This window comes from Elephas maximus, chromosome 19 (genome assembly GCF_024166365.1).
Source record: "Elephas maximus indicus isolate mEleMax1 chromosome 19, mEleMax1 primary haplotype, whole genome shotgun sequence".
Lineage (NCBI taxonomy): Eukaryota > Metazoa > Chordata > Mammalia > Proboscidea > Elephantidae > Elephas > Elephas maximus.
In genome coordinates, this window is record NC_064837.1 from 13561829 (window position 1) to 13699762 (window position 137934).

At 48.5% G+C, this 137934-nt stretch overlaps 9 protein-coding genes and 1 long non-coding RNA gene across 24 annotated transcripts; 7 read left to right on the forward strand and 3 right to left on the reverse strand.

Annotated features, from left to right (window-relative positions):
• Window positions 1–36579: 36579 nt before the first annotated feature.
• CLDN7 (claudin 7) lies at window positions 36580–38869 on the forward strand. Its single transcript, XM_049860636.1, has 4 exons — window positions 36580–37282; window positions 38122–38286; window positions 38411–38495; window positions 38602–38869. The coding sequence occupies exons 1-4, from the start codon at window positions 37060–37062 to the stop codon at window positions 38762–38764; spliced, it is 636 nt and encodes a 211-aa protein (XP_049716593.1). The 5' UTR covers window positions 36580–37059; the 3' UTR covers window positions 38765–38869.
• Window positions 38870–38961: 92 nt separating this feature from the next.
• On the reverse strand, window positions 38962–46202 carry ELP5 (elongator acetyltransferase complex subunit 5). 2 transcript variants are annotated; one of them, XM_049860635.1, is made up of 8 exons: window positions 45415–45475; window positions 45212–45272; window positions 45046–45126; window positions 42996–43216; window positions 41116–41297; window positions 40492–40587; window positions 40263–40363; window positions 38962–39580 (listed from the first exon to the last, which is right to left on the reverse strand). In XM_049860635.1, exons 1-8 carry the CDS (start codon window positions 45458–45460, stop codon window positions 39466–39468), a joined length of 903 nt encoding a protein of 300 aa, XP_049716592.1. In that variant the 5' UTR covers window positions 45461–45475; the 3' UTR covers window positions 38962–39465. The 2 variants fall into 2 exon arrangements, with proteins under 2 accessions (XP_049716592.1, XP_049716591.1); XM_049860634.1 differs by having other exon boundaries at window positions 39487–40052; window positions 45415–46202.
• Window positions 46203–46676: 474 nt separating this feature from the next.
• Window positions 46677–53873, forward strand: CTDNEP1 (CTD nuclear envelope phosphatase 1). The gene is made up of 8 exons (XM_049859209.1): window positions 46677–46778; window positions 49653–49719; window positions 49817–49935; window positions 50121–50192; window positions 50617–50733; window positions 50957–51068; window positions 51534–51618; window positions 51919–53873. Exons 1-8 carry the CDS (start codon window positions 46677–46679, stop codon window positions 51977–51979), a joined length of 735 nt encoding a protein of 244 aa, XP_049715166.1. The 3' UTR covers window positions 51980–53873.
• LOC126062111 (uncharacterized) lies at window positions 46774–53202 on the reverse strand. The gene is made up of 3 exons (XR_007513977.1): window positions 53115–53202; window positions 48624–50219; window positions 46774–46916 (listed from the first exon to the last, which is right to left on the reverse strand). It is a non-coding gene; the product is annotated as an uncharacterized LOC126062111 (long non-coding RNA).
• Window positions 53785–55676, forward strand: GABARAP (GABA type A receptor-associated protein). The gene is made up of 4 exons (XM_049859210.1): window positions 53785–53874; window positions 54410–54488; window positions 54628–54746; window positions 55208–55676. Exons 1-4 carry the CDS (start codon window positions 53785–53787, stop codon window positions 55271–55273), a joined length of 354 nt encoding a protein of 117 aa, XP_049715167.1. The 3' UTR covers window positions 55274–55676.
• A 925-nt stretch (window positions 55677–56601) lies between these two features.
• PHF23 (PHD finger protein 23) lies at window positions 56602–61019 on the forward strand. Its single transcript, XM_049859208.1, has 5 exons — window positions 56602–56852; window positions 58390–58421; window positions 58581–58673; window positions 59258–60095; window positions 60197–61019. The coding sequence occupies exons 1-5, from the start codon at window positions 56819–56821 to the stop codon at window positions 60409–60411; spliced, it is 1212 nt and encodes a 403-aa protein (XP_049715165.1). The 5' UTR covers window positions 56602–56818; the 3' UTR covers window positions 60412–61019.
• Window positions 61020–61483: 464 nt separating this feature from the next.
• DVL2 (dishevelled segment polarity protein 2) lies at window positions 61484–70543 on the forward strand. Of its 2 annotated transcripts, none has more exons than XM_049859205.1 (15): window positions 61484–61934; window positions 64807–64876; window positions 65179–65324; window positions 65452–65549; window positions 65685–65820; window positions 66321–66411; window positions 66561–66630; window positions 66735–66874; window positions 66974–67050; window positions 67882–67949; window positions 68137–68265; window positions 68355–68486; window positions 68598–68777; window positions 69182–69400; window positions 69519–70543. In XM_049859205.1, the coding sequence occupies exons 1-15, from the start codon at window positions 61741–61743 to the stop codon at window positions 69965–69967; spliced, it is 2199 nt and encodes a 732-aa protein (XP_049715162.1). In that variant the 5' UTR covers window positions 61484–61740; the 3' UTR covers window positions 69968–70543. The 2 variants fall into 2 exon arrangements, with proteins under 2 accessions (XP_049715162.1, XP_049715160.1); XM_049859203.1 differs by having other exon boundaries at window positions 65452–65561; window positions 69519–70542.
• A 55-nt stretch (window positions 70544–70598) lies between these two features.
• On the reverse strand, window positions 70599–76008 carry ACADVL (acyl-CoA dehydrogenase very long chain). Of its 2 annotated transcripts, none has more exons than XM_049859207.1 (20): window positions 75871–76008; window positions 75720–75795; window positions 75396–75458; window positions 75229–75301; window positions 75074–75138; window positions 74850–74984; window positions 74274–74418; window positions 73904–74033; window positions 73682–73807; window positions 73088–73286; window positions 72658–72762; window positions 72151–72237; window positions 72004–72066; window positions 71802–71903; window positions 71622–71719; window positions 71461–71533; window positions 71306–71378; window positions 71150–71222; window positions 70985–71060; window positions 70599–70912 (listed from the first exon to the last, which is right to left on the reverse strand). In XM_049859207.1, exons 1-20 carry the CDS (start codon window positions 75915–75917, stop codon window positions 70772–70774), a joined length of 1950 nt encoding a protein of 649 aa, XP_049715164.1. In that variant the 5' UTR covers window positions 75918–76008; the 3' UTR covers window positions 70599–70771. The 2 variants fall into 2 exon arrangements, with proteins under 2 accessions (XP_049715164.1, XP_049715163.1); XM_049859206.1 differs by having other exon boundaries at window positions 75393–75458.
• A 14-nt stretch (window positions 76009–76022) lies between these two features.
• Window positions 76023–101504, forward strand: DLG4 (discs large MAGUK scaffold protein 4). Of its 12 annotated transcripts, none has more exons than XM_049859193.1 (22): window positions 76023–76427; window positions 77294–77392; window positions 77581–77621; window positions 86680–86844; window positions 90276–90329; window positions 90468–90527; window positions 90732–90856; window positions 90953–91122; window positions 91222–91358; window positions 91507–91651; window positions 95354–95649; window positions 95791–95893; window positions 96022–96136; window positions 97347–97523; window positions 97822–97858; window positions 97950–97977; window positions 98097–98144; window positions 98222–98323; window positions 98659–98831; window positions 99794–99903; window positions 100425–100516; window positions 100748–101504. In XM_049859193.1, exons 1-22 carry the CDS (start codon window positions 76421–76423, stop codon window positions 100852–100854), a joined length of 2391 nt encoding a protein of 796 aa, XP_049715150.1. In that variant the 5' UTR covers window positions 76023–76420; the 3' UTR covers window positions 100855–101504. The 12 variants fall into 12 exon arrangements, with proteins under 12 accessions (XP_049715150.1, XP_049715148.1, XP_049715149.1 ...); XM_049859191.1 differs by lacking the exon at window positions 76023–76427 and adding an exon at window positions 76629–76982; XM_049859192.1 differs by lacking the exon at window positions 76023–76427 and adding an exon at window positions 76629–76982 and having other exon boundaries at window positions 90477–90527.
• Window positions 101505–130439: 28935 nt separating this feature from the next.
• On the forward strand, window positions 130440–134038 carry LOC126062474 (asialoglycoprotein receptor 1-like). The gene is made up of 8 exons (XM_049860060.1): window positions 130440–130651; window positions 132389–132505; window positions 132655–132750; window positions 132825–132896; window positions 133094–133180; window positions 133266–133417; window positions 133495–133601; window positions 133704–134038. The coding sequence occupies exons 1-8, from the start codon at window positions 130579–130581 to the stop codon at window positions 133858–133860; spliced, it is 861 nt and encodes a 286-aa protein (XP_049716017.1). The 5' UTR covers window positions 130440–130578; the 3' UTR covers window positions 133861–134038.
• The last annotated feature ends 3896 nt before the right edge of the window (window positions 134039–137934 follow it).

Here is a 137934-nt window from a genome sequence, read left to right on the forward strand (position 1 = left end):
CTCCTGGAGAACATTGCTCCACTTCAGCAAGATATTGCCACCTAGCTGGTGCCATAGTTGTATCTTTAGAAGGACATTCCATCGTTCTATCAAGCCAGCTGCTTCAGGATGATGGGGAACATGACAAGACCAGCGAATTCCATGAGCATGGGCCTATTGCCACACTTCATTTGCTGTGAAGTGAGTCCCTTGATCAAAGGCAATTCTGTGTGGGATACTATTATGGATTGAATTGTGTCCCCCTCCAAAATATGGGTCCAAAATATGTGATTCCCAGTGGTGTGTGGTTGTCTTTCATTTTGTGATCTGATGCAACTATCCCCGATTTTGTGATGTGTTATAAATCCCTAGCATCTATGCCTGTGGTTATGGTCCCATTGGGAGACAGCTGTCTGTCATGTTCAAGAGGCAGAGTCAGCGTGGGAGGTATCTTGAGTCACTGCCTTACTAGAGGATGTGACTCAAGTCACTGTCCTTACCCCAGTCACCACCCTTACCATCTTTATTCAAGTCACACCTGTACTGGAGTCACACCTTGTATCTCACAAGAGATAAAAGGAGAGAGAAGCAAACAGAGAGAGGAACTCCAGTATAACCAAGAAATAAGAGCTGGGAGCAGAGCATGTCATTTGCACCAGGGGATTCTCTGCTGAGAACCTCCTACACCCAGAGGAAGATTGATGCCAAGACATATGGAGGTTTCCAAGGAATGCTAGGTGCATAGATGCTGAAAGGAGAAAAGGGCCTTCCCCCAAGCCTATAGAGAGAGTTTTCCCCCAGAACTAGTGCCCTGAATTCAGACTTCTAGCCTCCTAAACTGTGATAGAATAAATTTCTGTTTGTAAAAGCCATCCATTTGTGATATTTCTATTATAGCAGCACTGGATAACTAAGAAGTTACCACGACAGTGGGTAAGGCACTTTGTAAGTCCATGGATGATAGTTTTGGCAGAAGCATTATGTGCAGAGAAGGCAAATCCATATCCAGAGTAAGTGTCTATCCCTGTAAGAAAAACACACTGCTCTTTCCATGATGGAAGTGATCCAATATAATCAACCTGCCACAAGGCGTATTAGTTGATTCCTGATTGCCCCTAGGAATGGTGCCATACTGGGGACTTAGTATTGGTCTCTGCTGTTGACAGACTGGGCAGTCAGCAGTGGATGTAGCCAAGTCAGCATTGGTGAGCTTAAGTCCATGTTGCTGAGCCGGTGCATAACCTCCATCCCTGCCACCATGGCCACTTTGTTCGTGAGCCCACTGGGCAATGAGGGGAGTGGCTGGGGAAAGAGGGTGACTGGTATCCACAGAAAGCATCACACTATCTACTTGATTGTTAAAATTCTCCTCTGCTGAAGTTACCTTTGGTGAGCATTCACATGAGACACAAATATCTTCATTTCTTTGGCCCATTCAGAGAGGTCTGTCCACATGCCTCTTCCCCATACCTCCTTGTCACCAATTTTCTGACCATGTTCCTTCCAAGTCCCTGAACATCCAGCCAAGTCATTGGCCACAGCCCGTGAGTCAGTATACAGTTGCACACCTGGCTATTTCTTCTCCCAAGAAAAGTGAACAACCAGGTGCACTGCTCGAAGTTCTGCCCATTGGGAGGATTTTCCTTCACCACTATCCTTTAAGGAGGTACCAGAAAAGGGCTATAGTGCTGCTGCTGTCCACCTTCATGTTGTGCCTGCATATTGTGCAGAACCATCTGTAAACCAGGACGGAGTTTTCTCTTCCTCAGCCAACTGATCATAAGGAACTCCCCATGAGACAATAGGTGCAAACTGGTAGAGGAAAAGTAATGTGACGAGAGTGAAGACCATAGGCACTGAGGCCACTTCCTCAAGCAAATCACTTGTGACTTCAGGTCTTGTTCAAGCCCAATCCTGTATATACCACTTCCATTTAATGATGGAGTGCTGCTGTGCATGTTCAATTTTTTGGGTCTGTGGGTCAGACAACACCCAGCTTATGATGGGCAGCTCAGGCCGCATGGTGACTTGGTGGCTCATGGTTAACCGTTCAGTCACTACTAAGGCTGAGTAACAAGCCAAAAGCTGCTTCTCAAAAGGAGAGTAGTTACCTGCAGAGGGTGGCAAGGTTTTGCTCCAAAATCCTAAGGGTCTTTGCTGTGATTCACAAATAGGGTCCTGTCAAAGACTCCAAACAGCATGTCTATCTGCCACAGACACTTCAAGCACCACTGGATCAGCTGGATCATGCGGCCCAAGGGGCAGAGCAGCTTGCACAGCAGCCTGAACCTGTTGGAGAGCCCTCTCTTGTTCTGGGGCCCACTCAAAACTAGCAGCTTTTGAATCACTTGGTAAGTATGCCAGAGCATTGTTGTTGTTTTTGTTAGGTGCCATCAAGTTGGTTCCGACTCATAAGTGGTTCAATAGAACGAAACACTGCCTGGTCCTACACCATGCTTACAATCTTTGCTATGCTTGAGCCCATTGTTGCAGCCACTGTCAACTCATCTGTTTGAGGGTTTTCCTCTTTTTTGCTAACCCTGTACTTTACCAAGCATGATGTCCTTCTCTAGGGACTGATCCCTCTCGATAACATGGTGAAAGCATATGAGACATAGTCTTACCATACTTGCTTCTAAGGAGCATTCTGGTTGTACTTCTTCCAAGACAGATTTGCTTGTTCTTTTGGCAGTCCGTGGTATATTCAATATTCTTCACCAACACCACAATTCAAAGGTGTCAATTCTTCAGTCTTCCTTATTCATTGTCCAGCTTTTGCATGCATACGAGGCGATTGAAAACTCCTTGGCTCAGGTCAGATTCACTTTAGTCAGTCTTCAAGGTGACATCTTTACTTTTCAACACTTGAAAGAGGTCTTTTGCAGCAGATTTGCCCAATGCAATGTGTCTTTTGATTTCTTGACTGCTGCTTCCATGGTTGTTGATTGTGGACCCAATTAAAACGAAATCCTTGACAATGTCAATCTTTTCTCCATTTACCACGATGTTGCTTATTGGTCCAGTTGTGAGGATATTTGTTTTCTTTATGTTGATGTGTAATCTATACTGAAGGGTGTGGTCTTTGATCTTCATCTGTAAGTGCTTCAAGTCCTCTTCACTTTCAGCAAGCAAGGTTGTGTCAGTTATATAACGAAGGTTGTTAATGAGTCTTCCTGCAATCCTGATCCCCCATTCTTCTTCACATAGCCCAGCTTCTCAGGTTAATTTCTCAGCATACAGATTGAATAGGTATGGTGAAAGGATATAACCCTGACACACTCAGTATTCTCTTGTTCTGTTCAAATGACTGCCTCTTGATCCATGTACAGGTTCCTTGTGAGCACGATGAAGTGTTCTGGAATTCCCATTGTTTGCAATGTTATTCATAATTTGTTAGGATCCACACAGTCAAATTCCTTTGCATAGCCAATAAAACACAGGTTTTTAAACATCTTTTTGGTATTCCCCGCTTTCAGCCAGGATCCATCTGGCAGCAGCAATGATATGCGTGGTACCATGTCCTCTTCTGAACCTGGCTTGAATTTCTGGCAGTTTTTCGTCAGTGTACTGCTGCAACCATTTTGAAGGATCTTCAGCAAAATTTTACTTGCGCATGATATTAATGATATTGTTGGATAACTTCCACATTCTATTGAATCACCTTTCTTTGGAATAGGCATAAATATGAATCTGTTCCAGTTGGTTGGCCAGGTAGCTGTCTTACAAATTTCTTGGCATAGATGAGTGAGTATTTCCAGCGATGCATCCATTTGTTGAAACATCTCAATTGGTATTCCATCAATTCCTGGAGCCTTGTTTTTTGCCAATGCCTGCAGTACAGCTTGGACTTCTTCTTTCAATACCATCAATTCCTGATCATATGCTACCTCCTGAAATGTTTGAAAGTCGAGCAGTTCTTTTTGATATAGTGACTCTGTGCATTCTTTCTATCTTCTTTTGATGCTTCCTGCATCATTTAATATTTTCCCTGTTGAATCCTTTGATACTGCAACTCAAGGCTTGAATTTTTTCTTCAATTCTTTCAGCTTGAGAAATGCCAAGTGTGTTCTTCCCATTTGTTTTTTATCTCCAGGTCTTTGCCCATATCATTATAATATTTTACTTTGTCTTCTTGAGCTGCCCTTTGAAATCTCCTGTTTGGCTCTTTTACTTCATCATTTCTTCATTTTGCTTTGGCTACTCCACATTCAATAGCAAGTTTCAGAGTCTCTTCTGACATCCATATTGGTCTTTTCTTTCTTTCCTGTCTTTTTAATGAGCTCTTGCTTTCTTCTTGCATGATGTCCTGGATGTCATTTCACAACTTGTCTGGTCTCTGGTCATTAGTGTTCAATGTGCCAAATCTATTCTTGAGATGGTCTTTAAATTCAGATGGGATGTACTCAGGGTTGTACTTTGGCTCTCATAGACTTGTTCTAATTTTCTTCAGTTTCAACTTGAACTTGCACATAAGCACTTGGTGATCAGTTCCTCAGTCGGCCCTGGCCTTGTTCTTACTGATCATTTGAGTTTTTCCATCGTCTCTTTTCACAGATGTAGTCAACGTGTTTCCTGTGTATTCCATCTGGTGAGGTCCATGTATATAGTCGCCGTTTGTGTTGTTGAAAAAAGGTATTTGCAATGAAGTCATTGGTCTTGCAAAATTCTATCATGCAATCTCCAGCATCACCAAGGCTATGTTTTCCAAATACTGACTGATCCTCCTTCTTTGCTTCCAGCTTTCGCATTCCAATCACCACTAATTATCAATGCATACTGATTGAGTGTTTGATCAATTTCAGACTGCAGAAGTTGGTAAAAATTTTTGATTTCTTCATCTTTGGCTTTAGTGGTTGGTGTGTAAATTTGAATAATAATCATATTAACTTGTCTTCCTTGTAGTCGTATGGATATTATCCTATAACTAACAGTGTCTGTCAGTTCGTTTTACTGTGGAGGCTTATGTGTTGCTCTGATGCTGAAAGGTATGCCAACGGTATTCAAATACCAGCAGAGTCACCCATGGCGGACAGGTTTTAGTTGAGCTTCCAGATTAAGACAGACTAGGAAGAAGGATCCCTCAGCTTCCTTCTAAAAAGAATTAGCCAGTGAAAACCTTAGGAATAGCAACAGAACACTGTCTGATATAGTGCCAGAAGATGAGCCCCTCAGGTTGGAAGGCACTCAAAATATGACTGAGGAAGAGCTGCCTCCTCAAAGTAGAGTCAACCTTAATGATGTGGATGGAGTCAAGCTTTTGGGACCTTCATTTGCTGATGTGGCATGACTCAGAATAAGAAGAAACAGCTGCAAACAACCAGTAATAATCAGAATGTGGAATGTACAAAGTATGAATCTAGAAAAATTGGAAATTGTCAAAATTGAAATGGAACACATACATAAACATCGACATCCTAAGTATCAGTGAGCTGAAATGGACTGGTATTGGCCATTTTGAATTGGACAATCATATAGTCTACTATGCCAGGAATGACAACTTGAAGAGGAATGGCATTGCATTCATCGTCAAAAAGAACATTTCAAGATCTATCCTGAAGTACAACCTGTCAGTGATAGGATAACACCAGAGTAATACACCCAAATGAGGGACATGTTGCCTCCAAAATCCAAACAAGCCACCAGACATTGTTCCACCTTTTTATTTGTGGGAGGGACCAGATGCAACAACTTATCTGTCACTTTAAAGGGAATATCTCATCATGCTGTACATCACTGGACCTCTAGAAATTTCACTGAGGCGGAAGGTACCTGAATTTTTGTCAGGTTAATTTCCCACCCTCTAGCATGCAAACATCTTACCAATAGGTCTGGAGTCATTGATACTTCTTTCTTACTAGGTCCAATCAGCATAATGTCATCAATGTAAAGGACCAGTGTGACGTCCTGTGGAAGGAAAAGTATCAAGTTCCCTGAAGACTAAATTATGACATAGGGCTGGAAAGTTGATATACCACTGTGGTAGGACAGCAAAGGTGTATTGCTGGCCTTGCCAACTGAAGGCAAACTGCTTCTGGTGGTCCTTCAAAACAGGGATGGAGAAAAAGGCATTAATCAGAACAATAGCTGCATTTCAAGTACCAGGAGATGTATTAATTTGCTCAAGCAATGAAACTACAACTGGACAAGCAGCTACCGTTGGAGTCATCGCCTGGTTAAAAAAAAACTGGTTAAGTTTACGATAATTCACTTGCATTCTCCAAGACCCATCTGTTTTTTGCACTGGCCAAATAGGTGAGTTGAATGGTGTGATGGTTAAAATTGTGTGTCAACTTGGGTGGGCCATGATTCCCAGTGGTTTGGCAGTTATGTAATGATATAGTCATCCTCCATTTTGTGATCTGATGTAGTCATTCTCCATTTTGTGACCTGATGTGATCAGTCAATCGGTAGTAAGGAGAGTTTCCTCAGGGGTGTGGTCTGCCTCCAATATATATGAATGTTCTGACAAAGCTCTCTGGATTCACTGGTTTTGCTCCTCTAGAGAACCCAGCCTAACACAAATGGGGTTGTGGTGGGAATCATCACCCCTGCATACTTCAAGTCCTTAATAGTGGCATTAATTTCTGCAATCCCTTCAGGAATGTGGTGCTGCTTTTGGTTTACTATTTTCCCAGGTAGGAGCAGTTCTAACAGCTTCCACTTAGCTTTTCCTACCATAATAGCCCTTACTCCGTTGGTCAGGGATCCAGCGTGGGGGTTCTGCCAGCTGGTGAGTATGTCTTTTCCAATTTTGCATTCTAGGACTGGGGAAATCACTATAGGATGGGGTTGGGGACCGACTGGAGTCACTGTGAGGTGGACCTGAGCTAAGACTTCATTAATAACCTGACCTCCATACAACTCCACTCTGACTGGTGGGAAACAGTGACATTTTGGGTCTCCCGGAATTAGTATCAGTTCCGAGCCAGTGTCTAGTAATCCCCTAAAAGTCTGATTATTTCCTTTTCCCCAATTAACAGTCACGTTCATAAAAGGCCCCAGATTCCTTTGGGGAAAACTGGGAGAAAGATTAATGGTATACATTTTTGGTAATGTAGTAGGGGCCTTCCTCAAAGGGGCCTGGCCTCCCCTTCATTTAAAGGGTCGTGGGTCTGTAACCTGGCTTAAGTCTGGGAATTGATTGAGGTGTCGTGACTCTGTGTTTTGTCTATGCTAGTTAAACTGCTGTTCACTTGACCTAGAATTCTTCCACTTGTACAGTTCGAGTAAATACTTAGTAGATTTCCCATCTATTTCATGGCTAGGGACACCATGATTAAGTAGCCAGCACCACAAGTCCATATGAGTCAGACTATTGTGATTACTGCTTTGGCTCTGCTGCCCATTACAGTAACCACATCCACCTTGTCTTTGTTGATTAACTGATGCCACTTGGTCCCTACCACCAAGGGGTCCAATCAGCCCCATGGTAATTAGGTCTCTTAATTTAGTTAGGGAAGTTCCTACTGTGTAAAAATGGCATGGGGTCAATGTCTGACCTCTTCTAACTTCTCAAGGGGAAAGGAGAATGAAGATCAACAGTCCAAGGCTGATTTCCTGTGAGGCGAAGGTCAGACATGCCTTCTCTCTTCACCATCATTATCAACTCTGACACCAACCATCCTCCATGGCATTCTCTACTTCTCTTCTGGGTTCAATAATTCATTGCAATGGCCACCCAGAACTCACAGACCATACTCACGATTATGTGGCGTATTAGGGAAGTAACAGGTTACAATTCAGGCTCAGGAACACTCAGATACAGTTCTTCCATCAGGACACCCTCTTTTCAGCTGCACTCGCAGGCACACTTCACTGGCCCTAGGCCTCTGCCCTGTTCAGGCAAGTGTTACAAAGCTCTTTTAGCCCCTGCCACTAAGTGCCTAGAGGAACCCCAGGCACTCGGCTTTCTGGCTCCGTGGGCCAGGAAGCCCACTGCACGATCTCCTGGTGGTCTCTTCTGCCACTGCTTCTCACCATCTTCAGGGTTACAGTTTTCTCTCTGTCTTGGTCTCTTGGTTGCAAGAGTTTCTCAGTGCAGGGATCCTAGGTCCAAAGGACATGCTTTCCATTCTGACTTTTCTGCCTTGGTGGTGGTGGGATCCTCTCTCTTCTGCCTCTGGGGTGGCTCAGTTCAAGCCCAGCAGGATGGCAAAGCTGACCAATACCCTGTGTGGGCCACAATTACCCTATCACACAGTCTCACCCAATCATTTGGGTGGGAGTTACAAGACCATGGCTAGAAAGGCCACAAAAAAGTGACCCGGAGTACCGTACACCATCAAATCTGACTTTCATAAAATAGCAATCATAGCAGTCTTCAAGGATGCTGGGGCTCCCTTTACAAATTTGTTCCTCACTAGTATGGTAAAAGGTGCACCCTCTGGGTCCGTCTGTGGGTCCAACCTTATAAATCCAGTCTAACATGCCAATTTCCCTAAGCCTTTGAATACCTTCTTCTACAGAATACCAAGGCAGATCTGACATTACAATTTAATTAGTGTAGACCAGCACTTAATGCATGCTTCAGTGAACCAAATAAACTGTTTGATCCTTTAAAAGCCTCTCGAGCTGAAACATTGAATGAAGAGTCTGTGCTTAGTGGGCTCATATCAATAAACTCAGATTTTATGTTCCTTGAACAATTATTCTACACCCCTAATAGTCAATCCCACACATATCCCCCTGGTTTCTGTTTGTGCATATTAGAAAAATCAAGCAGTTTTTTTGGAATGAGGTGTAACTTCTACTGGGTCACACTTCGTACTTTACCTCTTGGGGCTCTCTGGGACTTAGCCTAGTTACAGGTCTAGAAGCAAAAATGGGTGGTGGCGGAGAGTCCTGGGGACTTTCAGCATTGTCTTATAAGGCATCTACCTTAGGTGATGCCCCAGGCAACACCTCATGTGCTGCCCTAGGCATTATCTCAGAAAAAGAGTCCTGAAGTACAGCTGGGTTAATCTCATCAGATGAAGGTGGAAGGGATAATTGTTTGACTGGGAAGGTGGCTTAGCAACAAAGTAGAAGTAATCTCTTAAAATGAGAATAAGAGAGCTGGTTCTGTTGGCAGGAGTGATACAATGGAATTTAGAGGCTCAGTGCCCCCAGATTCCTGATTATCTGCCCATATGTCCACATTCCAAGTTTCAGGATCCCATTTCTTCCCAATCAATGCCCTCACTTTAACTTTAAACCAGGGCTTCGAACTGGATCAGAAGGTGCAGTAATTCCCAGCATAAACGAGGGCAGTGTACATGTAGCATTGCAACCAAATCTGTTGCCTGTGGGATTTTGACCCAAGTAAAAAAAAAAAAAAAGTAGGAAACAAACAATGGTGCCCTCCTCAAAGATGGTGGAGGACTGTGCCACTTCAAATGTGTGTTGCTCTCCACAGTTTTGTCAGTAATTTTTACATCAGCAATTACTGAACTGTTCCCAATCAGTTCTAAACCTGCTTCAGACACCATTAGAGATTGGGAATTAATTTGGCGTTGTAATTAAGCCACTCTTATGATAAGACTCTGAGTTTGATTTTTGGCAATATCAACTCCATTACTACAAGAAATAAGGCTTTCTTTCAGGGCACAAATGGCAAATTTCAAGTCTTTTATGTGGTGTTTGAGCTGTGACTCCAAAGCCCTGTGCTCATCTCTTTCTTTTAGCACTTTGTCTATTGACATTAGGACAACCAGCTTCCTTATGCTTCCCATTGTGACAAAATTGTGGGAAAGTATCAAATATGCAATCACCCTGTCTTACTCATCTAGTGCTGCTATAACAGAAATACCACAAGTGGATGGCTTTAACAAAGAGTTCATTCTCTCACAGTCCAGTAGGCTAGAAGTCTGAATTCAGGGCACTGGCTCCAGGGGAAAGCTTTCTCTCTCTGTTGGCTCTGGAGGAAGGTCTTTGTCATCAGTCTTCCCTTGGTCTGGGAACATCTCAGTGCAGGAACCTCAGGTCCAAAGGACACGCTCTGCTCCTTGCCCTGCTTTCTTGGTGATATAAAGTCCCCTTCCCCTCCTTTTTTTTTTTAATCTCTTGAGAGATAAAAAGTGGTGCAGGCCACACCCCAGGGAAACTCCCTTTACATTGGATCAGGGATGTGACCTGGGTAAGGGTGTTACAATCTCACCCTAATCCTCTTTAACATAAAATTACAATCACAAAATGGAGGACAGCCACACAATACTGGGAATCATGGCCTAATCAAGATGACACATCTTTTTGGGGGACACAGTTCAGTCCATAACACACCCACAAATCACTCACAAATATCGGATCTGTTGGTGATGACATTTTGTATATTTTTATTGCCACCTCACGGCATGGATTTGCAATGTCCTCTTTACTATCTATGAGTCAGAACTGACTCTACGACAATGGGTTTCTGGTTTCTTTACTATGGAGGCAGAGTTATCAGCACCTTTAAGGCTAGCAAAACTTGAGAACCAATTCAGAAAACTCATTGTTATGATTTTTTTCCCTCTAGTACCACTCTTGGTAGCAATTGTCTCGTGCTGGGTTCTCTAGAGGAGCAAAACTATTGAAGCATGTGTGTGTGTGTGCACGTGCATGCATGCACGTGTGTACAGAGATTTATTTCAAAGAAATGGCTCACACAGTTGTGAACCTGGCAAGTCCCAAATCTTTGCATAAGGCATCAGGTTGGAGGCTTCTCCTGTCTCACATGTTTGCAGTGGCTGACAAACCCAAAACCAGCAGATCAGACGGCAGGCTGCTGGTTCACATTCCAAGAACCAAAGGTCGAAGGATGATAAGTTGGATGCAGGATTGGTACAGAACAAACTTCACCAGAACACCTGAATATACTGGATGTAGGCCACATCCCCCAGGAAACTCCCTTGTTTTTTCCCAACTGATTGGCTGCTCACAAGAGATTACATCATGGGTGGTGATTACATCATATCTGCTGAACCACTGAAAACCATAGCCTACCCAAATGGACACATAAACTTAATCATCACAGAGATAGTCTGCTTTTGCTTGAAATGCTCTGGTCAAACACTTTCAGGGAGTCAGCAGAGTAAAAACTACCTGCATACCAATGGCCATGGTTAATTTATTACCAATAATTTAAAGCCTGATGAGAATTCATTACAAAATAATGGAAAGCAACATAAAGTCAATTAAAAAAAAAAAAAAACTTTAGACAAAGTATCTCTAAACATAGCTTGCGAGAGGCCATCTAATATATAACTATTGGTCTCTATTCATCCAGAGCGAAAGATATAGAAGGAAACCAAAAACTCAAAGAAACTAGTCCGCAGGACAAATAGTCTACATCAACCATGGCTTCATCTACCCTGAGACCAGAAGAAGTAGTTGGTGCCTGGCTACCACTACTGACTGTTCTAATCAGGGTTACAATAGATGAACCCCGATAGAGTGGGAGAAAAATGTGGAACAGAACCTCAAAGTCCTAAAAACAAAACACACAAACAAAAAACCAGACCTACTGGTCTGGTTGAGACTGGAGGACTCCCCAAAACTATTGCCATGAGATATTCTTCAAACTTGAACTTTTACTAACCTCTGGGGTCAACTTTTAGCTGAATAACAAATTGGCTCAAATAATGAATATCACCCTTAAGAATTGTGCCCCTTTAAAAAATCAGCTCTATGAGACCAGCAAAAGTAACAGGCAACAATTGCTTTAAAAACAAAGAATGTAAGGGAGCAGGGAAACTCGATAAATGGAAATGGGACAACCAGAACGGGAATAATGAGAATGTTCATGCATTGTGAAAAATGTAACCAATGTCACTCAACAACTTGTGTAGAAGTTGTTGAATGGGAACCTAAACTGCTGTGTAAACCTTCACAAAAAACACAATAAAATATTATTGCTGTGCAATGGATCACTATTATGCGGCCTTTCATGCCATGGTTTTGTAACTCCCACAAAATGCCTGGGTGATACTATGCAAATAAAGTGCTTGTGGCTCACAAAGGGGATTGAACAGATTGCCAGTTATGCAAACAATGTGCGTGGCACCCTTGTGGGAGTGGGACCATGCAAATAAGATGTATGGAACCCGAAGGAAGGGATTGGTCAGTTTTTCCATCCCACTGGGCTTAAAATGATCCATCTCAGACAATGAGAATTTCCTAGGCCCTGGAGACAGAGACAGAGCTGTAACACCAGAGATGGCAGGAGATGGTGAGAAACAATGGCACAGAAACGACAGTAGAGGTAGCAGAACCAGGAAACTGGCAGGTGACTGTGAGATGGGCTCCTGGTCCACAGAGTGAGAAAGCTGAGTGCCTTCGGGCAGGAGGTTTGCTGGTGGAGTTGAGTGCCTCGAGCACTTGTTGGCAGAGCTAGGCTTGCCAACTCACAGAGAGTGAGCTGAGCACCTTCAGGCCGAGACTTACTGGCAGAATGGAGTGACTCTGAATACTTGTTTGTGGAGCTAAAGAGCTTTTTAATACTTCCCCAAGTGGGGCAAAGTTCAGGCCAAGGGCGAGAGTACCAGTGCACAGCGAAGGAGAAGCTGTCCTGATCAAGAACTGTATCCTGAGTTGTTCCTGTTACTTCTGAGTCATCCCTGATCCCAAGTGGTACCCTGTTACTTTCCTAATAAACCACATAACTGCGAGTATGGTCTGTGAGTTCTTTGTGCCCATTGCAATGAACTATTGAACCCAGCAGAGAATTAGAGAGTGCCATGGGAGGGATGACTGGTGTCAGAATTGGTAAAAAGATTGGAGAGAGGAGGTATGCCTGACCTCCACCTCATAAGAATCAGCCTTGGGCTGTTGATCTTGATTCTCTCCCTCATGAAGTTAGGGAAGGTCAGATGCCTCTGCCATGTCATTTTTACAGTTGGTGTCAGAAGCTGAACTCATTGCAATGCTTCAGAGGCATGAAGTATGAGATTTAGGAAAAGAAAGAACAAAGGGGCGTGGGGAGTAAAACTTTTGATTCTTAGATGGTTATTTTGGTGGTTGTTTTCTGTAATGGCTGAAAGGAAAGTAAGAGATGTTACGATGCACCTGAGGGGAGAAACGCCACATCTGGAGTGGCTTGGGACAAAAGCCAGGCTGGTTAAATAAGATGACTGATAGTGGGCCAGGCTCCTCTGGTTCCACCCAGCCAGAAGCCAAGGCCATATTCATATGAACGGGAAGATAGTCAAGGTGTGGAGAAGAGAAGACGAAACTGAAATGATCAGCATAATCGTCTTAGGCTGGGTTCTCTAGAGAAGCAAAACCAGTAAAACATAAAAATATATATATAGAGAGAGATTTATATCAAGGAAATGGCTCATGCAGTTGTACAGGCTGTAACATCCCAGGTCCATGGGTCAGGATAGAGGCTTTCCCTGATCCACATAGCTGCAGGGGCTGGTAAACCCAAGATCAGCAGGTCGGAGAGCAGGCTGTTGCTCACAGGCAGTGAAGATTGATGAATCCCGAGATGGACAGACCACAGGTAAGCTGCTAGCTCAAGTTCGAAGAACCAGAGGTCAGATGAACAGAAGCCAGCTGCAGGATTCAGAAAGAGTAAAAGCCCCTGAGCCCTGCCAGAACATCTGCCCACACTTAATGCAGGCCACATGCCCAAGGAAACTCCCTTTCAACTGATTGGCTACTCACAGCAGATCCCATCATGGGGGTAATCACACACCAAATCTCAAAAGGGAGGTGACCAAAACATTACACGACCGCCAAAACAGAGAGAATCCCCAGCCAAGCTGACACACAATCTTAACCATCACGGTAATGTTAGATTTCCACCACTGAATAACCCATTTGTTCATTCCTTTACCTTCAATTATTATTTCTTCTTCGTTCTATTTGTCATTTATTTTTACTGAAACTTTTCCACTTTGAGAAGGGACATCAGGTTCAGCTGCTATGTCTGTCCAGATTGCTGGGAGCAAGACCAATCGAGCAAATGCTTTCCTCTCAGCCCACTCCCATTCATGCTGGGTAGGATTACATAGGTAAAACACTAGTGGGTTATCTCAATTACCAAGCAATACAGCAGTGCTCACTGTCAACCTCAATTTTGCCAGATGGGGAGAAGGTACAATCCACGCCACCAGGCACTTGGGAATTCTGGCATATGGGTTCAGGGGTATAGTTACAGTCTTTTGCTTAGGGATCATCCCTGCTTCTGGCACCTGCAGCTGCAACACTGGTCCTGGGACCACACCATCTGGCATGAAAAAAACAATTTTAGGTGAAGTGGGGAAGAACTGTACAGTAGGCACTATCATCCCCCTCCACCACCTTTCTCCCAGATCCCCCTGAGAAGCATAGGAATCTGTCCAGTGGTGATTCCCCCTTTGCCCCCCTCATGTTGAGTGTGAGCACACACTCACGAAGGCGTGTAAGCCAGCCTTTCATACATTTATCTCCCCCCATTTTAGCTAACAAATCTTTCAATTGCCCATTCCAATTCTCTATAAAACCATTACTTTGAGGGTGGTTTGCAACATGGTACGTCCATTTAATATGATGTTTCTTGGCCCATTGCTGCACCCTGTGGGCTGTAAAGTGTGTTCCTCGATCTGATGAAATATAACTCTGTGGCCCAAATTGGTACAATATCTTTGGTTCCAATCCTTTAATGGTGTTTTCGGTATTTGCATCTGTCATGGGATATGCAAAGTCCAGCCAGAGTAAGTATTTTTGTGAGGACCAATTTGTATAGCCACTTGGTACCACTGGCATCATTGGTCCAATATAATCAACTTTGCAGCTTTGTGTAGGGCCTTCCCTCCCGGAGGAATCTGCCCCATGGCCATCTGCAACCTCTGTCTTTCTTGCTGCCAGACAGAGCAGTCCTTGTTGGCGTTTTGTGCCTCAGAGGGTGCAAGGGGTATGTGTCTAGATTCAGCCCATCTCTGCATTGCTACAGCATCCCCATTTCTGCTCATTTCACGCACTCAATTGGCCACCTCAAGTGAGCATACCAACAGGTCTACTTTCTGATTCCAATCACCTTCTGATCCAGGAAGGGGATTCTTCTGATGGACATCTACATGTCATACTCTAATGCACCCTCTAAATTCTCTAAGTGCTTCCCATAGGTCCATGCCCCACATGGTTGTCCCCTTAATAGTCAAATTCTCCATGGCCCATGTGCCTGACCATTTAGCCAGGCTGTTGCCCACTGACTATGAATTGGTAAAAATCCAAACATGGGCTCTCACCTTTGTGGAATTTTTTCCATCATGGCTAGGAAGACAACGTGCAGCTCAGCCCATTAAGCTGACCTGTTCTTACCTTCTTCAGCCAGAGTTTTTCCATCTGCTGGCCTTAATGCAGCAGGTTTCCACATCACCTGTTGTCCATGTATCCTGAGCTGCCATCCGTGAACAAAGCAGCCTTCCGCTAGTCAGCAGAAAGTTGTTCATAGGGCAGTATTCGTATCACAATGGGCTCTGGCAGCTTCTTAGGTGGTTCCAGGGTAGAATCCATAGGAAAAGAGGCTACCTGCTCATGGATATGATGGGTGCCTCCCTGCATTCCCCCAGTAGCTTGTTCTTGTACGAACCATTTCCATTTTATTACGGAACTATTTTGGGCACCGCCTTCCTTATTAGAGTGTTTCTCTGACATCACCCAAGACATTGTGGTTATTTCAGGCCTCATGTTGATTTTATGTTCTTCTGTCATTGAAGCAGTCTCAATCAATGCCCAATAGCAGGCAAATAATTGCTTTTCAAATGGCATGTATCGTGCTGCAGCATCTGGAAACGTTCTAGTCCAGAATTCCAGTGGTCACTGGAGGGTGGTATTGTCAAGTTTTTGCCATAAGCTCAAGTCTGCATAAGCACATGTGGTAAAAAAAAAAAAAAAAAAAATAGGCACCTCCAAAATCATGTCTGCATGTGTGGATCATAAGGGCCCAAAGGTAGGGAGAGTGAGACCACTTTCTGTAATTCAGACATAGTTTGCTGTTTCTCTGAACTCTACTCAAATATAGTTATTTTTTTTTTAGTGGTTTTATGGTTGGGGACCATCAATATCCCTAGATATGGAACATGCATTCTCCAAAATCCAAATAAAACAACCAAACATTCCACGTCCTGCTTAGTCTTGGGGTAGGTAGTGACAACAACTTATTCTTGGTTGCCTGCAGAATATTACAGGTGGCTCGTGCCCAAAGTATTCCCAAGAATTTCACCATTTGGGCAGGGCCCTGGATTTTTGCTGGATTTATTAACCAGCCTCTGTTGGTCAGGAGGAGCCCTTGTGGTGCAGTGGTTAAGAAGTCAGCTGCTAACAAAAAGGTTGGCAGTTCGAATTCACCAGCTGGTCCTTGGAAACCCTATGGGGCAGTTAGTTCTACTTTGCCCTATAGGGTCTCTATGAGTCGGAATCGACTCAATTGCAATTTGTTTGGTTTTTTTTTGGGGGGGGGAGTTGGTCATGTGGGCCACCAATGTATTCAAATCAGCTCTAGCCTGTTCTTCAGTGTTTGATATTAACATAATATCATCAATATGATGTATCATTGGAAGAAGAACAGCTAGAATGCTCCTTAGAAGCAAGGGTGGTGAGACTGCATCTTACATATTTTGGACGTGTTGTCAGGAGGGATCAGTCCCTGGAGAAGGACATCATGCTTGGCAAAGTACAGGGTCAGCGGAAAAGAGGAAGACCCTCAATAAGATGGATTGACACAGTGGCCGCAACAATGGGCTCAAGCAGAACAAAGATTTTAAGGATGGCGCAGGACCAGGAAGTGTTGCGCATTCGGTCACTATGAGTCGGAACCGACTCAACGGCACCTAACAACAACAATGTATCATTACACTTGATATTTGCACCAGGTCCAAGTTTTTTCTAACCTAACTCTGACAGTAAGCGGGTGATTCCAAGTAATTCCGTGGCAAAGCAGTGAAAGTAAATTGGGATCCTTCCCACGTGAAAGCAGACTGCAGCTGTCTCTTTTCTGAGATTGGGATTGAGGAGAAGGCATTTACAATATCAATCACTGAGTAACAGTCTCATTTAGCCTGCTGTATTTTCTGCACCATTGATACCATGTCTGGAAGAGCTGAAGCCACAGGTGGCCCTACTTTATTTAGGCCTCAGTAGTCTAGTGTCAGCCTCCATGAGCCATCTGTCTTTTTCACAGGCCATATGGGGCTGTTATACCAGAGAATTTGTTGGCACCAGCACTCCGTCTTCAGCACGTCTTTAATCAAAGCAGTAATCTCATTCTGTCCGCCAGGTATCCCGTACCGTTTCAAATTAACAACGTGAATTGGTTTGGGCAATTCTAATGGTTCCCATTTAGCATGACCAATCAATACTGGCCTAATGGCAGACTTACACACCTTCAGTTTTACAATATCAGGTAGTGGGAGTGTTCCCCAATAAGCATAGTATCCATACCAATAATACATTCAGGTAAGGAAGATGCAACTACTTTCATATAAAATATGTTTAAAATTTTCAATTCTCATCCAAACTTTCCCTTTAGTCCCAACAACCATTGCATCCCTGCGTCCCCCCCAGTTAATACGACTATTACTCAAATTTATGCAACAAGCACTAAGGCTAAAGATGAAGAAATTGAAGATTTTTACCAACTTCTGCAGCTGAAATTGATGGAACATGCAATCAGGATGCACTGATAATTACTGGTGATTGGAATGCAAAAGTTGGAAACAAAGAAGAAGGATCAGTAGTTGGAAAATATGGCTTTGGTGATAAAAACAATGCCAAAGGTCGAATGATAGAATTTTGCAAGACCAATGACTTCTTCATTGCAAATACCTTTTTTCACTAACATAAACAGTGACTATACACATGGACCTCACCAAAGGGAACACACAGGAATCAAATCAACTCCATCTCTGGAAAGAGATGATGGAAAAGCTCAATATCATCAGTCAGAACAAGGCCAGGGGCCGCCTGTGGAACAGACCATCAATTGCTCATATGCAAGTGCAAGCTGAAACTGAAGGAAATCTGAGCAAGTCCACTAGAGCCAAAATATGACCTTGAGTATACCCCGCCCGAATTTGGAGACCATCTGAAGAACAGATTTGAAGCATTGAACACTAATGACTGAAGACCAGGCGAGTTGTAGAATGACATCAAGGACATCATACATGAAGAAAGCAAGAGGTCATTGAAAAGACAGGAAAGAAAGAAAAGAAAAGACCAAGATGGATGTCAGAGAAGACTCTGAAACTTGCTCTCAAACAGCGAGCAGCTAAAGCAAAAGGAAGAAATGATGAAGTAAAAGAACTGAACAGAAGATTTCAAAGGGCAGCTCGAGAAGACAAAGTACAGTATTATAAAGACATGTGCAAAGAGCTGGAGATGGAAAACCAAAAGGGAAGAACACGCTCAGCGTTTCTCAAGCTGAAAGAGCTGAAGAAAAAATTCAAGCCTTGAGTTGCAATAGTGAAAGATTCTATGGCGAAAATATTAAACGATGCAGGAAGCATCAAAAGAAGATGGAAGGACTACACAGAGTCATTATACCAAAAAGAATTAGTTTATGTTCAACCATTTCAAGAAGTAGCATATGATCAGGAACTAATGGTACTGAAGGAAGAAGTCCAAGCTGCTCTGAAGGCATTGGTGAAAAACAAGGCTCCAGGAGTTGATGGAATACCAACTGACACGTTTCAACAAACAGATGCAGTGCTGGAAATGCTCACTCATCTCTGCCAAGAAATATGGAAGACAGCTTCCTGGCCAACTGACTGGAAGAGATTCATATTTATGCCTATTCCCAAGAAAGGCGATCCAACTGAATGTGGAAATTATAGAACAATATCATTACTATCACCTAAAAACCCAATGCCGTGGAGTCGATTCTGACTCACAGCGACCCTATAGGCCAGAGTAGTACTGCCCCGTGGAGTTTTGAAGGAGCACCTGGCGGATTTGAACTATCACACGCAAGCAAAATTTTGCTGAAGATCATTCAAATGCGGCTGCAGCAGTATATCGACAGGGAACTGCCAGAAATTCAGGACTGATTCAGAAGAGGACATGGAACCATGGAACTGACAGAAATTCAGGCCTGATTCAGAAGAGGGCATGGAACCAGGGATATCATTGCTGATGTCACATGGCTCCTGGCTGAAAGCGGAGAATACCAGAAGGATGTTTACCTGTCTTATTGACTATGCAAGGCATTTGACTGTGTGGATCATAACAAATTATGGATAACATTGCAAAGAATGGGAATTCCAGGACACTTAATTGAGCTCATGAGGAACCTGTACATAGATCAAGAGGCAGTTGTTCAGACAGAACAAGGGGATACTGATTGGTTTAAAGTCAGGAAAGGCGTGCATCAGGGTTGTATCCTTTCACCATACCTATTCAATCTGTATGCTGAGCAAATAATCCAAGAAGCTGGACTACATGAAGAAGAATGGGCCATCAGGATTGGAGGAAGACTCATTAACAACCTGCATTATGCAGATGACACACCTTGCTTGCTGAAAGTGAAGAGGACTAGAAGCACTTACTGATGAAGATCAAAGACCACAGCCTTCCACCTCAACATAAAGAAAACAAAAATCCTCACAACTGGACCAATAAGCAACCTCATGATAAACAGAGGAAAGATTGAAGTTGTCAAGGATTTCATTTTACTTGGATTCACAATCAACTCCCATGGAAGCAGCAGTCAAGAAATCAAAAGACTCATTGCATTGGGCAAATCTGCTGCAAAAGACCTCTTTAAAGTGTTGAAAAGCAAAGATGTCACCTTGAAGACTAAGGTGCACCTGACCCAAGCCATGGTATTTTCAGTCGCATCATATGCATGTGAAAGCTGGACAATGAATAAGGAGGACTGAAGAAGAATTGATGCCTTTGAATTGTGGTGTTGGTGACAAATATTGAATGGACTGCCAAAAGAACGAACAAATCTGTCTTGGAAGAAGTACAACCAGAATGCTCCTTAGAAGCAAAGATGGTGAGACGGCATCTTACATACTTTGGCCATGTTGTCAAGAGGGATCAGTCCCTGGAGAGGGACGTCATGCTTGGTAAAGTACAGGGTCAGAGGAAAAGTGGAAGACCCTCAATGAGATGGACTGACACAGTGGCTGCAACAATGGGTTCAAGCATAACAAGGATTGTGAGGATGGCACAGGACTGGGCAGTGTTTCATTCTGTTGTGCATGGGGTCGCTATGAGTTGGAACTGACTCGACGGCACCTAACAACAACAAATATCTGAATATTAATAAAACTCCATAGGTAAACTATGTGAATTTCTAAGTAAATCTGCAATTAAAAAAAATCTTGTCATCCAATATTAGGCAAAACATCACAGAAGACACTACACTCATACAAAATTTTGACCCAAAGAAAACTAGGCACTTCTCTCGGTTTGACAACACATTTCATGCAACTCGTAGCACAACAAATGAGCCTTTTTGTTTCCAGCACTTTCCTCCTACAAAGCAGGAGCAAATCGCTTGTGGATTTTCATGAAGTTTCGGAGTTTATCACAGGTCACCCACAGGTCACCAAGAAACAATATTTAGGTAGCTATTTTTTTTTTTTTATTTAACCAAAGTGGTAATAAAAATTTTTGAAAGTAAAAACCATAGCTTTTTAAAAGCCATGAGGCTTGGTTTTCAAGAACATAACAAACTCAACTTATTTTAATGAGCCACAGAACCTTTGCCTTTTAGGCAGATTATACAGAAATTAACCTTTTACCACCTTTAGTTTAGTAATTAAAGAAAATTTTGTCATTTCGACAGAGACAAACCCAATTTTTAGCTTTATATACTCTTTGATACTAAAGCTCTATAAAATCTCATAAATTAACCAATTAAACTTTAGCCACGACAGATGAAAACTTTGGTCATATCAAAATTCCCTTTTATAGAGCTTTCTGTCTTTATTACATATCTCTTATAGTACAATTTTTTAAAGTGGCAAAAATGAAAACATATATTAGCAATCCCAATTATATATATATATATTCTTTATGGGAATAAAAACGCAAAAGTACATAAACTGAAATTATAATGAATAGCCATTAACTCAATTTAAGATCATTGAGTTAACTAAAAATCTTGGAAATGATTTTTAAGTCTGTATACCAAAAACGTAATTACTGTTGAGATAAAATTTGTTTAAATGTTCTAAATTTTCATTCAAACTTTTATCATTTCCCATAGTTGTTCCAGTTAAACCTTAGCCCTTTTAATATTTTACTAACTAGTTTCTGGAAATCACAAAGTCTCTACTCAACCTGACGAATTCGTTGATATGGATATAACTTGAAGTCAGAGATGAGGGGTGGAAACAGGTGCATCCATTGTGATTTTTATCTTTTGTTTTTTTTAAATTCCTCTACAATAAAAAGTGCTTGTTTGTGGTTCATGTTGGGGATCCATCTAATTTCCCATCACTGTATTAAAACAGCATTTTCCCTCAATATCTACCTTATATATGTTATTTTTTAATACCTTTAAAAGATCTCCACCCAAGGAAGGGTCCCTTGACTCTTCACTATTCTCTTGGTAAGCAGCTTAGCCTTTTCTTCTTTAACATAAAGTTTCTTTATAGATAAAACCATAAAATCTTCGCTAATTAAAAAAAATGTTTTTCTACCTCGGTTTGTCCTGTGCTTCCATTTTTCTCATTCTAGAACTACCAATTTTTCACTTTATAAAAAATTACCCCTTTTTACCTTAATAAAACACATCCCATATCTCAATCTTGCCTAAGTTACTTAAAAAGATTTCAGAAATTACCTTTAGTCTGACATAGTACAGAAGATAAAAACCTTTGTCACTACAGATACACTTTCATTAATTCCTGGTAATATTAAAAAAAACAAAATCCCTTTGCCGTTGCAGTCAATTCCATCTCAGCGACCCTATAGGACAGAGTAGAACTGCCCCATATGGTTTCCAAGAAGCGCCTAGGTGGAGTCGAACTGCTGACCTTTTGGTTAGCAGCCATAGCTCTTAACCACTATGCCACCAGGGTTTCCATTAAATTTCTATAAGCACGTATTTATCACTAAACCAGTCAGAACAAAGCTCTTTGAAGGAATATTATAATCTAATTTGCCGTAGTACATTGGTTGCAGCAGTACATAGACAGGGAGTTGCCAGAAATCCAAGCCAGATTCAGAAGAGGACGTGGAACGAGGGATATCATAGCTGATGTCAGATGGATCTTGTCTGAAAGCAGAAAAATGTTTACCTGTGGTTTATTGACTATGCAAAGGCATTCGACTGTGTGGATCATAACAAATTACGGATAATATTGCAAAGAATGGGAATACCAGAACACTTCATTGTGCTCGTGAGGAATCCGTACACAGACCAAGAGGCAATCGTTCAGACAGAATGAGGGATACTGTGTGATTTAAAATCAGGAAAGGTGTGTGTCAGGGTTGTATCCTTTTACCATACTTATTCAGTCTGTATGCTGAGCAAATAATCAGAGAAACCAGGCTATATGAAGAAGAATGTGGTATCAGGATTGGTGAAAGACTCATTAACAACCCTGCAATATGCAGATGACGCAACCTTGCTTGCTGAAAGTGAAGAGGACTTGAAGCAGTTACTGATGAAGACTAAAGACTACAACCTACAGTATGGATTACACCTTAACATAAAGAAAAAAATCCTCACAAATGGACCAAATAAGCAACATCATGATAAACAGAAAATATTGAAATTGTGAAGGATTTCATTTTACTTGGATCCACAATCAACACCCCTGGAAACAGCAATCAAGAAATCAAAAGACTCATTAAATTGGGCACATCTCCTGAAAAAGACCTCTTTAAAATGTTAAAAAGCAAAGATGTCACTTTGAGAACTAAGGTGTGCCTTACCCAGGTCAAAGTATTTTCAATCGCTTCATATACATTCAAAAGCTGAACAATGAATAAGGAAGTCTGAAAAAGAATTGAAGTCTTTGAATTGTGTTAGCAAAGAATATTGAATATACCGTGTACTGCCAGAAGAATGAACAACCTGTCTTGAAAGAAAAACAGCCAGAATGGTCCTTGAAAGTGAGGATGGCGAGACTTCATCTCATGTACTTTGGACATGTTTATCAGGAGGGACCATTCTCTGGAGAAGGACATCATGCTTGGTAAAGTAAAGGGTCATCGAAAAAGAGGAAGACCCTCAATGAGATGGATTGACACAGTGGCTGCAACAATGGGCTGAAACATAGCACCGATTGTAAGGATGGTACAGGACTGGGCAGTGTTCTGTTCTGTTTTACACAGTAAAACCCACTCCCTTTACACAGTTTCTAGACATAATGATCATTGATACTGGTTACATTATTCACATTCTCCTTATTTCTGTTCTAGTTGTTTCACTTTCATTTACTTAATCTCCCTGTCCCCCAACCTTCTCATCCATGTTTTAAAATAGCTGTTGACCCTTTGGTTTTAAATAGATTTTTTTTTTTTTTTTTTTTTTCATGAAACACAATACTCAAGTGTGACAATCTTTATTCTTTGGACTAAACTGTTACTTAGTTTAAAAGTAACTTCAGGGGATAGTTTCAATTCAAGGTTTGAAGAGCAACTGAGGGCCATAGTGTTGGGAACTCCTCCAGCCTCAGTAGGTCCAGTAAGTCTGGATTCTTTAAGACTTTGAAGTTCTGTTCCCCCATTTTTCTCCCTTTTTTTCAGGTTTCATCTGTTGTGTTCCTAATCAGAATGTTCAGTATTAGTAGCCAGGCACCATCTAGTTCTTCTGGTCTCAGAGTGGAGAAGGCAGCGATTCACGTAGATAACTCATTCTGTAGTCCGGTTCCTTCTGTGATTCTTCTGCGATTGAAAATACTGTGGCCTGGGTAAGGCACACCTTAGTCCTCAAAGTGACATCTTTGCTTTTTAACATTTTAAAGAGGTCTTTTTCAGGAGGTTTGCCCAATGCAAATGAATCTTTTGTTCCAGGTGAATAAAGACTAATAGTTATATCTTAGACGGCTGCTTACAAGCTTTTAAGACCCCAGACACTACTTACCATACTGGGAGGTAGAACATAAACTTCAAGAACTATATTATGCCAATTGATTGGATTGTTCCAAGAGACCACAGCCCTAAGCCCCTGTCATGGATTGAATTGTGTCCCCCAAAAATATGTGTCAACTTGGCTAAGCTATGTGCCATGGACTGAATTATGTCCCCTAAAAAATGTGTGTATCAGTTTGGCTGGGCCATGATTTCTGGTATTGTGTGATTTTCCTAAACGTTGTAAATCCTGCCTCTATAATGTTAATGAGGGAGGATGGGCGGCAGTTGTGTTAGTGAAGCAGGACTCAGTCTACAAGATTGGATTGTGTCTTGAGGCAATTTCTTGAGATATAAAAGAAAGAATCAAGCAGAGAGATAGGGGGACCTCATACCACCGAGAATGCAGCACTGGGAGCAGAGTGCGTCCTTTGGACCTGGGGTCCCTGCACCTGAGAAGCTCCTCGACCAGGGGAAGATTGATGACAAAGAATCTTCCTCCAGGATGACAGATAAAGCCTTACCCTGGAGCTGACTCCTTGAATTTGGACTTTTAGCCTATTTTACTGTGAGGAAATAAATTTCTCTTTGTCAAAGCCATATCTACTTGTTGTATTTCTGTTATAGCAGCACTAGATGACTAAGACACCATGATTCCCAGCACTGTGTGGTTGTCCTTCATTTTGTGATCTGATTATCCTCCATTTTGTGCTGTGTTGTAAATCCTAGCCTCTATGCCTGTAGTTACGGTTCCATCTGGGAGTGAGTTGTCCATTATGTTAATAAGCCAGGATTAGGTCACGTTAATGAGTATTAGGGTGGGATGCAACACGCATACTGAGGTCACAGCCCTGATCTGATGTAAGGACTTTCCCTCTGGTGTGACCTGCATCGCCCTTTATCTTACAAGAGAGAAACCAGCAGAAAGGGAGGGACCTTCTACCACCAAAAAAGAAGAGCCAGGAGTACAGTGTGTGCTTTGGACCTGGGGTCCTTGTGCTGAGAAACTCGTGGACCCAGGCGAAGATTAATAACAAGACGTTCCCCCAGAGCCAACATACAGAGAAAGCCTTCTCCTGGAGCTGGTGCCCTGAATTCAGGCTTCTAATCTCCTGAACTGTGAGAGAATAAATTTCTGTTTATTAAAGCCATCCACTTGTGGTATTCTGTTATAGCAGCACTAGACAGCAAAGACAGCCCCCAAACCAGGAGAACTAAATCCCATTAGGTGATTGGTTATGTCGAATTAGTATCAGCATCTGTAGCCCCCCACTCCTTTTTTGGTTGTTGTTATTGTTGTAAGATCATTGCTTATCCGTTTGTCCCATTCATTCCTTTTCCCTATGCACAGTTTATTGACATCTGTTACACCAGTCATGCTGTGCAAACTTCACCCATATTTGGTGCCACCTTTCCCATTACTATAAACAAGAACTGACTGCCACCTAGGGAGTATTCCTCTCTTCTACTCCTCCCCCACCCCTGGTAACCACTTGTTGTTGTTAGGTACATTGCCCGGTCCTGTGCCATCCTTACAATCATTGTTATGCTTGAGCCCACTAATGAACATTAATTTTTGTGTATTTGCCTATTCATGTCATTTCCTAAAAGTGAGAACAGACTATATTTTTTGGGTGATTGACATTTCACTCAACAAAATGTTTTCTATATTCATCCACATTGTAAGATGTTTTGGGAACTGATTTTGCCTTATCACTGAGAAGTATTCCATAATATGTATGTACCACATTTTACTTATCCATTCATCCGTTGATGATCACCTAGGTTGTTTCCATTTTTTGCTATTGTAAATAATGTTGCAATGAACATAGGTGTGCATATGTCTGTTTATGTCACTTCCATTAGATCCCTAGGGTATATATCTAGAAGTGGAATTGCTGGGTCATATGGCAGCTCTATCTCTAGTTTTTTAAGGAACCACCAGGCTATTTTCCACAATAGCTGTACCATTTGCTCCAATTTCTCCACATTCCCTCCAACACTTGTTATTTTCTTTTCTTCTTAGCCATCTTAGCGGGAGTGAAATGCCATCTCATTGTGGTTTTGATTTGCATTTCTCTGATGACTAACGACATTGAGCATCTTTTCATGTGCCTGTCAGCCATTTGAATATCCTCTTTGGTGAGTTTCTGTTCATGTCCTTTGCTCAGTTTTTGATTGGTTATTTGTCTTTTTGTTGTTAATCACATCAGATGACAAAGTCGTGGACAATCGCACAATACTGAAAATCATGGCCTAGCCAAATTTATACTTATATTTTTGGGGGACATAATTCAATCCATGACATCCAGTTTTCCCAGCACCATTTGTTGAAGAGACTGTTCCTTCCCCATTGAATGGCTTTGGCTCCCTTCTTGCAAATTATTTGACCGTAGATGTTTGGATTTATTTCTGGGTTTTCAATTATTTTTCATTGGACTATGTATCTATCATTAAACCAATAGCAGGCTGTTTTGATAACTGTATCTGTGTAATATGTTTTGAAGTCAGTAAGTGTGAGGACTTCTACTTTGTTCTTCAAAATTGCTTTGGCTATTAGAGGTCTCTTTACATATAAAATTGAGTATTAGTTTTTTCATTTCTGTAAAGGAATGCTGTTGGAATTTTGATCGGGATCGTGTTGCACAGATCACTTTGGGTAGTATGGACATCTTGACTATATTAAGTCTTCCAATCCATGAGCACAGAACATCTTTCCATTGATTTAGGTCTTCTTTAGTTGATTTCAACTGTGTCTTATGATTTCCATTGTACAAGTTTTTCTCTCTGTGTGAGTAAATCTATTCCTAGATAATTTCTTCTCTTAGATGCTAATGTAAATGGAGTTGTTTTCTTAATCTCCTTTTCAGATTTCTCATTGCTGGTGTGTAGAAACCCAAAGATTTTTGTGTACTGCTAAATTCTTCTATTAGTTCTAGATGCTTTTTAGTAGATTCTTTGGGATTTTCTATGTATAGGGTTATGTCATCTGAGAATAGTGATAGTTTTACCTCTTCCTTTCCAGTTTGAATATCTTCTCTTTTTCTTGCTTTATTGTTCTGGCTAGGACTTCTAGTACAATATTGAATATGAGTGGTGAGACTTGGCATCTTTGTCTTGTTTCTGTTTTCAAGGATGAAGTTCTCAGTCTTTCTCCGTTGGGTACAATGTTGGCTGTTGCTTTTTCATAAATGCCCTTAACTATGTTGAAGAGCCTCCCTTTTGTTCCTACCTTGTTAACAGTTTTTGTCAAGAAAGGGTGCTGGATTTTATCAAATGCCTTTTCTGCATCGATTGAGATGATGTTGTGTTTCTTTTCCTTTGTTTTATTAATGAGGTCCATTTCACTGACTGATTTTCTAATGTTGTACCAACCTTGCGTTCCTGGCATAAACTCAACTTGATCGTGATATATAATTCTGTTTTGATTCTGTATGCTAGAGTTTTGTTGGAAATTTTGGCACCTATATTCATAAGGGATATTGGTATGTAGTTTTCATTTCTTGTGGTGTTTTTGTCTGGCTTGGTATCAGGACAATACTGGCTTTGTAGAAAGAGGGAGTGTCTCAGTTATTTAGTGTTGCTATAACAGAAATACCACAAGTGGGTGGCTTTAACAAACAGAAATTTATTTTTTCAAAGTTTAGGAGGCTAGATGTCTCAATTCAGCATGCTGGCTAGTAAAAATGGCGTGGGGGCGGCATCTCATCTCCTTTAACTTCACAAGGGGGGAGAAGAATAAAGATCGACAGCCCAAGGCTGATTCCTATGAGATAGAGGTCAGACGTGCCTCCATCCTCCAAACTTTTTTTTTTTTTTTTACCAATTCTAATACCAGTCATCCCTCCCACAGCACTCTCTACTTCTCTGCTGGTTTTGATAATTCATTGCAATGGCCACACAAAACTCACAGACAATAATTATGGTTATGGGGTTTACTAGGGCAGTAACAGTTACAGTTACAATTTCAGTTCAGGTTCAGGAACACTCAGGATACCGTTTTTCTATCAGAGCACCCTCTTCTCACCCGTGCCCGTGGGCAGTCCCCCTGCCCTGCTTAAGCAAGAGTTACAAAGCTCTTTTAGCTCCCCTGATAAGTACCCTGAGGCACCCCGCTCCGCCAGTAGGCCTCGGCCAGAAGGAGCTCAGCACTAGCTCTGTGGGTCAGCAAACCTAGCTCCACCAAGTGCCCAGAGGCACCCTACTCTGCTAGCCAGCCTCTGGACTGAAGGCACTCAGCTTTCTCCCTCCACGGGCCAGGAAGCTCACCACACCATCTCCTGCAGGGCTCTCCTGCCACTGTTTTTATCTGCCATTGCTTCTCACTGTTTTCAGTATTACAGCTCTCGTGCTCACTCTCTGTCTCCTGGGTCTGGAAGCTTCTCAGTGCAAGGATTCCAGATCCAAAGGATGCGCTCTGTTCCTGGCTCTTTTTCCTTGGTGGTGGTGAGATCCTCTCCTGCTCTGGAGTTGACTCTCTTTTAAGCTTAGCAGAATGGCAAAACTGAACAACCCCCTTGGCGGGTCACAATTACCTTATTTGTACAGTCCCACCCAATACTTGGGTGAGAGTTACAAGACCGTAGTGAGAAAGGCTACACAAAAGCGATCCATTGTACCGCGCTGCTCTACAAGAAGGCTTTCTCCCTCCGTTGGCTCTGGAAGAAGGTCCTTGTTTCTTCTGAGCTGTGTTCCTGGGTAACCTTCGTGTGGCTTGTCATGTTTCTTCCCCAATCTCTGCTTGCCTAATCTGCTCTTTTTATCTCTTGTAAGAGATTAACTCAGGACAAACCTCTCTTAGGTATCTAGTGCTGCTATAACAGAAATACCACAAGTGTGTGGCTTTAACAAACAGAAATTTATTTTCTCACAGTCTAGGAGACTGGAGTCTGAGTTCAAGGTGCCAGCTGCAGGGGAAGGCTTTCTGTTTCAGCTCTGAGGGAAGGTCCTTTTCATCAGTCTTCCCTGGTCAAAGAGCTTCTCAGCTCAGAGACCCCGGGTCCAAAGGACGTGCTAATTCTCCTGGCTCTTGTTTCTCGGTGGTGTGCAGTCCCCAGTTTCTCTGCTTTCTTCTCTCTTTGTATCTCAAGAGATTGACTTAAGAGACGATCCAATCTTGTAGATTGAGTCCTGCCTCATTAACGTAACTGCCGCCTATCCCACCTCATTAACATCATAGAGATAGGATTTATAACACATAATATTTATATACCCCTGGGGGTGATTATATATTATTTATAACACATATTGAAAAAAAAGTGGAAGCAAAGAAGCTCATTTCTGATTGACTCACACAATTTACGATTGAAACAATTACTCCATTTTTATTTCATTTAACAATATGTTTATGTCTTTATTGCCTGCCTTCTCCCTCTAGAATATAAACTTCATGAGGGCAGTGCCCTTATCTGTTTTATTCACAACTGTATCCCCAGTTCCAGCATAGTACATTATAGGCACTGGGAAGATATTTGTTGCATAAATGAATGAAAATATTGGTTCATATAATTGTTGATGTTGTTAGTTGCCTGTCATGGGTCGAATTATGTCCCCCCAAAATATGTGTCAACTTGTTAGGCCATGTGTGATTGTCCTCGATTTTGTGATTTTTCTATGTGTTATAAATTATAATCTCTGACTGTGGTTAAAAAAGATTAGGGTGAGATGTAACACCCTTACCAGGTCACATCCCTGATCCGATGTAAAGGGAGTTTCCCTGGGGTGTGGCCAGTACCACCTTTTATCTCTCCAGAGATAAAAAGGAAAGGGAAGCAAGCAGAGAGTTGGGAACTTCATACCAGCAAGAAAGCAGCACTGGAAGCAGAGCCTGTCCTTTGGACCTGAGGTTCCTGTGCTGAGATGCTCCCAGTCCAAGGCAAGACTGATAACAAGGACCTTCTGCCACAGCAGAGAGAGAAAGGGGGAGAGAGACAGAGAGGGAGAGAAAAAGACAGAGAGAGAGAGAAAGCCTTTCCCTGGAGCTGGTGCCTGAATTTGGACTTCTAGCCTACTGGACCGTGAGAAAATAAACTTCTCTTTGTTAAAGCCACCCACCCACTTGTGATATATATTTCTGTTATAGCAGCACTAGATGGCTAAGACATTGCCTTTGAGTCGATTCCAACTCATGGCAACTCCCTGTGTCAAATAATTATTTGATCCCATCAAATAATTATTTGTAAAAAAAAAAAAAAAAATCCAGAGACATCTCTATCCTCTTGGAACTTACAGTACAATAGGGAGACTGACATTGAATAAATAACCACACAAAATAGTTTTACACTATGATAAGAGCTTTGATAGAAAAAACACAGATACCTGTGAGAGCACTCAGCAAATGACCTGACTCAGTCTGGGTGGGGTGGTCAGGCCAGACTTCCCAGAAGTGATATTGGAGCTGATAAGCTAAAGAATGAAGGTGCCCAGGGAGGGAGGTGGTAAGGGGGTGGTAGATGAGGAAGAGCATCCAGGCATAGAGAACAGACTGTGCAAAGGCACTTTGGTGGGAAGGAATGTGATACATTTCAGGAACAGAGAGAATGTTCCTGTGGCTAGAGCACAGAGTTTGGTAAACCATGGTACAGAGTTTCCTTGCCAAATCCTATGGAGCAATAGGAGCAAAAGGGTGCCACTGAAAGATTTTAACCAGGAAGTGACAAGATCTGAGTTTGTAAAGAAAGACCCCTGAATGAAAAATTTCTTTGATAAGAATCACCACAAAACTGGTTCTTATGAGGCGGAGGTTAAAGATATCCCAAGTGTCCAACTCCTCCAAACTGCTGTACCACTCCATCATCTCAAACACCAACTACTCCACTTTACCTCAGTCTTCCTCCTCCCATCTTTGGGTTTGGTAATTCACTGCGATGTCTCACAGAGCTCACAAACTGTACTACGTTTATGGGGTTTATTAGGAAAGTAACAGGTTACAAGCAGGGATCCGGGTCAACTAGGAAGTAATAGGAACAACTCGGGATACAGTTCTTCAACCAGGACAGCTTCTTCTGGGCCGCTGCCAAGGGGCCCTGCTCAGGCCTTGCTGCCGCCAGCCTCCTGATTCCTGCGATCTTGCTCCACTATCAATCTCGCTGCTGCTGTGCCCTCTGTCGCTGTCTTCAGCTCCTTCTCTCTCTCTGTGTCCCTATCTAAAATCTCTGTCAGGGAAGCTGATTATATAGCAAGCTCCCTATCAATTTCAAGGCATAGGCCCCCCACCTCCAGCAAGACCACAAACTGACCAATCCCCTACAAGGGTCCCATGCACCTTATTTTCATTAGCTGACTGTCCAACTTACTCAAGGTTTCTGCACAACTTATTTGAGTAGCCCCAGGCAGTCATTTAACGGGAGTTGCAAGACCACGGCTGGAAAGGTCATATAAAAGTGATTCATTGCAATGCAATCCCTCTGGTGAATAAATTGTAGAGGGACAAGATGGAAAGCAGGAATATTGGAGACAGTTCCAGCGTTCAGACGAGAGATGATGGTGGCTTATCCTGAGGCGGTGGTAGTGAACTTGGAGAGAAGTTGGACATACTTAAGTGTCATGGATTGAATTATGTCCCCCCAAAAATGTGTGTGTCAACTTGGTTAGGCCACGATGCCCAGTATTCTGTAGTCGTCCTCCATTTTGTGGTTGTAATTTTATGTTAAAGAGGATTAGGGTGGAATTGTAAAACCCTTACCAGGTCACAACCTGATCCAATGTAAAGGGAGTTTCCCTGCGTGTGGCCTGTGCCATCTTTTACCTTACAAGAGATGAAAGGGAAGCAAGCAGATAGTGGGGACCTCATACCACCAAGAAAACAGCACCAGGAGCAGAGCAAGTCCTTTGGACCCGTGGTCCCTGCACCTGAGAAGCTCCCCGACCAGGGGAATATTGATGACAAGGAATCTACCTCCCGAGCCGACAGAGAGAGAAAGACGCACCCTGGAGCTGACACCCTGAATTTGGACTGCGAGAGAACAAATTTCTCTTTGTTAAAGCCATCCGCTTGTGGTATTTCTGTTTTAGCACCACTAGATGACTAAAACATTAAGTAATGAGAAACATGGAATTTTAGAGCTGGAAGACTTTTTTCTAAAATACATTTGTGTGTGTGTGTGCTAAATATTTGCTGTTGCTGATAGGTGCTGTCGAGTTGGTTCTGACATAACAAAAGCTGCCTGGTCCTTCACCGTCCTTGCAATTGTTGCTATGTTTGAGCCCATTATTGCAGCCACTGTGTCTATTCATCTCATCAAGGGTCTTCTTCTTTTTTGCTGACCCTCTACTTTACCAAGCATGATGTCCTTCTCCAGGGAATGGTCCCTCCTGATAACATGTCCAAAGTACATGAGATGAAATCTCGCCATCCTCATCTTCAGGGGGCGGTCTGGCTGTGCTTCTTTCAAGACAGACTTGTTCATCATTCTGGCAGTCCATGGTATATTCAATATTCTTCGCCAACACCATAATTGAAAGGAATCAATTCTTCTTTTGTCCCCCTTATTCATTCTCCAACTTTTGCATGCATAGAAGATGATTGAAAATACCATGGCTTGGGTCAGGGGCACCTTCCTCCTCAAAGTGACAACTTTGCTTCTCAGCACTTGAAAGAGGTCTTTTGCAGCAGATTCGCCCAATGCAATGCTTTGTTTGATTTCTTGACTGCTCCTTTCATGGATGTTGACTGTGGATCCAAGTAAAATGAAATCCTTCAAGTTTAAATATTTTCTCTTTTATCGTGGTGTCACTTATGGGTCCAGTCATGAGGATTTTTGTATTCTATATGCTGAGGTGTAATTCCTACTATGATGGTTAAGGTGTTTGTCAACTTGGCTGGGCTGTGATTCTCAGTGATTTGGCAGTTATATGATGTTGTGATGACTTTCATGATGAGATTTCGTATAATGTGATTACCTCCATGACAGGATCTGCTGTGAGTAGCCAATCAGTTGAAAGGGAGTTTCCTTTGGTGTGTGGCCTGCATTGAATATAAGCGGACATTCTGGCTTTTGCTCTGTCTGGATTCTGCAGCTGGTTCCTGTTCGTCTGACCTCCGGTTTTGGGACTTCAGCTAGCAGCTTACCTGTGGTCTTGCCTGTAGATCTTGGGATTTGTCAATCTTCACAGCCTGTGAGCAAGAGCCTTACTCTCTGATCTGCCGATCTTGGGTTCGCCAGCCCCTGTGGCTACATGAATCAGGAGAAGCCTCTATCGTGATCCACGGACTTGGGATGGCGTGAGCCATTTCCTTGATGTAAATCTCTCTCTATATTTATACGTTAACTGGCTTTGCTTCTCTAGAGAACCCAGGCTAAGACACATACTAAAGGCTGTAGTCTTTGATCTTCGTCAGCAAGTGCTTCAGGTCAGCTTTGCTTTCAGCAAGCAAGGTTGTATCATCTGCGTATTGTAGGTTGTTAATGAGTCTTCCTCCTATCCTGATGCCACAAATTTCTTGAATTATTTGCTTCTTGGATTATTTGCTTCTCATACAGATTGAATAGGTGTGGTGAAAGGATACAACCCTGATGCACACCTCTCCTGATTTTAAACCATGCAGTATCCTCCTGTTCTGCTCGATGCGCTGCCTCTTGGTCTATGGACAAGTCCCTTATGAGCACAATGAAGTGTTCTGGAATTGCCATTCTTTACAATGTTATCCATAATTTGTTATGATCCACAGAGTCGAATGCCTTTCTATAATCAGTAAAACACAGCTAAACATCTTTCTGGTATTTTCAGCCAAGATCCACCTGATATCAGCAATGATATCCTTCATTCCACAACCTCTTCTGAATCCAGCATATGGATATTATGCTATCACTGACAGCATTGTACTTCAGGATTGATCTTGAAATGTTCTTTTAGATGATGAAAGCAACACCATTCCTCTTTAATTTGTCATTCCCAGCGTAGTAGACCATATGATTGTCTGGCTAATACGAGTCCATCTTTCAGGTCCCCCATTCCGATCCCTGGCATGACTTAATACCTGGGTCCCCTTACACCCCACCTTTGGGCCTGTCTCTAGTCCTCTTCCTGCTCCTGCATCAAGGCTCCTTCTAGCATCCTGCCCAGGATGTTGATCTTTATGCCTTCCATTTCATTTTAGATGCCTTCCAAGTTTCCTAGATTCATACTTCATACATTCCACTTTCTGATTACTAATAGATATTTGTAGCTGATCTCCTCATTTTGAGTCATGCCACATGAGCAAATGAAGGTCCTGAAAGCTTGACTTCATCCACATCATCAAGATTGATTCTACTTTGAGGAGGCGGCTCTTCCCCAGTCCTATCTTGAGTGCCTTCCAACCCGAGGGACTCATCTTCCGACTGTATATCAGACAATATTCCGCTGCTATTCATAAGGTTTTTACTTGTCAATTTTTTCAGAAGTAGACCACCTAGTCTGCTTAGTCTGGAAACTCAGCTGAAACCTGTCCATCATGGGTGACACTTCTGGTATTTGAATACTGTTGGCATAGCTTCCAGCATCACTGCAACATGCAAGTACCACAGCAGAACAAACTGACAGACTTGTGGTGGGTGATAATTATATATATAAAAAAAACAAACCCACTGTCGAGTCGATTCCGACTCATAGCGACCCTATAGGACAGAGTAGAACTGTCCGCTAGAGTTTCCAAAGAGTGCCTGGCGGATTCGAACTGCCAGCCTCTTGGGTAGCAGCCACAGCACTTAACCACTATGCCACCAGGGTTTCCAAGAATTATATACATAGCAAAAAATTTGCCATTTCAACAATCTTCACATGTACAGTTTAGTAATATTAAATACGTACATCATTTTGTCAGCCATCACCATTAGCTGTTCACAGATTTTTCCATAACATTTAACAGAATGGAAAATCTAGAAACCAAACCTATTGGCGTTGAGTTGATTCTGACTCATAGCGACCCTATAGGTCAGAGAAGAACTGCCCCATAGGGTTTCCAAGGAGGGGCTGGTGGATTCAAACCGTCAACTTTTTGGTTAGCAGCAGAATGGTTAACTACTGTGCCATCACGGTTCCAACAAAATGGAAGATACTTAAAAAAGATTTTTTTTTCCAAGAAGTACCACAATAAAAACAAAGAGTTTATTAAACTCTGTTCGTTATAGAAAAGCAGGTTAATTAGCTTTGTATGGTCCTTCAATGTTTATTGGATGAGTGAAGGAAAGATTCAGGGAGAAATGTTTGAGATAGAGGAACAAAGATGGGAAGTGTAAAAAGTTGAAGTAAAAAAAGGAGAGAGGAAAATGAAATGAGAGACAGAGTAAGAAAAGTGTATGAGATCTGAGAGGTGTGAGAAGGTTGCAGGAGAGGCCCATCCACTGGGAGGAGACTGGGCTTGAAGACAGTAGGATAGGGCCAGTGAAGTCCACCTAGGAAAAAGGAAAGAAAGGCTCACTGGCGATGCTGGGCTCCACAGGGCTTGGAGATGATGAAGAATAGAGATAGATTAAAGGGATCTGTGTGGGATTAGGAGCAGGAAAGCAAAGATGATTAGCAATGAATGAGAGAGGCAAGAAGAAATAGAGATGCTTGGAAGGGATGTGTGGACAAAGAATGGGGTAATTGCTTGGGAAGAGTGAGAAAAAGAACAGGGTGTGAGTTGGGGACCTGGGGGGTGATTCAAAGGCCCTATTAGAGAGTTCAAATATTAGGTAGGACATCAACTTGAGGAGGTCCAATAATGAACACAAATAGAGGGCTCCTGGCTCAGCCTGAAGGAAAGAAATGTGTGTGGTGGGGGAGGGGAGACGGTGGGGACTGGTTTCAAAAGACTCCAAGAAAGAGGAAGGACAGGTGTGGCCAATACTCTGAGCTAGGCTTTTCCTTTATGCTTTCTATCCTGTGCTGTGCGGGTTTCTGCTAGAAGGAACCTTGGTGCAAGGAGCAGGAGGAGGACCAGAGCCAGGCCCGAAGGTAGTGTGGAGAGGGATCCAGGTACTAAGTCATGTCAGGGATGGGAATGGGGGGCCTGAAAGGCGCGGGTTGTTGGGGAGCCATGCCCGGAAGTAGGGTGTCTGTTGGAAGGCTCCGTCACGGACTACAAGGGACATCGAAGAGGAGTGCTGAGGTGGTGGCGCTGAGGTGGTGGCGCTGAGCATGGAGATCCTAAAGAAGGTGCAGAAGCGGGGACTTCTGAGGACTTGGGGCCAGGGCCCCTGAATGTGTGATCGCTAAGGGAGGAGACTGAAGAAAAAGGGAAAAAGCAGAGGGTGGGGAGGAAAGCAGGGAGGGACAAAGACCATTTAGACCAGAAACCCAGAGTCCTGGTGGGGAGGAGGTGGAGTCGAAACTGAAGAGGTCGTCCCCCCGCTCTGGCTCCGCGGCTTCCCAGGTGCACCTGTTGGGGTGAGGGAAAGGGGCATATGGGTCGCTAAGGGAAGTCTAGTCCGGAGGGGCTGATTTTGAGTTTGGAATTCCGAAGAAGTGCTGCCTCCTCCCCACCTCCGGTCAAAGCCGGGCAAGCGAAGGGGCGTGACCCTGATACTCAGGTTTCTTCCTCTTTACCTGGGCTAGGAGGGGTGGGGGCCAGAACTTCCGGTTCAGGTGAGTGTCCCTTCGGTGACGTCAGGTCACCCTCGGCCGCCCCTCCGGTCCCGCCTCTCCCGTCCCGCGCACCCAGTGCCCGCGGGGGCGCGGCCCCGACGCCCTACATATACTCAGGTGCGCCGCACCTGTCCGCCCGCACCTGCCTGCCTACCGCAGAGGAGCCTCTTCCGCGCACCGCAGCCTGGGGCCGACAGCCCGGGGTATTTTGGGGCCTGCCAGAACCCGAGACCGCGCCCATACAGCCCTTCCACCTTGTTTGGGCAGGGTCGCCCGGGCAGCACCGGCGGGAACCGCCCGACCTTAGCAGACCGCTTTTGTTTGGAGCCACTCCTCCAGGCGTAGCCTGTCCTCTCTTCTGCGAGACCCTCGCCCTGCCTGAGGAATCGATTTGTGCTCACTTTGGGTGACAAGATTTGCTGTCACCGACCAAAAACTTTTGGTATCTTTGGGTGACTTAAAACTCTATCCCACCTTGCCTTTGTGTGGGGTTGCCCCTCAAGTTCTGTTTACTGCAGGGTCGCCCTCCCGGAGCCCCGTCTTTTCTGAGGGGGGGAAATGGCCAATTCGGGCCTGCAGTTGCTGGGCTTTTCCTTGGCTCTTGTGGGCTGGGTGGGCCTGGTGGCGTGCACAGCCATCCCGCAGTGGCAGATGAGCTCGTACGCGGGCGACAACATCATCACGTCCCAGGCCATGTACAAGGGGCTGTGGATGGAATGCGTCACGCAGAGCACCGGCTTGATGAGCTGTAAAATGTACGACTCGATGCTCTCTCTGTCCGGTAAGGCCGTGGGACCGACGGGGCAGACGCGCCCAGGGCCGAGGTCGGGGGTGGGGTGCGGGGCAGGGCCGAGGCCCAGCGGTCGGGGCCCCGGGGTCGCCGGGGAGCGGGCGAGGCGCTGAAGAGGCAGAAGCGGCCGGCGAGGCTAGGGTGCCGGGCGGGAGCTGGCCGGCCGCACCCGAGCCGCTCCTGCTGCCAGAGCCCTCCTCGTCCGGCCCGGGCCCCCTCGCGGCTGCCGCCCGCGGCCCAACCCTTCGTGGGGGCCGGCGCCTGAGGCCGCCCCCTGCCCAGCCGCTGTAGCCAGGCCGTGGCCTCCGCCGCCTCCCGCCCATTTCTCTCGAACAAAAGGGGGTTTGGGTCGAAGGCCTGGGAGCCGCGCGGCCTGGCAGGCGTGGGCCGCCGCCTGCGGCCTCTAATCTTATCGGCCGATTAGCCGAAGCCACAAACCCGGTGGCCTCGATAGCGGGCTCGGAGCGGGGCCGCGGCCCGGGACCTGCGGCGGTGCGCGGGCTCGGGTCGCCGCCCGGCTCCTCCTCGCAGCCCCGGCTCACCCTTCCCCCTCGCCGGGGCAGTTTCACCGAAACCCTGGGCCCCGGGCGGCTCCCTGAGAGGAGAGGGCGGGGCGGGAGCAGGAAGGCCGCGGCGCCGGGAGGGCGGGACCCAGCCGGCCGTGGTCTGGGGCTTGGCCGCCGCGAGGCCCCAGGCCGGCCGCGGGACCCGAGCGTCCGCCAGACGAGGGTCCAGGGGTTAGTGGGCGCGGCCGGCGGCGCGAAGGCTGGGGCCGCCCGATAGCCGCCCGCATCACCAGCAATGACGGCGTCCCTCCCTCTTCCCTGCAGCGGCCTTGCAGGCCACTAGAGCTCTAATGGTGGTATCGCTGGTGCTGGGCTTCTTGGCCATGTTCGTGGCCACGATGGGCATGAAGTGCACGCGCTGTGGAGGAGACGACAAAGTGAAGAAGGCCCGTATAGCCATGGCGGGAGGCATCGTTTTCATCGTGGCAGGTGAGCCACAGTACCGAGGCCTGTCTGCCCAAAGGTCCTCCTCTCCCCAGTCCCAGAGGAACAAGGGTGAGCAGAGCCGTGGGTCGAGGGCTCGCTACATCTTAATCTCCCATTTTGTCTCCAGGTCTGGCTGCCTTAATAGCTTGCTCCTGGTACGGCCATCAGATTGTCGCAGACTTTTATAACTCCCTGATCCCCGTGAATTCTAAGTAAGTTTGGGAGCCCTGCCTCCTAAAGGGACAGGTCTGGGGTCCTGGAGTGGGGAGGAGGGCAGAGGCAGACTGGGTTTCTAACTCCAATTCCCTCTCTTCACAGGTACGAGTTTGGTTCTGCTATCTTTATTGGCTGGGCAGGGTCAGCTCTGGTCCTTCTGGGGGGTGCACTGCTGTCTTGCTCCTGTCCAGGCAGTGAGAGCAAAACTGGGTACCGGGCGCCCCGCTCCTACCCTAAATCCAACTCTGCCAAAGAGTATGTGTGACCTGGGGCAGAGAGCTCAGCCTGTGTGTGGGCAGGGTGCCCAACAAAGGCCCTGTGGTCATCCCAGCCCTGCTGCACACAAAGTATGGTTCTCTGAGGGGGGTGGGTTGGGTGAGGGGAAAAAAAGGGGGGCAGGGTGTGCTTTTTGTACAGTAATAAAAATGTTTTGGAAAACACGCCTGTTTTTTTTCCCTTCAGGGTCTCTTCTTCCTGCCCAGATTCTAGCAGGGAGCCTGAAGCCTAAGTGCACTTACTTGTAGCTCTGTTCAAAAATGCTTATTGGGCATTATTGATGTGCAAGGCTGTCCCTGCCCCTCCTCCCTTTCCTTTTCACTGTAATTCAGGCCCCAATACCTTGGCTATTGACTCTAAAGACCAAGGGGCTTGGCTTCTCTTAACGGTTCCCAGCCTCCAGTTTCCCCCAGTCACAACCCTTGCTTAAATAGCTATCAGAGTTTTTTTAATAAAGATTTTATTAGGCATGGGGGAGGGTCCTGTTCTCACACCTTCTCCTGCCCTCATCCCATTTTCTGTCCTGATCAGTCTCTCCTCCCTGGCTTGAGGGTCACAAGCTAGGGCCTCCACTGACACAAGAAACAGGTGGAGCTGGGACAGTCCAGCACAAACAATGGAAGGATGATGGTTCTGGGCCCAGGTTCTTTCTTCCATTCCAATTACAGTCTATCCAAATCTCCTGTTCAGTCAAATATCTAGATCGTCATCTGGGTCTTCATGGTCTAAGTCATCATAAGCATCTGGCTCGTAGAAGATGCAGCTGGTGGCCTGGCCTGGCCCAGAGCACAGCAGAGCCTGCTGTCTGAAGAGGGGCAAGGGAAGAAGTGGCACTGGTGAGAGTGGGTCACAGGTTTGTTTCCGGATATGGCTCTCCCTGGTGACTGTGACTCCTGCTTGAGCAATCCCTCTCTTAGGTCTCTAAGTTGTTTTCTGGGCCCAAGATCACCTCCCCTTTTCTAACTTCCATGTTTAGTTAGTGCTGACACATTATGTGGTATGAACTGATACTCCTGTACTGTTGTTCTAACAGTACCATAAATTCTTAGCAGCTTGAGGGCAAGGATCTTGTCACAGTTTTGCTTCATCCACCCACACACTGGGCACAGAACAGCAGGCGTTTAGAAGCCCTTGTTAAACTGCCACACCCATCTAGCTTCCTGTCTTCCTAGCACTGTTGCCTGGAGATAGGGTCGCCTCCTCTGGGTCTGGTCTGCTTTGACTCAGCCCAGGCCCAGGTTGCTCCGCAGACAATTGTAGAGCTGGGACCCAACACTCTAAAAGAGAGAAAAGATACATACAGGCCCTTTGCCATGGTGAGGGTATGGGTGGGTAGAAAACCACGCCCTGGATTTGTCTCTGGAGGTGGACTTCAGCCCCTATAAAGAGTCTGGGAGGTTAACCAATAACCTGCAGTCACCCCACCTCTTTCTAGCCCAGATGCTGGGCTCAACTCAGGAACCTGGGCACTTAGGCCCCAACCTTACTTTTCAGAGCTGAACTGGAAAGGCAGGGTCAGGCTATCTTTGGCTTCTTTTTCCTTCTCCGACAGGCGAAGGTTAAAGGTTAAGTGAGCCGTGGGATCCGCCTGTGGGTACAAAGGATGCTGCCACTCTGACCCATCCCTGGAATCCCAGCCCCTTCCCCAAAGTCTTCCCTCTCCTTTCACCAAACCCCAAGCTTCATTCATTCCCTTGTTCTGTCCCTCTTAGGTACCTGGGTGGTAGGAGGGTCTGGGTGGCGCTGAGACTCTAGGGTGGACATCCCCTGGAGATTCAGGCTGAAATCTGGCAGGATGGAGAAGCACTGAGTCTGGGGAGAAGAAAGAAGCAGTAGTTAAAAAATTTTTTTTCAACCTTGGTGAATAAACCAGAGAACAACTCAGGATCTAACCCCCCAGGCCCCAATCACTGTGTAGCTGGCTGCTTTCAGCCTTTGCCTCAAATTTGAGTCCCTCCTTCAAGCCTCTCCACATGGACTTGTCCCTTCTTCCCCCTAGTAACCCACTTCAGTCTTTTGTCCTTTACCATTTCCTGGGAGGCCATTATCTTTCCGTGTTTAAGCTCAGTCTCTGAGTCAGCAATCCTGAGTTCAAGTCCTGGCTCTTACACTTACTCTCCATAACCTTAGGAAAGTAACTTCAATTCCCACCTCCCTCGACTTGTTTTCCCATGTGGCTAATAAACAATCTGCCTCCCGTAATAGCTGTGAAGATAGAATGAGACAAATGGTGGAAAGCACGGGAAAATGCTCAATCATATCAGCTTTCTTGTTGCTCTTCCTATCACGCCTCCCCCTTCTCTGACCCCAACCTCCAGCCCTCCCGTTGCTTCTCCTGACCTGGTGAGCTGGGCGCTGTCGGGGCCTTCGGTAGAGGATGTTGGCTGAGGTCTGGCTCAGCATACCACTCAGGGTCACCTCTACCTGAGCAAGGCTGCTCAGTGCCCCCACAGGGCCTGGGCCGTGAAGCTCTTCATGCAGCAGGCCCAGCACACGCACCCGCTCCATTGAGGAGCTGCTGTCTGAAAAGGGACAAGAAATGTACGGCTTGGTATAAAATAAAAAAGAGAAGAAAGGGATTCCATTGCAGCTCTGCCACAATCCTGACCTACTTTGGCCAAGTTCACTGCCTTTCTCTGAGCCTTGTTCAGCCCTCCTTTAATATACGTCCTTGTTCAAATGTAAATCTGATCAAGGCACTACTGGACTTCAACTCCTCACTAGCGCCTCCTGGCTTTCAGGATGGCATTAACACTTTCATCATCTGGTCTCTGCTTACTTTCCAGCCTCATCTCTTCCACACTAAATGACTTACAGTTTTTGCAACTTGTCAACATCTCAGTGGTTGTCTTTGATTTCCTCCCTTTTCTGGAGCACCTACAGTGCTAGGCACTGCACTTTAATAAAGCATTTTAATCCACGTTAAGGTCAGCATTTTTAGGTTGAACCATACGAAATTGGTAACATTTGACCCTTTTGGACCTACAAACACAGCAATTTCAAGTAGCTCATCCTGGTGCCATCAGATCAGTTCTGACTCATAGCGGCCCTGCTCACAACAGAAGAAAACACTGCCTGGTCCTGCACCATCCTCACGGCTGTTGCTATATTTGAGCCAACTGTTGCAGCCACTACGTCAATCCATCTCGTCAATGGTCTCCCTCTTTTTTACTGACCTTCTACTCTAGCAAGCATGATGTCCTTCTCCAGGGAATGGTCCCTCCTGGAAATATGTCCAAAATCTGTGAGACAAAAATCTCACCATCATCACTTCTAAGGAGCATTCTGGCCATACTTCTTTCAGGACAGATTTGTTCATTCTTCTGGCAGTCTGTGGTATGTTCGACATTCTTCGTCAACATTCTAATTCGGAGGTGTCAATTCTTCTCTGGATGTCCTTTTCCGATGTGCAGCTTTTGCACGCATATGAGGCAACTGAAAATATCATGGCTTGGGTAAGGTGCACCTTAGTCCTCAAAGTCACATTTTTGTTTTTTTAACACTTTAAAGAGGTCTTTTGCAACAGACTTCCCAATGCAACACGTCCTTTGATTTCTAATATTATCACTCCCACTTTACAGACCAAACTAAAATACTGAGAGATCAAAGAACGTAATACTCTCTGACCCAGGATGTGCATCAGGGCTGTTCCCGATGTCTCTGCCCAGGGCAAACTTTCCTGGCTAACCCTTCAAAGCAATGCTTTCCTTGAGGTACCCTGTGTATGTCTTTATCATCATGGCCCTTATCAGACTATCTTGTATCTGCCTATTTACTTGTCTGTATTCTTTATGGGACTTTGAGCTCCTGGAAGGTAAGGACCTGACTACAAAGTTAATCTTTATTTTCCCATTATCTAGAATCATACCCAACACATTGTATGTATTTAATGTTCATTGAATGAACGAAATGAATGAATAGACAGGAACTTGAAAACAAAAATAAAAAAAACAACAAACTATCGGCTGATGTCATTACGGCAAAGTCGAGAACTACAGAAAAAGATTAGAGAGAAAAAAGCCGTACAATGTGTATGAGACGAGGCTGGGAAGTAAGCAAAGACCAGATGATTAAAGTATCAATACCGTTCTGAAGGCCACAAGGAGCTACTGAAGAACCAAAGTCAGAGTGGCACTTTTAACAGGTCTACATTTGAACAACTGGAGAGGTGTGACTTTTTTTTTTTAGGGTCGCAGCAGAAGGGGAAGGAGGGGTCTCACCAGGGCAGGAACTCCGATGGCTCAGAGCATGCAGGGTCTGGCACAGTATGGTGCAGGGCAGGTGAAGCAGCAGCCAGCTGAGTGAATCGAGAGCGACGGTGACAGGACCAGGATACGTCCTCCTGCACAAGGCTCTCAAGGCTCCCAGGGGGCCCTCAGGAAAGGCCTTCCCATTCTTTGACCAGTTGAGAGGGTCTCTGAAGAGGTTATGGTAAACCAATCTGCAAAGCAAAAAGAGGAGACAACATAATACTGTTCCTTCTTCTCCATCTTGAACTTCATCCTCTGACCTTGTAACTGTTTTCTCAATTTTCACTAATATTTAAACACTGAGAAGCAGAACATACTGTTTGAAAGCACTGACTTTTGTGTCAAGGCAGTCTTGAGCCTGCAAGCTTGCTTTGCTATTTGCCCACGATCATCTTACATATTATTTAATTTCTCTATGACTTAGTTTCTTCATTTGTAAAATAGAGATGCTAACCTCCTGGTGTTTAGCACTGCTTGACACACATTGAATGCTTGATAAATGTTCGCTATTACCATTAGCAAATACTTCCTAAGCAGTACCTGAAGCATATCATTTTACAGATGAATAATGAAAAAGTAGAAAACCTTGATTCCTGTCTTTAGGGCGTTTTAGGAAAAAAATCAAGAATTAAATCATGTGGTACTAACCACAGATAAAATAGCAGTCCAGGAAAGGGAGAATGGCATGGGCTAGAAATCCTGGGAAAGCTTCATGGTCGGAAAACTAGTTCCCAGATACCTCCTCTCTTCTGCTTGTCTTGCAAATTCCGTCTTAAGGTACAGTGCTGTCTCTATCTCAACAATGACCAATACAAATTTAGGGTTCCACAAGTAAATGTAAATTACCATCATCAACTAAACTGTTCAGGTTAGGAATAGAAAGCATTCTACTAATGGTCTTAATCTTTCCTGACCAGGCACACAGGCGGATTCAGGGATGCTTCCTCATCTGGATGCCTTTTTCTACCTCACATCAGTCAACAAATCCTGGGAATTCTACCCAGTAAATTTCCTTTAGTGCTATCCTAAAAGCAGTACAGTCATTTGAAAATTTAGGAGCAGGAGTGGCAAGACCATACCCGTTATGCACAGAATGGACTGGAAGGGGGCAGCCTGGAAACAGGGTGACCAGGTGGAAAAGCTACTGTAGTAATACAAGTTCACAGGTCCTGAACTTCATCCCTACTGCCGTGCTTTAAGCCACTGTCACTTAACCACTGTTACTTCTCACCAATATTCTCTAAACTTTAATGGGGCAGGGATCATGTCCTCCTCATTCACAGGGCCTGGTTTACAGTTGGTGCTCAGTGTATATACACTTAACGAGTGAACCTAGATTACTGCAATGCCTTTCTACCTGGTTGCCCTCTTCCAATCCATTCTCCACATTCTGGTCACTGAACTAATCTAACAGGTATGATCTTGTGATTCTCTTGCTCCTAAATTTCCAAACAATTCCCTACTGCATATAAAATAACATTAAAGTCGTTTTCATGTTTTATTAAGACCTTTTATGATCACGTAGCTGCTTATCTCTCTGACCTCAGTCATCTCAGGAAGCTCTCCACCTGTCTAATTTTGCATATGCCGTTCCTTCTGCCTCTAGGACAAGTACCCCAGTGGTCTGCAATAAAAGTGCTGATTTGGGATCCATCCTGAATTAAGCACCAGCAAATTGTGAATAACTCAAAAAAACAGAGTATGTTTATTCTTATTCTCTAATAACACTCTGGTGCTGAACTGTACTGTCTACTTTTCATTATTTCTTCTCAACTTCTATGGTCTCTGCTTTGGACTTCCCAGATACTCACCACTCATCATCATTCCTCTTGCTAATTCTCTCCTCCTGAAAGACCCATATTTATTCCTTCTACGAATATTTAAGTGCCGGCTGCTATGTACCAGGTTCTGTTGCTAGCTACACAGGACCCACGCGGAGTTATCTCTTTCGGTTTGTACTTTGTTGTTGTTAGGTGCTGTCAAGTTGACTATCGACTCATAACAGCTCTGTGTGACTTACCGGCTGTTAATATCGGAGTCATAACCTTCACGAAACTCTTCCTCGCTCACTTCACAGCCGAGAATGTGGACTTGCTCCCCACTGAAGCACAGATGAGGTGCGGTGTCAAAAGGGTGAGGCCCAGGCTCCCTTCCAGGCCTGGACGGAAGGCGCTAGGAATACTTACCAGAGTGCAGATTTCTTGATAAGCGCCTTCAAAAGACTGCGCCCCTCACACTCCACGGAATCTGGGAAGAGCGACAAATAGAGCATGACATCGCTTTCGTGAACCTGTGGCGATCTCCACCCCTAACCCCTGACCAAGAGCCCTTCCTCTCCACTAGTGCCCCTCGAGCCAGCCCCATAGCTTCCTGCGCCTCTGACCCTCACCTCGAAGCAGTACCAGGCCCCCGAGGGCCAACAGCGAATCCAACATCTTCAGCACTGGTTACGCGCCTCCTTGGGCGCCCTCTGATGGCGTCACGGCCCGCGGCCCCGCCCCCTCTGGTTGAAAGGGGCGGGATATTCATGATTTCTTCCACCCTTCCACCTGGCACAGTCCGGCATGAGAGGTGATAATGTTTAGTATTCCCAGGGGGGCTCACGCGGAGGGATGTACAGACGTAGGGACGACGCCCTCTGTCTACATCTTCGCTTTGACTGGGGCAGGACGAGCCGTTGGGGCAGTTGTCGATGGGAGGGGGACGAGGCCACTCGAGCCCGCCCGACAGTCCGAACCTGGGAAGCAGTGACGTAACCCGCCCCGCCCTCTCGAGGAGGGCCAGCTTCACTCCAGGCCCCGCCCCATCGCCACCTTCGGCGCCTGCGCGGTACTGCCGCGTTGTTCGGCGCACTCCGCCTCCCGTATCCCCACCCCCATAGACCGAATAGAGGGTACAGTAGTCTCGGTAAAGCGAATACACGTCACCACCGGAAGTGGTGTCAGAGGGGAAGAGGGAGGAAGAGAGGAGGAGGGAAACCCTCTGGGCGGTAAAATGGCGCCCGTCAGAGTGGGAAATCCAGCTGCAGAGGCTGCGGTCCCGCTCTCCAGCGGCTAAGACACCCCCGACTTCGGGGAGGGGGAGGCCACTCCAGCCTAGCGCTCCGCGCCCTTCGGCTCCCCCTCCCCCTGCTTCCCCGTTTTTTCTCTCAGCTGGCCCTTTATCCGCCGCCGCGGCCCTCCGTGCGCGTCTGCCCCCCCGCCCCTTTCCCGCGGGCAGCCCCCTAGCGCGCCTGCGCAGCGGGCCACCCTCCGCTTCCCCCTTCCCCTCCCCCTCCCTCCCTCCCCTCTCCCTAACCCCCTCCCCCACTACCCCCTCCCCCAATTCTCCATCCCCTTCTCTCCCGGTCTCGGAGGACCCCGTCCTAGGCCGACCTGTCTCGGCCCACAACCTCTGCGAAGCCGTCGGTGCCGCTCCCCGTCCATGTGGGTCCCCGCGGGCTGCCCACGCCTGTCCCCCAGCTCCCTGTTCCGCTGGATTTTCCCCTCGCCGGGGGTGGCTTTCTGAGCCGCCCGCTCCTTGTCCCTCTCTGCAGCCTCTCCTGCCACTCGGGGCCCCCGTTCCCCCTCCCGGCGGCGGGGGGCTGCCCCCGGGGGGCTGGCGGAGCTGGGCCGCGGGGGCCCCGGGGCCGGCGGTGCCGGGGTCATCGGGATGATGCGGACGCAGTGTCTGCTGGGGCTGCGCACGTTCGTGGCCTTCGCCGCCAAGCTCTGGAGCTTCTTCATTTACCTTTTGCGGAGGCAGATCCGCACGGTGAGCCTGGGTGGTCGCTGGTGGCGTTGGGGACCTCTGGCCGCGGTGCCCACAGGCTTTTGGAAAGTGATGGGCCTCTGTTTGGGCCTAGGAAGAGAGTCCTGTCGGGGGCTTCTCTTGCTGGAGAATTAGGGCACCCTGAACGGTTCATGGGGGGGGGGGTGGGAAGGAGAGAGATCATTGTAGTTGAGCATGGATCTGGGGGACTTTTATGAGATGGGGGCAGTATTTGGCAACTCTTGGGGGCTACGGTAGTGGGTGGGGCGCTCTTTAAGAAAGCTGAAGTTGTTGCTAAAGAAACCAAGAGGCGGGGAACACCTGTTTGATGGCAGCCAGAGCTGTTCATGTGGGTTTGTGAAAGACCGTCCTATTGGGAATCTCTGTGTTTGGTCTTATAACAAGGGGGACACAAGCTTGTGTGTCAAGGGTGGGGGTGGGTGAGAGGGCATATGTAACAAACAAGGATGGGAACTTGAGAAAAGCCCTGAGTGTGAAGGAGAAACCCTTGCATTAAGGAACTCCTCCAAAAAGGCCCTGGAACTTAATTCATAGTGTTGGTGTGAGTGTCTGCATTTATGGAGACACTGGGACTATATAAGATGCCTTTATCATGGGCTTATTTAGGTGTGGGAGGAAGCACATTAAAGTCTGAGTGTCTCTATCAGAAGCAGCTGTTCCTCAGTTGCTGGAGCTGAATCTGAGAGCAAACTTGTTTCTCCAAGAGACCCCAGCATTTTGAGGAAGACTGTGGGGAGTGGAGACTGTGGATATACCCAGGCATCTCTGTCCCCTCCCCCATACCTTTTTCCAAGGTCAAAGTTCCTATAACATCATTTAATGAATGTGCCCTTGTGTTCTCATCACCACTGGGGAGAATTCTCTGAAAGAACCTGGGGAAAATTCAGCGAGCTGGGGCACAGAGGGTCTCCCATGTGTACTCTTTGGCATACCTCAGTAAGAGCTGAAAGACTAACACCAGGCAGGGCCTGCCCAGGTCAAGGGAATTTCTACAAAGCCCTGGGTGGTAGTGGTGGTTGACTTCTTGATTAGGAAGAATGGGCCTGGTCTTTGATTCATTCTCTCCTTTACCAGTTTACTCTTTCTACTCCCTGATTTAACACGAGGATTGTTCAGGTTGATAAGGTTGTAGCCAGGGCTGTTTCCCTGAGACAGAGCTAGGTGCCCAGAGGAATTGGGAGTCAGAGGTGCTGAGGTGTGTGGGGCTAGCTCCTGCGGTTTTCTTCCCATGCTAGCTCTCAGCCTCTCTGCCTCACCTGTCCCGAGCAGTCCTTTGGTATCCTCCCCCACTCCCAACACATCAGTTTTCTGCTCGAGGTGGAGAGTACTGCTCCAGCCCATCCGCAGGCTACATATTTCCAAACTTGCTCTCCTTTGGGCAGCACTGACCCCACAGCCTTTTGTCTTCCCTTTCAATCTGTTTCCTCGCCACCCCCTTTCTGGCAGATGCTTGGTGCATTCCCTGCATGCCCGGCATGTGCAACCTGAGATAGCAGAGCAGGACACCCGAGCTGTTTCGGCCCTCATCACGGTCCAGAAAGAAAAGAAGGACAGATGCCTTGGGATTATGGGGAGAGGGCCTTTTGGTTTGCAAAGGGGGAGCCTGTTTCTGGTGAGGCTCAGGGCCTAGAGGTGGACAGAAGAGCATATGTCTGTGCCTCAGAAGAAAAGAGCAGAGGAGGGAATTGCCAGGCTTTGCATGGGGGAGATTTGGGTGTTAGACATAGGAGCTCCAAGAGGCCGCTTGGCAAAGCAGGGCTGTAAGGCTGAAGTGGTGACATCCTTGTCCCTTCTACACCTCTTACTTCACCCTGGCCTTCTCCATACCGTCAGCTGGCCTGGCAGGTGGGGCTTTCCAATGTTCTGTGCCTTGTCCTGGGTACCTGGAAAGGAGGCTATTCAGAGGGCGGAGGCTCTCTGCAACTTGTGACTTGGCTAGTAGAGACAGAAGTGGACAGGTGGTTGGTTAAAATAGGCGTAGTGGCCCCCAGCCAGAGGAACTTAGTTGACCTGATAACCTCTGGATTCCCTCATCCTCCATACCCCTCAGGGGTCCATGGTCTCCCCTTTTGACCCCTACTCCCTTGTCCACTGAGAAATCTGAGGCTCTCAGTTTCTAACTTGAGAGGGTGGGATTTATGGTTAAGAGAGCAGGTTCTTGGTCAGACTTCATGGGTTCAGCCCTGGCTTCCCCACTTCATTGATTCTACTAATATTTACAGATCACCCCGCTACACTTTTCTTGTTGTTAGTTGCTGTTGTGTCCATTCTGACTTATGGTGAGCCCATGTGTGTGCAGAGTAGAGCTGCTCCATAGGTTTTGTAAGGCTGTGACTTTCTGGAAGCACATCGCGAGGACTGTCTTCTGAGGTGCCTCTGGGTGGTTCTGAACTGCCAACTGTTGGTAGCAGCCCAGTGCTTAACTGTTTGTGCCATCCAGGGACTCCTGCACACTATTCTAGGCACTGGGAATACAGCCATGACCAAAATGAAGATCCACGTTTTCATTCTAACTGAGGAGACAAACAACTACATATAATAAATGATAAATGCTCAATATTCGTTACCTGTAGTTGTTACTAAGAGTCCCCTGGGTGGCACAGATGGCTGAGCACTAACTGAAAGGTTGGCCGTTTGTATCCACCCAGAGTGTGCCTCAGAAGAAAGCCCAGGTGATCTACTTCCGAAAGATCACAGCCATTGAAAACCTGTGGAGCTCAGTGCTACTCTGAAACAACAGGGGGTGCCATGAGTTGGAATCAACTCGACAGCAACTGCTTTTTTTTTTTTTTGGTGGTGGTGGTACTGGGGAAGATTTCCTTGTCAAGGGCCTGATCCTCTCCTTGTTATTCTTAGGTAATCCAGTACCAAACTGTTCGATACGATATTCTTCCTTTATCTCCTGTGTCCCGGAATCGGCTAGGTGAGTCTGTTGGCTGGCAAGACTCCTTTAAGGTGAAGAGAGTCCAAGCTCTGGGCTGGAGGTCGGGTTGGTATTATCCCATCCTTTTGTGGTTCAGGCCAGGTGAAGAGGAAGATACTGGTACTGGATCTGGATGAGACACTTATTCACTCCCACCATGATGGGGTTCTGAGGCCCACAGTCCGGCCTGGAACGCCGCCTGACTTCATCCTAAAGGTATGTGGGGGTATCTGTTACTCTGCTCACAGGTGGATTCTCTTTCCCATCCCGGAGGGTCCCATCCCCATTCCCTGGGACCAGCATCTGTCTAACGGGAGCGAGGGAGGCAGGCAGGCAGTGGGGGGTCCTCTAGGCCTGTGTTGTGCTCATGATTTCCTCCACCCTCCTTTGTACCTCTATAGGTGGTAATAGACAAACATCCCGTCCGGTTTTTTGTACATAAGAGGCCTCATGTGGATTTCTTCTTAGAAGTGGTGAGTTTGTAGGAGCTATAGGGAACTCTGGGATGAAAGAACAATTTTAGAGTTTTGTGAATTTAGGAAACTTGGAGGAAGTAAGGGTGAGGAGAAATAGGTAAGGGAAGTTTTGGGGAGGGGAGGCTGTAGGATGATAGGGGAATGGCTTTCAGTTTTCGGGTTTATTTGTTGTGCTGATTCCATTACTCCACAGGCATCCTGCTCTTTTGTTCTCGGATCTCTGAATCTTAAGGGTGTAGGATGCCTAAGATAATGAGTTTAGGTGTTAAGAGAGAAGTTCAGAATGTTATGTCCCAAGAGACATTCGATGCTGCTGGAAGGCCTGAAGGACTAGGCCTGAGTCCTAGGGAAAGAGAGCTGCATGTGTAAACATATGATCACCTCTCCTCTCTGACTGCTTCTTCTCCTCCATCTAATACAGGTGAGCCAGTGGTACGAGCTGGTGGTGTTCACAGCGAGCATGGAGATTTATGGCTCTGCTGTGGCCGACAAACTGGACAATAGCAGAAGCATTCTCAAGAGGAGATATTACAGACAGGTCAGGGGCTAGAATCCAGGTGTAAGAGTGAGCTTCGGGAAGCAGGCCACTGGGGAGAGACCTGGATTTCAGGCAGTTGCCTTGGAATGGGACCTTTTGGGGGTTTGAGGGAGGCGTATGCATAATCCCCTTTGTGGGAGTTGGCTGTCCGTGGCCTAAGTATTGAAGGAACAGCCACTGAGGGCGAGTCTCCTTTTGATGCCCAGCTCACCCTGCTTTCCAGCACTGCACTTTGGAGTTGGGCAGCTACATTAAGGACCTCTCTGTAGTCCACAGTGACCTCTCCAGCATTGTGATCCTGGATAACTCCCCAGGGGCTTATAGGAGCCATCCAGGTATGGGGGAAGGTGGTGAGTCTGTCAGGACCAGCAGGTGGTTCTGAGGTGGTGGTCTGATTGCATGGAAGTAGGGGCCAGGAGACTTTCAGTGGTCCTTGAGAACAGGACTTCTCTGGTTTGCATGGGGTCTGGATGCAAGTTATTTCTTGATTTCAAATGAGATCTCTTTTTCTAATATATATCCGTTCCATAAATCAGATTTCTCAGATCAGATTTGTGTCAAGTTAGACACAATGACAGTAGGTTTAAATAGAAGCCTCACACTAGTATGAAATCTGGGTAATTTAAAAGTTAACCTTATTTTGAAGAATAAGTCAGAAGTATTTACTTAGGTTATTGAATTGTGGGGAGAAGTATGTATTTTTTAGTAATGATCTCCCCTGACCCCCCTGAAATAAACTAAAAAATACTTTTTCTCTCGAATTTTTTGCATCTTCCCATCTGCATTTTCACTTATGCTAGACAACGCCATCCCCATCAAGTCCTGGTTCAGTGACCCCAGTGACACAGCACTTCTCAATCTGCTCCCCATGCTGGATGCCCTCAGGTAAGTGTGCTCTGCACACTTAGATTTCTGCAGAGGAGAGGGTGGGGGTCCCAAGAAGGAATAAAAGTTTGCCCTTTTTAATTTACCTTTCTTACCTTAAGAACTGGGTGTTGGAACCCAGGTCGTCTTACCCCAAAGCTTATCACCTTTTAGCCACTGGGTTTTGGGCAAACAACCTAGGTCTCATCTGAAAAATGGTGACAGTTCCTGTCCCGTATCTCCAGTGAGGTTGTCTTATGTGATTATTGTCAGGATATAAGCTACAAGACATTCTACCAACGCAAGTTATTGTCATCCCAGGTTCACCGCTGACGTCCGTTCTGTGCTGAGCCGAAACCTTCACCAACATAGGCTCTGGTGACAGCTGCTCCCCCTCCACCTGAGTTGGGGTGGGGGGGAGAGGGAGGGTGAGCCCTCGGATGCTGTCTGATCCCTGTCTAATGGTGAGGACTGCCTGGGCAGGGTCTGCCCCTCCCACCCTCTTTGCCCTGGGAGCCACACACTCCACTTGGGAGTCTGGATGGATACGTGGGCCAGACTCTGAAGCAGCCTCACTCTAACTTCATGTTCACACTCCCTGAAAACCCAGACTGGGATACAGGCGGAGGCCTGGGAATACTGAAAGTGTCTGTGGTGGAGAGGCCAGACTGGCCAGATTGAGAGAGACATACATACACAGAGACGCTGATCCTGGAGGCTGAGAGAGAAGCCAAACCAGCTTTGTTGTGATTTGATTTTTTAAAAACTCTTGTACGAAACTAATCTAATTCTTCACTTCTGCTCCGAGGGTTGGGCTGTGGGTGGGGAGACTGGCATTTTGGGCCACTGGATTTTCCCCAAACTTGTCCCACCCTTTTTTCCCCTCTGTTTTTCTCTCTTCTAGATTCCCTCAGACCTGTAACCAGCTTTCTCTTTTTTTCTTTCCTCTCTTTCAAACCATGCATTATAACTTTGAAACCAAAGCTGCCCTAGGTCCTTCTCTGGGGTTTGGGAAAGGGAGGAATCCTGTGTCCGAGGCAGAAGGGCCAGAGACTCCTTTTGGGCCTGAAGGGAAGGAAAAGTGGTGGTGAGTGGTTGGCTTTGTGGGAATGGAGCGGTAAGCACACCACATGCCCTGGGCGCAAATAACAGCCATGTGTCCTGAGGGAACTTGAGCTTCTGCACCGCAGAATACAGAAGCGCGAAATGATGAGAAACTTGGATGCTCAGTAGGGCGTGTGGCTGGACAAAGCCGCGCTTCGACTGGGTAACTGGCGTGGATAAACTAAGCGGGGTCTGGCCCAGGTGGCCGGTGCCCGAGGACCACAGATCTCCCCGAACAAACGACCAGTCCCACTGCCCGCTCCAGCCTGGCCGGCCCCACCTCCCCAGTGCCCGCCTCCGGAAGCCGGCTCTACTTCCCTGCACCCGCCACGTGACGCTCCGCCTTTCTCTGAGATCACATGATTTCACCGTACAAGCCTCAAAGTATTCCTCCGCGCTGACGTAGTCCCTACCTTTCGGACCTCTCCAATTTCCATTGGTGCACTCGTTCCTGGAATCTAAGCGTTTTTTTTCTGTCTCTCCAAGCCCATATTCATTTCTGCCCTCTTTTATTTCTGGAGACCACCTCCGCCACTTGGGTGCTACTTTGTTTTGGTGTCAACGGCCGGCTTCAGCGTACCAACATGTTTCGTGAATAGCTCTCCTTGTAATTACCTCCGCTTATTTCCTCTATTTCCAAAGAGTTTTTGGAGAACCAAATCTCAAATTATGATTACCATCTCCTGCCTCTTTTCATCCCCGGTTTCGTGGGGGAAGGTCGGGAAAGGAATTTTCAGTTATTTTCGACGGTAGCAAAAGCCAACCACCTTTGCTACGTCGCCTGCGTAGCCCACATACTGATTCCAAAGCGATTACGCCAATGGCGGGGGGGAGGGGGTGGAGGAGGGCGGCCAGTGGGTGGTGCTACGCCAGCGGCGTTACGGCCACTGCGTTAGTGGCGTGTTTTAGCCAGTGGGGCGGCCCCTGATGGTCGGGGGCGGAGTTGGTGAATAGGGAAGTGGCGCAAGTCCTGGGGATCGCTCCGCTGAGTCCTCCCTTGAGTCGCCTCCGTCGCCGCCGCCCCCCATCCCGACCCCCCCGGGTTCCCTCAGCCCAGCCCGGTCCAGCCCGGTACCCGGGAGGATGAAGTTCGTGTATAAAGAGGAGCATCCGTTCGAAAAGCGCCGCTCTGAGGGCGAGAAGATCCGAAAGAAATATCCGGACCGGGTCCCGGTATGGACAGTAGCCAGGGCCAAGGGCGCTGACGCTGACGCCGACGCCACAGCCTGGGCTTTGGGTCCCCGGCGGGCAACGCGGGGATCAGGCTGCAGGCTGTGGCGAGGTTGGGAACGAGCCTGAAACTGCTGTCCCTGAGGCCAGGGGTGAAAGGAGTGGGATGGCGGTAGAGCTGGGGGTGAGGGGATGTGGATGGGAGCAAGTGGTGGTGGCAGTAGGGAGTTTGACAGTCTGACTTTCTCGTGGTCACCCCCTCAGCTAGCTAGGTTTGGGAGATTGAAGCTCTAATCGACCCGGACAAGTCATCGCAGCCTGATTAAGATCGTAGTTGTTCATTATGAGACATTATTTAGGGATTCGGCATGTTTAGGTGAACGGGAGTAGTCGGGTCAGGATCTCTAGACTTGGTGCTGCATTGCCTGTGCAGAGACAAAGAGAAATGAGTCTGGGGGAGGTTTGGATGCTAAGAACATTGTTTGAGCCGCAGAGTTGTATACCTAATGCCTCCTAATTTTCATTTTTCCTTTATCAGGTGATAGTAGAGAAGGCCCCCAAAGCTCGGATAGGAGATCTGGACAAAAAGAAATACCTGGTGCCTTCTGACCTCACAGGTGGGAACCTGACCCAAGACCCACATTTGCTTTCTGCGGATGGGAGTGCAACCTCTGTGGGAAGAGGCTCCACATACAAGTTGTTATCTGAGAGCATTTATGAATTCTCTGACTTTTTTGCACCTTTTATGTTTGGCAGTTGGTCAGTTCTACTTCTTGATCCGGAAGCGAATTCATCTCCGAGCTGAAGATGCCTTGTTTTTCTTTGTCAACAATGTCATTCCACCCACCAGTGCCACAATGGGTCAGCTATACCAGGTATGGTGACCAGGAAGTAGTGGAGGCTTTGGACAGGAGTCTTGGAAGACCCTGAGAGGAAGAAAGTTTTCCGTTAGCAGTTGTTGGGCTTGCTTAGCCTTCAATTTTATTTTTGACCCTGAAAGTGCAAGATAGTCTTGGATTTGGGGTTTGGACACGACAGTTGGGAATACAGGGAAGGGAAAGAACGGTGAGCTGGAGGAACTATTTTGATCAGATTCACCCTAGTCCCTCTCCCCATTCCAAAGCAGCAGGAAACAGTTTGAGATCTTTTTGCCCAGGACTGCTGCTAGGAATAATACTGCTCGACTGCTAGGGCATGAAGTCAGTGTGGAAGAGTCAGGCACTGATTTTTGGGGTCGTCAGAAAGATTGGTTTTTGAAGAATGTGTCCGGGCTGTGGGTGGTTCAAATAACTGAAGCCCCAATGCCTGACCACCATCATTTTTTACTTTCACCCAGGAACACCACGAAGAAGACTTCTTTCTATACATTGCCTACAGTGATGAAAGTGTCTACGGTCTGTGAAGCTGCTGCCCCTGAGGTGGGGGGGGGGTCCCATTCTACAAAGACAAAGGTGGCCCCCCTTTCTTGACCTACTCCTCTTTCTTCAGGCTCCAACACCACTTGAGGCTTTCTCCAACCCCTCCTAGCAGGAGGAGTAATAGTGGAGATGGCCCCTAGTACCTCTCCTTTCTCTTTTCCTCTTCACCTTTCTCTGCTCCCTTTCCCATTCTGCTTCGGTTTTCTTGGTTGTCAATTTCACATCCAGGGATTGTTTTGGTTTCTGTTCCCTTTCTAACCACCCAAAGGGCTCAGAGCCCCAACACTCCCTTTCACTGCCTTCTATTTTGGGGGTAGATGAAAGGGACTGAAATTGTGGGGGGAAAGGTAGGAGGCATATCAATAAAGAGGAAACCACCAAGCTGAATGGATTGCTGCCTTGTGTTGCCCCCTCCCTCGCTTTGTTTTTTAGCTTTCTACAGGCATCATGGGCTTCAGTGGTGGGGAAAGAGGAGGAATGGGGACAGGCTGGAGGAATAGGAATGTATTGGGTTTATTCTGTTGGTGTTGCACTTCAGCTGCATAAAAATGTGCTTTGGTTATGCTATCTGATGGAAGGAATACTCCATCATTTCATGAAACTTCAGTTTTATATACGTGTGTATTGGGTCCTGATGTAAAAAATATATATATTTTTTCCTTTACCGTGGGTTCCTGTGAAGAAAGTTTGAAAGCACTTGCTTTAGATAACCCCATCCAAGTTTGTTATAAACATCTGGATTATGGAGAAGATTTTCGTTTGTGGGAGCTATTAAAAGAACTCTATCCTCAGTTGCATGTCACCTGGCCAGATTTTGTGCAGGTGTGTGTGATCCTGTGGAGTGGAAGCAGAGGGTGGGCGCTCAGCGGGAGGAGGGAGCCATTATCCTCAGGAGAACTTCGTCTCCCGGCAACCTCTTCTCCGCCTGGCCGGAAATGGGGCGGTCTCTCGGGGGAAAAAGACGAAGCGGAATGAGGCAGTATGGTGTCCGAGAATTCTAATCCCTTCTTCCTTATCTTTTTTTGGTCCCTCCCCGCCTACATTTCCCAGGGCCCTGCGCGTGCTTTTCCGCTCTACCCTCTAGCTCCCAATCTCCCCGCCACTCCCGGGGACGGAGGAGAGGAGGCGCTTAGTGAGCATGCGCCAATCCGTGGCTTGCTGGGAACTGCAGTCCTTGAGGCTTATGCAGTCCCCTTTCCGCTGTGTTAGGACAGACCACAAGTCCCTTTGTGCATTGCGCGTCGGCGCCGGCGGAGGGAGGGTGAAGAGAAAGGGAGGGAGGGAGGGAGGAGGAGGAGGAGAGAGCAGGCGGCCGGCGGCGCGGGGGGAGGGGGCCCGGTCCGGGAGTGCGGGAGGCTGTGGTTGAGGGAGGCGGCGGCAGCGGCAACGGCTAGCGGACACGAGTCACAACCGGACTGAGGCAGACACCTCCGTGGAGCAAGTCATTAGGAGCACCGAGCACCGGAGGCGGCACCGGGATCCCCGGCTCAGGGGAGGGGGGCGCCGGACCGGGAGGAGGGGAGGGGGCGATGCTGGAAGCCATGGCGGAGCCCAGTCCCGAAGGTGAGCTCTCGACCGGCACAGATCGCTGAGCTGGTGGGGGGCGGGCCAGGAATCAATTGGCAAACTTGGAGGTCGAGCCCCAGAACCCAGCGGGGGAGCGCGGGGTGGGGGTCGGGGTCCTGGCCCTGGGGGTGAAGAGCGACGAGTTGAGAGATGCTGGAGGAAGAGGAGTGGGAGACCGGATTGGGGATAGTTGGAGATCCGACGCTGTGTGTGGGGGGGAGGTGGGGGGTGGGAACTGAAAACCCGGAGCCTCGGGGGTTAGGAGCCGAAAGGGCCGCAGGCAGGTTGGGGCCTTGGAGCTGGAAGGTTGGGGGAATCTGGGAGCCGAGAGTTGTTGGGCAGGGAGGACGTGGAAGAGGGCTGAGCGAGGGGCGCGGTAGTTCGCCGAGGTGGGGGAGTTGGTGGTGGTGGTTCCCGAGCTCCCGGTAGTTGCCGCCAGAGACAGCCGGGTGATTGCTGGAGGGTTGGGCAGGTAGTTGTGGGGGGAAAGGGGGGCCTGGTATTGTCTGCGGAAAGGGGACCTGTAACGGGGGTAGTTGTGGAGAGAGGGCCGGGAAGCGAGGAGAGCTAGGTAGTTGCAGAGGGCGGTGGGATCGGAGGGGGGTGAAGACCGGCGAGTCGCGGGAGGGGGAACTGGCGAGGGTTAGAGCCTGGGAGTTGCGGAGGGTGATGGGGGGCGGTCGTGGTGGTTTCTGTGGAGGAAGAGAGTCGCTGATTGTGGGGGGAAGCTAGAGTTTAGGGGTCCGTAGCCTAGTGACTTGGTGAGTACGGGGGCGGAGGGAAGGCGGCCGGAGAGAGCTCGGAACAGGGCCCGGGGGCCCGGCGGGGAACCCAAGAAGCTCGAGACGGGGAGGGGCCAAAGCCCCGGATGGGGGCGGAGGGAGGGCGAAATTGTGGGGAGCGCGGTATGGGGGGGGCAGGTGGGGCCGCGTCCGGGTTAGAGCTCGCTGGTCCGTCCCGGACACAAAGTAGCGTTGAATGTGCGTGCGTGTGGGTTTGGGGTGGAGGGTGAGGGGCGCGCCGGGCCTCGTGCTCGAGTAGAAGGGGCCGGAGGGCGGGGAGCGGTTCAGCGTGGTCATCCCGGACTCGGGGGGCCGGCGGATGGCGTGAGGTTCCAGAGGGCTCGGGGCAGTAGAGTGCGCCTGAGTAGGAACTCGGCACGGTCGCCTTGTGAAGGACGGGGCGGGCGGCGCCCGGGTTCTGCCCTAGGAGCTGTACGGTGGGGTGGGGCGTTAAGAGATCCGAGTAGACTGGAGTCTACAGAAACCGTGAGTTTGGGGGGGGGAGGCGGGGCTCCCGGCCTCCGGTAGGGGGAAGAGGAGCGCTATAACGAGGCTTGGGAGGGCCCCGGGCCCAGGCTCCGCCCCTTGTGGGACGGGAGGGGAGCAGGGACGATCGGGCACAGCTGGGGGCCTGCCGACTGGCTGGGGGACCTGGGAGAACAGGGGGTTCACTTGGGACCTCTAAGGTTTAGAGGTGGGGATTTTAAATGGACTGTTCCAGGGCTTTGACTCAGCTTTTATTGCTTTCACAGATCCACCTCCGACCCTTAAGCCAGAGACTCAGGTGAGTTTTCCCCTACCTTTACACATCAGTATTTATGCTCTCCCCCACCCCCCATGCATCTCTTCTAGCTTTCCCACTTTAGGGATTCCGCCTTTGGGGATGCTTCTCTTAAAACTCCAGTCTGTGCCCTCAGTGTGATCCTTGTTTTCTTCTTTTCAGCCACCAGAGAAACGGCGGAGAACAATTGAAGATTTCAACAAATTTTGCAGTTTTGTTTTGGCCTATGCTGGTTACATACCTCCTAGCAAAGAGGTAGGGTCAGGAGAATAACTGGTTTGAGGATGGTGTCTTTGGATTCTTGGAAGGGCTGTTGAGTAAATGAGGTTGTGTTAGTTATATATGTAAGACTAGAGAAATTGGAAACGTGAGGGTTCTGTTGGGAAAACGAGTATTTGCGGGGGAGGATAATAGAGATAGGTGGCTTGGGTAACAGTGATGGAAGGGGCTCTTGGGTTGTTAGTCAAGATTTTGAAATGGTTTTGGGGGTACTGTTAATGGAAGGTGTTTCCGGATGAGTTTTAGGGAGGTGAAAATGGTAACAAAGGAGGCAGTACAAAAGTAGATTAAGAAATGTGCCTCTGATTTGTGGGAATACAGTATTTCAAAGGCCCTGGTAAGGAGCAGATAGTTAGAATTTGAAAACAGAGGTAACATGGAAGTGCTCAAGAACAGATGCTGATAGAAATTGGGGTCTGGATAAATTTTCTGAGTGAGCTTTGTTGGTTGGGGCAGGATATTTTGGGGGAGATCTAGTCCCTGGTTTTCAGGTTGGGTTTCTGGAGGGGCTTAAACGCCACTGGGCCCCCTGCTGACTCTGGTCTCTTTTCCCTGTTAAGGAAAGTGACTGGCCAGCCTCCGGCTCCAGCTCCCCATTGCGAGGTGAGAGTGCAGCAGACAGTGATGGCTGGGACTCAGCCCCCTCAGATCTCCGAACCATCCAGACCTTTGTTAAGAAAGCAAAGTCATCAAAGAGAAGGGCAGCCCAGTCGGGTTCCACCCAGCCAGGACCTCCAAGGTCCACTTTCTCTCGCCTTCAGGCCCCTGACAGTGCCACCCTGCTTGAGAAGATGAAGCTCAAGGACTCTCTCTTTGATCTAGATGGCCCCAAAGTGGCATCTCCCCTGTCCCCCACATCCCTGACACATGCATCCCGGCCCCCTGTTCCTCTCACCCCAGTGCCCCTTTCTCAGGGGGATCTCACCCAGCCTCCTCGAAAGAAGGACCGAAAGAACCGAAAGTTGGGGCCAGGAGGTGGGGCTGGCTTTGGGGTTCTTCGGAGACCTCGGCCAACCCCTGGCGATGGGGAAAAGAGGTCTCGAATCAAGAAGAGCAAGAAACGGAAGTTGAAAAAGGCAGAGCGAGGGGATAGACTCCCACCTCCTGGGCCTCCCCGGGCACCCCCCAGTGATACAGACTCTGAAGAGGAGGAGGAGGAAGAGGAAGAAGAAGAGGAAGAGGAAATGGCAGCAGTGGTAGGGGCTGAAGCCCCAGCCCCTGTGTTCCCAACACCCCCTGAGGCTCCTAGGCCCCCTGCTACAGGGCCCCCTGAAGGAGCTCCTCCCACTGACAGTGAAAGCAAGGAGGTGGGCAGCACTGAAACAAGCCAAGATGGAGATGCCAGCTCTAGTGAAGGCGAGATGCGGGTCATGGATGAGGACATCATGGTAGAATCAGGTAAGGGGGTTGAGAGCTGTTCAAGGGTAGCTGGGAGAATGGAGTTGGGGGTGTTGTGGACTTAAAAACTCAAGCAGAATATCAAACTTCCTTTTCCCCAGGTGATGACTCGTGGGATCTGATCACGTGTTACTGCCGAAAGCCCTTTGCAGGACGGCCCATGATTGAGTGCAGCCTGTGTGGGACGTGGATCCACCTCTCCTGTGCTAAGATTAAGAAGACCAATGTCCCTGACTTCTTTTACTGCCAAAAATGCAAGGAACTTCGGCCAGAGGCGCGGCGGTTAGGGGGCCCTCCGAAATCTGGAGAGCCTTGACATCACCAGTGCCAGGCTGGAACTTCTAATTGACAACATGACTTGGGAACTGAGCCTTGGGGTCCTCAGCCCATCCCCTGAAGCTTGGACATTGTCCCACTTCAAGGCAGGAACTCCCAAGGGAGACTTGCTCTGGAAATGAGGGTCTCATGTTCCCATCCTCCCCTTCCTCCTCCCCCTCCAACATCTGGACTTGAACGTGGACCCACTGCAGTTGAGGGCGAGAGGTTGTCTGGGTCCCTAGACACACAATCCCTGCCCATTGGACCTGCCATCCTTCACTTTTTGGGTCAGGGTTGGAATTGGGAAGGAATGGGGCAGCTGTCTATAAAACTCTAGTGTAAATATTAGCACCCCCTTCCCTCATCGTTTTTTCTCCTATCTCACTCCTCATTTATTTTCTTATACACCGGTTGTATTTTTAATTTTGGACTTCCCCTTTTGGGCATGGCAGCTCAAAGGTGGAGTACCAAAGTCTGGCCGAGAGGGGAAGGAAAGCAGAAAGGTGACATTTCTTTCATCTCTTGTTTTTAATAATATCGGCTAGCTGTTTGTACAGATGGCCCGTGTGTTGTAAATAAAGCGGAGTGGGCTCTTTTGTGTTCATAGCCCTTACTGTCCTGCATCGGAGGGAGGTTTTGGGAAAGATGGGAGAACGCCTCAGAGTCCCAGCTAGAACCGCCCCTGCTCCTGGGCCTTTCCCACCCAGGATGCTCAGGCCTCAGTTGGCATTGCCCCATCCCACTCCCTGCTTAGGACCCCCACACGCACACTCCAGTGGATCAGAGTTGCCTCGCGCTCCCAGGTGTGGTGGGACTGGCAGCCTGCTGCCTGAGGGCAGAGGCCCAATTCAGCCAGGGTGCTCAGAGGACGAGGGTGGGGACACTTTCGGGGGCGGGGCAGTTGAGGGTTGGGAGACCGTTGCTGAGGGCAGCGATCACGTGGCAGGGGCGCGAGGCGGAGCTACGCAGTCACGTGACTGGGAAGTGTCACGTGATCCAGGGACGGTGCGGGGGGAGCGTGGCGGGCCGAGTTAGGCCACGTGACGTGAGCAGAGGTGGGCGGGGCACTGGGGGGCGCCCGCGACGTCGGCGGCAGTGGCGCGCGGCGGCGGCGGAGTCCGCGTCTTTAGGTCGCGCCCCCACGGCCCGCCCCCGCCCCGGCTGTCCGCTTGTCTGACCCCGACCGTCTCCATCCCTTGGGCACGTCTGGGGGACTGGTCCGGTTCTGTGCCTGCCCGCGCGTCAGTGTGCGGCTGTGCGCAGGCGCGGCGGGGGTGCTTAGCCCCTTTGGGTGGGCGGCGGAGCACAGGAGCGCGCGGGCGAGACCATGGCGGGCAGCGGCGCGGGGGGCGGTGGTGTCGGGGAGACGAAGGTGATTTACCACTTGGATGAGGAAGAGACTCCCTATCTAGTGAAGATCCCCGTCCCCGCTGAGCGCATCACCCTCGGCGATTTCAAGAGCGTCCTGCAGCGGCCCGCGGGAGCCAAGTACTTTTTCAAGTCCATGGATCAGGATTTCGGGTGAGCGCGAGGCCTAGACTGATGGGGGCTGTGCTGGAGTGGATTAGGCGATATTGAAGGGCCCAGGTCTATTCTGGGGCATATTGGGATTTTTCTGGTCGATAGTGGAGTCGATTGTACTAAGCTGGGGGTAGATTGACTATCCCGGGACCAACGAGATTGTGCTTGACAAGGTTGAGGCACACGGAGCTGTAGGACAGACTGGGCTATCCTAAACTAGATTACAGAAGATTAGACTGTACTGAAATATATTAGGGCGAACTGGTTTATTTGGGGGTATTCTGGACTGTACTGAGCCAAGTGGGTCTGTCCTCTGGTAGTTCAGTATATTCTGAGCAGTTCTGTAGCACCCAGGCTATTTAGGGATATTCTTTTATCTCCTGATGTAGATTGGCCGGCCTTGGGGCAATTTTGGGGATTCTGGTGTGTATTAGGGCACACAGGGTTGTTTTGGACATTCTGTTGTGATTAGGTGCTGTCAAGTTGGTTCTGACTCATAATGACATCGTGTATAACAGAACGAGTTGTTAGTGGGCTCTGTGCTATCCTCACAGTAGTATGTTTGAGCCAGGTGTTGGCAGCCACTGTGTCTGTCTGTCTCATCGAGGATCTTCTTTTTCGCTGACTCTCTGCGTTGTAAAGCATGATGTTGTCCAGATATTGGATGTTTTTGTGTATAGTGATACAGACAGTACTGTACTGGGATCTTTTAGGCTGTCCTGAAGTGGAGTAGGCTATTCTGGAGACACTTAAAACAAAAACCAAACCCAGTGCCGTCTAGTCGATTCTGACTCATGGCGACCCTAAAGGACAGATTAGAACTGCCCCATAGAGTTTCCAAGGAGCACCTGGTGGATTTGAACTGCCAACCTTTTGGTTCACAGCCGTAGCACTTAACCACTACGCCACCAGGGTTTCCTGGAGACACTTAGACCATTCCCATTTCTAGTGGGGCAGACGTGGTTGTATTGGTTGTTCTAGTTTCTATTGGGGCAGACGTGGTTTTACTGGGTCAGAGTACTGGAGCAGACAGGGTTGTTGGGGGTCTGTACTAATACAGGGAGCTTTATTGAGAATTTCTAGTCTATATTGCTGCAGACAGCTATGTGTGGGCATGTTCTAGGCTGTGCTAGAGCTAACCTGGAGTGATTTGGAACATTTTGGATTATTCTGGGCTAGATTGGGACTATAAATAATGCGAAGTAAATCCTTTTGTGTGTAGAGCTTTTGGGACTGAGCCATCTACTTTCTCAGCCTCAGCTTTTCCGAAGGCAGGTTGGATTAGGCTGGGATAGCCTGGGTGCTACCTAGAGTGAGTGGTTAGCTTTGGGAGAGTGGTCCTGTCTTGGGAGTTATCCTGAGTTTCAATCAAGGTTCTTCAGTTTGTCAGCAGTGTAATTTTGGGCAATTTATTGAACTTTTGTGCCTTGATTTCCTCACCTGTGAGATGGAGTAAAACGTTTAGCAAAGGTGTACAGCCCAGGATATTCACCGAGTGGTAGTTATTATTAGAACTGAGGCTGACTAGTCCGTAAACTAGGTTATGGAATAACTCATTTTGGAGTAGGCTCGGTTATGTTGAGACTGGGTTAAGTTGGGAAGGAAGCGACATTATTCTGAGACAGATTGGTAGTGACCGAGCTGTTTTGACATGGACCAGGTCACATTCTGATAGCAAATGGCTTGAGTTGGCATATATTCAGGCTCACAAAACCATATTAGGTGAAGACAGGATACTCTAATTTTGGTGCGAGGGCATGTGCCTGAGAGAGGAGGAACCAAGAGGAACCAAAGTAGACAGTCTCATGGTTCATATATTCATTTAGCCAAATATCTGCTAGTACGTAATAAATGTTGTGTACAGTGCTGTGTGGTCAGAACATGGTGTTGAACGGAATAGACATTAATGATTTGATGTGGGGGTTGAGAAGAAGGTTAAGCCTAATTCGCCTTAAGGAACCCAAGGGAGAACTAACTCACCAGGCTGGACTTCGGGATTTGTCAGGATGACCTTTCCGTCTTGAGTAGATTGCTTAGGGCAGAGTTTTGTGTTAGGTGAAGCACAGGAGAATCAGAAGATGGGTTCCCTCCTCCTTGAGGCTTTCAGCCTAATGAGGAGGTAACTAGTCTTTGGTTTAACGGGCATTTTCATCTAGGCAAAGACAGCATGTTTGGCTAGATCTCTGGAAGTGAGCTAGAGAAAACTGAAGGAAAGCATGAGTGAAGGAGATGTAGGTGAGGACCAAAGCCATTTTGGGAAGAAGGTGTACGAAGAGCAGAGATGGAGGCTGGGGGATCTACCAGCAAGGCTCCTTAGGTTAGAAAGATATTTTCAGCTGCTGCGGTAACCATGACGGAGCCTTGGTGGCACAGTGGTTAAGCACTTGGTTGCTTGCTGAAAGATTGGCCATTCAAATCCACCAGCTGCTTTGCGGGAGAAAGATGTGGCAGCCTGCTTCTGTAAAGGTTACAGCCTTGGAAACCTTGTGGGGCAGTTCCACTCTGCCCCACAGGGTCTCTTTGGGTCAGAATTGACTCAGTGGGAATGGGTTTGGTTTGGGGGGTAACCATAGAAGATGGCCTTTACATTTGGGTGGAAAGGTTTAAATCAGACTGAGGGAAGTCTTTGGAGCAGCACTGAGCCCTTGAGGATGAGCTGGGAAGAGAAAGAAAGATTAGAGAAGGGAATTGAATTTGGAGAGTTTTCGGGTAGGAGGGAGCTGTTTCAGTGTAAGAGAAGAGGGCCTGGACAAGAGAGGAAAGCCAGCTCGCTTGAGCTGGAGGAAGATAGAGCAATGGCAGAAATTTTGAAATGGGGAGGGAGTGAGAGAGCTAGTCCAGCCTCACTGACCTTTATCTGGTCTCTCGGCAGAGTGGTGAAGGAAGAAATTTCCGACGACAATGCTCGCCTTCCTTGCTTCAACGGAAGGGTGGTGTCCTGGGTAAGGGACCCTGGTTCTGAGGGCCCAGTGCCTTCTGCATTGCCGAGCTCCACCAAGCCTCACTCTGTTTCTGCAGGGCTGCCCCTGCCTGGTTGTGGAAGCCCTGGCTTTGCCTTCCTACTCTTTTGGAGAGCTGGCTGGGGCCCCTCAGCCCACTTCTGGAGCCCCTCCTGTTAGCTGCTGCTTTTTTGGGCTCTTCTCCAGGCTCTCTCAGACCTTGTCCCCTTTTCTAATCCTTTCTCTTCCATCACGTATGCCCCACCTCTGAATAGATCCATTTCGTATTGTTTGCATCTTTCTAGCTAGTGTCATCAGATAACCCCCAACCCGAGATGGCTCCCCCAGCCCATGAGCCTCGCACAGACCTGGTGCCTCCACCTCCACCACTACCCCCTTTGCCACCAGAGAGGACCAGTGGCATTGGGGACTCCAGGCCTCCATCTTTCCAGTGAGTTCCTGGCATTCTTGAGTCCAGGGGAGGAGATGAGGTGGGGATGCTAGCCCCCGAGGAGGGGAATGGAGGATTTGGAGTCCTGCCCCACTGATGGGGGTGGAAACCATCTCTGCCCATCCAGCCCTAACGTCTCCAGCAGCCGTGAAAACCTGGAGCCAGAGACAGAAACAGAGTCAGTCGTGTCTCTGAGGCGGGAGCGGCCTCGTAGGAGAGACAGCAGTGAGCACGGCGGTGAGGGGGCCAGGCTCTGGAGGCTGGGCAGAGCAGGAGCTGGGCAGTGGTGGGGCCAGACCCTGGCCTTGATGGGTGTAAGGAGCATGAGGCATGATTCCTGAGGTTTCTGTTCATACTAAGGTGGGGGCCACAGGCCCAGTGGCCCCTCGAGGCTGGAGCGCCACCTAGCAGGGTATGAGAGTTCTTCCACCCTGATGACCAGTGAGCTGGAGAGCACCAGCCTGGGGGACTCAGATGAGGATGACACCATGAGCAGGTATGACTTCCCAGGGCTCTCCCCAGGGCTCCCAGCCCCCTTTCTTTCCTCCTCCCAGTCAATGTTGTCATTCTTTGTGTTGGCCCCATAACCTCTTTTGCTTGCAAGTGTTCCCCTTCTAGAAGAACAGAACTACCGAGATGAATTTACGTACATATGTGCGTACGTAACAGAGCGATTGATTGATTGGTTTAGCTAAAGGGTTTAGCTCGTGCAGTTGTGCGGGACTGGCAAGCCTGGAGGTCTGGTGACAGACGGAAGACTCATAGGATTGCAGGCTCATGGGATTGTGGGCGGTTGGCAAGTCCAGAATCTGGGGCATGTAATAGGCTGGTGGAAAGAGTGCAGAATGGAGAGAGCAATTTCTGCCAAAATACTTATAGTCTAGAGGCAGACCATAGCCTAAGCAGCTGGACTAGTATTTGGCCAAACCACTGGGCATCAAAGCCTAGCCAAGTTGACATAAAATTAACCATCACACGTTCCCAACCTCCTGTCAGGTTCAGCAGCTCCACGGAGCAGAGCAGTGCCTCCCGCCTCCTCAAGCGCCACCGGCGGCGGAGGAAACAGCGACCGCCCCGCCTGGAGAGGGTGAGGGGGTTCCTGTGGGAGAACTAGGGATTGGAGAAGTTGGGGGCATGGCCTTTGTTTAGGGCTTTTAGGTACAGACAGTGAGTACTCCAGGACTTATCCCTGGGCTGTCGAAGGGAATTCAGCTTCTTCCCTTTTTCTCACCACAGACCTCATCTTTCAGCAGTGTCACTGACTCCACAATGTCTCTTAACATCATCACAGTCACACTCAACATGGGTACGGAGGGAGCCTGGGCTGGGGGGTGGAGAGGACCTGGGCTCCTGGGTGCCTGGGCAGCATGGGGCCAGGGCTTCCTCTCGTCACTTGGACTCTCTCCACAGAGAAGTACAACTTCCTGGGCATCTCCATTGTGGGCCAGAGCAATGAGCGGGGAGACGGTGGCATCTACATCGGCTCCATTATGAAGGGTGGGGCGGTGGCAGCTGATGGGCGCATTGAGCCTGGAGACATGCTTTTACAGGTGTGTTGGGGCAGGGCCACCAGTGCTGACTTGGGCAGGGGCTCTAGGCCCTCCCACTGGCCCTGAGCTGGCCTCTGACCCACTTGGTCTCACTTCCAGGTGAATGACATGAATTTTGAGAACATGAGCAACGATGATGCAGTGCGGGTGCTGAGGGACATCGTACACAAGCCGGGGTGAGCCCCTGGGCTGTGCTCGCTCCTGAGGCCTCTTTGTCTTTGCTCCTTCATCTTTTCCTTTGTAGTTGTAAAACGATTGTGAAACACAATGCTGACCTGTATGACGTAGTGGATAATTATGCGGTGGATACCCACGTAATCACTCCTAGATCACAGAATAGAAGACTGTCCATACCTCAGGAGCTTCCCCAAAGTGTTCCTGCTCTCAGCCCCTCCCTCTGGAGGCAGCCACTCTCCTGGCTTTTTTGTCATCTCTATAACAAAGAAAATCTTTCCTTCACATGATAGTTTTACCACCCATGTATGTATCATTGAACAACAACGTTCAGTTTTGTCTGTCAGTTGAACTTTTTGTGAATGGAGCTGTATACTTTTTCTTCTAACAGTGTGTCCGTGAGAGTTAGCCATTGAGTTACCTGTGTTGTGGAGCATTCCACCCTGCCCTCTGGCCCAGCCATGTGCTTTTTCTTTCTCTCTCTCTTTCTGTCCCCCAACGCATTCTCATCCCAGGCCTCTGCCCTCTTGAGGCTTCTTTCTGCTCCACACCCCGCCCCTCCACCCCACACCTCTTTAGGAGCCCTGGTGGCACAATGGTTAAGCAGTTGGCTGCTAACTTGAAAGGTCAGTGGTCTGAACCCACCAGCGGCTCTGTGGGATAAAAGACGTGGCGATCGGCTTCTGTAAAGATTAAATCCTAGAAGAAACCCTGTGGGGCAGTTCTGCTCTGACGGACAGGGTCCCCATGAGTCAGAGTCAACTCTGTGACACACAGCAGCAATAACAGCGATCCCCCTCACCTTTCCCCAGCTAGCCTTTTCTTTCCCACAGCCCCATTGTGCTGACTGTGGCCAAGTGTTGGGATCCCTCTCCGCAAGCCTACTTCACACTCCCCCGAAGTGAGTGGTGCTCAGGGAGGGGCTTGAAGCTGAGAGGACAGGGTAGGGCTGGGAGGCTGGGCTGAGACTCAAGGAAATGGGGGATGGGTAGAAGAGGGTCAAGGCTGAGGTGGGGCAGGCCTGAGGGAGGGACAGGCCTAGCTTCCTGGGACTGGTATGGTCATTTTGGTGGCCTTCTGTGTCCCAGATGAGCCTATCCAGCCGATTGACCCTGCTGCCTGGGTCTCCCACTCTGCTGCGCTGACTGGCACCTTCCCAGCCTATCCAGGCTCCTCATCTATGAGCACCATTACATCTGGTTCGTCTCTGCCTGACGGTGAGCCCCCAGCCCGCCCCTCTCACTTCCACTCCACTGCCCCTGCGAGGGTGGGCCCTACCCCTGATGTCCCTTCTTTTTTGTGGCAGGCTGTGAGGGCCGGGGTCTCTCCATCCATACGGACATGGCGTCTGTGACCAAGGCCATGGCAGCTCCAGAGTCTGGCCTGGAAGTTCGAGACCGCATGTGGCTCAAGATCACCATCCCGAATGCCTTTCTGGGTGCGACTGAGCCCTGGGCAGAGGGTGTGGGATGGGGAGGGCACAGGAAGGGCAAGGGCATGAGTCAGGGAGAAGAGACAACCTGAGGGCTTTTTCCCCCTGGGCGCCCAGGCTCTGACGTGGTTGACTGGCTCTACCATCACGTGGAGGGCTTTCCTGAACGGCGGGAGGCCCGCAAGTATGCTAGTGGGCTGCTCAAGGCAGGCCTCATTCGGCACACCGTCAACAAGATCACCTTCTCTGAACAGTGCTACTATGTCTTTGGAGACCTCAGTGGCGGCTGTGAGAGCTGTGAGTTCCGCGCCGTGCTCCTGGGAGAGGGCCTTGGGCTGTCCTGTGCGGCCTGTTCGGCATCCGACCCAGCCAGGGCCACCTGGCCGGGTGGAGCATCTGGTGTCACTGGCCTAGGAGGCAGTGGAGCTGTAATCGACCAGGGCTGCTGCCGGCAAGCCGGCCCCTTGTCCGCGGGAGGAAGGGAGTCTTTTTTCTAAGTTGCGTGAAAGCCTATAGGCTTGAGGGGCTGGCTTTGCTCCTCCCTGTGGGCAGTGGTGGGGGAATTTCCTGTCAGAGGTCCTCAGATCTCCTATGTTAACCCCTGTCATACATGGTTCTGAGGAAGGGTACCCAGTTGCTCATTAGTCTTGGGGTCCTGGCCTCTTGAAGCAGTGACTTTAGTGTCTTCTCTAATTTTTCAGATCTAGTCAACCTGTCTTTGAATGACAACGATGGCTCCAGCGGGGCTTCGGACCAGGACACCTTGGCTCCTCTGCCTGGGGCCACCCCCTGGCCCTTGTTGCCTACTTTCTCCTACCAGTACCCAGCACCCCACCCATACAGCCCCCAGCCCCCACCCTACCATGAGCTGTCCTCCTACACCTATGGTGGGGGCAGTGCCAGCAGCCAGCACAGTGAGGGTAAGTCACCCCTGGAGATGGTATAGTCAGGGTCTAAGGGGGAGGAAAGGGTGGAGCAGGGTGGGGAGGTCCAGGGACCCTGGCTAGGGCTCAGCTGCCCAGCCCTCTCTCCTCACAGGAAGCCGGAGCAGTGGGTCAACACGAAGCGATGGTGGGGCAGGGCGCACGGGGAGGCCTGAGGAGCGGGCCCCCGAGTCCAAATCTGGCAGCGGCAGTGAGTCTGAGCCCTCCAGCCGGGGGGGCAGTCTTCGACGGGGCGGGGAACCTGGCCCAGCTGGTGATGGGGGTCCTCCCCCATCCAGGGGCTCGTCAGGGGGTCCCCCCAATCTTCGAGCCCACCCAGGGCTCCATCCCTATGGACCACCCCCAGGCATGGCCCTCCCCTATAACCCCATGATGGTGGTCATGATGCCCCCACCCCCACCCCCTGTCCCCCCAGCAGTGCAGCCCCCGGGGGCCCCTCCCATCAGAGACCTGGGCTCTGTGCCCCCTGAGCTGACAGCCAGCCGCCAAAGCTTCCATATGGCCATGGGCAACCCCAGTGAGTTCTTTGTGGATGTGATGTAGACCCCACAGTGGGGCCTCCAGTTCTGGATTGGTGCTTCTGCTCTGTGATTGGTGTTCTGTCAATCACGTGCTCACAATGCCTCCTGAGGCCCAGGCTCAGCCTGCTGGCTGCCCCCTTCCTGCCGTGAGGCTGTTGCCACTGTGACTTACCAGCAGTGCCTGGTTCCTCCCTCTTTCCTTGGGGGTGTACAAGGGACCTTTGGTTATTTCTAGCTTTATTTTTTTTTTTATAAGCTTTTTTGAGGATTAAAAATAGACTTTCTTAGACTTCTCAGAATATTTTTTATAGACATTTTTTATATGAAGTATCCCTGTCCCCTGGGCCCCTCTTCTAACCCTGAAATGTGACCTCCTCATCCATTCACCCAGTCAGCTCTGCTCTATGTGGGGCGGTGGGTAGTCAGTGGTACCCTGGGAGGAGGAAGGAGGCTGGTCACCCCAGACAGCAGTCAAAGGAAGCTGGGGTATTTGGTACTTGGGGGCCATGTAGCTGCCTTTGTTACTCTTTATTTATTTTAGTCACTTGTATAAAACACCAAATAAAACAATAGAGGCAAACTCCCTACCGCCTCTGGCTCCTTTCTTTGGGAGGGAGACAGGTAGCCAGGGGAAAGAATATGGTAGCAAAGTGTAACTTGTCAGAAACTTTATTATTTGTGAGGCAGTTAGTGCTCCCTCTGAGAGGAGGCATAGTTCTGGGGACAGGAGGCCCCCTTCAAGGCAGGACCAGGGCCCAGTTGGAGGAGGCCTGGGCTTTGGCTTGAAAGAAGGCACATAAGTGGGCCAGGCCCTGGGTGGGAGCACTCAGAAGCCAAGGGGGTTCCTGGTGGCCACCCCACCCTGCTCCACCAAGGCCTGGGAGATGCTTCTGAAGTTGCGGAAGAGCTCCTGCTGCTGGGGGTCCGACTGCAGGGCGGCCATGGTCTTCTGGATCCGGGCTGCGGCCTGCGGTGGGGAGGGGGGTGGTCAGGGTGTGCTTTGAGTCCCTCACCTGCACTAGGTACCCCCGAGTCTCACCTCAATACACCAGCTGTCACAGAGCATTTTCTCATGTTGGGCTGTGGGGTGGCTCTCACTCAGAGCTCTTGAGGCCCTGGTGGGAAGTAGAAGGCAAAAAAAAAGTCTGTGTAGTGAGCCTGGCCCAGGACCCTCCTGCGGCTCAGGCTCCATGCTGCTCCTCACCTGGACAGAACCACCATCATGGCATAGAGGTCAATGGCACCATCTGCTAGGCGCTGCAGCAGGAACTGCTCATCTGTCAGGTAGATGGGATGGGGCAGGGCATGTTAGCTGAGGGGGAGGGCAGAGGGGGTAGGGGCCGGGGTAGAGCTCACTCACTGACAATCCCTGTCTTATGTTTTATCAGCTTGGCCTCCACAACCGTGGCAAACTGCTCCAGGGCCTCCACTGCCTGAAGAGATTGGGAGAGTGCACAGGCTTGGAGGGGCCTCCCATCACCCTTGACTCAGGCATCCCCTCACCTGACTGCTTACCAGCTTGCCGCTCCGACTCAACTCTGGGTGGATGACTCCACTGAGACTCAGGCCACTGCCCAGCCCTGCCCGCCTGAGGAGGGAGAGGATGACTGGTTAGTTGCCATCAGCCACCCTGCCCTCCATTGGCCCTGGCCTGGGCTCCCCCACCCCTAACCTACCGTCTCAGCTGTTTGCCTGCCTCTCCTAGCAGGAGGCCGGCATTCCCAAAAGGATTCTTCAGAGCATTGCCAAGCCCAGAGAGTTCTTTTCCTTTGTCCTGTGGGAGAGGAGGGTCCATCTAACAGTCGAGACTCACTGTCTTATCTCCTCCTCCTCCTCCCAGTTCCCCTACCGCTTACCATACAGCCCTGCAGAGCCACAAACAGCCTGAGAATATCATTCGTCCCCTCAAAGATCCGGAAGATTCGAAGATCGCGCAACACGCGTTCTACCCCGGCCTCCTACCGTCAGGAAAGACTGATTATAAGGCCCTGCTGAGATGGGTCTTACCCCTCTGGCTGGCTTAACTGAGGGTACCCCATGCAGAAGATCCTCCTGTACCTTCATGAAGCCCATGCCCCCCATGACTTGGATGCACTCATCTGCCACCGCCCAGGCTGCCTCCTAGGAACAAAAAACAAGACAAGATTGATTTGTGAGCCAAGCTCCTAATCTGGATGCTCCCTCCCAGCATGCCTGGGACCTCACCGAGCCAAAGATTTTGCTGATGGCGGCCTCTATCTGGAAGTCCTTGGATCCCTGGTCCATGTTGGCACTCACCATGTAAGCCATGGACTGAGGTTGCATGGTCAGGACATAGGAAGGAAAAGCGAAAAGGGCTGCAACAGACCCAACTTGACCTCCTGAGTCTCCAAGACCAACTCTGACCTAGCACCGCAAGGCCCGTGCATTCACTCTGTAACGCTATGTTATGCAAGTCTAAATATTTGGTCCCCTGAGTCAGTTCATCAGGGCTCAGGCATTTGACTTCCTGCAAGAGATCAGGAAGCGTTGGGGTGGGGGTAGCGTTAACTTCTGGGAAGCACCTCGGCAGAATAGCGCGCCTCATGTGCAGAAGCTGAACTGACTATGCCTCTCCGCATCCCCTAGGGCATTGGTGTGAAGCTGGAGACCCACTGCCCCAGGTGCTGCTGGGGGTTGTAGTCTGACCCAGCAGAGAGAAAGGCTCCAGGGAGGAGGGTGAAGGGCTCTCACCTCAGTCACATAATGCAGAATTGCCATGCGGGCCAGCTTCTCCTGAATCATCCCAAAGTTGTGAATTTTCTCCCCAAACTGAGTACGGTTAGTAGCATGATCCACCTGGAAAAGGGCACGTGGGTTACACGGTAGTTCTGCAGTTTCCCAGCAGAGGGGCTGGAGGGAGGGGCTTTGGCCACAGCCAAGGTCAGTCCCCACTGGATGAAAGCCTAAGCTAATAGTTCAGGAGCTGTTTGTGGGGAGGGTTTTGTGGTGGAGGGAGTGCCTGCAAGGGAGTCAGAGGGGACTGTGACTCAGAGTCAGGCTAGCTATAGGGTCGCTATGAGTTAGAATTAACTTGACAGCAACAGGATGGTTGTTGGATGGGGTCCCTATAAGTTGGAGTCGATGGCAACAGTAACAGGAGGGACTCAGGCAGGGTACTCACCACCTTAGCAATGATGCCCTTCATGGTGCCTGCAAGGGCTGCAGCCATGCCAAACCTTCCATTGTTGAGAATGTGCATGGCGACCTTGAAGCCGCCTCCCACCTCACCCAGCACGTTCTCCGATGGCACCCGCACCGCATCAAAGTACACCTCTGCTGTGTTCGAGGCTTTGATGCCCATCTTCTTCTCAGGGGGCCCACTGCGACAGGGCAGAGTAGAGAAGCAGAGTTGTGTTCAACAAGTTGCCAGCAGAGGAGGAAACTGCCCCTTCATGCCTTATGAACCAAGGAGGAACTACAAATCCCAGACTATGAGAGGATACAGGCCACAGTTCCTACGATGCCCAGAGGGCTATAAAGGCTGAGCTATAGAGGCCTGGCTATGTCTTGCTAGTGGGTTGGGCCCACTATTTGCTAGGAGTCCAAGCTTTAAATCGGTTTCATACATATTAGTCCCAACAGGAACATGCTGTCTGCTTTGGCTTTTGTATCCCCCCGCCCCGCCCCGCCCCTGCCAGGGTGACATGTAGCAACCATCTGCCCTGGTGCCCAGTACTGCCCCCTCCTTGGCCCTGCCTCTTCCTCCAACACTCACTGGGTAACACCCCCAAAGCTCTTCTCCACCACAAAAGCTGTGATCTTCTCTTTCGTGGTGCCCGTGGATGCATCTTTAACCGGTGTTTTGGCAAAGACTGTGAAGATTTCTGCCAGGCCCCCATTACTGTAGAAGAATGAGGGGGCAGTCAGGAGGACTGAGAACAGTGGGGCCTGGAATCGGGGAGAGGTGGAGAAAAGGAAGAAATGAGAGGAAAATTGCCTGATCCAAATCTTGCTTCCGTTGAGGGTATAATAACTTCCACAGGGGCTGGGTACAGCTGAGCTTCGGATGGAGGCTGCATCGGACCCGCTGGAGGGCTCCGTTAGACAGAAAGCGGCCATAGTCTCCCCTGTGAAGGGGAGAGAGCACCTTTACCATGGATCCTGATGGGCATCAAAGTCCCCCAACAGCCTGCACCCCTTAACACCTCCAGGAACATTTAGTTCCTTTGCATTTCCCCACCAGCACAGTGAGGCCGCCTGAGACGCTCCCAACCAACATGTCCAGGTGTCTGGTGATCTAAGTGCCAACCAGCCAAATCTGTGCCAAGCCCAGGACACCCCACTCCTTGTCTGTAGGACTGTCTCACCAGATGCCAGTTTGGGGAGGTATTTTTCTTTCTGGGCCTTCGTGCCAAAGAGCAGGATGCCTTTGAAACCGATGCTCTGATGAGCCCCGAGGGTGATGCCCACACCAAGGTCATGCGTGCCCACGATCTCCACCAAGCGGGCATACTGGAGGGAAGCAGGCGGTTGGGCTGTAACTGCCCGAAGACCTCCCCTTGGCAGGAGAGTAGAATGGAGCAGGGCCTGGCCTAGGTCATCCCCACAGTGTGGAAAGAGGGAAGTGGAACCATGGAAAGGGCACAGCAGAGGATATATCTGACCCAGGTATTGGTGGGTGGGCGGCTTCCTACCATTGTCAAGTGGTTGGTCTCCAGCTTAGAGATTCGTTAGGACTTGGGACCCGGGGTGAGGTCCACGGCCCTAGGGAACTGGATGTAATTTGTTTTTGGGGGGTGCCTATACAGTGGGGACAGTCAACATCCCACAGGCCCTAGACAGTTGCTTGGCAGAGACCCAGGGCCCAGAAAAGTGATGAATGCCCTGAAGCTGCCAAGCTGAAGTGGAATGGCATCCCGGGGAATGACAAGGGTACCCCTCACCTGGGTGTTGCAGAGGCCCACGCCACCCAGCTCACTGGGCACTTGCAGACCAAAGGCCCCCAGCTCCTTGAGGCCCTTCAAGGTGGTCTCCTCTACCCGCTCCAAAGCTTCATTCTTGGCAGGATCGTTCACCTCCTGGGACGACAGAAGACCCCACATCCAAGGTCTTTTTATGCCCTACTAGAGACCCAGGCCTCCACTCTCCAACCCCGATCATTCCTCACCTCGAAGAAACGGGACACGGGCCCCACCAGCTCTTTGAGAAACTGAGTCTGCTCCTCATTGAGCACTGCAGGGGGGGAAGAAAGCTGGCGGGGTGAGGCTGCAGACAGGGAAGGCTGCCCTGCCTCCGCCCGGCTTTGATGACTCCTGCCCTTACCAGATGGGTATGGGAACACTTGATTGGTGGTGAGCTGGCCCTTAAACATCCCTGCAGCAAAGGACTTAGATTCCTGGGCAGGGAGAAGGCAGTTCAGGGAGGTGGCTGGGGAGGGGAAGGGTGTCTGCCCCAGCTCAGTTCCTCCCGACTTAGGGGCCACATACCACCTTGGCCTGGCTTTCCTTGGTGGAGGCATCAGAGGAGAGGGAATCTGACTGGTCCACAGCCGTCTAGAGAAAAATGGTTATCGAGGACGTGGACAGGGACTTCGGTGTGCCAAGGAGAGCACGGGGCCCGCTGGGTGCGGAAAAGGGTAGATCCCGCGACCTTTCCCCTAGTTTCATCTACAGGGCACCCTGGCCTGGCCTTTCCCCTATTTTCGGTGCCAGACTGGGTGGCAGGTGACTGGCACGAAGAGGGGGACCCCTGCCGGTGGCAGGGAGGTGGGCCCCCACTCCCACACCCCTCGTCCCAATGCCTCCATCGCTTACCTGAGCAGCCCCACTGACATAAGCTCGCTGGGTCGGACCGGGCCGGGGCTGCCCCAAGAGCGCGCTGGGCCGCGAGCTGTGGGGAGCAGGGGTTCAGTCCCGGTCCAGTCCCCGGGACTGACGTCCCCCGTCCCACCAGATGGACACAGACCTGCCACCCCTGAATCGCAGCAGCTGTCGCCCCACGCTCGAAGCCATCTCAGTCCCCTGCACCTCGGCGCCGCACAGTCCTCAGCTGCCTGGAGCGCCGGCTGACTCCTCGCTTTCGCCCCGCCTCCCAAGGTCCGCCCCACCCCTTGACTTCGTCTCAAAATGCACCGGGAGGCGGACGGGAGGGGTTTCCGGGCCCCAGGGCATGCTGGGGCTGCAGTTCCGCAGCGCCCCCCAGCTCCTGCGGTCTGTTTGACCTGGAGCAGTTCCAAGTATCCGTTGCCTTCCCCAGACTCCTTCTTCCTTTCTGTCTGAGCTAGGGTCTGCTGCTCTGCCCTGCCCTGATGAGATAGGGTGGGAGAGAAGAGGGAGGAACTTAGGCGACTGCATCCAGAGAGATGGAAGGTAGACTGAGGCAGGACTTCCAGGAGGAGTTAGAAGGGAGAGATGAGGAAAGAGTTGTGTAAGATGAACGCCAGAAGCAAGGAGGTTGGCTCTTTAAAGGTCTCTTGTGAAATCTGTCTCTTTCCATCAAAACAAAAGGGAAGAAAATGGCAGGTGAGGGACTGAACTGGAGGTGTGAATGTCCCGAACATATATCCTCCTTAGACCTAGAAGGTGTCACTAACTCTTGAAACACCTAAAACTTCACAGTAGAAAGGACCCTCTGGGCTCACTGCTTCCTGTTTAGGGCCGCTGAGACTTTGTAATCATATCTCTGTCTGTCTGCTCTCTGGCCCTTCCAGAGACCATTGCATCCAGGCTAGACCTCTAGGCAGATACATGTGTCCCAGGCCTGAGAGCAACTGTGGAAGTTCTGGAGTCTTCCTTTCTCCCATGCTTCTCCAGCCCTGGGTCAAGAAGTTCCTGATAATTTATAGCCCTCTTCCCACAATTCCCGCTGGGGACAGGCCCAGGAGGGGAAAGAGCTGGGCTCTGCTTCCTTTCCTTTGTGCTGCGGCAGCCTCCTTTTAGGGAAGACCCTTTTTCCAAGACCCTCAGGAAAGTGTAGCTAAACTATTATGGTTATGGGAAGAGGGAGCCAGGGTGTTGGGGAATTTGCTGTGGTGGTGCCTGGGAACCTGGGGAAAGATGAAACAGCCAGCAGGTCAGGTCAGTTCGGAGATTACCTAACAGCTAAAACTGGGTCAGGAGAAGGCAGCTCAACTCCAATCTGGGGGGATTTGGGAGATTAAAGTGAGAGAAGAGAGATGTCGGAGAGACCAAGAGGTGAAAGACAGGGGTTCTTGTGGGGAGGCCCAGGGGGTGGCCTGGGGGCTGGGACTCTGGGATCCTTCTCCCCAGTCTTTCCTTGGGGTCTGGGGTGAAAGGGCAAAGGGTGGGGGAGATGAGGTGAGTGTTTGGCTCTGTCTCTGGGCTGGTCTCTTCCTTGCCCCAAGCCTCCCTCACTTGCGTTTTACCAGCTCCCAGGTCAGCTCTCTGGCTCCTGGCCCCTCCACTACTGTGGTGGGCACCCCCGCTCCTCACAGTGCTGCACAGTGATCTCTTTCAGGCCTTGCTGGGTGAGTAGCCCCAATATTCTGAGGGACAGAGGTGGAAGGGGCTGAGCATGGACTTCAGGGTTAGTTGGGAGCCCGGTGCAGGTCTTCCCGGCAGTGTTCTCCACCAGCGTTGATGAGCAAGATGATGGCACAGGTGGCCCGAGAATCCCAGAATGGAGGAGAGTAACTCAGTTCTGTTTCTGTCACAGACATCCTGGACTATTATGAGGCCTCCATCTCAGAGAGTCAGGTAAGGAGGTGAGTGGCTGGCTTCTTGAGGGAGTAGGCAGGGCTGAAGGGGTGAGGGAAGTATTGCTCATATTACACTGAAACTTGGGGTCCTGGGTGAGAAAATCCTGAGTCCAGGTCTAGGAGCTTGGGGACACTGAAAATGTACCTGCTCCCATTCTGTAGCCCTTTCTCTCTCTTGCTTCCCTGTTTTCTCTGCCTGCCCCAATTTCAGGCGCTAAAGAGTTCAGGGCATACATAGTTACCTTCCTCCTGGGAACCCTGAGGGCGAACCAGGCCCCCAGGGATTCTCCCCTGCCAGCCCCTCCTTCCCCCTCTACCTCCCACCATGGTCACCCGCCTGTATTTGAACAGTCGTGGGTGCTCCCAGCCAAACTCTAGGTGCTTCCTCCCCTAAGAAATGAAATCCCTCATCTTTGTCTTTGGTAGCTTCCCTGGTGGCTGCCAGGTCTCCTCATTTGCCTCAGGGCCTCTCTGCTTCTGCTTCTAGCTCCTTTCCCATTATCCGGGTTCCTGCCAGCACCGAAGGAGTTAACTCTGTCAAGGCACCCCCCCCCATTCTCGCTCTTCGCTCCCTCCCTCCCTCCCCCTGCTTCCTCTCTCCTCCTCTCTCCCTTTCCCTCCTCGGCTCCACGGCTCCCTCGGCCGCAGCCGCTTCCAACCCCCCCACCCCACTCCCCCGCCACGGCCCCTAGGCCCTGGCTATTAGGCAAGACTCCCCCAATCCCGGGGCTCCCTGAAATCCAGTTCCCCTCCCCCATCCCAGCTCATGCCCCAGCCCCCGAACCCCGGGGCTGCCAGCCCCCGCTGCCCCCGCCCCTCCTGAGAATCGGGGTGTGCTCCCCAAGCCCCTTCCCCTCCACTGGGGACCCCCTTTTAGGGCCCCCTTCCCCTCCCTCCCACGCTCCCCTACCCTTCCCTTCTCCGACCTCCTCTTCCCCCTCTCACCCCTCCCCCCATCCTGGCCCCCCCTGCAAAAGTGGGGTGCGGAGGGGGGAGGGGTGAGAACCCGCGGAGGGGAGGAACGAAACTCCGATGAAGTCAGAGCCCCTTACCCGCCGCCGCGGCCAGGCCCCCCAACATGGACTGTCTCTGTATAGTGACAACCAAGGTAAGCGTGATGGGGGGGGGCTATAAACTGGGGGAGGGTAACGAGTTTGTGGGGAGGGGTTAGATAGGCCTAATCTAGGGGTGGCGGCGCTGGAGTGGGAGCATCTGAAGTAAGATGAATTTCGGGATCATAATTTAGTTTTGGGGTTCATATATCAGAAAAAACTGGGTTTGGCCACAGGTGCTCTCTGGGGTGATCTCTTTGTACCTGTAGAGAAACGGAAAATTTAGGGTGTTGCATGGTTTTGGGAGGATCTGGTGGATTTGGGGGTTCACCATTGATGCTTGCAGGAGACTTATTTAAGGAGAAGCATGGCTCACATGGAGGCTTGTGGATGTTGGAAGGTGGGCTAGGTGTAGGGTGGCCCTCTTGCCTCCTGGGGACAAGCTGGCTTCCAGATGCCTTGTCCAATTTTGGGGGCTCCTGTGCGTGAGGCTAGATTATTGGTTGTGAGTTCCTGACTGGTCTGGGGGTGTCAGCTGGTAGGGAAGGGGTGGGCCTTCAGCCATAGAACAAGATACATTTGGGGATGCACCCTCAATTTGAGGGCACTATTAATTTTTGGATTTGATTATATGAAACGGGAATACCTGGGAGTTGTCAAGAGGACTGGGGCCTGGTAGGGGAATCACCTGAGGGAATGAATGGGAGGTTAGGATTTTGGTTACCCCCATGGGAGGCGGGTTACTGCAGCAGTGGTTGCCAGCTCCTGAGGAGGAAGATGAGAGGTTTGGGGAGAGAGGGGATTTAAGGAGGGAGACCAGGTGGGTGGTCTGAAATCTGGGGTGGCCCAGGCAGGTGCCCAGTATCCCCATCTCCTCCCACATTGCATCTACCTCTGGTCCAGAAAGAGGAAGAGCAGATGGAGGGGAATGTTCCTGCTACCCCTGACGCTTGGGATCAAGATGGGGGAGGACACCTGGCATTAAGGGTCCCTGAAGACTCCTGGCCTAGGTTACTGTAGTGGAAAGGAGTAGGAGGAGGGCAGGCTGGCAGCAGCAAGGATCTGTACCAGGGTGTCCCTGGGAAGGGCAGGAGATCATGGGTGGGGAGGGCAAACAAGCTTCTGGTGGGTTGCAGAATACCTAGGTACGTCTTTGCTGGGAGACTTTAGGGCTGGAAAGCTGGATGCTTGGTGTGTGGAGGGAGGCTTGGGAGGGTGGCAGGCAGCTGGGGGCTGGGGGGTGGGACAGGAAGTGGGGGCCGGGGAGGCGGGGTCCGCGTGAGTCACAGGCTGGGGAGGGGGTTATATTTAGTGGGAACTGCAGCTTCCCAGGGGAGGGAGCCGAGGACACACATGTTCTTTGCCACTAACTCACACATGTGTGTACACATGCGTTATGCACGTTTGAGCGTGGATGGAAGAGACTGGGGGCTGAGGGCCTTTCAGGCCCACAGCCCCTGCCCCCTCCCCAGGGCCACTTGCTTGTTCTCCCATTCCGTAGGCTTGGGGCTTTCTCCTAAGCTGTTTCCTATCCACCCCTCGCACCCACCCAGGCAGTTTCAGTAGATTTTTGTGCCTCAGTCTCTCTGGCCTAGTCTGCTTTAATGCCTGTCCGATTCGCTGCTCTTCCAGTCTCCTGCTTTTAGCCGTGGTCTTAGGCGCCCTGGCTGTGGTCCTCTATGTACTGGTGTTCATGTAAAACCTATTTTAGAATGTGTGGGCTCTGCTTCCAACACGTGAACATACGCCAGCGAGGCTGAGGGGCTTGCCTGCACTGGTAACTATTATCAGAGGGGCCTATTCATCCCCGCTGCCGACTCCTACTTCTCCAGTGGAGTGCAGGGTTGGGCATCCTGGAAGGGAGTAGGCTTGCGCAGAGAGGGTCATGCATTTGGAGTCTTACAGAGGTGTGGAGACTCAGGCTTGCCACATTGCTTGACTGGAAAACTTGTCAGCCTTGGGATGGTGGGGACTCCAACTCCCAGAAGGCCGTGAGGCACAAGCTCCCTCAGTGTTAGAAGGTTGCTGCCAATGGCGCTGTTGGGAGTTGTGGTCCAACTCTATCCAGGGCTGTGGAGGGTAGCTCAGGAGGAGCCAGCAGGGGGCATACAGCTCCTGCGCCCCAAAAAATGCTGGGAAGGGTAGGGAGCGCTCGGGTTTTGCGGTCGTTGAGCTCCCCAGCTCCCTCTGAAAACACTCCATCTTTCATTGCCTATATTTAGGCTCCTGCCGCAGATATTTAAGAAACACTTACAGAATCCCTACTACGTGCCAGGCCCTATGCAGACTCTGCCTTTTTATAGCTATCACTTATTCTAACTTCGTGCCTATATCTCTGCCAGTATCTCTCGGTCTCTGAGCGTCTCTTTCTCCCACTCCGCCCCCGTCCCTCCCCTCTTCTCCCCGAGTTGCTGCCGCCGTTGCCATGGTAACCGGCGACGACTGAAGTTGCGTGGCTGACTCGAGGGCTGGGCGAGGGTGGCGGAGGGCGGAGCAGAACAAGTGGGGGAGGGAGGAACGTGGGGAAAAGACCCCGGGTATTTGGCCGGAACCTTGGAGACGAAGCGGTTAAGCCCTCCGGGTGGTCCTTATTGGACAAAGCTAAGATGCTGGGGGCGGGGCAGTGTGGCCTACGGCCTCATTCATTGGCCGATAGGGGCGTGGCCGAGGGACCGTGTAGGCGAGACCGGGGGAGCGAATGGGCGGGAAGTGGACTGAGGCGTGGTCTCTTGGAGGCAGGTGGGCGGAGTCTGACTTACTCTCTAGAAGGAGGCGGGGCAACAACCCTCGGTAAGGGGCGGGGCGTGGGGCTGTGTTACCTGACCAAATGAGGGCGGGGCTGATCTGGGAGGGGCGTGGCGTCGTCTGCATGTGCCCTGAGGAGACAGGGTTGAGGGGTTTGTTTAAGCGGTGGGGCGCGGGGGTCTTTGGAAAGGAGAATCCGAGGGCTGGGAGATCTGACGTTTCAATTTTCCTAAGATGGAGGCCTGTTCAGATTTCATCAGAGCACCCCTCCTACCTCAGCTTTATGTTCCAGGGAGACGGTTGCTAGGCGACAGCAAAGTCCTTGATTGCAGTGTTGCCCGGCAACGGGGAAACGGAAAATGGAGGGAAAAAGGAAATGGGGACTGGGGGAGGGTCTTAATGGGCCCTGGCGCCCGCTGGTGGAGAACTAGGGCCTGTGCATTTTCTATTCTAGAAAGAATTGCGAGTTCAGCCCCTTTCGCAGTGGATTCCTCCTAGGTTTCAAGCATTCTATATAAATATGAAACTAGGGCATTGGAGGGTCATCTAGGGGGGCGCATCTAACAGTTTCGGACCAACGGGAAGAGAGGGAGTATGGGCCAGATTCTAGGGAAGTCGTCCTCTCTGCGACTGCCGTAAGTGGGCATTTTAGGGAAGCCAGAGAACAAATTTGAGGAGACCACTTACCGGGTTTTAAGAGCTGGAAATGTGGCGTTCAATGAGACTATTTGGAAGAGAGGCTTTCACGTTAGTTTTTTGTGAGAAAATGGGAGCCTGCGAAGAGACCTAAGGCAATTGGTTTTTGGGGTGTTGTGTGTGGAAGATTTGTAGGTCACTGCAAATTGCAGGCCAGATCTTATTTTGGTGAATATTTTTGAGACCTGGATGTGGGGGAGATATATTTGGGAGCATATCCAATCAGGAATTCAGAATCATGGAGGGGGTGTTGACATGTAGGGAGGACAGGCTGGAAAGAGTAATCTATGAACTTGGGAGGTGAAGAAAAGGAATAGAGGAATTTCTCTTAATTTAAGGATTTGGGAATAAATCGAAGAGATTGCAATTAAATTTGGAGGGCCAGCTTTAAGTTAAGTATTCCTTGAAACTGGAGTCTGGTGGTATTGAAGACTGGTATATTAGAAAGTCACAAGTGTCTCATCAAATTCAGGGATTTTGACAGGGGACCTCAAATAATTTTGAGGGCTCCCTTTTTGTATGTTTACATTAGAATTAGGTAACGTTACACTGATTTCAAAATCTTTATTAGTGGATTAGGGGGTAGATAAAATTTAGGAGGGGATAATTAATTTGATTATGCAAGAAGGATCTATGACCCCTTAAAGTCTTACAGAAACATTGTTCTGGCTATCAGATGGGCCTGGACTGCAGGGGAGAACTGTGCTGGTTAGAATGGGAGATGTTTCGGAATCTGAAGGATGCTGTCCACATTAACAATCATTGGGGGCAGGGGAGCTGTTGGGAGACATAGTTTAGATCCCTTGGGGGTCCTTGTGAAAGTGAGAGAGAAGCGCTGCTTCCTTCTCTGTCCCCTGAGTCCAGGAGTGGTGAGAGGTCCAGTGAGGTTTTGGACACGTTAGGGGGTTAGGGGGCCTAGTGATTTTGAGGGTGGGGGATTAGGTGGAATAAGAGGTCCCTGAGAACTTGAGAAATGAACTGGTGATTTTTAGGAGTATCTCTCGGTTGGTTTTTCTCTTTGCAGAGGGGTCGGAATAGGAGTATAACAGATAAACAGCTGGAACCAGGGAAGTTGGTGGTTAAGAGGGTCTCCCCTCAACCTTCTCCCATGGTGACGCTCTCCCGCACTGCGCAGGCGCCGCTCTCCTTCCCCCCCCCCCTCAGGCCGCAGCCTCCAGTAGCCTTGGCCGCCGCAGCCCCCGCCCCTCTGCCCCTCCCCCTCCCCTACCCCGGGACCCTTGGTATCCCAGCACCCCCTCCCCTCAATCCCCCTCCCCTTCTCCATGTCGGCTCGGAACAGATTCGCCTCCATGTGTCTCTGCGTGGTACGTGCCGCGGTATGGGCTCCGGCCCCGCTCCCCTCTTCCCGGACCCCCCAATTCTTGGGGTGCAAGCTTCAAGTGCTGTCGCTCTTCCCTCTGCTTGGCGCGGGGTCTTTGGGTTGCAACTTCTCGCGGACAGGCGCAGTGGGTCGCCCCTCTTATCATCCACTTTCAATCACACCCCCTTTCTTCTGGGGGTGCAAGCCTCGGTTCCAGGTCGTTCTGTGCAGCTGGGCTCCGGTGCGGTGGGGGTCAAGGGGGAAGGAACAACAGCGACTCTGTCTGTATCCCCCAGGCCTTTTCCTTGTCTTATACCCTAATATATTGGGGGCACAGACTTGGTCCCAATCGCATTTGAGCTGTCAGGGGTCAGGGCCCAGAGCCCCAGTGGTGTAAAAAGGGAAGGGTCTCCCCTTTCTGCCTGCCCTGCTTTAGTTGCCCTCTAACCCAGGATTGAGGTGCTGAACAGAACTACCCCCAGCCCCAAGTTTGCAGTTTCAGAATTACTCTGCCCCACCCCCACCCCCCAGATATTTTCCTTGTTTTCTTACTACCCGGACCTTGAAAATTTCCATGGACTGAATGCACAGAGGCCCTCCCTTTCTCCAGTCACATTCGGGATCATTGGTACCTTTTCTTGTTCCTCATTTCTCTCATATTGTCTCCCAGTCAGAAGCAGCATTTTTCTCAATTCCAGGTTGTCCTCCCCCATCCCACATGGGAGTGGGGTGGGAGAGGTGTTTGGGGTCTCACTGTGATAAAACCTCATCCTCTGTAGAATGGATGATGAAGTGTCCCTCTTCACACTTCCGTTTTCTTTAGGTGCACCCTGACATTTCTTAAGATTCTGGAATTTTCTCTGTGAAATGGGGTGAAGATGGAGGAGGGTTGGGCTCAAACCCTCCCCCAGGCTTCAAAATTTGCTAGCCCTGCTTCAGGTCACACATAGGGAATTAGTGCAGTGAAGTGAGAAAAGTCCCTGGGTGGCGCAAGCAGTTTACTGTTGTCTGCTAACCTAAAGGTTGGCAGTTCGAACCCACCCAGCCACTCCACAGAACAAACGCCTGGTGAACTGCTTCTGTAAAGATTATAGCCAAGAAAACCCTATGGAGTGGTTCTACTGTATAACACATGGGGTTGCCATCAACTGGAATCGACTCGACAGCAATGGCTTTTATTGGGTGAGGTGAGAGAGAAGAGCTGCTTCTTCCCCTCTCCTCTGGACCTCCCAGTTTTGGGGCGCTATCCCTCAGCTGAAGACCACCACTCAGGGTGTGGAATGAACAGCCTTTTTCAGTTCATAGAACTCTATTACCCAAGACAGTGCACACCAGAGCCGTGGTGGCACAGTGGTTAAGAGCTTGGCTGTTAACCAAAAGGTCGGCAGTTCAAATCCACCAGCCACTCCTTGGGAACTTGATGGGGCAGTTCTACTCTGTCCGATACGGTTGCTGTGAGTTGGAATCGGCTCAGTGGCAATGAGTTTTTGGTTTATTGATCACACCAACCCCATCCCCTTGTGCATGGCGTTGCCATAAGTCAGGGGTCACAGTGTGTCGGGGCAACAGTGTGTCAGGGGCCAACTCCATGGTAGCTAACAACAATAACATTTGTCTATACTCCCTCTATTTTCTTTTCTTGTATCTCTACTTTTTGTGCCCATGGTATTCAAACTTGGAGTTCAGGCATCTCTCTCCAAGTCTGTGGCTCAAGAATAGACTCTATCTTGGTGAACCCCTATTCTTTAAGGCTCCTCAGCCAAGGTGCTTCTTGGTTCTAGTTGTCTCTCTCTCCTGGGTTTGAGAGTTTTCATAGGGACAGGACCATTTTCCTCCTCCCATTCTTTTATTGCATCTTTAGTCTACAACCAAAGTTGGGTTACTTCCTCAGCCTTGCTTCATAATTCTCAGGGTTTTTAGAACTATCTTCTAGAATCAGGCATTGACCTTGATAAGCTTTCTCCAGTTTTATCTATAACTGTTGACCTCCAAGTGCTGGTACTCTCAGGTTCTCAGAAATCATTGGGACAGACATTTTGCCTTCTTTTTTTCTATGCATATGTACTGGGGGGTGTGTTCTGTCTTCTCCAGTCCCTGAGGGAGCCCTGTGTGTGGTACTTTCCTCCCCCTTTGCTGAGCTTGGAATTTGGGCAGCCAGCTCCCGAGGAGGGGAGCAGCGGGAGGGCAGAGGCAGATGTGGAAGGACCCAGGCAAAGTTGCATCCCTTCACTGCTGTTTCTATCAGCCCCTTTTCTCTCTCGTGGCCCCCAGTTAATCTCCTTTACTGGTGTCTCTATTAAGTTAACATTGGAGGCTTTCGCGATGGCAGGTGGTTAGTTAGGGGTCATGGTTGGGTCTTTGATCCCGTAAGACTGAGGGAGACCTGAGAATTCACTCTGAGTCTCAACACTCCACCCCCCTGCCCCAGTAGGGAACCTGGCACCCATTCCTGCCTCCATCCTGAGCCCGACTGATTCTGTTCCTCCCCCTTCTTCCACCACCCCCTTCCAGTATATCCGGATTAGCTTGCTGGGCTGTGGGCTGTTGTAGCGGTGGAGGCTAGTGGAGGAAGAGCTGGACAGGCTTTGCCTTGTCTTGCCTGGGGGTCTGAGGCCAAGTTCCTTCTAGTTGAAGAGCTTGATTGCTGACCCTGCCTCGGACATGCAAGGTGCTGGAGAAACGGTGGTTCATGGGGCAGAAGCCACAATGGGGAGGTCGAGGCAGTGGGAGTGCGGCGAGATGCAGAGCCAGAGCAGCTCCTGGAGTATAGGAGGAGGGAGGTTGGGAAATGGAAGCTAGGAAGGGGTGTGGGATTAAGATGATGAGGGAAGTAAAGAAATTGGGGATGGAACCTAGGGAGTGGGTGCACAAGTGACAGGGGCTAGAGATCTGAGAGGATGGAGGGACTGAAAATCAAGGCCTGGGGAATGGGTGGAGAAACCGACCTGCCTAAGGGGGCTATGCGGAGGTGGAGGGCCAGGGTCCCAGGATGTGAGGAGTTGGGGGATGGGGCTGGGATTTGGGGAGAGATGAGAGATGCTGAGGCCCTGGCGGGAGAGGGGGCTGTCGGGAGGGTGGAGAGAGGGGAGCCAATGGGCTGGAGGAGAGGGAGGGGGAGGAGCTGGTCAGGCCCCAGGGCCTTCCGCACTGCACTGGCTGGGGGAAGAGGAGGAGGCCAGGGCGGCAGCCTGGAGCCTGAGGCGCTGGGCCGGCCCCAGTGACACCTCCGTCCCCATCCCCAGAAATACCGCTACCAAGATGAAGACACGCCCCCTCTGGAGCACAGCCCGGCCCACCTCCCCAACCAGGTAAACGCCCCCGAGCTGGTGCACGTGTCGGAGAGGAACTTGTCCCACCTTCAGGCCGTCCATGGGGTCGTGGGCCACGCCCACCTCTCCCCCCTCAAGGTAGGAGACCCTGGCGACCCCGGCGACCCCCTCCCCAGTGCGGCCCTCGGAGCCTCGGAGCTGCAACCCCCAAGGGCCGGTAGGGCAAGAGCCATGGGGAGGGAAGCGGGGATTGCGGGTGTTGTCTGGGGCTTGGGCTCCTGTGGCCCTGGGGGAAGGGGCATTTGGGCTGTTGGGAACACTTTGGTCCCACAGAGGAGAAACAGAGGCCAGGCAAGTGGGTGGGGGTGTTGAACTAAAGCTGATGGTGTGTGTGTGCGTGTTGAGGTGTGTGTGCCCCCCAGGATGTCCCCTAGACCCTAACCTCTTCATTCCTTCACACCCCCATTTCCGTTCCAGTTTTCTGTGTCCAGAGGTGTGTTCAGAGCTCCTGCTGCCCTCATTTGCTCTTGTCCCTTACCTGCCTCCTCCCCCCACCCCTCTGGACCCAGCTCTCCCTGTCCCTGCATCTCCAGTCCCTTTCCATCTGTCTGGTCTGAGACTTTGCGTCCTGGGGCCTTTCTGCCTCTGTCCACTGCCCCAGCATTTGCTCCCTCCTCCCCTCTGTGCTGTTCCCTCCCCACTGGCTGGCTGGTTCTTGATGCTGTCTCTCTCTTCCTCCCACGCACTCTCCTTCTCCCTCTCCTGATTCCCAGCCCAGGCCTCTGCACCCGCTTGTCCTCTCCCAGTTACCCCTTCTGTACTCATCTCTGTCTTCTCTCCTTTCCTCCTCCCCTACGCCCTTCCTCTTGAGCTCTCACCTCCACCCTAACTTCTTCCGGTGCCCTTCTTGTCCCCCATTATTATTCCCACCACCTGTTTCCACTTCTCCCCTTTCTCTGTGCTCACAGTCTGTTTCCCTCCTCCAGCCCTGGGAGGCCTTGCTTCTGAGCTCCTCCATTCTCTAGTCCTTTCTGTCTTCTTCCTCTTTCAGTCTCCTCTCTGTGGGGCCCAGGATGGGGAGGATTGGGGAGCACCGAGCAGGTTATGAGATGGAGAAAGAGCATTGTGGGGTGGGTTGGGGGATCTCCGGATGTTGAGGGATGCCCTGTGAAGGGGGAGGTTGCTGACGTTTGATTGAGAATTTGGGGAGGAGATTTCAGAGCCAGTGGATGAAGGAAGCAGAGAGGGCACAGCCACAGGTCCTGGTGTAAGGAGGGGGTGGCAGGAGAGGAGATGGAAGGGGGTAGAGAGACCGCTATTGGGCATTTAGAGAAATGGGGAGACAACAGAGGAGTATGATGTCCTGTGGTAGGGGACAGACAGGGGTAAAGCTGGAATCAGGAAAGCAAGGCCCTGGAGATGGGGCACAGTATTCGTGTGAGAACCAAGGGGGGAGGGCTGCAGGGAGTGAGGGAAGGAAGACCAGAGATGCTTTTTGCAAGGTGAGGCCATTACATCCCCTGGGAGGAGGTAGATGGGAGAAGGGAGGGTTGGGGGGGTGGTGGTTAATCCAGTGCTAGGGAGCCCTGGTGTCAGAGCTCAGGAAGCCAAGGGAAGTGGAGGGAGGGACTGGAGGCCTGAAGTGTGGGAGGGGGTCCTCAGGATAGGGCCTGAGCTGGGGGACAGGAGAAGCCCTGATTTTCAGAGGAGATGGGGTGTGGGTTGAAAAGTGAAGGATTGTGATTTGGGGATAGAATCTTGAGGTTTGAAGATGGGGTAAGGGAGAACAGTGCTGATCTCTCTGGGAGTCAGAAACTGGGATGGAAGATGAGGGCTGGTGATTGATAAGGACTGGGGCTGGAGGGTGGGAGAGCGACAGGGAAGGGGTTGGAGGATGAGATGGGCACAGGGACAGGGAAGGGGATGGAGGACTAGGGGGGCACAGGGACAGGGATTGGGGTGGAGGATGGAGGCGGGGGCTGGAAGATGGAAATTGAAGGGTGTAAACAGGGATTAGGACGGGGTGGAAAGGGAAGCGAAGAAGTAGAGGCAAGGATGGGAAGCAGATGGAAGTCCTCATGGATGAAGGCTGGGGCATGGGTAAGGAGGTTCTAGAAGTATGGGGATGGGGCCAGAGAACGGGTATGGAACGGAGGACGGACACGTGGATGAGATTTTGGCAGCCAGTGGATATTGGTTGGGCAGCAGCTTTTGTTGAGATGTGAGGGGTCGGAAGATGGCGTTAATAGATTTTTGAGTATGAAATGTAGTATAAAGCTTGAAAACTGTCGGTGGTTTGTAGGAAAGGAGAGGGGCCCTTTTGGAGGTCGAGGGTGGGAAGGAGACTGGGGAATCTGTGATGAGTGTCTCGCGCTTGGTAGGCTCCAAATAAATATTTGCTTGAGGAGGAAATATGTTGGGGACCCCGGAAGGCGGCTCTTGGCGGCCTCCTGCCATTGCCATAGAGACATGGCTTCGGTTACCCTGGCAATTGGGGAAGCCCCTTGGACCGGCCTGATGTTGGCCCCGCCCTGGAGTCTACAGCCCTAGCTTTGTCGAGGCGACTGACGTCAGGGACCTGGGCACGCCCCACCTTAACCCTTTCCTGAATGCCGTGGGGGAGGGAGGATGAGGCGGCTAGGACCCGGATGTCTGTCACCACTCCTCCTTTCCTGACGTCCTTTAAACTGCGTAGGATGGGGGGCGTGGGGGAGGGAGGAAGGGAGGTTATTCAGGATGCGCTGCGCCCACAAACCTCTTCAGCCCGGACTGCTTTCTGCCTGGATAAGGGGGGGCGGGGCCCAGGGAAGGAGAGGCAGGGCTAGCGGATTCTTCTGTCTTCCGGAGTCTGGTTGCCCCTAGGGCACGCCCCAGCCCCCGCCTGTTGTCCAGACGACAGAGCCTCCAGGAGGTGGGTCTCCGGAGGTGGGTCCTTTCAGGCCTTGGTTGGGCTTAGATACCGTTGCTAGGCAACACGATCCCTAGAGGAAGGGGTGAATTGGATGGCTGGTGGATGAGAGGGAAGGAGGGGCCTGCAGCTGGGGGAACCCCAGGTTCCTGGGCCCCAGGATTTAGGGGAAATGTGTATGAAAGGTGAGGGGCAAATCTGGGGTAAGGCTATGAAGATACTTGGGTATAGGCGGGGGAAGAGGCACAGAGGTGGGGCAGGAAGAAGGGGCAGGGCCCTGTGGACATGGGCCCTGGGGTATATGTGTGTAGCACGTCAGGCATGTAACACCCTGTGGTGTTACATCCGGTGAGAAGCTTCCTTACCCCTCCTGAGTCTCTCCCCCCCGCCTCCCCCCGCCCCATTACCATCTGCTGCTCCCCTCTCCGTCTGGCTGCCTCTCCCTTCCCGCTCTCATCCACCTCCTTTCACACGCAGGGGCCTGGGCTGGGCCACGCTGGATCGGTGCACGTGTGTATGGAAGGTGGTTGAGGAGCTCTGATGGTGCTGGAGCGGTCTTGGTTAAGAGGCTGAAGGGGAGCCAGGCTGGTAGGACCCTCGTTTAGTAGCTCCCTCTCGAGCCAAGGCTCAGGCAGTGTGTCCTCTCCTTGTTCCCTCATAGGCCAGTTCTCCCCCTGTGATTGTCAACACAGATACCCTAGAGGCCCCGGGATATGTGAGTTGTTTACATTTTGGGTTTGGGGCTATCGTGGAGAAGGGCAGGGAGAGGGAAGGCCTGGGCCCAGCAGCAGGGTCAGGCAGCTCGATGAGCGGAATGTCTGTCTCACTGTCCTTGTGTTTCTGGCCCGTGCTGGAGTTGCAGGTGAACGGGACTGAGGGGGAGATGGAATACGAGGAGATTACATTGGAAAGGGTGAGCAAGCTCCTCCATCCAGATCCCCTTGTCTCCCTATCTGGGCTTCTCTCTGTGCCTGTGTTTTCTAGGTGGCCAACCCTTTAGCCTGGTCCTTCCTGCTCTGACCTCAGCCCCCCAGCCCTTTCCCCTCCCCATTCACCTTGCCAGAAGTGGGCAGTAAGGGGTGAGGGAAGCTGACCTTCTTCCCCTCCTTCTGCCCAGGGTAACTCAGGTCTGGGCTTCAGCATCGCAGGTGGCACTGACAACCCACACATTGGTGACGACCCGTCCATTTTCATCACCAAGATCATTCCTGGTGGGGCTGCAGCCCAGGACGGCCGCCTCAGGTGGGGAGAGGAGACGGGTAAGGAGGCCGGTTCCCTCAAGAGGGAGAGCCAGGGCAGCAGGACTCTCCCGGCTCAGGCCTCCCTTGCTGCCCCCAGGGTCAATGACAGCATCCTGTTTGTAAACGAAGTGGATGTGCGGGAGGTGACCCACTCCGCGGCAGTGGAGGCCCTCAAAGAGGCAGGTTCCATCGTCCGCCTTTATGTCATGCGCCGGAAGCCCCCGGCTGAGAAGATCATGGAGATCAAGCTCATCAAGGGGCCTAAAGGTAATAATGCATGTTGTCCCCATCCCCATCTCAACTGCCCTCTGCCCCAGCTCCTTCTCAGATACCTGGGCACCCACCTCTGCCTTCCCCTCCATCCAGGTCTCGGCTTCAGCATCGCAGGGGGCGTAGGGAACCAGCACATCCCCGGAGATAATAGCATCTATGTAACGAAGATCATCGAGGGGGGGGCCGCCCACAAGGACGGGAGATTGCAGATTGGGGACAAGATCCTGGCGGTGAGGACTCCCATCCCTTTTCCAGCCCAGACCTGAGTCTTACCTGCTGGCTCTTAGTGGGATCAGGCTTCCTTATCATCTTGCCCCTGGTTCATCTGCCTTGAGGCCTTTTCTGGCTCTGACTGAGCTCTGCTTCCCTTGACGTCAGGTCAACAGCGTGGGGCTGGAGGACGTGATGCATGAAGATGCTGTGGCAGCCCTGAAGAACACGTATGATGTTGTCTACCTAAAGGTGGCCAAGCCCAGCAATGCCTACCTGAGTGACAGCTATGCTCCCCCAGACATCACAACCTGTGAGAGCCCTCCAAACCCCCAAACTCCCCATATCCCATCCCACTTACCCCATTGCGTCCAGTCCCATGACATCCCCGTGACGGTTCCTTGTCAGGTAGTTCCCATGCAATGTCCACAACCTCCGGTATTTCCTGTTGTTGGAGAAGAAAAGGGAAATCAGTCACCGTAGAAGAACTAGGAAAGGTTGTCAACAATCTCTCCCCCAGAAAGCACAAGGCCCAGATGGTTTTATGGCTAATTTTTATCAACCCTTCAAGGAATGGGTAATTCTTATGCTGTTTTAGAACATGGGAAAAGATTAAAATTTCCATATTTTACCTTATAAGGCCAGTTAAAATGTTGACAAATACAACGTAAAATAAGACAAGTACAGACTGATTTCGTTTATGAAGAGATGCAGAAACTTAAAATAACATGGTAGCAAACTAAACGTAGCACAGCACTTTAAAGGAATAACATTGTCACAAAGTAGGGTTTGTTTTAGAAAACAAAAGGTGGTTCAATATTAGGAAACTTGTTAATTATAATTCATTATATTAAGCAGTTAAGAAAGAAAAACTGTAAGATCATCTCAAATAGATGTGGGAAAGGCATTTGATGAAATTCAAAATCTATTTTCACATGAAAACTCTTAGTAAACTGGGAATAGAGAAATTTTCCTTAACAGGATGAAAAGTAGTTATCAGAAACCAAGAACAATCGTATCTCGTAACGATCAAACTCTAGCAGTGCGTTCACTAGGTTAGGAACGAGGCAAAGATGCCTGTTATCACTGCTGCTGTTCCACATGGTTTTAGAGCAGGGTTTCTCAGTCTTGGTACTATTGACATTTTTGGACTAGGTAATTCTTTGTTGGGAGTCCCTGGGTGGTGCGGATGGTTAATGTGCTCGGCTGCTAAGTGAAAGGTTGAAGGTTCAAGTCCTCCCAGAGGTGCCTCGGAAGAAAATCCTGGTGATCTACATCCCAAAAATCAGCCATTGAAAACTTTATGGAACACAGTTCTACCGTGACGCACATAGGGTCACAGTGAACCAGAATCAACTCAGCGGCAATCTGGGTTTTTAATCTTTATTGTGCGGGCTGTCCTGTGCATTGTAGGATGTTTAACAGCATTCCTGTCTTGTGTCTACCAGATGACAGTGGTAACTCTGCCTCGTAACAGTCAAAAATGTCTTTAGACGTTGTCGAATGTCCCATGGGGAGCAAAGTCACCCCAGCTGAGAACCATTTCTTTAGAGATTTCAGGCAATGCGGCAAGACAAGAAGAATAAACACATTATATTTGAAAAGGGAGAAACAAAATTATCTTTATTTGTAAGTTATATTATTGTCCATCTAGATTAAAATTCACGTGAATTACTGAAAAACTTAGAAATAATATGGGAGGTTAAAAATGGTGGCTGCTTGTAAGATAAATAACAAGAAGTAGTAACTCCCAAGTGATAAGAAAATGTAATGGGAGAAATGATCCTTTTAACTATAGAAAAAAATTCTATAAAATTTTTAGAAATAAAAGTTAAACAAGAGATGTATAATATTTATATAACAAGAATGATGAAACGCTACTGAAGGGCATAAAAAAAAGACTGGAAAAACTGGGGAGTCACACCATGTTTCTGGATAGAAAAACTTAATATGCTAAAGATCTCAGCCGTTTCCGAGTTAATCCATATGTTTTATGGAATCCTAATCAGAATTTTAATGTCTCCCCCCCCCCCCAACACACAAAAAACTTGGCAGGTTATTCTAAAGTTCAGCTGGAAAAATACATTTGGGAGAAGAGCTAAGAAATTTTTGGAAAAGAATAATAATGAGGTGTGACTGCTCCTAAAACATAATGTAAAACCATATTAAAATCACGTGGAACCATTTCCAAATACCATAACCTACCAGAAGAAATCTTGGCTCCTTAGAGAAAGGGCCAATTCCAGATCTGGACCAGGAAATGTAGAGGAACTTGTAATATCTTGTCGTACTAGAAAGGAAGGAAGCTATCCAAGACAACTAGGGTCATGTCAAAGATACAGGAGCCAAATTAAAGGAGTTCTAACTGCCAAGATGGAACAATTTGAGTATAAAGAGAATACGAACTTCATTTGATCAAAACTAGTTAAATATGTTAAAATCTGTGAGATTATGATGATACTAATAAATAACTGGGTTCCTCCGGAGGTTACTAGGGAAAATTGGCAAAGAAAAGAGCCGGGTATTTATCCTTCCTTCTCTGTTCAAACTGCACCTTACCACCAAACCAAAAAAACCAAAAACCCACTGCCATCGAGTCAATTCTGACTCACAGGGACCCTGCAGGACAGATTAGAACTGCCCCGTAGGATTTCCAAGGTTCTGAATCTTTACAGAAGCCGTCTGCCACATCTTTCTCCTATGGAGTGTCTGGTAGGTTTGAACTGCCAACCTTTTGGTTAGCAGCTGAGCACTTTTAACCACTGTGCCTCCAGGGCTCCTTAAACTGCAGCCTTAGAGTAACCAAATGGTGGATGTGGGAGAGTTCTTTGTAGAAGAACCCCCACTAATAAATGCCTTCACCCTAAAAAATAAAAGGAGTAGAATATCACCAAACAGTGAAGCACTTAGCTACTAACCAAAAGGTTGGCTATTTGAAACCACCTAGAGGTGCCTAGAAAGGCCTGGTGATTTGCTTCCCAAAGGTCATGGCCATGAAAACCTTACAGAGTGCAGTGCTGCTCTGAAACCATGGGGTCACCCTGAGTTGGAATCGACTCGTTGGCAATGGGTTTGGTTTTTTTAAGGGAAAAAAAAAGGTTTAATGAAAAATCAGAACCAGGCAGTGATCATCAGTGGCTGCTAAACCTGTCGGGTGAAAGGCATATGAAAAAAAAAAAAAAAAAAACCAAACCCGTTGCCGTGGAGTTGATTCCGACTCATAGCAACCCTATAGGATAGAGTAGAACTGCCCCCATAGGGTTTCCAAGGAGTGCTCGGTGGATTCGAATTTCCAGCCTTTTGCTTAGCAGCCTGACTCTTCACCACCACACCACCAGGGTTTCTGAAAGGCTGATGGGGTACTTTATATTGAATGAACCTGACTGACAACACCCAACTTCCTGATTAATGCTAACATAACAAAAAGACAGGATTGGATCCTATCATGATGCCACAGGAACTACACGGCATCACCTATGAGTGTGCTTACCATAATGAATTTGAATCTGACGAAGCCTCTAGAATGAACTCCAATGTATAGGAAGTAAAGGAGCAGAGAACATGTTAAAGAGCACCATGTGGACGCACTTAGTAGTTTCCCTATTAGAATTTTCCTAATTGACACATGACCTAGTTTTTTTTCAGCAAATGAATGGCCGAGGGGGAAAGAAGAGAGAAGAATGTTAGAAATTAAGAGATTTGAGAGGCATAGCAAACAACAAAAAAAAAAATCCAGAAAGCGCAGTATGAACATCTCCCTTAAGAGTTCACCCTCCCTGGCACATCTGAGACAAGTAGCTAACTCCCTGGGCAAACCAGCCTCCGATGTCACCTATAGCTTACTGACCCTTGACATGTCTGTGATCCTGATGTCCTCTTTCCCACCCATCTTCTAGGATCTTTGGCTTTGGCAGAATAACTTTCCCATAACCTGAGTCTGGTTACCTAGGGAGAAGATGGGGTGGTGAGTGCTCCCCGTCCATTTCATCTCTCCTCCTCCCACATCTTCCCTCAGCATATTCCCAGCACCTGGACAATGAAATCAGTCACAGCAGCTACCTGGGCACCGACTACCCCACAGCCATGACCCCCACCTCCCCTCGGCGCTACTCCCCAGTGGCCAAGGACCTGCTGGGGGAGGAGGACATTCCCCGAGAACCGAGGCGGATTGTGATCCACCGGGGCTCCACGGGCCTGGGCTTCAACATCGTGGGTGGTGAGGACGGTGAAGGCATCTTCATCTCCTTTATCCTGGCCGGAGGCCCTGCTGACCTCAGTGGAGAGCTGCGGAAGGGGGACCAGATCCTCTCGGTGAGGGAGCCTGCCCTCTCCATGCGTGGGTAGAGCCCAGAGCTCTTGAGGAGGGCCTTGGGTGGGTTGAAGCCTGCCTGGACTTCTCCTGCCTCCACTTGGCCCCATGTCCAGGTTTTCATCTGCTCCTCCTCTCTCTAGGTCAACGGTGTTGATCTCCGCAATGCCAGCCATGAGCAGGCTGCCATTGCCCTGAAGAATGCGGGTCAGACAGTTACCATCATCGCTCAGTATAAGCCAGAAGGTACCAGGCCTGGAGCTCCCCTTCTTGTGGGCCAAAATGACCTTCAGAACGCCGCCTCCTCTGCTGGAGGCTTCTGAGGGGGTGTTGCCGCATGAGGCAGAGCTCAGGAGCTTTCTTGTCGTCCTCAGAGTACAGCCGCTTCGAGGCCAAGATCCACGACCTACGGGAACAGCTCATGAATAGCAGCCTGGGCTCAGGGACAGCCTCCCTGCGCAGCAACCCCAAAAGGGGTTTCTATATCAGGTCAGAGGCTTCTTGGGCTCCCAGGCTGGGCTTCTCAGGCCCCCTGATTGCTCTTCACTCTGGCCTGCCCTGGTTCTTCAGCCAGCTTCTCCCCTAAACCCTGCCTGGCTCCAGCTCACCTGTTCAGGCCTGACTCTCGGTTTGTGCTTGGGTGTGGGCGAGGCTGCACAGGTTAGCATTTTGTAGCACTGTGTGGATTGCAAAACAGCCTCTGCCCCAAGTATCCCAACTGCCTTCAGCCCCTGATCGCCCTGGCACTTCTCCAAGGACTGGTGACTGTCCCACAATTTGGCAACTAAAAGGTTAATGGCCAGCAGAGCAGGGGCTCTCAGGATCTGGTGCTGGTTAACTGTTTCAGTTGTCATCCTGCCTCTGCATACCGTGGGCTGTCCAGGGGACACAGATAGCCAGTCCCTTGCGTCTGCCTCCTATCTCTTCAGTGGTCTTTTGGGCAACACATCCCACACTGAGCACGTTGTCTTTCTCCCGTGTGTGGTGGTCTCTGGCTTGCCAAGTCAGTGTTTTCTCTCCCACTGATTGGGACCACTGTCTCTCCAGACACTTGCTCAAACCGGAGTCCTGGCTTGACTCTCCCTTACAGCTGGGACCCAGAGGCTCCCCAAGGCCATCCATTCTGACGCCCAGTGATTCCAGATGATCCCGGAGTCTCTTCCCTTCTTTCTAGCCCTGTTGCTAGAACCTCTGAACCTTTGCTACCTCCATGGCTGTTCCTCCTCTTTTCTTGATGCCGGTTGTGATTTATTGACAGGGATTTGTTATGGACAAGACAAGGGTAACCAAAGTTTGCAAATAATTGGCTTTTTTTTTTCTTACTAATCCGAGCAGTTTCAAGGCTATCCTTGTGACATGTATTGCCAACTGCTTTCTTGAGAGCGTGGGGCTCTAGCTCTCACAGTGTAAATTGCACAGAATCCATAGCCTGTCTGATCCCTGACACCCTGTGGACTGAATTGTGGCTAATGTTGTAGTACAGCTTTTGTCCCCACACACAGTTCCAGGGTTTCTCAGAATCCATGAGCCCATGGCAGTGACATCATCAGCCCCAGCTTTTCTCCAGACCCTCTCCTAAAATCTCAGGACTGGAGTCTCAGAGCAGTTGGACCCACTGGCCAGCCTCCAGTGCCTTGTCCTTCCCACCCTTCCTGGCAGCCTCAGCCAGGCTTCTAACTGATGGCCTCTTGCCCTCCAGGGCCCTGTTTGATTACGACAAGACCAAGGACTGCGGCTTCCTGAGCCAGGCCCTGAGCTTCCGCTTTGGGGATGTGCTGCATGTGATCGACGCCAGTGACGAGGAGTGGTGGCAGGCGCGGCGGGTCCACTCTGACAGTGAGACCGATGACATTGGCTTTATCCCCAGCAAGCGGCGGTGAGGCTTCTGGGGCCTGGCCCTTCCACGTTGCTGCCCCAGGCACTGTAGTTCCCAGGCCCCCTCAGGTGGACAGCCAGTAGGGGATGGATGTACCTTCTGATCTCTTGGGAGTCTGTCTGCTGGGCCCTCCTGGGGACCATGACTTCCATGAGATTTTGGGGCAGACTTCTTCTCATTTAGGAGTACAGGGGCCCAGGGGCTGATGGGAGGTGGGGTTTTCAGCTGGTCTAGAGAGTGGGAGCCAGTAGGGTTCCTCATTGGGCATTTCCCTACCCCTGCTCTGTGTATTTCACAGGGTCGAGCGACGGGAGTGGTCAAGGTTAAAGGCCAAGGTAGGCATAGGAGGGGATGAACTTGAGTGGAAGAGTGGGGGGCTCATGGGGCTGAGGTCTAACCAACTACATGGCCTGGTTTTTCTTCTAGGATTGGGGCTCCAACTCTGGATCACAGGGTAGGTACAAGACCTGGGAAGAGAGGAGCCCTGAGCTTCTCTTTACATCCTCAGGAAGGTGGGACAGGGGCTCAGGGTTCCCTGTGAGAGCCCCTCATAGACTCCCTGCCTCCCACCAGGTCGAGAAGACTCGGTTCTGAGCTATGAGACGGTGACACAGATGGAAGGTAAGCCCCAGCATTGGCTCCAGCCCTTCCTGCTCCCCCAACTCTGATCTCTGCTGAGCTGGGCTTTCTCTTCTCAGTGCACTATGCACGCCCCATCATCATCCTTGGGCCCACCAAGGACCGTGCCAATGACGACCTTCTCTCTGAGTTCCCCGACAAGTTTGGATCCTGTGTTCCCCGTGAGTTGGAGGAGGCAGGAGGTGGGCATGGGGTTGGGAGGGCTAAGGACCCCACCCATGGGTCCATAGGCAGAGCCACCTCTGGGCCTTAGGCTGTAGGAGGATGCAGGGGTGCTTCTTAGCCACCCTCAGGGTCCATAGAAGCCGTCCCCAGGCCAGCGACTCGGAGACCCCAGTGGTGCTGGGCGAGGTGGTTCCATTCCCCTCCATCTTCACCTCCCCAGCAACCTTCCTTCCGCGGAAGGACCAGCTGGGCAGTGTAGGGTTGATGGAGGCGGGCTTCAGGCTGGAGGGATGGTGGTTAGATCTCTGGGGGATGGGTGACTTCCTGGCAGATACCACACGGCCCAAGCGGGAATATGAGATAGATGGCCGGGATTACCACTTTGTGTCGTCCCGGGAGAAAATGGAGAAGGACATTCAAGCGCACAAGTTCATCGAGGCCGGCCAGTACAACAGCCACCTGTATGGGACCAGTGTCCAGTCTGTGCGAGAGGTGGCAGAGCAGGTAGGATGTGGCGGGTACCTAGTCCTTCTCCCCTTCCTCTCCCCACCCCATTGCCTTCCTCAGCTCTCTCTAACTCTCTTTCTCTCTGTCTCTTTCCCTGCTGGGCCTCGACTCCGTTCCACTCCTCCACTGCCTTCTCCTCTTGGGCAACTCTGTCTGACCGCCTGCTCCCTCATGTCCCCCACCTCCCTGACCCCAAACTCCCCGCCACCATCTGTCCCATTTCCCTCCTCCCCATCCCCCCACTGCGCCCCATTTCTTCTCTCTTCCTGTGGCCTCATCATGGGTGGCTTGGCATTCCCACTTTGCTCCCTCCCTTCCTCTTCACTTCTCCCTTTGGCCTCCCTCCTCTCCCCTTGCCCTGTCCTGGGGTCCCCACTCCCCTCGCCCACTCGTCTGCTGCCACCTTTTCCCTGCTGCTCCCCACCCTGCCTGCCCTTCCCACACGGCTCCTCCTCTCTCCATCTGCCTCCCCTCTCTCCCATCTGTCTCTCCTTGTTCCTTCCATCTGTCTGTCCTCTGTCCGTCCTCCCCTCCCTCTCCCTGTATCCTACTTCCTTTCTTTTTCTCCTTGGCTTTCCTTACCCACCTGTGTTACTGTTTCTGCCTCCTGCACCTCTGCCCTGCTCACCGCCGCCCCTCGGGTCCCTGCTCTGTCACCATCTTTTGGGGTCCCTCCTGGCCTGTACCTCACCCCTCCTCCACTCCACCTCTAATCCTCTCCCTCCCGGGCTTGGCCTCCCACACTCTTTGGCTCCCCCTTTCCTTTTTCTGTCTGTCCATACCCACTTCCCACCCTGACTCTCTGCCCACCTGTCTTTTGACACCCACGTCACTTCCCTTTTGGTCAACCTCCCACCTCCCACTCTCCACCTTTCCACGTACTGCGTCCTGTCCTGGCACCTCTGCTGTCCTTTCCCGCCACCTGGTGGTCCCCCTCCACCCACCCTACCTGCCCCCAGGGGAAGCACTGCATCCTCGATGTCTCAGCCAATGCTGTGCGGCGGCTGCAGGCGGCCCACCTGCACCCTATCGCCATCTTCATCCGTCCCCGCTCCCTGGAGAATGTTCTGTGAGTATAGTCCCAGGGGCCTCCCCTCCACTTCCCCACACCCATGGCCCTGGGCCTCAGAAGGCCTCTGCTTGACTTCTCCCCTCAGAACTCTGGACAGGGGCTCCAGCAGTCCTTGAGAGGGATCTGCACAGAGAGCTGGAACCCAGAGGACACAGGGGATCTCAGGCGTTCCCTCCTCGCATATCTTAGGCAGGACTACAACTCCCAGAAGCCCATGGGACTCAGACCAGATGGGCAGCCAGGGCCTCGAGCTGCTGGGAGTTAGAGTCTGAATCTTCTGTGGGGCTTAAGGCTGGAAAGACGAGGCTCTGGGGAGATTGCTGGGGTAGTGTAGCTGCACTGGCTGCATTGGGTCATAGGTGGGGGTCATCTGTGGCCCCAGAGGATGTTGGGAAGTGTGTTTCTTTGCCACCTGCTCCAAATAAGAAGATACTGCTTGCAACTTAACCTCCCTGGAGGAGGGAGGTAAAAGGCAGGGTGGGACCCCCTCAGCTCCATGTCTCATTCCCTCTTCACAGAGAGATTAACAAGAGGATCACAGAGGAGCAAGCCCGAAAAGCCTTCGACAGAGCCACCAAGCTGGAGCAGGAATTCACAGAGTGCTTCTCAGGTGAGGCTGAAGCGAGGCTTTTGCCAGCTCAGGTGGTGCCTTTGTGTAAATTCAAAAAAGGTGCTTTTGCTAGGTGGATGGTTTAGGAAAAGGTGCCCCCTCTGGGTGGGTGTAGCTCCATGGGTGCATGGCTAGGAGACTGAGAAAAAGGTGTCTGTTCCTCCCGACCAAAGCACCCCCTTGGCCGGACACCCTCTGGGACCATCCTCACCCCTATCTGTCTGCCCCTAGCCATCGTGGAGGGTGACAGCTTCGAGGAGATTTACCACAAGGTGAAGCGTGTCATTGAGGACCTCTCAGGCCCCTACATCTGGGTCCCAGCCCGAGAGAGACTCTGATCCTGCCTGGCTTGGCCTGGACTCGCCTGCCTCCACCGCCCGGGCCCCTGGTCTGGACTGAATTGCCCAAGCCCTTTGCCCCCAGCCTCCTTCTACCCCTTCTTATTTATTTCCTTTCTGACTGGATCCAGCCCACTGGAGGGGGGAGACTCCTCTGCATGTATTCCCGCGCCCCAGAACTGGGCTCCTGAACCCCAGGAATCTGGGGTCTGGGGGACGCTGGGCTCCTGGTCCTGAGCCCTTGCTCCTCAGGACCCCCACCTCTGCTCGCCCCCAACGCACACACAGACCCACCGGGGGCCACCTGCCCTCCCCATTTTCTCCCCAACACATTCCAGAAGTCAGGGGCCCCCCGAGGAGCGCCCTCTGCAGGGACGCAGGCCACAGGCCTCCACTCTCCCTAGGCAGGGTCCGGGGTCTCCCCTGCCCCCGTCATAACTCCCATGTCCCTTGAATTCTCATTTATTTTTTCCATTTTTTTTCCCTCAAAGGTGGTTTTTGGGGGCATACGTGGGGGGAACTCCACTGTGGGCCCCCTGCCTTCCACATACCCCCACCTTTTTTCTTTGCTGGTTTGCATGAGTGGAAGGTCTAACTGTGGCTTTTTTTTTTCCTGGGTTTTTTTGTTTTTTTTTTGTTTTTTTTGGGAAAAGGGGGGGATGGGTCTAGGGAGTGGGGAATGTGGGGGGGGCGGGGGGTAGGGGTCGGGGTTAGGGGTCTGGGAGCCAGGGGACGATGGAAATGCTGCCACCTTCTGCAATTTATTTATTTTTTCTTTTGAGAGAGCGAAAGGAAGAGACAGATACTTGAAACTCGGTGTGTGGCTTGGTTATTTGGGCCCGGATGTGAAGGGAGACAGGGAGGGGATATAGAGATGGGTCTGGTACAGTCAGATCAGACTTCAGCCCGTCCCAGAGAATAGAGTGACCTGAAAGGGCCCTTGGAAAGAGCCTGCAAATCAAGGATCCCAAGTTGGTGACAAAGAATGGGCCTGGGAGGGCCTGCAGGCTGTGTTCAGAATCAGAGTTGCCAACAGATCCAGAAAGAGGGCCAGACTTGCAGGGACTCCAGCCAGTGTAGCCCAGCCCCGATCACTCCTCTGGGCTGCCTTAGTCGTCTTGGGAGGCACAGCAGCCTGCAAAAGGAGAATACAGAGAAATGCTCATTTCTGTTCTTGGGGGTATGGATAGAGCTGAACTGGAGATGACCTTTGCACAGGTTTGCTGAAAGAAATACTGTGTAAATATTTATTCATTGGATTTGGTTTTTTTTTTCTTTTAATTTTTTTTTGTGCTTTAAGTGAAAGTGTACAAATCAAGTCAGTCTCTCATACAAACATTTACATATGCCTTGCTATATACTCCTAATTGCTCTCCCCCCTAATGAGGCAGCCCGTTCCTTCCCTCCACTCTCTCTTTTTGTGTTCATTCCGTCAGCTTCTGACCCCTCTGCTCTCATCTCCTCTCCAGATAGGAGATGCCAACTTAGTCTCAAGTGTCTGCTTGATTCAAGAAGCTCATTCTTCACCAGCATCTTTTTCTATCCCATTGTCCAGTCTAATCCCTATCTGAAGAGTTGGCTTTGGGAATGGTTCCTGTCTTGGGCCAACAGAAGGTCTGGGGGCCATGACCACCGGGGTCCTTCTAATCTCAGTCAGACCGTTAAGTCTGGTCTTTTTACGAGAATTAGGTCTGTCTGCATCCCACTGCTTTCCTGCTCCCTCGGGGGTTCTCTGTTGTGTTCCCTGTCAGGGCAGTCATTGGTTGTAGCTGGGCACCATTTAGTTCTTTTGGTCTCAGGCTGATGTAGTCTCTGGTTTTTGTGGCCCTTTCTGTCTCTTGGGCTAAGAATTACCTTGTGTCTTTGGTGTTCTTCATTCTCCTTTGCTCTAGGTGTGTTGAGACCAATTGATGCATCTTAGATGGCTGCTTGCAAGCGTTTAAGACCCTGGACGCCACTCTCCAAAGTGGGATGAGAATGTTTTCTTCATAGATTTTATTATGTCAATTGACCTAGATATCCCCTGAAACCATGGTCCCCACACTCCTGCCCCTGCCAGCTGGCCTTTGAAGCATTCAGTTTATTTAGGAAACTTCTTTGCTTTTGGTTTAGTCCAGCTGTGTTGACCTCTCCTGTATTGTGCATTGTCTTTCCCTTCACCTAAAATAGTTCTTATCTACGATCTAATTAGTGAATACCCCTCTCCCTCCCTCCCCCTTCTCGTAACCATCAAAGAATATTTTCTCTCTGTTTAAACTATTTTTCGAGTTCTTATAATAGTGGTCTTATACAATATTTGTCCTTTTGCAGCTGACTAATTTCACTCAGCATAATGCCTTCCAAATTCCTCCATGTTATGAAATGTTTCACAGATTCATCACTGTTCTTTATCGATGCGTAATATTCCACTGTGTGAATATACCATAATTTATTTATCCATTCATCCGTTGATGGGCACCTTGGTGCTTCCATCTTTTTGCTGTTGTAAACAGTGCTGCAGTGAAAGTGGGTGTGCATATATCTGTTCGTGTAAAGGCTCTTATTTCTCTAGGATATAGTCCAAGGAGTGGGATTGCTGGATCGTATGGTAGTTCTATTTCTGGCTTTTTAAGGAAGTCCCAAATCGATTTCCAAAGTGGTTGTACCATTTTACATTCCTACCAGCAGTGTGTAAGTGTTCCAGTCTCTCTGCAAGCTTTCGAACATTTATTATTTTGTGTTTTTTGGATTAATGTCAGCCTTGTTGGAGTGAGATGGAATGTCATTGCAGTTTCGCTTTGGATTTCTCTAATGGCTAATGATCGTGAGCATTTCCTCACGTATTCATTGTATTTTCCTAATGCCTCATCTTTACAGGAAACATTTGAGGCAGCTTTGGCTCGTAAGGAGGGTAGGAAATAGAACCTCAGTATCAAAGATAAAAACAGGAGAAACAAATGCACTAGCTAGGAGGGTATTGATCTCTGAGCTTCCTGGAAGCCAGGGCAAAAAGGGAAATGATCCATTACCGAGTTCTTTATTATAAAGGCGAAAGAATTCTAGTTATTTTAGGGCGTCAGTTTTTCCCGGCTTTTAGGCCTAACCGTAGCTTCTCAGATGCTGTTTTGTAGAATATTGGTTTTCAGCCTTGCTTCTGTCATTGTTTGTGTGCTCCATATTCCCATCATGAAAGTCTCAGGCGCCGCTGGCACCAGCTGCGGGGTACCATCCTTTTCTCTTGGATTCAGGGGCCCCAGGGGAAAGGCTGAGGTGCAAGGCCCTAAGACTTGTGGTAGATGAGTTCCGAATAGCACAGAAGGGGCAGCTTTTGTAGCTACCTGTAACAAGAGTTGAGAGTTGGGCAAAAAAAAAGGCTCATTCAGTGGCAGCAGTTCGGTGGAATGTGTGGCGGCCCTAGCCTAAACTGACCCAAGGGTAGAAGCAGAGATCTGAAAAGTGTGCCACTTAAGCCAGTGGTCCTCTCTGGGGCCTGCTCTGCAGTTTTCTGTGCAGCACCTTGTCCAACAGAATCCAGCCCCCTGGCCCTTGGGTGGGGTCCCAGGGTCTGGATTTCAGGAAGTCTTCCCAGGTGACTGACGCCTTGCTGGGTGGAGAAGCCCTGTTTTAGGGGATGTTTTTCAAATAATACTGCTCTGGGAGCAGATGGTTTGAGGCTGTGCTAATGTGTCTACCATTGGCTGAAGGGAGAAATCTGTGAGCCGAGGAGGGTGTGTGCAGCTAACATTTCTGGATCTAAGTTACGCCGGATAGTTTACCTAGAAGAAGTAGAATCACCTAAATCTGCATAAGTTTTTTTTTTTTAATTACAAAAGTAATACATGTACCTTACAAAATTTCAAATACAGAAATAACTATGGTTGAAAAAAGAGTTCTCTGCCCGTCTTATTCCACATACCTCTCAGAAGCGAGTACTTCAGCAGTTTAGGGTGACTTCTTACAAGTCTATAAAGAACTTCCCTGGCCCCTTAAGGAGGTGGTTCTTTAGTAGACAAGAGCCCTGGGATTCCAAATAGACTTGGAAATCCTGGCTCCTGCTTTCCTCAAGTATATTTTTCAGCAAATGTTTGCTTTGATTTTTCAGTTCTGGGCAGTATTCTAAATGCTGGAGACTCAATGTCCCTGCCCAAGTAGGGTGTGTGTTGAGGGGCGGGGGGACCAGAGGCTGACCTCTAACTTTACAAGGTCACAAGGGGAAAGGAGGTTCAAGATCAACAGCCCAAGACTGATTCCTGCCAGCGGAGGTCAGACATGTCTCCTCATGTTAGTTTTGATATGAACTGTCCCTTCGATGGCACTCTCTACTTATTTGCTGTGTCTGAAAATTCGTTGCAAGTGGCCACACGCAACTCACAGACGGTAGATTACGGGGTTTATTAGGGAGGTAATAGGTTACAATTCACGTTCAGGAACTCTCAGGACGCAATTCTTTGATCAGGACAGCCTCTTCTCAGCTGTGCCAACAGGCAGGCCTCCCTCTGGACCCTCAGCCCAGCCTCTGTCCTGCTAGGGCAAGTGTTACAAAGTTCTTTTAGCTCTGCTGATTAAGTGCCCAGAGGCACCCCACTCTCCCAGCAAGCCTTGTGTCTGAAGGTGCTCAGCTTTCTAGCTCCATGGGCCAGGAAGCCCAACCGGAGCCATCTGGCACAGTCTCCCGATTCTTGCTGTCTTGTGCTGCCATCTCTCGCTGTCTTCTGTGTTACAGCTCCTCTCTCTGTCTCCTGGATCTAGGAGGGTCTCAGCACAGAGATCCCACTTCCAAAGGACACTGCTCCCATCTCTTCTTTTTGGTGGTTCTGGGATTGGCTCTCTTTGAAGTCTTGCGGAATGGCAAAACTGACCAATTCCGTCATTAGGACCCCATATACCTTCTTTGCATGGTCCCACCTCCACAGGGTTCCATACACCTTATTTGCATTTTTAGCAAGCTGTCCAATCCCCTTGGTGGGCCACAAGCATGTTTGCATAGTCCCACCCAATCAAAGACTATGGCTAGAAGGACCAGATTAAGTAATGCGCTGCACTGCACCAATAAGCAAGGTTACTGCATCAACAAAACAGGTGCACCAGTTGACCAAAGCAAAGACCCATAGATGTCAAGGAGAAAGGACACAAGGAAAAGCAAGCACCACAGTGGAAGGGAACTGGCAGGGCACTAAATGAAACTGATACCAGCTCCAGTGCGTGAGAATGCGCTGGCTGGAGATAAAGTTCACACAGGGTCACGAGGGCGTCTATGTGCAAGTTTGTTTAAGCTATGGATTTAGCGACTGGTGCAACTCGAATATGATTGATAAACATGAAAACAGTTCAATTCACAGAGATTATATGTTGTCATATTTAAACCGAAGACATGTTTTGGTTTAACTTATGAACTGTGAACACAAACTAATGAAGAACATCAATATTGGAAAGTCACTTTGCAACGGGTCTTTGCTGTCATAACAATCGCTGAACGTGGACTATCTTTTCAAGGAAGAAATGAAGTGTTTGATTCCTAACAAAATGGAAATTTTTTTGAGTTTACTTGAACTTGTCGCTCTGATCCATTTTTAACAGGCCACAAATCAAAATATGGTAACAGAGGAAAGGGCAACTTAGAGTATATATGTAAAGCAATGTGTGAAGAATTAACAAACTTAATAAATGATAAAGTTTGATCAACTATTTTCAAGGAAATAAGTATAGCTCGATATTTCAGTTTGGAGATTTCACTCCTGATCTTTCTCATACAAATCAACTAAGTATTATTTTGAGATATACCCCAGAGATGGAAAACCTGTTGAAAGATTTATCACATTGTGTGCAGTTAATTACTTAATATGGCCCTTCTAGCCACAGTCTTTGTAACTCTCACCAAACGACTGGGTACGACTGTGCAAATGGGGTGCTTGTGACCTGTCAAGGGGATTGGATAGCTTGTTAATGTAAATAAGGCTCATGGCACCTTGTGGGGTTGGGACTATGCAAATAAGGTGTATGGAACCCTAATGAGGGAATTGGTTGATTTTGCCATCCCACTAGGCTTAAAATGAGCCATCCCAGAGGCAGACAGAGGGGAACTCATGATCACTGTCTTAGGCTGGGGTCTTTAGAGAAGCAAGAAACCAGTAAAGCATATAAATATATATGTAGAGAGAGAGATTTATATCAAGGAAATGGCTCACAGGATTGTAGAGGCTGCAATGTCTCAAGTCTGTGGATCAGGATAGAGGCTTCTCTTGATTCATGTAGCCGCAGGTGCTAGTAAACCCAAGACCGGCAGGTTGGAAAGCAGGGCTCTCGCTCACAGGCTGTGAAGATCGACAAATCCCAGGATTGGCAGGCAAGACAGCAAGGCTTCTGCTGATTCATGTAGCTGCAGGGGCTGGTGAACCCAAGATAGGTTGGAAGGCAGGGCTCCAGCTCACAGGCTGTGAAGATAAATGAATCCCAAGGTCGGCAGGTAAGTTGATACCTCAATTCCCAAGAACTGGAGGTCAGATAAACAGGTGGCAGCCACAGGATCCACAGTGAGCAAAAAGCCAGAATATCTGCTTATATTCAGATGCAGGCCACACCCAAGGAAACTCCCCTTCAACTGATTGGCTACTCACAGCAGATTCCATCTTGAGACTGATCACATATAAACACGGAATACCATGGCCCAGCCAAGTTGACACACAATTTTAACCATAACTAGCACCAAGAAGAAGAGATGGGAGCTGAGTGTGTCCTTTGGACCCGAGATCCCTGTGCTGAGAACCTTCTCAACCCAGGAGACAGGGAGAGAGTTGTAACACTGGAGACTGCAAGAGATGGCGAGAAGCAGCAGCGGCTGTAGCAGAACAAGGAGACCAGCAGGAGACAGCAAGGTGGGCTTCCTGGCTCATGGAGGGAGAAAGATGAGTGCCTTTGGGCATGAAGCTTACTGGGAGAGTAGGGTGCCTCTGGGCACTTAGTGGAGCTAGGTTTGCTGACCCACAGAGCTAGCTGAGTGCCTTCAAACCAAGGCTTACTGGTGGAGTGGGTTGCCTGTGGGTATTATTGGCACAGCTAAAAGAGCTTTGTAACACTTGCCCAAGCAGGGCAGAAGCCAGGCCAAGGGGCCAATGGCCAGGAAGAGGCCTGTGTGTGGCACGGCTGAGAAGAGGCTGTCCTGATTGAAGTACTGTATCCTGAAAGTACTGTTACTTCCCTAATAAAACACTTAACTGTAAACATGGTCTGTGAGTTCTGTGTGGCCATTGCAAGGAATTTTTGAACCCAGCAGAGGAGTAGAGGGTGCTGTGGGAGGGACAGCTGGTGTCAGAGTTGGTAAAAAAAAAAAAGAAAAGGTTGGAGAGAGGAGGTACGTCTGACCTCCACCTCATAGGAATCAACTTTGGGCTGTTGATCTTGATTCTCCTTCTACCTCGTGAAGTTAGAGGAGGTCAGACGCCCCTGCCCCTACTCCAATTTTTACACACATTTACTAGCTTAAAAAGTCATACACTGGTAAAGAAATTGCAAATCAAGTATTTCACTGTTTATGTGAATTTTGCAGAATTGATCTTTCTAAATGCACAGGCAAGTCCTATGACAATGCTGCCAATGTGTCAGAGCAACAGAAAATTTTAGACAGTAATGAATATGCCATTTTCAGACCTTGTGCTGCACATTCACTTAATCTTGTGGGACGTAGCCCTGTAGATTGTTGTCCAGAAGCAGTTGATTTTTTTTCTACTGTTCAGTTATACCACACATTTTTTTGCCACCTATACTCACTGATGAGCAGTTCTTAAAACATATTTAGGCAATGATTAAGTATTAAAATGTCTTTCTAATACACCTTGGGAAGCACATGCTGTAGCAAGGAGTGCAATCCTGGAATCGTACACTCAGATTGCAGATGCCTTAGAAAATATTGCTGAAGGCCAGACACAAAAAGGAGGTACCAAATAGAAGTGGAAAACATTGCCAACAAAATGCAAACATTAAAGTATGTATTTATGTTGGTTACATGGAATAATGTATTGCAGCATTTTCATTGGACAAGTCAAGCTCTCCAAGATTCAGAAGTAAATTTAAAGACATTCACAGATCTCTACCAGTCATTAACAGGGTATTTAAATAAGAGAAGATTTTGAAAAAATTTGAAAACACAACAAAACAAATACTGCCAAATACTGATTATCAAGCAGTTCACTGTTACAGAAGCATCAGAAAAAAAAAAAAAAAGTAAATGATGGGGTGCTCCAGAAGTGTTGAGCACCAGAGGTCAATTTTCATAATCACATACTGCACCGTCATTGACCCACTTCAACCTTGCATGAAAAGAAAGGCTAAAGTGTATGAAGTTCTTTCAAATAGATTTTCCTTCTTAAACAATGTGGATATACCTGATGAAGAATGCATAAAGTCATCTAAGAAATTGTTGTTAGGTGCAGATGAGTTGGTTCCAACTCATAGGGACCCTATGTACAGCACAACAAAACACTACCAGTCGTGTGCCATCCTCACAATAATTGTGATGCTTGAGCCCATTGTTGCAGCTACTGTGTTTATCCATCTTGTTGAGGGACTTCCTGGTTTTTGCTGACTTTTCACTGATCCTCTACCAAGCATGATGTCCTTCTCCAGAGACTGATTCAAGAAATTAGTGTAGGCTTATCCTGACGACTTAAATACAAACATTTACAGAGAGGTTTGACAATTTCATTCTCACATGAGAACTAAGTTTACAGATTCAGGAAAGACAAATTTTACTCATGTAGGCATGTATGATTCCATAATAGAAGATAAAATACAATGAGTATTTCCCAATGTGGAAACTGCTTTATGCATATTCCTAACTTTAATGATCACAAACCACACAACAGAATGCTCATTTTCATCCGTAAAGAGACTCAAAAACCTTCAGTGGGAGGCGGGGGCAAGATGGTGGAGTAGTCAGACACGTCCGCTGATCCCTCTTACAATAATGACCAAAAAAACAAGTAAAATAATTATATACATGACAAACTAGGAGCCCTGAACATCAAGGGCAAAGTTAGAAAATGGACTGAGCTGCAGGCAGAGAGAGAGACGGTTCAGAAGTGGCAAGGAGTTGCCAGACCTGACTCGGCAGGAACCCTCAGGCACAATCCCTGGAGCAATACCAGTGGAGCTGGCAGTAGCGTTCCAGACACAGTTCCCTCTGGGACAGACAGCGAACCGCACAGCCTACTCACACTTCCAGAACCAGAGAAGAACAGGGCTCTTGCAAAAGCTAAGTACTTGCATTTATTTTACCACATCCCCAGCCCCCAAGCCAGCTTCAGTGGCTGTTGATTTCCCTGGGCCTGAGATAGGTCCAGCTGCATGCCCTGAGCCATTCTCCTGGCCTTGGAGAAGGAATAAATTAACAGCTGGGGGAAAAGATAATCTGCCAGCTCCACTAAGTTGGAGAGTTCGGGACAGAAGCAGCTCCTGTACAGGCACAAATGATCCGCAGACTTTGAACACTTTTTCACACCTGCATGGACCTCTGTGGGCCCATTTCAGGGGAATAGGCCCTCGTTGGCAGACAGCAACTGTTTCAGCTGTGCGGTGGAGAGATGGGTTTTTGATGTTTGACACCACTTTGCCTATTAAACAGGGTCCTCACCTACCCACATCAGGGGTCTAAAGGCTAGTGGGTCCATCCATGTCACCTAGCCACCCTGGACAGGGGTCCAAGGATAAGTGGTACCTCCCAGTCCTTAAAACCAAAAGCAGTGGGTGCCCATGGTCTGGCTGCAGAACCCACCCTCCTGTGCACTTCAGGGAACAGGGAAGTGCTTTCCTTACAGACTCTTGGGGGATGGCTGTCAGCCCCCTTCCTTGTTCAGAGCATGACTCCCTGCTGCAACCAGATACCTGTGCCTACACCAATCACCCCTGCCCCTCTAAGACTGTAGGACGGAGCCTGTGCCACACACTTGATGACCAACTACCTGGACACCTGAGCTGAATCCATACAAGAAAAGTGAATGGACTCCTAGGCTCTAGCTATCTGGTGACAAGACGTTTGAACTTCAAAGGCACAAGTAATCAAGCTAGCTCACTCAAGCAGCCTATTTGGGCATATCAAAACAAAATACAGCAAGAAGCTAGGGTACAGTAAGCAAACATAAAATAAATTAATAAAATAACTTAAAGGTGGCTCAGTGACAACAGTCAATATCAAATCACATAAAGAAGCAGACCATGATCACTTCAACAAGCTCTCAAAACAAAGAAACAAGGAATCTTCCAGGTGAAGGTGTCTTCCTGGAATTAACAGATGTAGAATACAAAAGATTAATATACAGAACTCTTCAAGGCATCAGGAACAAGATCAGGCAAAACACAGAAAAAGTCAAGGAACACACAGATAAAGCAGTTGAAGAAATTAAAAAAGGTTATTCAAGAACGTAATGAAAAATTTAATAGGCTGCAAGAATCCATAGAGAGCAATCAGAAATTTGGAAGATTAACAATAAAATTACAGAATTAGACGACTCAATAGAAAGTAAGAGGAGCAGAATTGAGGAAATAGAAGACAGAATTAGTAAGATTGAAGATGAAACAGTTGGCACCAATATTTAGAAGAAAAATCAGATGAAAGAATTTTTTTAAATGAAGAAACTCTAAGAATCTCTATCAAGAGAAATAACATATGAGTGATTGGAGTACCAGAATAGGGAGGGACAACAGAAAATACAGAGAGAATTGTTGAAGATATGTTGGCAGAAAACTTTCCTGATATTGTGAAAGATGAGAAGATGCCTATCCAAGGTGCTCGTCGAACTCCACATAAAGTAGATCTCAAAAGAAAGTCACCAGGACATATTATAATCAAATTCGCCAAAACAAAGATAAAGAGAGAATTTGAAGAGCAGCTAGGGATAAATGAAGTCACCTACGAAGGAGAGCCAGCAAGAATAAGCTCAGACTACTTGGCAGAAACCATGCAGGCAAGAAGGCAATGGGATGACTTATATAAAGCAATGAAGGAAAAAAATTGGCAGCCAAGAATCATATATCCAGCAAAACTGTCTCTCTAATATGAAGGCAAAATTGGGACAATTCCAGATACATAGAAATTTAGGGAATTTGTAAAAACTAAACCAAAACTACAAGAAATACTAAAAGGAATTTTCTGGTGAAAAAATCAATAATATTAGATATCAACCCAAGACTAGAACACAGGACAGAGCAACCAGATGTCAACCCAGATAGGGAAATCACAAAAATAAATCAAGATATTAAAAAAAAACCCTCAAAACAGGGGAAACAGCGATGTCATTATGTAAAAGATGACAACATTAAAACAATGAAGAAGGACTAAAAAATGTAGTCATAGATCTTTTATATGGAGAGGAAGTCAAGGAGATATAAAGAAATAAAAGTTAGGTTTAAAGTTAGAAAAATAGAGGTAAATATTAAGGTAACCACAAAGGAGACTAACGATTCTATTCATCAAAATAAAATACAAGAAAAAAATACTCAGCAAAGACAAAATCAACAACAATGAACAAGAGGAAAAAACAATATATAAACTAATCAGCACAAAAAATTAAGTGGGAAAAAGAAACTGTCAACAACACACACACATACACAAAAAAGACACCACTAAACTCATACCTATCCATAATTACACTGAATGTAAATGGACTAACGGCACCAATAAAGATACAGAGAGTGGCAGAATGATTAAAAAAAAAAAATGATCCGTCTATATGCTGCTTACAAGAGACACACCTTAGAGACACAAACAAACTAAAACTCAAAGGATGGAAAAAAACATATCAAGCAAACAACAGTAAAAAAAAAGAGCAGGAATGGCAATATTAATTTCAGACATAATAGACTTTAAAGTTAAATCCACCACAAAGGATAAGGAAGGACACCATATAACGATTAAAGGGACAATATACCAGGAGGATATAGCCATATTAAATATTTATGCATCCAATGACAGGGCTTCAAGAAACGTAAAACAAACTTTAACCGCATTGAAAAGTGAGATAGATAGCTCCACAATAATAGTAGGAGACTTCAACACACCGCTTTCAGTGAGGGACAGAACATCCAGAAAGAAGCTCAATAAAAACGTGGAAGATCTAAGTGCCACAATCAACCAACTTGACCTTATAGACATATACAGAACATTCCAACCAATGGGCACCGAAGTATACTTTCTTTCCCAGTGCACATGGAACACTATCTAGAATAAACCACATATTAGGTCATAAAGCAAGCCTTAGCAGAATCCAAAACATCAAAATGTTACAAAGCATCTTCTCTGACCATTAAGGCCATAAAAATAGAAATCTGTAACAGAAAAAGCAGGGAAAAGAAATCAAACACTTGGAAACTGAACAATACCCTGCTCAAAAATGACTGGGTTATAGAAGAAATTAAAGGTGGAATAAAGAAATTCATAGAATCCAACAAGAATGAAAACACTTCCTATCAGAACCTTTGGGACACAGCTAAAGCAGTGCTCAGAGGTCAATTTATATCAATAAATGGACATATACAAAAAGAAGAAAGGGCCAAAATTAAAGAATTATCCCTACAACTTGAACAAATAGAAAGAGGGCAACAAAAGAAACCCTCAGGCACCAGAAGAAAGCAAATAATAAAAATTAGAGCAGAATTAAATGAAATAGAAAACAGAAAAACACATGAAAGAGTTAACAAGACCAAAAGCTGGTTCTTTGAAAAAATTAACAAAATTGATAAACCATTGGCCAAAGTGACACAAGAAAAACAGCTGAGGAAGCAGATAACCCAAATAAGAAATGAGATGGGCCGTATCACAACAGACCCAAGTGAAGTTAAAAGAATCATATCAGATTAGTACGAAAAATTGTACTCTAACAAATTTGAAAACCTAGAAGAAATGGATGAATTTCTAGAAACACATTGCCTACCTAAACTAACACCAACAGAGGTAGAACAACTAAATAAACCTATAACAAAAGAAGAGATCGAAAAGGTAATTTAAAAACTCCCAACAACAACAAAAAAAGCCTGGGCCCGGATGACTTCACTGGAGAGCTCTACTAACTTTCAGAGACTAGTTAACACCACTACTACTAAAGGTATTTCAGAGCATAGAAAAGGATGGAATACGCCCAAACTCATTCTATGAAGCCAGCGTATCCCTGATACCAAAACCAGGTAAAGACACCACAAAAAAAGAAAATTACAGACCTATATCCCTCATGAACTTAGATGCAAAAATCCTCAACAAAATTCTACCCAATAGAATTCAACAACATATCAAAAAAAAAAATTCACCCAAAAGAGACCTACATAAGTGGAAAAACATACCTTGCTCATGGATAGGAAGACTCAACATTGTAAAAATGTCTATTCTACCAAAAGCCATCTATAGATACAATGCAATCCTAATCCAAATTCCAACAACATTTTTTAATGAGATGGAGAAACAAATCACCAACTTCATATGGAAGGGCAAGAGACCCCAGATAAGCAAAGCATTACTGAAAAAGAAGAACAAAGTGGGAGGCCTCACTCTACCTGATTTTAGAACCTATTATACCGCCACAGTAGTCAAATCAGCCTGGTAGTGCTACAACAACAGACACGTAGACCAATGGAACAGAATTGAGAATCCGGACATAAATTCACCCACATACGAGCAGCTGATATTTCACTAAGGCCCAAAGTCAGTTAAATGGGGAAAAGACAGTCTTTTTAACAAATGGTGCTGGCATAACTGGATATCTGTCTGCAAAAAACTGAAACAAGGCCCATACCTCAGACCATGCACAAAAACTAACTCAAAATGGGTCAAAGACCTAAACATAAAGTCTAAGATGATAAAGATCATGAAAGAAAAAATAGGGACAACATTAGGAGCCCTAATACATGGCACAAACAGTATACAAAACATTACTAACAATGCAGAAGAGAAATCAGATAATTGGGAGCTCCTTAAAACCAAACACCTATGCTTATCCAAAGACTTCACCAAAAGAGTAAAAAGACTACCTACAGACTGAGAAAAAGTTTTAAGCTATGACATTTCCAATCAGCGCCTGATCTCTAAAATCTACAGGATTCTGTTAAAACTCAACCACAAAAAGACAAATAACCCAATTAAAAAGTGGGTAAAGGATATGAACCGACACTTCACTAAAGAAGACATTCAGGCTGCTAACAGATGCATGAGGAAAGGTTCATGATCATTGGCCATTAGAGAAATGCAAATCAAAACTACAATGAGATTTCATCTCACTCCAACAAGGTTGGCATTAATCCAAAAAACACAAAATAATAAATGTGGGAAACCCCTGAGGGAGCAGGAGATCAGGGGGATGCAGACCCCAAATTCTCATAAAAAGACCAGACTTAATGGTCTGACTGAGACTACAGGAATCCCGGCGGTCATGGTCCCCAGACCGTCTGTTGGCACAGGACAGGAGCCATCCCCGAAGACAACTCCTCAGACATGAAAGGGACTGGACAGTGGGTGGGAGAGAGATGCTGATGAAGAGTGAGCTAATTGTATCAGGTGGACACTTGAGACTGTGTTGGCATCTCCTGTCTGGAGGGGAGATGGGAGGATAGAAAGAGTTGGAAGCTGGCAAAATTGTCACGAAAGGAGAGACTGGAAGGGCTGACTCATTAGAGGGAGAGCAAGTGGGAGTACGGAGTAAGATGTATGTAAACTTATATGTGACAGTCTGACTTGATTTGTAAACGTTCACTTGAAGCTCAATAAAAGTTAATAAAAAAAAATGTTGGAGAGGTTGTGGAGAGACTGGAACACTTATACACTGCTGGTGGGAATATAAAATGGTACGACCACTTTGGAAATCGATTTGGCGCTTCCTTAAAAAAAACTAGAAATAGAACTACCATACTATCCAGCAACCCCACTCCCTGGAATATATCCTAGAGAAATAAGAGCCTTTACACGAACAGATATATGCACACCCACGTTCATTGCGGCACTGTTTACTATAGCAAAAAGTTGGAAGCAACCAAGGTGCCCATCAACGGATGAATGGAATAATAAACTATGGTATATTCACACAGGAAACCCTGGTTGCATAGTCGTTAAGTGCTATGGCTGCTAACCAAGAGGTCAGCAGTTCGAATCCGCCAGGCACTCCTTGGAAACTCTCTGGGGCAGTTCTACTCTGTCCTATAGGGCCGCTATGAGTTGGAATCGACTCGATGGCAGTGGGTTTTTGGTATATTCACACAAAGGAATACTATGCATCAATAAAGAACAATGATGACTCCAAGACACATTTCATAACATGGAGAAATCTGGAAGACATTATGCTGTGTGAAATTATTTAATTGCAAAAGGACAAATATTGTATAAGACCACTATTGTAAGAACTGGAGAAACAGTTTAAACAGAGAAGAAAATATTCTTTGATGGTTATGAGGGGGGGAGGGAGGGAGATGGGTATTCACTAATTAGAGAGTAGATAAGTTTTATTTTAGGTGAAGGGAAAGACAATGCACAATACAGGAGAGGTCAACACAACTGGACTAAACCAAAAGCAAAGAAGTTTCCTGAATAAACTGAATGCTTCAAAGGCCAGAGTAGCAGGGGCAGGGGTTTGAGGACCACGTTATAGGGGACATCTAAGTCAATTGGCATAATAAAATCTATTAAGAAAACTTTCTGCATCCCACTTTGGAGAGTGGTGTCTGGGGTCTTAAACACTAGCAAGCGGCCATCTAAGATGCGTCAATTGGTCTCAACCCACCTGGAACAAGGAAGAATGAAGAACACCAAAGACACAAGGTAATTATGAGCCTAAGAGACAGAAAGGATCACATAAACCAGAGACTACATCAGCCTGAGACCAGAAGAACTAGATGGTGCCTGGCCACAACTGCTGACTGCCCTGACGGGGAACACAACAGAGAACCCCTGAGGGAGGAGGAGAGCAGTGGGATGCAGACCCCAAATCCCCAGACCTTCTGTTAGCCCAGGATAGGAACCATTCCCAAAGCCAACTCTTCAGACAGGGATTGGACTGGAATAAAATAGGGGATGGAAAATAATACTGGTGAAGAAAGAGCTTCTTGGATCAAGTAGACACATGAGACTATGTTGGCATCTCCTGTCTGGAGGGGGGATGAGAGGGTAGAGGGGGCCAGAAAGTACCTAAATGGACACGAGGAGAGAGAGTGGAGGAAAGAACTGTGCTGTCTCATTGGAGGGAGAGCAATTAGGGGTATATGACAAGGTGTATGTAAATGTTTGTATGAGAGAATGACTTGATTTGTAAACTTTCACTTAAAGCACAATAAAAATTAATTAAAAAAAAAAAAACTCACCATGACCAAGTGGGGAGTCATACTTGGTATGTGGGGATGGTTCAACATTAGAAAAACAATCAACGTAGTCCATCACATAAATAAAACAAAAGATAAGAACCACATGATCCTTTCAATTGACGCAGAAAAGGCATTTGACAAAGTCCAACACCCATTCGTGATAAAAACTCTTAGCAAAATAGGAATGGAAGGAAAATTCCTCAGCATAATAAAGGGCATTTATACAAAGCCAACAGCCAACAAACAACCCTACTAAATGGAGAGAGCCTGAAAGCATTCCCCTTGAGAATGGGAACCAGACAAAGATGCCCTTTATCGCCACACTCATTGGACGTTGTGCTGGAGGTCCTAGCCACAGCAATCAGGCTAGATGAAGAAATAAAGGGCATCCAGATTGGTAAGGAAGAAGTCAAAGTATCTCTATTTGCAGATGACGTGATCTTATACACAGAAAACCCTAAAGAATCCTCCAGAAAACTACTGAAACAGATAGTTCAGCAGAGTATGAGGAGGATACAAGATAAACATTACTCTACACCAACAAAGAGAACATTGAATAGGAAATCACCAAATCAATACCATTTACAGTAGCTCCCAAGAAGACAAAACACTTAGGAATAAATCTAACCAGAGATGTCAAAAACAAACAAACAAACAAAAAACTACAAGACACCACTGCAAGAAGCCCAAAGACACCTATATAAGTGGAAAAACATGCCTTGCTCATGGATAGGAAGACTCAAAATTGTAAAAATGCCTGTTCTACCCAAAGCAATCTATAGATACAATGCAATTCCAATCCAAATTCCAAGGACTTCTTTTTTTTTTTTTTTTAGTTTTTATTGTGCTTTAAGTGAAAGTTTACAAATCAAGTCAGTCTCTCACACAAAACTTATATACACGTTGCTATATACTCCCAATTGCTCTCCTCCACCCTCTCTTTTCATGTCCATTTCGCCAGCTTCTAACCACCTCTACCCTCTCATCTCCCTTCCAGATAGGAGATGCCAACATAGTCTCAAGTGTCCACCTGATCCAAGAAGCTCACTCCTCACCAGCATCCCTCTCCATCCCATTGTCCAGTCCAATCCCTGTCTGAAGAGTTGGTTTTGGGAGCAGTTCCTATCCTGGGCCAACAGAAGGTCTGGGGGCCATGACCGCCAGGGTCCTTCTAGTCTCAGTCAGACCATTAAGTCTGGTCTTTTTATAAGAATTTGGGGTCTGCATCCCACTGCTGTCCTGCTCCCTCAGGGGTTCCCTGTTGTGTTGCCTGTCAGGGCAGTCATTGGTTGTAGCCAGGCACCATCTAGTTCTTCTGGTCTCAGACTGATGTAGTCTCTGGTTTATATGGCCCTTTCTGTCTCTTGGGCTCGTAATTACCTTGTGCCAAGGACATTTTTTAATGAGATGGAGAAACAAATCACCAACTTCATATGGAAGAGAAAGAGGCCCCGAGCAAGTAAAGCATTACTGAAAAAGAAGAACAAAGTGGGGGAGGCCTCACACTACCTGATTTTAGAACCTATTATACCTCCACAGTAGTCCAAACAGCCTGGTACTGGTAAAATAACAGATACATAGACCAATGGAACAGAATTGAGAATCCAGACATAAATTCACCCACATCTGAGCAGCTGATATTTCACAAAGGCCCAAAGTCAGTTAAATGGGGAAAAGACAGTCTCTTCAACAAACGGTGCTGGCATAACTGGATATCCATCTGAAAAAAATGTAACAAGACCCATACCTCAGACCATGCACAAAAACTAACTCAAAATGGATCAAAGACCTATATATAAAATCTAAAATTGATAAAGATCATGGAAGAAAAAATAGGGACAATGCTAGAAGCCCTAACATATGGCATAAACAATATACAAAACATTACTAACACTGCGGAAGAGAAACTAGATAACTGGGAGCTCCTAAAAATCAAACACCTATGGTCATCCAAAGACTTCACCAAAAGAGTAAAAAGACTACCTACAGACTGAGAAAAAGTTTTTAGCTATGACATTTCTGATCAGTCTCTGATCTCTAAAATCTACATGATACTGCAAAAACTCAACGGCAAAAAGACAACCCAATTAAAAAATGGGCAAAGGATATGAAGAGGCACTTCACTAAAGAAGACATTCAGGTAGCTAACAGATACATGAGGAAATACTCACGATCATTAGCCATTAGAGAAATGCAAATCAAAACTACAAATGAGATTCCACCTCACTCCAACAAGGTTGGCATTAATCCAAAAAGCACAAAATAATAAATGTTGGCGAGGTTGTAGGGAGACTGCTGGTGGGAATATAAAATGGTACAACCACTTTGGAAATTGTCTTGGTGCCTCCTTAAAAAGCTAGAAATATAACTTCCACAAGATCCAGCAATCCCACTCCTTGGACTATACCCTAGACAAATAAGAGCCTTTACACGAACAGATATATGCACACCCACTTTCACTACAGCACTGTTTACAATAGCAAAAAGATGGAAGCAACCAAGGTGCCCATCGACGGATGAATGGATAAATAAATTATGGTATATTCACACAATGGAATACTATGCATCGATAATGAACAATGATGAATTCATGGAACATTTGATAACACGGAGGAACCTGGAAGGCATTATGCTGAGTGAAATTAGTCAGCTGCAAAAGGACAAATATTGTATGAGACCTCTATTATAAGAACTCAAGAAATAGTTTAAACAAAGAAGAAAATATTCTTTGATGCTTATGACAGTGGGAAAAGAGGGACGGTGGGAAAGGGGTATTCACTAATTAGATAGCAGACAAGAACTATTTTAGGTAAAGGGAAAGACAACACACAACACAGGAGAGGTCAGCACAACTGGACTAAACCAAAAGCAAAGAAATTTCCTGAATACACTGAACGCTTCAAAGGCCAGAGTAGCAGGGGTAGGGGTTTGGGGACCATGGTTTCAGTGGACATCTAGGTCAATTGGCATAATAAAATCTATTCAGAAAACATTCTGCATCCTATTTTGGAGAGTGGTGTCTGGGGTCTTAAACGCTACCAAGTGGCCATCTAAGATGCATCAGTTGGTCTCGACCCACCTGAAGCAAAGGAGAATGAAGAACACCAAAGACACAAGGCAATTATGAGCCCAAGAGACAGGAAGGGCCACATACATCAGAGACTACATCAGCCTGAACCCAGAAGAACTGATGGTGGCCGGCTACAACTGGTGACTGCCCTGACAAAGAACGGAGCAGGGAACCCCTGAGAGGGCAGGAGAGCAGTGGGATGCAGACCTCATATTCTTGTAAAAATACCAGGCCTAATGGTCTGACTGAGACTAGAAGGACCCCAGAGGTCATGGTCCCCAGACCTTCTGTTAGCCTAAGACTGGGACCATTCCCAAAGCCAACTCTTCAGACAGGGATTGGACTGGACTATGGGATAGAAAATGATACTGGTGAAGAGTGAGCTTCTTGGCTTAGGTAGACACATGAGACTATGTGGGCAGCTCCTGTGTGGAGGTGAGATGAGAAGGCAGAGGGGGACGGAAGCTGGCTGAATAGACGTGGGAATACGGGGTGGAGAGAGGGAGTGTGCTGTCTCATTAGGGGGAGAGCAACTAGGAGTATATAGCAAGGTATGTATAAGATTTTGTATGAGAGACTGACTTGATTTGTAAACTTTCACTTAAAGCACAATAAAAATTAAAAAAAAGAAAAGATAAAAAAACCTTCTGCATATAACAATGGTTCAAGAAAGACTCGATTCATTATCCTTATTATGTATGGAAGTAGATATTGTTCAGCAGCTTCCTTGTGACAAAATCACTGAAGGATCTGTAAGAGTGAAGAATAGAGCTGTTTTTAATTATAACATGTTTGATATGAAAGATCTCTCTAAAAATAAAATGTAATTTGTTGTAATATTTGTTTTTGATCATTAAATTGTCTTTTATGATATCTTTTCATTTGTTATTTATAATTATAGCATTTATTAAGAAATGCATCAAAATTGAAGTATGAACCATTTAAAGCAAAATTGGTGAAAGGCAGCTTTTCATTGTGGGAGATCAAAAGAATTTTACACTGATCGTTGAAACAACTAAGTGCACTGATTCATTTTCTTTTTTTTTTTAGAATATGTGGAATATTCTTTTTGTAGAAGATATGGTATATAGTAAAAATCTTAGTACCCCACATCTACTAAAAATTTTACAATCTAGTTCATCTCATCCCATAAAATGGCATATGCCACTTTTGCATTCAATCACTAATATTGTAGTTACATTTAAAAAGAAGTTACATCATGGATAGCTAAGACACACACACACAAATATATATATATATATCTCACATATCCCATTCAAAGGGCAGCTCGAGAAGACAAAGTAAGGTATTATAATGAATGTGCAAAGACCTGGAGTTAGAAAACCAAAAGGGCAGAACACACTCGGCGTTTCTCAAGCTGAAAGAACTGAAGAAAAAATTCAAGCCTCGAGTTTCAATATTGAAGGATTCTACGGGCAAAATATTGAATCATGCAGGAACCATCAAATGAAGATGGAAGGAATACATAGAGTCACTGTACCAAAAAGAATTGGTCGATCTTCAACCATTTCAGGAGACAGCATATGACCAAGAACTGATGGTATTGGAGGAAGAAGTCCAAGCTGCACGAAAAACACTGGCAAAAAACAAGGCTCCAGGAATTGACAGAATAACAACTGAGATGTTTCAGCAAACAGATGAAGCACTGGAAGTGCTCTCTCATCTATGCCAAGAAATTTGGAAGACAGCTACCTGGTCAACTGACTAGAAGAGATCCAAATTGATGCCCATTCCAAAGAAAGGTGATCAAACAGAATGCAGAAATTATTGAACAATGTCACTAATATCACAGGTAAATAAAATTTTTCTTAAAATAATTAAAAACAATTGCAGCAACACATTGACAGGAAACTGTCAGAAATTCAAGCTGGATTCAGAAGAGGACATGGAACCAGGGATATCATTGCTGATGTCAGATAGATCTTGGCTGAAAGCAGAGAATACCAGAAAGATGTTTACCTGTGTTTTATTGACGATACGAAGGCATTTGACTACATAGATCATAACAAATTATGAATAACATTGTGAAGAATGGGAATTCCAGAACACTTAATTGCCCTCATACAGAACCTGTACATAGACCAAGAGACAGTCGTACCAACAGAACAAGGCCATACTGCCTGGTTTAAAATCAGGAGAGGTATGCGCCAGGGTTGTATCCTTTCACCATACCTATTCAATCTGTATTTTTTTTTATTCAATCTGTATGCTGAGCAAATAATCTTCGAAGCTGGAGTATATGAAGAAGAATGCGGCATCAGGATTGGAGGAAGACTCATTAACAACCTGTGCTATGCAGATGACACAACCTGGCTTGCTCAAAGTGAGGAGGACTTGAAGCACTTACTGATGAAGATCAAAGACCACAGCCTTCGGTATGGATTGCACCTCAACATAAATAAAAAAAAAGAAAACAAAAATCCTCACAACTGGACCAATAAGCAACATCATGATAAACGGAGAAAATTGAAATTGTCTACGATTTCATTTTACTTGGATCCACAATCAATGCCCATGGAAGCAGCATTCAGGAAATCAAACAACGTGTTGCATTGGATGAATCTGCAAAAGACCTCTATAAAGCGTTAAAAAGCAAAGATGTTACTTTGAGGACTAAGTTGCGCCTGACCCAAGCCATAGTATTTTCAATTGCCTGATATGCATGCGAAAACTAGACAATGAATAAACAAGATCGAAGAAGAATTGATGCCTTTGAATTGTGGTGTTGGTGAAGAAAATTGAATATGCCATGGACTGCCAGGAGATTGAACAAATACATCTTGGAAAAAGTACAGCCCAAATGCTCCTTAGAAGTGAGGATGGGGAGACTTTGTCTCACATACTTTGGATATGTTATCAGGAGGGTTTAGTCCCTGGAGAAGGACATCATACTTGGCAACGTAGAGCGTCAGTGAAAGAGAGGAAGACCCTCAACCAGACGGACTGACACAGTGGCTGCAACAATGGGTTCAAGCATAGCAACCACTGTGAGGATGGAGCAGGACCAGACAGTGTTTCCTTCTGTTGTATATAGGGTTGCTATGAGTCAGAACCGACTCAATGGCACCTAACAACAATATATATAACTTGCATATCCTGTTCAAATATGTGAGTAAACAGAGGAGTGGGCACCACAGATTATCAGTGTTTAGGGCCCTCACATGCCTTCATCTCACTCTGTTTGTGGTCCATCAAGCGGGAATGACAAACAACGGGAATCATTTTCAAATAATGATGAGTGTTACCAAGTAAACAGAGTGACTGCTGGGTATGTGTCCTTGCTGGTTCACATAGGGTGGTCAGGGGGGTCCTCTAGTTGGGGCAACATCTGTGCTGAGTGAGACCCAGTGGCGATGAAGAGGCAGGAAGGGAGAGAAATAGAGATGGACTCAGCAAAATAAGTAAGGCCTGGTGGTGATCAGGTAGGAGCGTGAGTTACATTCACAGTGTTGGGAAAGGCAGCTGGAGGGCTTTAAGAAGGGAGGAATGCGATTTGGAGTATAGTAAGGTTACCCGAGGAGCCCTGGTGGCTCAGTGTTTAAAGCGCTCAGCTACTAACTGAAAGGTCAGGGGTTTGACTCCACCAGTGACTCCGAGGGAGAAAGATGTGGCAGTCTGCTTCTGTAAGGATTACAGCCTTGGAAAACCTATGGGACAGTTCTATTCTGTCATATAGGGCCACTATGAGTGGGAATCCACTCCAGGGCAACGGTTTTTTTTTTTTTTTTTTAAGGTTTCTTTCTGGGTGCTGGTGGAGAGTGGACAGTAGGGGGCAGTAGAAAGCCAGTTAAGTTGCTGAGGTTAAGATGAGATCATGGTGGCTGCACCGTAACCTTGGGCAAAGAGCTTAACTTTTTGAGCCTCAGTTTCTCTGGCTGTAAAATGGGAATAACACCTACCTACCTCCCTGGATTCTCGTGAGGAGAATAATTCATGTAAAGCCCTTAGCACAGTGCCTGGAGCCTGGTGAAAGATGGCAACAATTGGTTATTGGCCTCAGTGTTTCAGTTACTGGGTAAGCCTGAAAGTTAAATAAAACCTGAAAGCATTTGGAGTTTTAAAATTTTCTGAAATTTTCACCCTGTAAAAGTAGGAGGAGTTGAGGGGGTCCTAGGTCACAGAATTCTAGCGTCCCCAGCACTGAGTCGTTGTATGTGTCCGGGGTGGGGAGAGTGGATATGGAGAGAGCCAGTGTGGAGAAAGGCATGGACGTCAGTGTCCCCCACTCCCTGCTGGCAAAGTTCTTGCCCAGCTGAGAGATGGGGGCATTGGAAATTGTGGGGTGGGTTGTATCAGCTCAAACTTAAACAGAATGTCAGTGGTGCGCCACTCCTTCTTCTAGTCCCTGGGAATCCCCTTCTTTGGCCTCTACCCAGAGTGCTGAGCCCTTATCTCCCTTAACTTCTCCCGCTCCAACTCAGCCCATACCCTGCTCAGCCTCTCCTATTGATGGGAAGCTACAGGTCACCCTGTTTGAAAAGTCACACATGAGCCTCCTCTCTGCCCCTCTGCCCATCTGTTCATTTTGTTTGAGATCTGCTGGGGCCAGACCCTCTGCAGATCCCCTGACAGGATCCAGGTATAGTTCCAACCCTCTGGGTCTGGAAGAAGTCTCTGGGTGGTACAAATGGTTGATGCGCTTGGTTGCCAACCAAAAGGTTGGAGGTTTCAGTTCACCCGGAAGTGCCTTGGAAGAAAGGCCTGGTGATCTACTTGTGAAAAATCAGCCATTGGAAACTCTACGGAGCTCAGTTCTACTCTGACACGCATGGGGTCGCCATGAGTCAGAGCTGATTGCCTGACAACCGGTCTGGGGCAAGAATGAGACAGGCCCATTCCAAACATGAGGCTGAAAGAACCCAGGTCTCCTTCTTGATGGGGGGGTGGGGGAGGTGCTAACTTAACCCAGACAACCCCTGGGGGCCCAGCTCTGTCCCAGGGAATTTGCCAACCATCATCTGGAATATGGAGAGAGATGCCTCTGCTCTACTGATCTGAACCTTCCTCCTTTCCCACATACTCAGAGGTCCTGGAGGTTTAACTCAACTCTTGGCGGGCCGCTGCTGCTGCTAATAAAAAATAAACATAGCTAGCACGCACCGAGCACTTAGAATGCACCAGGCACTGTGCTAAGCATCTTTTACTCACTGTCTCATTTAACCTTGACAACTCTCTGAGTGGGCATCAAACTCACTTCCCAGATGAGGTTAAGGTGATAGCAGGTGTCTTAGTTATCTAGTGCTGCTATAACAGGAATACCACAAACAGATGGCTGTAACAAAGAGAAATTTATTTCCTCACAGTAAAGTAGGCTAAAAGTCCAAATTCAGGGTGTTGGCTCCAGGGGAAGGCTTTCTCTCTGTCGGCTCTGGAGGAAGGTCTTTGTCCTCAATCTTTCCCTGGTCAAGGAGCTTCTCAGGTGCAGGGACTCCAGGTCCAAAGGATTCGCTCTGCTCCTGGTGCTGGTTTCTTGGTGGTATGAGGTCCCCAATTCTCTGCTTGCTTCCCTTTCCTTCCATCTTGTGAGAGATAAAAGGTGGTACAGACCACACCCCAGGGAAACTCCCTTTACACTGAATCAGGGAGGTGACCAGACTAAGGGTGGTGTTACAGTCCCACCCTAATCATCTCAACATAAAATTACAATCACAAAGTGGAGGACAACCACAAAATACTGGGAATCATGGCCTAACCAAGTTGATATGCACATTTTTGGGGGGACATAATTCAACTCACAACAGCAGGCTTCAGGCCCTTTCAGCTGCATCAGTCTTTTGCCCCTTCTCCTCCTTCCTGGGGACCTAAGTCTTCAGTTACCGCCTTCCTTCTCACCACCCACATGCGCTGTCCTTCCACCAGCCCCTTCTCTGTTCATCAAATGCTCAGGTCTCACCAGCCTAGAGTGCTTCCTTCTTCCTGGCTCACCTGTCAGAGGCCCCTTCTTCTCTTGCCTGTGCTGGCAGCCTTGAATCTGGCACTTGGGGCTCCCAGAGCTAGCTCCACTTCCCGGCTTGAAGTCTGGAGGTCCTGTTACTGATTGCCAATCTGACACAAAGGGTCCTTGTCTTTTCCCAAGTAAGAATACACCCGGAAGACAAACTTTATCTTCAGCAAGCTTTACTTTGCTTGACTCGAGCAAAAGGAGTCAGCAGAGATCTAAGCCTCTCCAAAAGACTGACTCGAAAAGGGAAGCAAGTCTAGGGCTTACTTACAGGGGTTCAGTGGAGACAATAGAGTAATGAATATTTAGTGGGCTTCTTTCAAGGGGCAGGTACTTCTCAGAATGGAGGTGCATATTAATTAGGTTGCGTGCACATCTGGGATGTAAGATGGAACCCACTGATATTGAAGATGGAGTCCTTTTGGCAGCCCTTGGCATCACTTATTATGGGATATAGTGCAAGCGCACTGATCTTTGGCACTACATCACCATCTTTGGAGAGGAGGGCTAAGGAAGGTTAAACAGCAGTCACACTTTGTTCTTCTGTGCATGTGGGAGCCTGTAAAGGGGGAAGGGACTAGAAAAACCCTGGAGATAGTAATTCAGGGGTTTCAGCATGATCTCCTGTTGACAGGGTGTGGTTCTTGTTTACCCAACTTCTAGATGATAATCTTTTAAAAGTTCTTTTGTTTGGCCACCAGCACAGTTAACCTTATCTGTCTCAGTCCTGAGGCTTTTTCTTCTGCACAGCTCTGTCCTGGGCTCTTTTCTTCCCACTCTGCCCTCCGACTGTGGGGGTTCATCCCAGGGACTGTGAAGACTCTGCCTTCAGTGTCTCCAGCCCAGAAATCTCTGCAGACTCCAGACCCATCTCCAGAAGCCTTCTGGACCCTAGTCATCTGTACGTCTGTTCCCCCAACAACTTCCCTCCTTTACCTGCACCTTCAGCCACCAGGTCCACTCCACCCTACTCCTAAGTGGTCCTCCCTTTCTGGCCTTGAGCCTCACAGTTTCCTACTGGGACCAATACAGTAGCCTCCTGACTGACCTGCCGGCCTCTGACCCAGCACACCAAGGACAGGCCATTGTTCAATGTACAGACCTGACATCACCAGTGTCTGGCTTTCACCTCTTCATCGGCCCACAGGACTATAGTCAAAGTCTTTGAACTTTGTTGAACTCATGCCCCATCAGTAAGATGTCTTTGAGCATGTGTCCCCCAATATGTATTTAATAAAGAACAACCGGTTGCCATGGAGTCAATTCCAATTCATGGCGACCTCATGTGTGTTAGAGTACAACTGTGCTCCACAGGGTTTTCAATGGCTGATTTTTTGGAAATAAATCACAAGGTGTTTCTTCCCAGGAGCCTCTGGGTGGACTTGAACCTCCGACCTTTTGGTTAGCAGGCAAGCACTTAACTGTTTGCCGCACCCAGGGGCTCCTAATACATATTTAGCTAACTGAAATATTGGAGGTTTGCGTTCACCCAGAGGCACCTTGGGAGAAAGGCCTGGTGATCTGTTTGCAAAAATCAGCTGCCAAAAACCCCGTGGCACATGGTTCTACTCTGACAAGGGCACCATCGCCATGGGTTGGAGTCAACTTGACTGTAACTTTTTTTTTAATATGTGTTTCCTTATCCCTTAATATATATGTGGCAGCCAGCTTTCAAGATGGCCCTCAATTATTCCTGCCTTCTGGTGTCCACATCTTATGTGGTCCCCTCCCACATTGACTAGGCTGACCTGCTTAACCAGTAGGGTACTGTGGAAATGTTGGACTGTTACTTCCGAGGCGAGGTCATAAAAGAAGTTGTGGCTCACGGGGGACAGGGATAGAGGGTGTCCTTCTGTCCTTCTTGATTTCAGCCCTGGGAGACCCTAAGCAGAGAACCCAATTGAGCCTTGCCGGTCATTTGTTACTCAGTGATAGGAAATGAGTACAGGGGCCCTGGCCCTGAAGACCTCGCGGGATGCCAGTTGTGCCTTCTTAAATGAATAAATGCAAAGGGCGGTGAGTTCTTCTAGTGCATACATCTACCACCACTGGGGGCATAGTTTTGCTTTTAGCCACTTTTTTGTTTCTCAGTATTAGCTCTAGTAGGGTTGCTATGAGTCGGAATCGACTCGACAGCAGTGGGTTTTATTTTTTTTCAGTTCGCGGAGGGCTTTCTTGTAAACTGGCGGCCTGGGGTATTATGCTGTTTGTTTGGCTTTCTTTACAAAGTTTTATCATCTCAAACTCCCATTCTAAAGTTCTTGGCTCTGGAGGGTGTCTCTCTGCCCTGACCCGAACACTGCTCCCTATAAGCACTGAGCTTGGGGAACATGATTATAGGATTGTTATTGTCAGTTGCCGTTCAGTTGATTTCGATTCATGGAGACCCCATGGGTTACAGAGTAGACTGCTGTGTAGGGTTTTCTTGGCCGTAATCTTAACAGAAGCAGATTGCTGAGCCTATCTTCTGCAGTGCCACCAGGTGGGTTCAAATCACCCAGCTTTATGTTTGCTGTAGAGCACAAGTCATTTATGCCCCCAGGGACCTGATTAAAGGGTACTAACCAGATTTCAAAAGCTTCCTATTCCAGTATAACATTCAAACGGAAAAATGTACCAACTGGAAGTGGACCGCGTTCTGCAGATTTACAAACAAAACACATCCAGGGAGAAGCAGAGCATTCCCTGGTCTCCCTCCCCCAGCCACCCCGCAGCCCCCGTGTTCCCTTCCGGTCACTGCTGCTGCGAGATGACACTGACCACAGCAGCCAGAGGCATTTGCCTGAGGAAACCAGATTTCTGTGAGAGTGTCACCGAACGCTAAATGAACAGCCCAGTGGTCGCCAGCCGGCCCCAGTCCCAGGCGTGTAAATGACAGTGGGGTTTTCATGACCCAGATGTACAAGGGCACACACAGAGCCTCCGTCTTTGATGTACGGATGCGTTCCTGAACATCTCACGGCAGTTAGGACTCCCAATATTCAAGGCTAACTTTCTCATTGAAATAACTACCAAGTAGGATTGGCATGACTCCACAGTCAGGATGGAAAAGGAGACTTATGAACATCTTTAATACTTTCCGATTTCCAATTAGCATAATTTTAATTCACACACTCCTCTCTGAACACAGCCCTCCCTTCCCCCGTGGGGCTGCAAAGGACCACGTTTTAGCATCTTTGGGACCCGGTCGTGCTGATGGAACGGGCTCTGGATTGAGGGGGTGGTGTGGTTCTGGGGGTTTCTGGAGGCTACCCAAATTCCAGACCTCCCTCTGCTGCTCCTTGTAGTGTGATCCTGGGCAAGCTCCTATCTTTCAGGGCCTCAGCTTGCTCGTTTGCAAAATGGAGTGTGTTCTGGGGATAAGGAAAAGCGTGAACACATGAAAACCCCAGGCAGACAGTAAGGGTCAGTGGAGGTTTGTGGGCACCAAGGCCCCTTGGTGGGCAAAGCCTGCTCTCCTGCCCCCCACCCACCTCACTGCTCAGAGGACTTCACTCCCCTGGACAGTGAAGCAGTCAGGCCCAGCGGGGAACTTGAAGGTTGAGCCCCCAGGAAGCTGGGGCCTGGGCTCAGATGCCAGGGTCACAGGCCCAGATTGGGCAACAGCAGAGAAATAGTCCCTCTGATCTTGGTCAGGGGTGATTGGAGACATTGAAAATTCTGGGAAACTCAGAGACAGGAAGTGAGGGGAGGGACAGAGAGGAAAGAGCTAACTGCACCCCGGGCCCCCTGGCCTGGCCCCGTTCCCAAGACACGCAATGAAAGTGCAGTGACTAGCGTGTGGGAGTAGGGGCGGGGGTGCAGAGCAGAAGACCCTCCTTCCAGGGGAAAGTGCAGAGGTACCCCTTCCCCCACTCCCGCCCCCACTCGCCCCTGAGTTCCAGCTCCATTTCCACTTCTGTTTACTGTCCAAAGTCCTGGGCACAGGCAATGCCAGGTCAGGCGTGCGCCGATACACAGACACGCACACAGGGCTCAGGGCCCTCGGATGGACCCTGTGCCCTCCCCTCCTTGTGTCCTGTGCTGTCCACCCACCCTAATTCTCCCAGCTTCAACCCTCTCTTTAGCCTGGGACCTGCACAGCATCGAGGGACCCAGGAGAGAGACCTCAAGACCTTTAGCAAGTAAAACGTGGGAAGCAAGGCAGGGGGAGTGAGTGAGGGGCAGGTGTAGGGCAAGGAGGGAGGAGTGGGGGTGGGGAGGACTACTTGGAGGATGGATTTTGGAAGTCAGGACTGGGCGGGAGTGGAGGAAAGAAGGAAGGCCATCCTGTAGCCACCGATAAGTCTTAGATAGAAGTTGGATCCCACACTCCAGCTCCCGCTCCATTCAGCCCCACTCAGCCTTGACCTCGGCCTCAACGCAGTCCCAGTCCAGTGCCAGCTCTATCATGACCAAGGAGTACCAAGATCTTCAGCACCTGGACAATGAGGACAGTGACCATCTTCCTCAGCTCAGACAGGGTGAGAAGATGCCTTTGCCACATTTCTGAGAGACAAGCCACCTCTGCCTCAGCCCTGGTTTCTTTCTGTGACTGTGGCCCCCTCAGGGGAGGTATAAGGTGTGGGGTTGGAGTCCCTTTCTGGGTGACAGGTGCCCAAGGCCTCTGCAAGCCACCTGACCCTTGCCATGGCACCCCCCTCAGGACCTTGGGAGGGTAGGCCCAGAGGTGTGGGAATAACTGGAAGCTGGAAAGACGATGTGACCCTGTTTGTTGTGAAGAAGTTAGGCCCCAGCCCCTCCTCCTTTCTTCTTCCAACACCCAGCCAGCCTCTGTGCATGTGTGCGTGTGTGTGTGTGTGTGTGTGTGTGTGGTGTCAGGGATCATTTGCTCAGGGGTAGGGGGAGGAGGTTTCCGTGAGGGGACTGAAGACCTAGGGCTGAGAGCTTATAAAGGAACAAAGACGTTTTAGGAGCAGAAGTCAGGGTGGCAGAGGAGGCCTGGAGCACTGAGTGGAAGGCAGGAGAAAGGGTGATTCCAGGAGAGGTATAGGTGGCAGTTTAGGGGGGTAGAGCCAGGCCTATAGAGGCCTCTGATCTGAGGGTGGATGGGGCCTTCCTGCATCAAAAACACTGGATTATTATGTGAGAGAAAAATAAAGTTCTATCTTATTGAAAACAAAATCCCCCAAACAAGCCCCTCTTCTTTCTCACGTGGGCAAGGAGTGTTGTTCTGGCTGAGCAAGGACAATATTCTTGGGGTGTAAGCATGGGCAGGAAAACCCTGGTGGTGCAGTGGTTAAGTGCTACGGCTGCTAATCAAAACGTCGGCTGTTCGAATCCACCAGGCGCTCTTTGGAAACTCTGTGGGGCAGTTCTACTCTGCCCTATAGGGTCGCTATGAGTTGGAATCGACTTAATGGCAACGGGTTTGGTTTGGTTTAAGGGTGGGCAGTGCCCTGTTCAGGGACAAGGGGCTGGAGAGGAGAAGAGGAGAGGCCCCCTGAGAGTGAGGCTCCACCCTCCAGCTCACAGAGGACAACAGGCCCAGAGGGCATCATTCTCTTTTCTCTGTGTGGGCGTAACATGAGGGGGACAGAGTCTGACTACTCTGCCTTCTCTCCTTGTGCTCAGCCAAGGAAAGGTGAGATTCCTGGTGAGAGAAAGAAATATCCTCCCCTTGCCCCATCACTGGGAGGAGCAGGATCTCCCCAGCTGACCCCGACTCCGACACTCAGACCCAATATACAAACCTCACCCTCAAGCCCATGGGTCCTGAGGAAGATCGTCAACTGCAGTGACACAGTCAGGTCAGACCACTAGGTGGCAGCAAAGGCTCAGGGTCTTGGTGGAGCCAAGCGAGATCGAAGCTTTGTACCCTTTCCTCTCCCACCTCCTGTTGCAGCTACACCCTCAGGGTCACCAACTGCCCAGATTTCTTTTTCAATCTGGGTGGTACAGTGAATGCACTTGACTGCTAAACAGAAGGCTTTCGGTTTGAGTCCACCCAGAGGCACCGTGGAAGAAAGGTTTGGCGATCTACTTTCGAAAACTCTGACATTGCAAACCTTATGGAGCACAGTTCAACCCTGAGACACATGGAGTCACCATGAGTTGGAGTAGACTCAATGGCAACTGGTTTTGGTTTTATGGGTCTTCCTAGCCTGTTAGGGGAGCTTTAGCCAGCTCCCCTCCCAGGACCCCAAAACTGCCCAGGTTCCTCTCTGCTCCTGAGCTCCTGACACCCTCTCCTCTTGCAGGGCTGCCTCCTCCCCAGCCCCTCTTGAGGCGTCTCTGCTCTGGACCCTGCCTCCTCCTGCTCTCTCTGGGCCTCAGCCTCCTTCTGCTGATCATCATCTGTGTGATTGGATCCCGAAGTGAGGGTCACAGGGGTGGGCAGGGGTGGGGCAATATCGGCACTGGCTTTTTTATTTTGGCAGGGGGACACTTACCAGTGGGAGCACTGGTGCTAGGGTGGCAGATGCAGCCCCCTCATTGGGTCCTGTTCACACCCTCTCCTGCCCAGATTCCCAGCTGCAGAAGGAGCTGCAGGTCCTGAGAGGGACATTCAGCAACTTCACAGCGAGCACTGAGGCAGAGGTCAAGGCGCTGAGTACCCAGGGTGAGGGGGCTTGGCTGGGCTAGGGGCCTGGAAATGGTGTGGACGTCGGGACCCTGAACAAGTCTCTCCCCCAGGAGACGGTGTGGGCAGAAAGATGAAGAGCCTGGAATCCCAGCTGTTGAAGCAGCAGCAGTCGATGGGTGAAGGTCAGAATGTGAGAGCGTGTGTGTGTGTGCGCGTGCGTGCATGTGTGTGTGTGTGCGCGCAGCATAAGGGCTCTCTGATCAAACAAAAGGTTCTTGGGGCAGGGGCATCAGACCCCATTGGTCTTTGGGCCCCCAGCATGACTGATCTCCCCAATGTCCATACTCATCCTCCAACCCTCTGTCCTCTCTCTCACCAGACCACTCCAACTTGCTGCTCCATGTGAAGCATTTTGTCTCTGACCTGCGCAGCCTGAGCTGCCAGATGGCCATGCTCCTGGGCAATGGTGAGGAGGCAGGGTGCCTGGCCTACTTCCCCGCCTACCGCCCCTGTAGGCAGTGCCTCAGCCCCTCCATCCTCCGTCCTCTCAGGCACTGAAAGGCCCTGCTGCCCTGTTAATTGGGTGGAGTATGAAGGCAGCTGCTACTGGTTCTCTCGTTCTGGGAAGTCCTGGCCCGAGGCCCAGAAGTACTGCCAGCTGGAGGACGCCCACCTGGTGGTGGTCACTTCCTGGCAGGAGCAGGTGCGGACCCCAGAGGGCCTCATCTGGGAGGGTGGCTGGTCTCGGGAGAAGTCACCACCACCTTCCTCTTCCCTCAGAATTTTATCCAGCACCACACAGGCTCTGTAAACACCTGGATAGGCCTCACCGACAAAAACGGGCCCTGGAAATGGGTGGATGGGACAGACTACGAGACAGGCTTCAAGTGAGTATGTGTGTTCTCCTGCAGCCTGGCTGGCCCCAGGGCCTCCTAGGGACTTGGCTAAGGGTGCACTTCCTGGGGCCCACATGTGTTCTGTCTCCTCAGGAACTGGAGCCCAGAGCAGCCAGATGACTGGTATGGGCATGGCCTCGGAGGAGGTGAGGACTGTGCCCACTTCACTGACAATGGCCGTTGGAATGATGATGTCTGTCAGAGGCCCTACCGCTGGGTCTGCGAGACAGGGCTGGACAAGGCCAGCTAGGAGCCTCCTCTCCCCCTAACTTATTTCCTCAAAGCCTTGGCCTGCTCAAGGGGTCCAGGATTGGGGATCCTCCTATCTGGGGGCCTCCTCCATCTTCTCAGGGATTTTCATCTAGAATTTTAGGGGAAGGGGGAGGATGATGTCTGAGGGATGTAGAGTGATGTTTGGAGTTATGGGGCGATTGAAACCCATGTCACTTTCTGCAATTTGCTATGAAGGTTATTATCGTCAACTGTTTTCTAGAGTAAAAAGAGAAATACACTTAGAAATTTTATAAATTGCCTAGTTATTGGGGATTAGGATTGGGAGCGGGCTGGTTGGCATGAAGAGGCCTTGGGAAGGCAGTATGGTGTCATGAGAACTGCATAGGCTTGAGCTAGGTGGCCTGGTTTTGGAGTCGGCTTTGTTTTTTACTGATATGTGAGTTTGAACAAGTTATTCTACTCTCTGGGTCTCCGCTGTAAAAGACTGTTGTTACTGGGAACCATTCTACTTATAGCAGTACCCCTAGAAGTACCACTCCAATGTGCTGAGTGCTTCAAGAGCCTTGAATGAAACTCATCGGTGTCTGATGGATTCATTGCAGTTAACAGAAGCATCAGCCACAGGCAGGCTAATAGGGAACCTTAAATACAAAGAGAAGCCCACACCCAAGAATCACCCCACACCGAGGAAACGCAGTACCATGGCAGAGAAACACCAAAACAAACAGAGTCAACAGCCAAGTAGCAGAGTTAAAGGACAAACAGATTAAGACTTTACAGACGCAGAAGGGATGATTAACAAACACTGACAAAGTATCAGCCCACAAAGAAGACCTCAGCTAATCCCCCAATAGAGCCATTCTCTGACCATGATAAAATTGTTGTAAATGATCACAGAAGTATAGACAAAAAAATTATCAACATATAAATTTCTCACCCTTTTTCTAAATAATTTTGAGTTTAGGAGAAAATCAAAATGAAAAAGTTAAGTGATTTAGAAAATAAAAACGAGATCACTCTACAGTCAAGTGTTGCTTAACTTCCATGACACGCTCCATGAAATAGGATGTTATGTAATTTGGACGTTGTGTGAACACCATATTACATCCTTAGCAAAGCTAGATGGGATTCCTTTTGTTTCACTTTCAAGTTGATACTTCTCCTTTGCCTCTTGCTGCTGCTGTCACAGCACTGGGTTTGCTGCATCTAGGAGCCATGATGCACTTCATGGTAATATTTTCAAAAGAAAATTAGAGAGCCGATGCTACCATACTCAAGAGATGTGGGATACACAAGACTAGATGTTGCTGCCTACAAGTCAAAGCATACTGTTATACGGTAAATTTTTATTTGTAAGTAGGGAAAATTCACATTAATATAATGATAGAAAGTACAGTATACCCATAAGCCAGTAACATCAGCGTTTATTATGACTATCAAGACTTATATGTTATAGGCTATATATGTACTGTACCATTATACACCTGGCAGCACAACTACTTTGTATGCGAGAGACATGAGATACCTGTGTGGCCTGTGGGAAGCTGTTGTGTTTGCTATGTCTGGTTACACGTGGCTACATCCACTGCATCCTGATCTCCAATTGTGATTTCTGAACTCTTTTGTAACCTTATGGGACCACGGACATACACGCGGTGGGACATTGCCAGAACAGGTGTTACTCGCTCTAAGTGCATTTATTAAAAAACAAGAAAGGCCGAATTGAAATTAAGTAAGTTTTAAACTCAAAAGCTTGAAAGAGAAAACAAACAAAAAACAAAACACTAAAACCTTTGCCATTGAGTTGATTCCGTGTGTTACGGAGTAGAACTGCTCCGTAGGGTTTTCCTGGTGTCTTAGTCATCTGGTGCTGCTATAACAGAAATACCGCAAGTGGATGGCTTTAACAACCCTGAGTAGGCTGCAAGTCCAAATTCAGGGCGTCAGCTCCAGGAGACGGCTTTCTCTGTCAGCTCTGAAGGAAGGTCTTTGTCCTTAATCTTTCCCATGGTCGAGGAACTTCTCAGGCGCAGGGACCCTGGGTCCAAAGGAAGGGCTGTGCTCCTGGTGCTGTTTTCTTGGTGGTATGAGGTCTCCAACTCTCTGCTTGCTTTGCTTTCCTTTTTATCTCTTGAGAGTTAAAAGGTGGTGTGGGCCACACCCCAGGGAAACTCCCTTTATAATGGATCAGGAATGTGACCTGGTAAGGGTGTTGCAATCCCACCCTAGTTCTCTTTAACATAAAATTACAATCACAAATGGAGGACAACCACAGAATACTGGGAATCATGGCCTAAACAAGTTAATACACACATTTTTGGGGAGACATCTATGACACTTGGCTATAATCTTTACTGGAGCAAATCACCCAGCCTTTCTTCTGTGGCACCTTGGGGTGGGTCAGCAGTTGAGTATAAACTGTTTGCACCACTTAGGGACCTCAAAGAACAAAATAGAAGAAACAAAAACCAAACATTGCCATTGAGTGGACTCTGACACGCTGTGGTCCTATAGGACAGAGAAGAGCTGCCCCATGGGGTTTGCAAGGTTGTGAATCTTTATGGAAGCAGATTGCCACATCTTTCTCCTGCGGAGCGGCTGGTGGATTCAAATTGCTGACCTTTTGGTTAGAGCCAAGTACTTAACTACTGTGCCACCAGGTTACCTCAAAGAACAAAACAGATCCGTCAAAATGGAAGGAACTTACAAAAATAAAAGCAAAAATTAATGAAATAGAAAAAAAAGATAGATACCAACAAAAGAGAAACTTGATTGTTTCTAAAGACCAATAAGGCTTCCATTCAACTCTTCTCATTGGGCATATAGTTGTATTTCAGAGTTAAGATGGAAGCAAAATAAAAATAGTCTTGCTTGCTCTCTGAGACTATGACATGAAAACCTGGGGGTGGGGGGAGTAAAAGGCCAGTGAAATAAGCAAATATGAAGAAAAAAATAAAAAATAAAAACCATAGGCACATGACTTCAGGAAGGAGAAAGTTTAGGTAAGTACAGACATAAAGAATATAATTATATAACACTTCCATATTTAAAATGGCAGAGTAAAGACAGAGTTTTCCTCACCACTGTTGTAATTTCTAGGTTGGCCCCTTAGAAACAGAGGTTATAACTTTCAAACTTATAAAGGGGAAAAAGGAAAAAAAAGAAAAAATTTGAAGAGAGGCAGGAAAAGAGAGAAAGAGACCAGAACAGATGGACTAAGAAAAAACACAAAACAGAAGGTAGTTATGAACCCAAACACATTACTGACTATATTAAATGCAAAAGACTAAATTTTGTCTAAAAAAATTCAGACAGAATAATAATTAAAAGAAAGAAAACCAACTATCTGCTCAAGAGACATCTCTAAAATAGAAAGGTTGACAGGAAATGTATGAAAAAGATATATTAGGCCAATTCTAACCAAAATTATTATTGCATAAAATATACTTTATAACAAAAGCTATTGTTAGAGTTAAAGAGGGTCACTTCCTAACGATAATGGTTCAATAGGGAGATTCAAAAGTATAAAATATGTATGCACTGAATTAACATAGCTACAAAATACATGGAACAACAAATTTTAGAAGTATATTTTTTACTGGGGAGAGAGGGGGTTGGTGGTGACCTGTCCTTGACCAGCCAGCCTCCCAGATGAGGCTACAAATCTACATTCAAAGTGGGAGATTGTAACACGTCTCTCTCAGCAATAGACCAGGCAGACAAAACCAACCAACCAACCAACCAACCAATAAGAATACAGAACTTTTGAACCCAACATGAACTATTATGACTCAATGAACACATTCGTTACGTAGCACCCATCAACTACAGAATACTCAGTCTTTTTAAGTACACTGGGACATTTTCAAACATTGTGCCGATAACAGGGCATAAAGCAAGTTTTAACAAGGTAACTTGCAGTAACATAAGATAGGTCTTTCTGAACTGGCCAGCTCCCACCCCAGGGCCATCTCATCACCTCACCAGCATAGCCTGTTACTTAGATGCGGTCTGGAGTCCTTACTGAAGACTCTTACATTCCAAGCTTTTCCTTAAAGACATTATCTCTCAGGAACTGAGATACAAAGAC

Coding starts and splice junctions, on each gene's coding strand:
- CLDN7 (XM_049860636.1), top strand. CDS start 37,060: ATGGCCAATTCGGGCCTGCAGTTGCTGGGCTTTTCCTTGGCTCTTGTG. Junction 37,283..38,121: donor CTCGATGCTCTCTCTGTCCG/GTAAGGCCGTGG, acceptor TCTTCCCTGCAG/CGGCCTTGCAGGCCACTAGA. Junction 38,287..38,410: donor CATCGTTTTCATCGTGGCAG/GTGAGCCACAGT, acceptor TTTTGTCTCCAG/GTCTGGCTGCCTTAATAGCT.
- ELP5 (XM_049860635.1), bottom strand. CDS start 45,460: ATGTTGGATTCGCTGTTGGCCCTCGGGGGCCTGGTACTGCTTCGAG. Junction 41,298..42,995: donor CCATCGGAGTTCCTGCCCTG/GTGAGACCCCTC, acceptor GTCCCTTTTCAG/ACAGCAGCTCCTCAATGGAG. Junction 39,581..40,262: donor TTCCAGTTCAGCTCTGAAAA/GTAAGGTTGGGG, acceptor GCCCCTCTTCAG/ACAGCAGGCTCTGCTGTGCT.
- CTDNEP1 (XM_049859209.1), top strand. CDS start 46,677: ATGATGCGGACGCAGTGTCTGCTGGGGCTGCGCACGTTCGTGGCCTTC. Junction 49,936..50,120: donor CGCCTGACTTCATCCTAAAG/GTATGTGGGGGT, acceptor GTACCTCTATAG/GTGGTAATAGACAAACATCC. Junction 50,193..50,616: donor TGGATTTCTTCTTAGAAGTG/GTGAGTTTGTAG, acceptor CATCTAATACAG/GTGAGCCAGTGGTACGAGCT.
- GABARAP (XM_049859210.1), top strand. CDS start 53,785: ATGAAGTTCGTGTATAAAGAGGAGCATCCGTTCGAAAAGCGCCGCTCT. Junction 54,489..54,627: donor GGTGCCTTCTGACCTCACAG/GTGGGAACCTGA, acceptor TATGTTTGGCAG/TTGGTCAGTTCTACTTCTTG. Junction 54,747..55,207: donor CAATGGGTCAGCTATACCAG/GTATGGTGACCA, acceptor ACTTTCACCCAG/GAACACCACGAAGAAGACTT.
- PHF23 (XM_049859208.1), top strand. CDS start 56,819: ATGCTGGAAGCCATGGCGGAGCCCAGTCCCGAAG. Junction 58,422..58,580: donor CCCTTAAGCCAGAGACTCAG/GTGAGTTTTCCC, acceptor TCTTCTTTTCAG/CCACCAGAGAAACGGCGGAG. Junction 58,674..59,257: donor ACATACCTCCTAGCAAAGAG/GTAGGGTCAGGA, acceptor TTCCCTGTTAAG/GAAAGTGACTGGCCAGCCTC.
- DVL2 (XM_049859203.1), top strand. CDS start 61,741: ATGGCGGGCAGCGGCGCGGGGGGCGGTGGTGTCGGGGAGACGAAGGTG. Junction 67,950..68,136: donor CTACTTCACACTCCCCCGAA/GTGAGTGGTGCT, acceptor TCTGTGTCCCAG/ATGAGCCTATCCAGCCGATT. Junction 68,487..68,597: donor CATCCCGAATGCCTTTCTGG/GTGCGACTGAGC, acceptor CTGGGCGCCCAG/GCTCTGACGTGGTTGACTGG.
- ACADVL (XM_049859206.1), bottom strand. CDS start 75,917: ATGGCTTCGAGCGTGGGGCGACAGCTGCTGCGATTCAGGGGTGGCAG. Junction 72,763..73,087: donor AGGGCATCATTGCTAAGGTG/GTGAGTACCCTG, acceptor GCCCTTTTCCAG/GTGGATCATGCTACTAACCG. Junction 70,913..70,984: donor GTGACAGCTGGTGTATTGAG/GTGAGACTCGGG, acceptor TCCCCACCGCAG/GCCGCAGCCCGGATCCAGAA.
- DLG4 (XM_049859191.1), top strand. CDS start 76,892: ATGGTTATGGGAAGAGGGAGCCAGGGTGTTGGGGAATTTGCTGTGGTG. Junction 77,622..86,679: donor CCTCCATCTCAGAGAGTCAG/GTAAGGAGGTGA, acceptor CCCCATCCCCAG/AAATACCGCTACCAAGATGA. Junction 100,517..100,747: donor ATTCACAGAGTGCTTCTCAG/GTGAGGCTGAAG, acceptor GTCTGCCCCTAG/CCATCGTGGAGGGTGACAGC.
- LOC126062474 (XM_049860060.1), top strand. CDS start 130,579: ATGACCAAGGAGTACCAAGATCTTCAGCACCTGGACAATGAGGACAGT. Junction 132,897..133,093: donor GCAGCAGTCGATGGGTGAAG/GTCAGAATGTGA, acceptor CTCTCTCACCAG/ACCACTCCAACTTGCTGCTC. Junction 133,181..133,265: donor GGCCATGCTCCTGGGCAATG/GTGAGGAGGCAG, acceptor CCGTCCTCTCAG/GCACTGAAAGGCCCTGCTGC.